At 50.1% G+C, this 129,629-nt stretch overlaps 2 protein-coding genes and 1 long non-coding RNA gene across 4 annotated transcripts; 2 read left to right on the forward strand and 1 right to left on the reverse strand.

Annotated features, from left to right (window-relative positions):
- Positions 1–3,527: 3,527 nt before the first annotated feature.
- IL22RA1 (interleukin 22 receptor subunit alpha 1) lies at positions 3,528–27,575 on the forward strand. Of its 2 annotated transcripts, none has more exons than XM_033227829.1 (7): positions 3,528–3,632; positions 10,881–11,013; positions 12,258–12,436; positions 15,164–15,339; positions 19,183–19,321; positions 23,992–24,113; positions 25,648–27,575. In XM_033227829.1, the coding sequence occupies exons 1-7, from the start codon at positions 3,575–3,577 to the stop codon at positions 26,554–26,556; spliced, it is 1,716 nt and encodes a 571-aa protein (XP_033083720.1). In that variant the 5' UTR covers positions 3,528–3,574; the 3' UTR covers positions 26,557–27,575. The 2 variants fall into 2 exon arrangements, with proteins under 2 accessions (XP_033083720.1, XP_033083721.1); XM_033227830.1 differs by lacking the exon at positions 3,528–3,632 and adding an exon at positions 6,115–6,462.
- Positions 27,576–35,220: 7,645 nt separating this feature from the next.
- MYOM3 (myomesin 3) lies at positions 35,221–95,593 on the forward strand. Its single transcript, XM_033227831.1, has 37 exons — positions 35,221–35,512; positions 38,841–39,019; positions 39,412–39,492; positions 40,255–40,414; positions 41,483–41,640; positions 48,046–48,141; positions 49,850–49,938; positions 52,379–52,423; positions 52,876–53,013; positions 54,688–54,849; positions 55,482–55,623; positions 57,117–57,316; positions 57,983–58,036; positions 58,521–58,648; positions 61,086–61,269; positions 63,573–63,744; positions 67,056–67,177; positions 67,581–67,768; positions 68,616–68,742; positions 69,876–70,054; positions 74,028–74,142; positions 74,841–74,997; positions 76,377–76,486; positions 78,931–78,975; positions 79,684–79,820; positions 82,788–82,932; positions 83,098–83,157; positions 83,841–83,908; positions 84,910–85,020; positions 86,748–86,835; positions 87,378–87,416; positions 87,673–87,781; positions 89,247–89,410; positions 90,042–90,078; positions 90,267–90,289; positions 92,355–92,410; positions 93,996–95,593. Exons 2-37 carry the CDS (start codon positions 38,859–38,861, stop codon positions 94,257–94,259), a joined length of 4,314 nt encoding a protein of 1,437 aa, XP_033083722.1. The 5' UTR covers positions 35,221–35,512; positions 38,841–38,858; the 3' UTR covers positions 94,260–95,593.
- On the reverse strand, positions 83,848–88,633 carry LOC117093122. The gene is made up of 2 exons (XR_004441039.1): positions 86,635–88,633; positions 83,848–85,132 (listed from the first exon to the last, which is right to left on the reverse strand). It is a non-coding gene; the product is annotated as an uncharacterized LOC117093122 (long non-coding RNA).
- Positions 95,594–129,629: the final 34,036 nt, after the last annotated feature.

Genomic DNA, 129,629 nt, shown 5'->3' on the forward strand with positions numbered 1-129,629 from the left:
CCAGGTTGGAGTGCAGTGGTGCAATCTTGGCTCTCTGCAACCTCTGCCTCCTGGTTCAAATGATTCTCCTGCTTCAGCTGCCTGAGTAGCTGGGACTACAGGTGCCTGCCACCATGCCCGGCTAATTTTTGTATTTTTAATACGATGGGTTTTTGCCATGTTGGCCAGACTGGTCTTGAACTCCTGACCTCAGGTGATCCGCCCACCTTGGCCTCCCAAAGTGCTGGGATTATGGGTGTGAGCCACCGCACCCAGCCTCAAACTTCTAAGGGAATGTTATCATTACCCTCATGCCCACCTCCCTCCATCCCCACACCTGCACACCAGCAGTCTAGGTTTTTGCAAAAGTTTTTTTTCTTTTTTTCTTTCTTTTTTTTCTTTCTTTCTTTCTTTTTTTTTTTTTTTTTTTTGGCACAGTCTCCCTCTGTTACCAGGCTGGAGTACAGTGGCATGCAGTCTTGGCTCACTGCAACCTCCGTCTCCTGGCTTCAAGTGATTCTCCTGCCTCGGTCTCCCAAGTAGCTGGGACTACAGGCCTGTGCCACCACGCTCAGCTAATTTTTGCATTATTAGTAGAGACGGGTTTTCACCATGTTGGCCAGGATGGTCTCCATCTCTTGACTTTGTAATCCTCCCACCTCTGCCTCCCAAAGTGCTGGGATTATAGGCATGAGCCACTGTGCCTGGCCTGCAAAGGTTTTTAAGGGACTGAACTGGTCCTTGGGTTCCTCATTTTGTAACAGGGGATGCTTGCTGCATGAGACCTCCTTCTCAGAAACTGTCCAGAGACAGCAACCCAGCAACACTGAGGAGTAGAGACTTACTTCCATTTCTAGATGAGGAAGCTGAGGGCAAGAGGCTGAGGGACCCTCACACAGCAGGGAAGTGGCAGAGCTAGAATTCAGACCGGGTCTATCTACTCAAAGCCCATGTTCCATTCACTTCTATTGGCTCCCATGGGGGCCTATGAAAGTGCTCCCCCATCCTGGCTGGAGATGCATGATATTCTTAATGTTTTTATGAAGAAGCGTGGCCTTGTACATGCCTTATAGGCATGTAATAAGCTTCTGGAACTTCAAACTCCCGAGAGAGCTGAAATTATAAGTAGAGTCAGGAAATTCTACAATGACTTTATGTTTGTGTGAATGACATTAGTCATGAAGGGAATTCTGGAATGTCAGGGGAGGTTTCCAACCCCAAAGTGACATAGAAGCAGAGGCCATGCAAGCTGCAGAGGCCCTTAGGAGCATTCTAGACCAAGCCTCCTTTACAGACAGGGAAACTGAGGCCTCAAGAGGGGACAAGAGCTATTCATAGTCACCTGAAGTCAGGTGCAAGGTTGGAACCAGACCCAGGCTCGGACCTGGGCCATATAGTCGGGGTGTCTGATTGACACAGCCCAAGCCTTGGAGTCAGATGGGCTCTCAGGCTTCATTCCTTGCTCCTGCTCTTCAGGAATGATCAGGAACCCCTCTAGGACCTGCCCCTGCAGAGTCGTCAGCCACGGAGACAGCACTCCACACTCCCTGAAGACTTCCAGGAAACAGCCCACTGCCTTTTGATGTTGTTGCTTCTGGAATTCTTGGGTGTTGAGAGAAGGGACAGGAGCAGGTCACATTCCTGAGTATTTCATTGTAAAATGTGATTTTTCTATAGCTTGGGGATGTTCCCTACAGTCTTAAGGCCCTGGCCAGCTTTCTCCAGCACACTCATTCATTCAGCAAATCTTACAGAGTACCAGCTCTGTGCCAGCTCCTACTAGACACTGAGACACTCAGGAGAGCGAGCTCCAGGCGTTGTCCCTGTAGTCAGTACCACGGGGAATGGGAAAGCACCACGCAATACATGCTAGGAGATGGGAACAGAGAGCTGGTGTTCCCAACCCAACCAAGGGGGCAGCTCACACAGGGAAAGCTTCCTGGTGGAAGTGAGTTGGAGAATAGGTCTGAAGAATGAATTGGAGTGAGACAGGAAAGTGGAGGTGGAAAGGGATTCTTGGAGGCAAGACCGTGCATGGCTGCACTGGAGAAATTTGTCAGACAGAAAACAAATGCTTTTCCTGGAGGTCTGAGAATCAGCAAGGCGAACCTGCTGCTCTGAAGGTCAACGCTGTAAGTCGATGTTGGATACGTGCTCTACATTCAGCCACGTGGAGGGTACAGAGGAATACCAGGGAGCTCTTTGCAATCAAAATGCTTGACAAGCACCGTCCAATTGTAGAGCCCAGAGAACAATGTTATCTGGGGAGCCTTTACCACTGGAGGCAGCTTCGTTGTGAACACCTCCAGCAGCCAAGACCTTTCTACCTCTCAAGGCAGCCACACCATCATAGCGAGAGTGATTTCCTTAAATTGAAAACATGACCTCCCTCATATGTCTCCCCCAACCACCCTAGTTTTCCTTTCAGAGGTAGTTACACAGAAAGGTCTAGAGCCTTCTCCATGCAAGAGCCCCTCATATTTGAAGACGGTGCTCGTATCTTACCTCCATTCCAACCTGAATCTCTCCTGTTCATTCTTCTGTTTGTTTGTTTGTTTGTTTGTTTAAAGGTAGAGTCTTGCTCTGTCACCCAGGCTGGAGTGCAGTGGCTCATTCTCGGCTCAGTGCAACCTCTGCCTCCCAGGTTCAAGCAATTCTCCTGCCTCAGCCTCCCGAGTAACTGAGATTATAGGCACTCGCCACCACACTCAGTTTTTTTTTTTTTTTTGTATTTTTAGTAGAGACAGGGTGTTGTCATCTTGCCCAGGCTGGTCTCCAACTCCTGACCTCAGGCAATACGCCCACCTCTGCCTCCCAAAGTGCTAGGATTACAGGCATGAGCCACTGAGCCCGGCCTGTTTGTTTTTGAGATGGAGCCTCACTCATTCTGTCCCCCAGGCTGGAGTGCAATGGCATGGTCTTGGCTTACTGCAACCTCCTCCTCCTGGGTTCATGCAATTCTCCTGCCTCAGTCTCCCGAGAAGATGGGACTACAGGAGTGCACCATCATGCCTGGCTAATTTTTGTATTTTTAGTAGAGACAAGGTTTCACCATGTTGACCAGGCTGGTCTCGAAGTCTCGAACTCTTGGCCTCAAGTGGTCAGCCCGTCTCAGCTTCCCAAAGTGTTGGAATGACAGGCATGAGCCACGGCGCCTGGTCTCCTTTCCATTCCTGAACATGTAACACAGCTGAAGTATCAGAGTGGAAAATGCCAAAATGCAGGCCAGACCACATGTTCTGGAAGGACTTTGTTTTTTCATCCGTTTGTTTTTTGAGACAAGGTGTCACTCTGTTTGCCCAGGCTGAGTGCTGTGGTGCAGTCATGGCTCACCGCAGCCTTGACCTCCTGGGCTCAAGAAATTCTCCTGCCTCAGGCTCCCAAGTAGCTGGGACTACAGGCATGTGCCACCACACCTGGCTAATTTTTTATTATTTATAGAGACAGTTCAGGCTGCTCCCCATAGCTCACTGTGTTGCCCAGGCTGGCTTTAAACTCCTGGACTCAAGCGATACTCCCTCCTTGGCCTCCCAAAGGGCTGGGATTATAGGCATGAGCCATGGTGTCTGGCCTCTGAAAGGACTTTCAAAGTGAGATGTTATGGGCTGGAGTTATCAAGAAGGACCATATTGCAGAAGAAGAGAACTGTCTTGGTGAGATTCGAGGAAAAGGCAATTGGCTAAGGGGGTGGAAATGGCATTCCAGGAGGAGGGTAGAGCCCAGACAAAGCCTTGTCTTTAATGCCTATTTGTTATGTTTAGTAACCTTGCTTTCCCTTAATATAAATTAGCGTATTTCCTATATCAACTTTAGGCAATGCAGATAAGCGAAGGGAAGAAAAGAAAAATCACCTACAATTCCACTACCACCCAGAGATGACGCCCCTAGTGTTTTCACCTATATCCATGAAGACACGCAGTTTGCTCTGCATGTGCAGGTGTGCGTTTTAGCCAGGGTGGTACTGTATATAGTTTATGTTATGCCTATTTTCACTTGAAAAAATATGATGAATCTTTACCAGGTCAAGAAACATTTTTCTCCAGCATTTGGAAGCTGCATTTGTCTTGCTTGGGGTGGACATACCGTTATTCTTTTAATCAAATTTCTGTTGTCAGACATGAAGGTTGTTTTCATTTTTTTCTCGTTTTTTTTTTTTTTTTGAGATGGAGTCTTGCTCTGTCGCCCAGGCTGGAGTGCAATAGTGCAATCTCGGCTCACTGCAACCTCCGCCTCCTGGGCTCAAGCAATTCTCCTGCCTCAGCCTCCCGAGCAGCTGGGATTACAGGTGCCCACCACCATGCCCGGCTAATTTTTGTATTTTTAGTAGAGACAGGGTTTCGCCATGTTGCCCAGGCTGGTCTCGAACTCCTAATCTCAGGTGATCCACCCACCTTGGGCTCCCAAAGTGCTGGGATTATAGGCGTGAGCCACCACGCCCCACCTATTTTTTCCTTAAACTGTTAGAAATGAAGTCTGGGTGTTCCCACGTTCCTTAGCAATCCAGGTTAATTCCTACGTAATTTCCATTAATTCCTACATAACCGTAGACCCTCGAAACTACAGGATGCCCATTTCCTCCGTTAAGTTCCTTCCTCCAGTGCTTCCGGCCCCAAGGAACACTTTCGTATTTCACAGACCTGTCAGGGCTGCCTCTTGTCCTCCCAGTCAGTCACTGGGTCCAAAGCCTGCTCTTCTCCCTAAGGGTCCCTTGTAACCTGTTTCTCTGGCTGTAGCCTCCCCACACCGCCTTGTCATCAAAGTCATCAAAAACCCTCCATCCATCATGGTTCATTCAGTAGCACAGAAACCTCTCCAGTCTTTCAGACCAAGGGACTTTAAGGTAAAGGAGCTCGTCACCCAGAGGATGGAGGAGCTGGGACACTAATGAGGACAGACAGTTAGTTCAGAGATTTCCCCACAGCAGGAAGTCGTGCCATCCTACCCACTGAAGGGAAAGATGAGGGAAGAAGGTGTTGCCAGAGCCAGGAGCTGGCCTCCAGACAGGAGCAAGAAAGACACAGGGGACTGCCTGGCTGACGCACTGTCCAGAGGTAGCGGGAGCTGCAGAGGAGATACGGCCATTGCTGGAGAAGCCACTCAAAGCAGAAAACAAGGAGGAGAAATGCTCTGATGTCTGCCTCCACAGTCTTCCCCCAGGGGCTAAACTTACCAGAAAGCAGTTGATAAAGGAGTCTGGGAAATGTAGTTTCCTGCAATTTTAGGAAATGACTGGCATGGGCCCTACTTGATTCCTCCAAAGCACAGCTTATATTTGGTTGTTTTGTCAAACAAACTTTAGCCATCGGGGCTGATAACAAACAATTACAATTCAGGAAAGAAAAACTTAAACACGGATCCCGGGGTATCACAGCCTATGGCGTCCAACCCCTTGGCAGGATCCCTGCTAAAATTTCGCTTGCCGTTGTGTGCCTGGGGCCAGGCAAACTTTCCCCAGGGGCAGGACCCTCCAATCGTGTCCACCCTGACCAAAGTCCAGGCCCCAGGGCCCTTCAACCTTCTCCGGGACCCTGCAGGAAGGAGAAAACCATTTCCTAAACACCTGTCCGTTCATTCACACGATGCTCGTGTTCAGATCCTGTCCCACGTGGCAGAATGATGGGAGAGCAGCCTGAATCTTCATTGTTCTGAACCAAAGGCCCATTCATGAAGTTCAGCCCCATCTCTAGCACAGCAGAAAGAATCACTGAAGTTTGAGTTCCATTATTTTTCTAACCCTTTGCAGATCCTAGACCCAAAGGCTCAAGGTAAGAGTGGCTGGGCTTCCTCGCCCCCAGCGGCCTCTCTAGGGCAGAGCTGTTCCCAAGCCCACCACAAGAGTCGGGACCTGCCTTGATATGGAGGATCAAGGAGGAGCATCAGGTGCTCTCCATCTCCTCCTGTCAGAAAAGCAAAGGAGTCACAGGTTTTCCTTTGCTGCCAGAAACATTCTGGGACTTTTTTGTTTTTTTCTTTTTTCCCCTCTCTTGTCCAGTTATTTTCATCAGGGTAAATCCCCTAGGAATAGAATTATTAAAGCAAAAGATAGGCGTGTGGTGTAGGCTTTTGATCCACAGCGCCAAATTGCTTTTTGATAAGGCTGCGTATCGTGGATTATTCTTGCCTTTTCTGCCCCTCAGCTCCTCAATAAACCACTTGGGATGAATCAGCCACCAGACCAGATAAACAAGCCAGCCTGTTACTGTTGCTGTTTTCTGCAAGTCGAAAGGGAACTCCCTTAGATCCCTCCCAGAACCTGGAATTCCAGAGCACACGGGGCCAGGGCACCTTTGTACCCCTGCTCCTCACCGGCTCGGGTCCCACCCACCCCCTTCTCCCCGCCCCATGCCCGGGTGGAGCCAGCTGCCAGGGCGCCAAGACTCCCAGCCCTCCCTCTGTGCACGGCAGAGCAGAGGCCAAGGGAGGGCTCTGTGCCGGCCCCAATGAGGACGCTGCTGACCATCCTGGCTGTGGGATCCCTGGCCGGTGAGTGTCCATCCACCCTGTGGTCAGATCTCCCCCAACCTAGGGGCCAATGATCAGGGTCATCTCCCCAGCACCCTCCCCAGCTCCAGCATAGCCAGTTTCAGTTTCTCCCCTGCTAGGGCTGAGCAGGGTGCCGGGTGTCCATGGAGAAGCAAATGTCCAGCTTAGGTTGCTGGGGGCAGGAGAAGGTGCCTCAGACCCTGGGTTCTTCCAGGGACCCAAAGGACCCTCAGGTCTCAGGGAATATAGCCAGCTGTCTGAACTGGGGGTGCTGGATCGCTGCACCTCAGTGAATGGAGAATTGGCCTGGAGGAGGCAGACATCCTTTGGTCCCTCAAATGGTGCTGGCACAGGTTGTACCATCCCTTCCTCTGCCTCTCACCTGGCAATGGCCTGACAGGGGAGGCGGAGGAAGGATGGGGAAAACGAAGCTTGAGTTCTGCCGTTGCCTCCCTCCATGCCCCTGCAGGGCCTCTTTGGTCCCTTTTGTTATCATAGATCTGAAAGAGCATTTTCTCCTAGAGTGGGCAGGTCCGCTACATTAATAGGTCTTAAGACACAGGACCCACTTGGAAACAGGGCTTAAGGGCATAGTGTTCAAAGCCAATAAAGTCAGGGGGGAGCTCATTATGCAGAACATTACATGAGACCCTAGACTCTGTCTCTGCTCTCCTGATGCATTGCGTGAAATTCAGGGAACTTCCTTAGGAAGTCAAAGCATAGTCCTGATTGAGGATGGTGAGCAGGTGTGTCCTCAGCCAGGCCCTCTTTGCTCAAGTGCAAGATGAGGCCCACGAAGGGGCAGAGCTTCCCACCCCCTCTGCCGCTGTCTCCCCCAGGCTGCCTGTGTCCCCAGGGCTCCCAGCTCTGTGGTGCCGCTCCAGTCTGCTTCCCAGCATCAGGCTGGGCGTTCCAGGAAGATGTGAGCCCCCAAGACACGTTCCTTTAGACCCCCAGCCATACTGGTTGGAAATCCTAGAGGCTCCCAGCCCTTTGAGATGGAGGACCCACAGGAAACAGCCCTTAGGAGACTGTCAAGGGTCAGTTCCCTTGCGCTGCACCCCCCGGGCCCTCACTCCCCCAATCTTAGGCTGACTCCAGAGCATGTGGAATTGTTTCTTGTTTGTGTATTTTTCCTTAGCTTCCCAGCTGGTTGACAGAACATTGTTTTTCCACATGAATGTGAAAAAACAAATTGCCTTTTATAAATCCGCCAGGCTGCCAGGCTCCACATAACACATGTCTCCCCAGATTTCACAATATAGACTTTCACCCGAGAAGTGCAAAGCAACACAGGCTGAGGCATAGATGATGGATTTGAGGAGGAAAAGGAGCAAGGAGGGCGGGAGAAGGAGGGAGATCTTGTTAGTCCCTGACACCCCTAAAAGAGAAGGGTGGGCCGAGATTCACTTATCCCTCTTCAGGAAGCTAACTGCAGTTCCCTCCTGACAAGTGGTGCCAACCTCCATGTAGCCCAGGGTCCTGTGCCTTGGCAACATGCCCCCACCTCAGCCACCAGCCTCCTCGCAACCCAGATGGGCCCTCTATTTCCCACCCAGCACACTGACCTCAAGCAGCAACCATTCCCACTGCAGACTCTACCCCAAGCCCTGATGGAGCCTGGCCTCTCAAATCCCACCCTCACCCTCCTGCCCTGACCCACCACCCGACCAGAAGTCACTGTTCAGGTCTGACCTTGACTGGACTCGTTGCCTCAACTTTAGACTCAGCCCTGAATCCAGGACCCCTCCCTCCAGAACTGACCCCAGTTCTACCCAGCCTCACATCCAAACAAGATGTCAGCTACATCCTGAGGCTCCGTGGCACAGCCGTCAGCTTGGGTAGAGGCAGTAGACCTCCCCGTGCCATCCCTAAGGCCCCATTCTGGGGACTCCAGGAAGCCTGAAGACATTTTGCAGCTGCTGGGCCAGAACCCAGATTCAGAGAGGAGGGCAGCCTTCGAGGTTGTGCAGCGAGGAGGATGTGCAGCGGGGTGGGGCCGTCCTTCCCTGACCCCACCGGTCCTTGCCAAGCCTGAGGACCCCTCTTGTGTGTAGAGTTGGAGTGGGGGCATCAGTAACTGTCTGCTCCCTCACACCTTGGGCCCGCTGGCAGTCATGGTCGTCTCTGTGGAAGGAGAGGCACAAACATATCCAAGACACACACCCAGGCCACAAGGTCTTGACCCAGCTGGGGCTGCCCAACATTTTTCCACCTGTTTATTTCCCACGCCAGCCAGCCAGGGCCTCCGAGCTCGGAGCCAGCTGCCAGCTTGGGCCGCCATTTTCCCACAGGCTCTTGCTGTCAACAGCCCAACCCTGCTGGGCTGAGGGAAGGGTTTTATAAGTTAAGGACTCTTGGTTTACAGTGCAGATTGCTTCAGAGGCTGCAGCCCCTCCCCAGCCCCTTCCTTGAGGCTCAGGCCCTCACTGCCCTTCCCTTACCATAAGCAGAAGTGGGCTGGACAAAGACCTAGCCTGGAAGAGAGGGCTGTGGGCTCTTCAAGGGCCAGCTTCTCTCTTCCTCTCTCCTCTCCTCCTCCCTAAATTCATCCTTTTATCAGGTGCTCAGGTCCCTAAAGCCCCCCACCCTCATATAAACGGGTGAACAAGACAGCCCCCCTCTCTACAGAGCAAATGTCTTCCCTTCCCAGGTCTCCTCCCTTTGGACTCAACACATGTACCTAGGGGCCTATTAGACACTAAAGCCACCCCGCTCTATCTGTCCCACAACCAGTCTGGCACTGGGATGAAAACTGTAGGCTCTTCACATCCTAACTGTGATGCTGGGCAACAGCTCTCTCTGAGCCTCAGTTTTCCTCATTCATCAAATGGGGATAGTGATGGGGGCACATTGTCGTGAGGATTTAATGAAGGAAGGGACTTGCCTGAAAGAGGCCATGCACTTCACAAATGCCAGCGGCTGCTGTTGTCATTGTTGTTTGTCTTTAGGTAAATCAAACTATTTCCATTTTAGAGATGAGGCAATTGAAGTTCTCGTTGCTTAAACAGCTTTCCCAAGGTCACCCTGCCCATGTATGGGCTCAGTCAAGAGTCCTGCCCCCTACAAATTTCGTGCAAGATGTCTTTGCTTTCGAGAAGCCAGCCTGGTGTGAGGGCAGGGATTGGCTCAGCCAGCGGAGAGACTGTAATTCACAAGCGCCTCCTCCACCATTGCTTCGACTCGGGGCAAATTACTCCTTACACATTTTAGTTACATATCTCTAAAATAAGGGTGAGGACACCAACTTCAGGTTGTGTTAAAAAGTAAGTGAGAGACAATACCAAGCATTAATGGGGATATGGAGAAATTGAACCCCTCGAACAATGCTGGTGGGAATGTAAGATGGTGCAGCCGTAACATCCTGGACAATATTTAAGACCCTATCACTACAAAAAAATTTTAAAATGAATTAGCCAGATGTGGTGGTGCACGGCTGTCATCCCAGCTACTCAGGAGGCTGAGGTGTGAGGACTGCTTCAGCCCAGGAAGTCGAGGCTGCAGTGAGCCATGATCGCGCCACTGCACTCCCACCTGGGGGACAGAGCAAGACCCTGTCTCAAAGACAAAAGAAAGATGGTGCAGCCACTTTAGAAAATAGTTTGACAGTTCTTCAAAAGGTTAAAGATAGAGCTACCATATAACCTACCAAATTCCAGTCTTAGATATATATCCAAGACAACTGAAAACATGTGTCCACTTAAAAAAAATGAACACGGTGTTCACAGCAGCATTATTCATGGTAGCCAAAAAGTAGAAACAACCCAAATATCCTGATGTGTGGATAAACAAAATGTGGTATATCACACGATGGAATATTATTCAGCCCTGAAAAGGAAGTACTAATCCATGCTACCATAAGTGTGAAACTTGAAAACATTATGCTAAGTGGAAGAAGCCAGCCAAGGCTCTATTTATATAAAAAGTCTAGAGTAGGCACATTCACAGACACAGGAAGTAGATTCGTGGTTGTCAGGGGTTGGGGAGGAGAAGAATGGGAAGCGACTGCTAATGGGTGGAGTGACTGCTAGTGGGCATGCAGTGTCTTTTTGGGGTGCTGAAAATGTTCTGGAATTAGATAGTAGTGATGATTGCACAACATTGTGAAAATACTAAGAAACCATTGAACTGAACAATATAAGGTGGGGACATTTATGGAATGTGAATCACAGCTCAATGCAAAGTAAAATGGCTGAGAGTGGATGATTGGTTAGAACAGCGTGGGAAGCATCCCCTCTCATTGGCCCATTTGCAGAAGACTGGGGGCTGGGGTCTCCCTGCCCCCCCACCAGGCTGACATCTTGAAAGCGAAGGCACTTTGCATGAAATTTATATGGCACAGGACTCTGACTGAGCCCACACATGGGCAGGGTGACCCTGAGAAAGCCCCTGCTCACCCTCCTCCCTCCCTCCTGCAGCTCACGCCCCTGAGGACCCCTCAGATCTGCTCCAGCATGTGAAATTCCAGTCCAACAACTTTGAAAACATCCTGACGTGGGACAGCGGGCCGGAGGGCACCCCAGACACGGTCTACAGCATCGAGTATAAGACGTAGGCTTCTCTCCTGACTCCCCCTCCTTTGACTGTGCTCTGAGGCCAGCCCCTCTCCAAGGAACTCCCCTCCTCTCCATATGTTCCCATCCCTCCCAGATGAAGCTTTGCTCCTTTATGTTTCTTTTGGGGAGGGAGAATAATATAACGGTAAAAAGTACAGGTGATAGGATCAGGCTGTCTGGACTTAAATGCCAGCTCTTGCGTGTATAACCTTGGGCAGTCAAGTGACCTCGCGAAGCCTCAGTTTCTCCACCCTCAAAGTGAGGACGATGGTAGCACCTTCATCACAGAGTTGTTGGGTGGGTTAAACAAGATAAAGTCATTAGTACTTGTGCATGGAAAATTATAAGCTACCAATAATTGTTTTATTATTATTAGTGAGACCAGGTCAGCTGAAGATGCACCCAGCCCCCCTAGCCCACGCTCCTGTTCCTACTCTTCTGCCTCCCATGCAAGTGAGGAGGGGTGGCCTGGACTCAGGAGTCCTCAAACGTGGCTTCCACTCCTGGTCATGCCACATTGCCCTGTAGCAAGTCACTTCCCCCTCTCTGAGCCTCATTTCTCTCATCTGTAAAATGGGGATAACAGGGCCCACATCAAAGGATTATGATGATGACGAGCTCAGAATGTGGACTCAGACTGGCTGGGTTCAAATCCTGGCTCCCCACATGCACACTTCAAACAGGTGGGCAATTTACTTCTTCGAGCCTCATCCTCTTTATTTGAAAAATAAAGAGAATAGACTGGGCACCGTGGCTCACACTTATAATCTCAGCACTTTGGGAGGCTGAGGCAGGTGGATCACTTGAGGTCAGGAGTTCGAGACCAGCCTGACCAACAGGGTGGCCATACTGTCTCTACTAAAATACAAAAATTAGCCGGGCATGGTGGTGCACTCCTGTAATCCCAGCTACTCGGGAGGCTGAGGCAGGAGAATCACTTGAACCCTGGAGGTAGAAGTTGCAGTGAGCCAAGATTGCACCACTGCACTCCAGCCTGAGTGACAGAGCGAGGCCGTGTCTCAAGAAAAAAAAAAAAAAGAAAGGAAGAAAGAAAGAAAAAGAAGAATGCATATGCCTCAGAGAATCATTGTGAGAACAAAATGAGATCATTCGCATAAAGAGCCTGGGCCACTGAACGTGCTAAGTAAATATTAGATCTCCTTGGCATTATTAATAAGCCACAGGCTTAGTGCTGGCCTTTTCATCACTACTATGACTTGGCCCCTTCCTGGCCCGCAGGTACGGAGAGAGGGACTGGGTGGCAAAGAAGGGCTGTCAGCGGATCCCCCAAAAGTCCTGCAACCTGACGGTGGAGACGGGCAACCTCACGGAGCTCTACTATGCCAGGGTCACCGCTGTCAGCGCCGGAGGCCGGTCAGCCACCAAGATGACTGACAGGTTCAGCTCTCTGCAGCACAGTGAGTTGGAGCCCCTGTGGGTTTCAGGGGAGGGGAGAGGAAAGTGCAGGTGTTTGCGGGATGGGATGGCCTCTTCCCCTCTGGAGTGGGTGGAGGGCCCAGAAGGGGGTCTCTGCAAGGGGAGGGGGGCAGCTGGGGACGTGGCTTTTAGGGAAGGCCCCCGCCCCACCAATTGCAGTGTGTCCCTAGCAGGTTTGTTCATTTTTCTCCACCTCCACCCCAACCTCCCTAGTTCAGACCACACTTATCTTGCCCCTCGACTGAGGTCAAGGCCACCTAACTTGTTTCCCCAACTGCCCTCTTTACCACCTCCTCCAGCCCATTCTCCATAGAGCATCTCCTCAACACATAAATCCCACCTTCTCTTGTCAGCTTAAAACCGTCTGGCAGCTTCTTATGACTCTAAAAATAAGATCCAACTCTTTGCCACGGCCCGCGAGGCCCTGCCTATCCTGGTCCTCATCTTGAGCATGTCTTCCCAATGCATCAAGCAGCCAAGCTTCTGACAGTCCCTGCCTCAGGGTCCTTGCTGCTCCCACTGTCTGGGGGCACTTCTGGGCTCTTCACATGACTGATTCTTTTATAGTCCTCGTGGCTTAGCTTCAACATCACCTCCTAAGTCAGTGTCCCCACCTCCAGCTCTGATGACCTGATTTCAGTAGGCCACCACCTGTGATTCTCTATTGCAATACAGGGTTTATTGTCTTCATCACTCAGATCACACGCTGTAATTACTGTTTGCTCACACATGTTATCATCTGCCTCCCTCTCTAAAATGTGAACTCTAGAACTCCCTGTGTGGGCAGCAGAATCCACTGCATTCCCAGCCCTCAGCATAGTGCCTGGCACACAGAAGATGCTCAATAGCCAGACGCGGTGGCTCCCACTTGTAATCCCAGCACTTTGGGAGGCTGAGGCAAGAGGATCACTTGAGCCTAGGAGTTCAAGACCAGCCTGGGGAACACAGTGAGACCCCATCTCTACAAAAAATTTAAAAATTAGCCAGATGTGGTGGCACACACTTGTAGTCCCAGCTACTCAGGAGGTTGAAGTGGGAGGGTAGCTTGAATGCAGGAGGTCAAGACTGCAGTGAGCTGGGATTGCCCCACTGCACTCCAGCTTAGGTGACACAATGAGATCCTGTCTCAAAAAAAAAAAAAAAAAAAGATATTCAGTAAATGAATGAATGAGTGGATAGCAGTTGCTGATATAGTTTGGCTATGTCCCCACCCAAATCTCATCTTGATTTGTAGTTCTCATGATCCTGTCTTGTGGGAAGGACCCAGTAGGAGGTAACTGAATCATGGGAACAGTTTCCCCCATGCTATTCTCGTAATAGTCAGTAAGTTCTCATGAGATCTGATGGTTTTTATAAGGGGCTTCCCCCTTTGCTCGGTTTTCATTTTCCTTCCTGCCACCGTGTGAGGAAGAACATGTTTGCCTCCCGTTCTGTAAGTTTCCTGATTGTAAGTTTCCTGAGGCCTCCCCAGCCATGTGGAACAGTGAGTCAATTAAACCTCTTTCCTTTATAAATTACCCAGTCTGAGGTGTGTCTTTATTAGTAGTGTGAGAATGGACTAATACAGTTACCAAACTCCCCACACAAGATAATCATGTGATGATGATTTTATAGTCACACATAGCTTTTTAAGAAGATAAAAAAATAAAATTAAGTAAAATATTTTTTTTAACCTGGCTTGTTCAATGAATTCACATTCATTGGAGAAAATTTGTGAAATATAGACATATACAAAGAAAAATAAAAGTCACCCAAAATAATCTTAACATTCTAACATAACTGCAGTTACTAGCAGCTGTATCTACTTTGCAATCTGACATTGCTTTTTTGTCTTAGGTTCTTTTTCCCCATATATTAATATCAGGAACATTTGCCCATATCATTAAACATATTGCACAACATGATATTTCACAGTGCAAAATGATGCATTCTAGGGAGATACTCTAATTTACTTACATATTTCCCTTTTTGAGGACATACAGCTCAGTTTTTCAATTTTATTGGCAGCACTGAAGTAAACATTGTTCTGACTCAGATATTTTCAATCTTGGAGGCCAATGGATCATTGAGGTATTTTTACAAATTAGATTTAGGGTAAGTGAGGTCCGTGAATCCCTGAAGTTGGATGCAAGATTTTTGTATATGTACATTTTGGAGGGGAGAAGACCCACAGCATTCATCACATTCTCAAAGGAGTCTGTAAACCAGCAAAGGTAATTTGGTTAGCTGGAAAATTCCATCTTGAGGGAGACAGAAGTCTTCAGCCTGACCTTTGAGGCTGCATCAATAGTATTAGGCCCCAAACATTTTTTAGGATGTGTAGTTGATGTCATTGACATCCCCCAAACTGTCATACTCAATAGATGAGGGAAGAAGGGTGTTCCAGGCTGACTTAAGGTGGGGATGCAGGGGGCTGGGATGTGTGGGGGCAAGCCAAAGGCATGACCAAGCTACAGGACTGGTGCCCCTCACCCTGGGTTCTTCTCATCCACCTTTGGTCATCCCTTTGCCAGCTTGAAACCCAAACACCAGGGCTTGCAGAAACTTTTCTCTTTTCACTGTTTGTTTAGCCGATGCTTCCAGAAGCATAGATGGCATTGGAGTGGAAGGAGAGAGGGAACAGTCATTTTCCACTGTCCAGGGTAGCCTCAGACACTACCCAACAACTCTGACTTTTTCTTTTCTCTTTTCTCTCTCCCTATCCCCAGCTACCCTCAAGCCACCTGATGTGACCTGTATCCCCAAAGTGAGATCGATTCAGATGATTGTTCATCCTACCCCCACGCCCATCCGTGCAGGGGACGGCCACCGGCTAACCCTGGAAGACATCTTCCATGACCTGTTCTACCACTTAGAGCTCCAGGTCAACCACACCTACCAAATGGTAAGTGTATGTTGCACCCTGGTCTTTCTCTGCCTAGGAAGCCTCTTCCCTCTCAATTAGATCTGAGTTGCTTTAAGAAAAAAAGGGTACACGTTATGTAAATTAGCGTTTCCCAAAACATGTCCCTTGAGAGGCTCCTTGAAGCCTGGAAAACATCACAAATGACAACCTCTCTCATAGAGTCACATACACAATAGCATGCTAAAAACTCTGACAAGTCCTGCAGAACCAATACTCCACTATCAATTTGTTTAATACAACTTCTCCCAAATTTATTTCACCAGAGAAGCTGCTTTTTTTGCATAATATTTACATGATTTTTTGTTTAACACCTTCTCACATCCTGGGGGACAACCTCTATTCATATCTTCAGATGTTCACATTAGAAAATGCTAGAATCAATTTCTACTGCTGCAGTAGTTCTCCACTATTTGCAGGAACTATATACAGGCAATGTGGAAGGATGAGTAATAATAAGAGGTGGAAGGCAAGGGCATAAATTCTCAAATAATATATGAATTGTTTCTTTTCATATTCAGAAAATATTTGGTACCCCCTACCCTCAGCATATGCCACCAAACCACAATTCAGTTAAATGAATATTTATTTCCTACTTTATGGTTTCTGCATGCAAGGAGCTTATAATCTAGGGAGCGAAGAGGGAGTTAAAATAAGAATTCAAATAGCTATAGGTAGAGAAAAATATGAATATTGGGAAGTGGGGTAGGATGTCAGTGCAGCAAGATTTGTAAGGCTTCCAGAAAACTTTTGGGAAGCCAAAAATGACATAATATGCATATATTACCTGGCATGCTGCAGAAACTGGTACTGGCTTCCAGAAAGCCTAATATGTATAATATGCATATTATGTCATTAATATTCATATATTACCTGGCATGCCACAGAAATTGGTATTGGCTTTTTGGAAGTCAGTACGAGCCTGGCCAACATGGTGAAACCCCATCTCTACTAAAAATACAAAAATTAGCTAGGCATGGTGGCAGGTGCCTGTCCCCAGCTACTCAGGAAGCTGAGGCAGGAGAATCATTTCAACCTGGGAGGCAGAGGTTGCAGTGAGCTGAGATTGCACCACTGCACTCCAACCTGGGTGACAGAGTGAGACTCTGTCTCAGATAAAATAAAATAAAATAAAATAAAATAAAATCATTGTCTGCTAATTCAACATTTTTGTCATCAGGGTCAGTCATTGTTGTCTTTTCTCTTGAATATGGGTCACATATTCTTTCTTTGTATGTCTAACAATTTTTAAATGTATCCTGGGCATTATGTTGAAATTACTGTAGATTCTGTTACATTCCTCCAAAGAGTATTGGTTTGGTTTCATCCGGTTTTAGCAGGCAATTAATTTGGCTGAACTCCAAACTCTGAAATTTATTTATTTATTTATTTATTATTTTTTTTTTTTTTTTTGAGACGGAGTCTTGCTCTGTCGCCCGAGCTGGAGTGGAGTGCAGTGGCCGGATCTCAGCTCACTGCAAGCTCCGCCTCCCGGGTTTACGCCATTCTCCTGCCTCAGCCTCCGGAGTAGCTGGGACTACAGGCGCCTGCCACCTCGCCCGGCTAGTTTTTTGTATTTTTAGTAGAGACGGGGTTTCACCGTGTTAGCCAGGATGGTCTCGATCTCCTGACCTCGTGATCCGCCCGTCTCGGCCTCCCAAAGTGCTGGGATTACAGGCTTGAGCCACCGCGCCCGGCCTTATTTATTTTTTTTTTTAACTTTACCTGTACTGCTTGGAGTCTACCCCATTCATGCCTACTTTAAGGGTCAGTCAGGGATTTGGGCAGAGTTTATACACAGAGTTTGGGCCTCATCTACGTTCTCTCCTGTCTGTGGTTTCTCCTCTCATTTTCCAGCTGCTGTGATTATTCCAAGCCCTGCCTTTTGGGTATTCAAGACAGTGAGAATACAGGGTTTCTATCTAGGTTTAACCATCCCACAAAGTGTAGACTGGGGTCTACCTTCAGGCTAAAAGACAGTAAAAATTGGAAATGTACCCATTGCCAGTTATCCTTTCTCCAATATGTGCCCACTTTTATTTTCTTTCTAATGCCTGTAAGTAGTTGTTTTTCATTTTGCTCAGAATTTCTAGTTGTTATTTTGGGGATGTTTGGTCCAATATAAACTATAAATTACGTGGATTAGAATGAAGAAAGATCAAATGTGGAAATGGAAGAGATAACAGGGTGGGAGGTCAGAAGATTATTATAATGGTATAGGTTGGAAATGAGGGCCTGAACCAGGATGGAGATCGTCCAAAACTTGGGGAAGGGGAATCAGGGCCTTTGTGACTCTCCTGGAGTTGTGTCTCATGATATGTAATGTGTCCAGTTTCAACCACATAAGTTCTACAAAACAATAAGTTAAAAAATTTATTTATGTACTTCACTCACTGGCACCATCACCCCCAGAAACATACACAAAAGAAAACAATAATTTACCCTCAACCTTGGCCTCCATGTGCCTGAAAAAGAGAAGGCAGAGCTGAAATACAAAGAGCCAAAGAAGAAAATTCTCAGTTTTTGAACTCCCGAGATCACAGGTTCTGGCCCTTTAAAGGAAGGTGTCTGGATCCTTTAAGGGCAAGTCGATACCCAAGATATGAGAGGGGATTTGTCCAAAATGGCTTCAAGGTTTAGGCCCTGGAGATTAGAAGAAGAGTGATGCTATTACCAAAATTAGAGAATCAAAAACAGATTTGAGTTTGGGGTTTGGGATGGGGCCGGCCCCAGAGAGAGGAGGGCAGCATGTTTGGACGTGTTGACTTAGAGATGCTCACATGGTACATCCAGCAGGGAGCTGGCAGAGCCCATAGAAACACTACAGCTCTTCCTGAGATAAGTTTGGGAGTTATCCACACATCGGTGCTCACAGCAGCCATGGGTTCAGATAAGATCACTAAGTGGCTGGAGAGTACGTGAGAGAGAAGGAAATGGTTGAACAGCAAATCTTGCAGAACAACACTGAGGGGCTAAAACCAGTGAAAGACCAATCAGAAAGGTAGGAGCAGAGCCAGGCAGGATGACATGTGGCAGCCACGGGAGAGGAGTTCAGGGTCAAAAAGGTGAGAGATACACAGAAGAACGAGAATCAAAACACAGGTCCAGCAGAAGGACTGGCAGATGCAAAGAAACAATGGCTTTCCTATGCAAGGTAGGTGTTTACCTGAGTGGCGAGTATCCAGCATTGATGAGCCTGCAGAGCCATGTGGGCTGCAGACACAAATGAGTCTGGACTGGAAGCCAGGGACCAGGACTCTATTCTGTAAATATAGGTGAGGCCATCAAAGGCTTTTGAACAGAAGAGCATTATAATGAGATTATCTTTTAGAAAGATCCCTATAACACCAGGATGAATATGGAAGTGAACAGGGGCAAACCGAGAGATGGATGACCATGAAAAAGGCTACTGTTAGAGTCCAGGCTGAAGGCTTGAGGCCCAATTAAGGCAGAAGCAATGAGGAAAGAAAGGAAGGAGTGGGTGTTCAAAGAGTTTTCAACGTTTAACAAAGAAAAGGTGAAGGACAAGAAGAATTGGAAGAAGGACGGATGGTGGGAGGGTGGGAGCGTGGTGGAGGTCATAATGGTAGCCACTAGTGTGTATAACGACTGCCTATGGGCCAGACACTATTGCAAGTGAAGGACACATGTGCTTGGACACTGATTGGATTTGGGGATAAAGCAGAAGGGAGGGGAATGGAAACAGAGACTGAAGACAGACCCATCAGCACCAAACCAGAATCCAGGAGGAGGAGCGAGTAAGCTTCCTTGGGCTCCATGTGGAGATTGGTGTGTAACACGAATCACATTCTCTGTCCAATTCAGCACCTTGGAGGGAGGCAAAGAGAATATGAGTTCTTCGGACTGACCCCTGACACAGAGTTCCTTGGCACCATCATGATTTGTGTTCCCACCTGGTCCAAGGAGAGTGCCCCCTACATGTGCCGAGTGAGGACACTGCCAGGTGAGTTCAGCTGAAACCAGAGTGGGGTAGGGCTCCTGGATTCAAGTCTTGACTCTCCTCTTTCCTCCCTGTAACCGAGGTGAGACTTGGCAACACTCTAAAAAACCATGGAAGGGTTATCAGTGTGTTATTGAAGTCAATCTTTGTTTATCCATAAAAGAGTTGGCTGATGAGTTATCAAAGCAAATGTTTGATTCTCACCCTCCAGCCTATGTCTGGATTTCCCCTCTGACAGGCCTTGTATGTACCTTGGCAAAGCAAACTCACCTTAATATTAACCCAGGTGAGATATACTGGAGGGAAAATCTGCAGTGGGAGAAGCAGAGAAGATAAAAAGATCTCTCAATATCTCCCACAGTCAAATAACAATAATGGTATCATGATAACTAGTGTTTCTGCAGTGCTAACCAGGGATTAGGCACAACCAAGGGCAAGCCTCATGAACAGTCTATGACATAGGTATTATTTTCATCCTCATTTTCCAGACGAAGAACCTGAGGTTCAGAGTCGTTAAGTCATTTGCCTATGGCCAGGCACCTGTAAACCAAACACTTTGGGAGGCCAAGGCAGGAGGATCACTTGAGCCTAGAAGTCTAAGACCAGCCTGGGCAACATAGCAAAACCCCATCCCCACAAACAACTCGAAAACTTAGCTATGTATGGTGGCAGGCCTCTGTGGTCCCAGCTACACAGGAGTTTGAGGCAGAAGGATCACTTGAACCCAGGAGGTTGAAGCTGCAAAGAGCTATGTTTGCACCACTGCACTCCAGCCTGGATGACAGAGCGAGACCCTGTCTCAAAAAAAATAATAATAATAACTTGCCTAGGGTCACACAGGTGCTGAGGGATGGAATGAGGCCTAATTCTGGAGGCCATGCTCTTACCACAGAGCTACTATAGATACGGTTGCGTTTTTTGTAGTTTATTTTGTGTTTTGTTTTTGAGACAGAGTCTCTCTCTGTCACTCAGGCTGGAGTGTAATAGCACAGTCTCAGCTCACTGCGACCTCTGCTTCCCGATTTCAAGCAATTCTCCCACCTCAACCTCCCAAGTAGCTGGAATTACAGGTGTGTGCCACCACTCCTGGATAATTTTTTTTTTTTTTTTTTTTTTTATTTTTAGTAGAGACAGGGTTTCACCCTGTTGCTCAGGCTGGTCTTGATCTCCTGGCCTCAAGTGATCCACCCACCTTAGCCTCCCAAACCGCTGGGATTACAGGCAGCCGTCATCACGCCTGGCCTAGATACAGTTTTGAATCATCTGCTCAGTGAGATGGTCCCTTCCTCTAGCACATTGAAACTTGATGCTCATCACAAGCATCATGATGTTTTTATTGGTGTTTCTTTTCATAGACAGATGGAAATGTATTGCTCAGAGCTGCAGGTTTAGAGGATGAAGGCGATGGCAGTGGATGAGGTAGATTTGGTAAAACAGTCTCCACTTTATCCTCATGTTCAGATTCATGATGTCAGTAAGTGATTTCAGTTCCAACCATGCCAACAATCAGAGTAGAGTTGAGTTTGCGAGCTGGACATTGCGTGTGGCACAGTGGAAAGAGAAGTGCCGCATGAGGAATGAGAAGGCACAGCATCAGTCAGATGTCAGCCAACCACGTGCCTGGGGGAGTCACTCAGCCTCTGGGAGCCTGATCCCTCATCTGACAAATAAGGATGCTGATGCCTGGGCTGAGGTAATAATCCGAGGCCAGGCAGCTGCCAGAGCTGGGCCCTAGGAAATGAAGCTCTGGTCCTCAGGTTTGTTTGGAAAGTCATCAGTTTTCCAAAGAGCCCACAAGAGACTGATTTCTCCACCCGAATCCCAGTGCACCAATTGGCAGGGGAGCTGTGTCTGATGGAACAGCCAACACTGACCACTTGCATGGGGCATGCCCTTCCTGGGGCAATGGCTGCTAGCGAGCTCAGAATAGAACTTGGTGAGAGGAGGACTAGAAAAGGAAACTCACGTTCTGGGACTAAGCTGGGAGCATTTGTATGATTCATGAACCCCTTCCCCGGACTGTCCTAGACAAATCTCACCTGCTCCTGGCCCACCAGTTTTTTGACAATGTGAAGACCACTCCACCCTTATCCACAACAGCCTTCTGGTGCCTTGCCCTTACATGGTCTTGCCCATAATGGGATACCATTTTTTTTTTTCCTAAGACTGTAGCTACTTTTATATAAATCACACTTCTTGGTGGCTACTTCTTGCTAACATATAGAAGGCACCTTATTCTTAAAAATATATTTAAAACAATTCCTACATTTATTAGATTCTACTATATTGCCAAGCAAATAGTTGTGCCAAATGCTTTACATATATTATTTAATCTTCATTATCACATGTAACATATATTATTTAATCTTTAGAACAATCCTGCAAGTTGGGTAGCATCATCCTCATTTTACAGAGGAGGAACTCTGGCTCAGAGAGGTTAAGCAACTTGCCCATGACCACACAGCTGCTCGGGTAACCTGGTTGATTCATCTGGTTCTGAAGGCTGGGCTCTACCCACCACTTTGCAATTTTGTTTACAGTGAGCCCCCTGTACTGCACACTTCTTCCTCCTACTTCCATTTCAGAGTGATGCATCCTGCCCTTGACCGTGTATCCTGACGTCTGCATTACCCCCAGAATCCCTTTTACCTACCCCTCCGTAGATAAACAGGGAGTGTCACAGAGCACTGTCCCAGCATCTTGATGATGGAAAAGGCTCTAAGGGCCATCTCACCTCATATCCTAATCTTACAGACGAGGAAACTGAGGCTTCATTGCAGAGTGGCAGGGAGGATGAGTTTTAGAGTTACACATGTAACTCCACTGAGTAGCTCTGTGGCCTTGGTCAGGTCACTTAACCTCTCTGGGACTCAGCTTTGTTATCCGTAGGAAGGGAGCATCCTTATCCCTCTGTGTTGTGTTTTGATGATGCAATGAGATAACATAGGTAGAGCACCCAGCTCTACACGATCATATAGATCATGGCCCGTAGTAGGAGTTCAACCACCGCTGGCTACTGTTATTATTAAAGGGTAAACCAGAGAGGGTCGTGCAGCAGGAAGGATGCTCAGCATATCTGTGGCAAAGCCAGGCCTCTAACACTCTGTATTCCTTACTCTCAGGCTGATGGTGTTTTTATTTTTCCATCCAGCCTCCCTATGGGTGAAATGGCAATGTACCAAATACATACAGTGTGAAATGGAAATATGTCAAGCCAGAGACCATTCCATGTCCCTATCCTGTCCTGGAATGTTATAGACATTCGGGTCATGTCTTTTTCCTGGAGTAGAGATAGGGGTAACATGTGACAGGAGACAGGGTCTCATTGAAGTGGGAAGCTGACCCAGAGAGGCCCAAGCTCGTGGGCTAGGGGAGGATCGAGGAGTGGGCTAGAAGTAAAGGCTCCAGCAGTTCCCGGGGTTCACAGTGATCATCGAGATCATTGGAGCTATTGATTAACTCTCCAAGCTGAGGCCTCACAGCGGCCAGGAAGAGAGGAAGGGTGATTAGCAGGCCCCTGGACTGCAGGGGTCTTGACTCTCCGAGTCACCTTCCCTCTGTTGCAAACTGTCAGTTTTACCAAAAACTCCAACAGCCTCTTCCTCCCTAAGTCCTTCACAAGTCCCATGTGGACTGGTGACAGGAAGTGTGTCCTGCCTGGAACCGGCTGCACCCATCCCAAAGATGCTGGAACACAGGGAGAGGCTCGGGTACTAGAGCCCTAGTCATCCCTCTCCCCTCCATTTTAGACAGGACAGTGCCTTCCCGGGCTCCCTTCTTGACCAAGATCTTCCCTGATGTCCAGCCCCTTACCTTGGTAGGGAGGTGGAGAGGACAGGCCTCCCTGTTTTCACTTCTCCCCTCCTTCTGCCTCTACCGTACGAGGGAGGCAGGACTGCCCTTAGACTCAAGCAAGAGGGGCCCTTCCCTGTACCCAGCACTTTAGAAGGCCTTCTTTGGTCCTGCCCTGGCCATTCCCCTCCTTGCAAGATGAAGACTCCATACAACAAAGGGGACAGGTCCATCTGGATCCTGTGACCTCCTTTCTAGATCACATTGTAAGTACCTGGGACCCTGAGACTCTGTACATGTGGCCTGGAGCCTGCGATCTGTCTAGGCAGTCCTCCTTCGGGGGTCCTTCCTCATGAGGGCAGACACTGCTGACGCGTAATGCAGACCCTTGGCCCAAAGGATGACCAACAGGTGGCTCTTTGTGGGGGTCGTGGATGAGCTCGACCATGAGGGCTGGAGCTATACACATGTGCGTGAGGGCCCTGGCAGTGTGGGATGGAGCTGGGCTGGGCTGGGCTGGGCTGGGTGCCTGCAGTGCGCTGCGGGCTTTCCCTGTTCCTCCCCACTGCAGCACAGTACCTAGAGAAGTCCAAGAACTCTGAATTAAAACATGGCATCCCAGGTGGTTGTGAAAAGTCTTTTTGTCAATGTGGAAACATAGAACATTTTATTTAACAGTGTAAAAATATGATTTGTAAATTCTGACTATTTAGATGTACAGTCTATGGACTTCCATTTGTGATCTTGCATTCTGAGGGTAAGAGAGGCTTCGCCAGCCCAGTCAGGGAGGATTTGCAGCATCCACATGTGGGACCACACCCAACCGGGCCCCGGCAGAACCCAGCCTCATGCTTCCTTCTCTGGCCTCTTTGGTTTCCCAGACCGGACGTGGACCTACTCCTTCTCCGGAGCCTTCCTGTTCTCCATGGGCTTCCTCGTCGCAGTGCTCTGCTACCTGAGCTACAGATATGTCACCAAGCCGCCTGCACCTCCCAACTCCCTGGTGAGCCATCCCCCTGGGGCGGAAGGGAGAGGTCCAGGGGAGGGCCTGGGCTCTGGGGTCCCCAGTTCTCCCCAAAATGCAGGGATCCACAGACAAAGTGGGATATGGGCCTGCTCTCTCCCTTCATGGAGCTCACAGTCCCTCCTAAAGTCAACAGATGTGTGGCCCAGCGGGTCTCAGGACGCATCAAAGAGGGGCGGGTGATCAGGAATAGTGGACACGGAATAAAAAACCCACATGGCTTGGAAGTGTCCAGTACCAGGAGGGTAGTGTGGGACCTGAGTGAGCAGCAAGGCAACGAGGGAGGAATGGTGGGTACCAGGAGAGCCGTGGCACTCATGCCCTGTCTAAATGGGCAGCCAGGCACCACCACGTGGGAATGCAGGCCCAGCACTGCCTGATCTTCATGTTTTTCAAGAGAAGCCAGAGTTTCAGATTATGTTGTGAAATCTCCCACTTTTCAAATATTCTGTTTTTTAAACAGATTTTTTTTTTTTCGAGATGGAGTCTCACTCTGTCACCCAGGCTGGAGTGCAGTGGCATGATCTCGTCTCACCACAGCCTCTGCCTCCCGAGTTCAAGTGATTCTCCTGCCTCAGCCCCCCAAGTAGCTGGGATTACAGGCACGCACCACCACACCCGGCTAATTTTTGTATTTTTAGTAGAGACAGGGTTTCACCATGTTGGTCAGGCTGGTCTTGAACTCCTGACTTCAGGTGATCTGCCTGCCTCAGCCTCCCACAGTGCTCGGATTACAGGCGTGAGCCACTGCGCCCGGCCATTTTAAACAGAAAAATTTTAAATGGCAAAACTAATTGTTAAGTGGAAAGCCCTTTGTTGCAGCTCTTTTAGAATTTGTCTAGCAAGTGAAGACCAGAACCCGCCCCCTCCCCTAAAAAATAAAATAAAATGGAAAGCCCTACACCAGTCACACAAATCACATCAGCAGCCCCCACCTGATGCCAGTGCCGCCTCTGCTAGAGCAGCAAGGCCCACTGCAGAAGCCATGAGCTGAGCCACCTGGGGCACCCAGAGCCTGCTCTTGCCCATCAGAGGGACAGAGGAGCTCTGAGGGAGTTTTGCTGCATGTGCAAGTCCAGATGAAGCATTTTCTGTAAAACTCTCCCAGTCTCTTCTGGTTCCTTCCTTTCACACCCTGACCCTGTATTAGGCCCTCAGGGACCCGTGGGCCAAGCAGCAATGTGGGCCAACACCTCCAGAGCATGCCCAAGGCAACCCCAATTCCTGGTCATCTACTCCCTGGATTATCCACCTCCTGGAGGAACCAGAGCCTAGATCTCTCTCCCTGAGATAACCGAGACTTCAGAACCAAAGAGCTGAGAGATCCCGTCCCTTCAGGGAGGTGCTTGCACCTAGAGGAGTCTCTGGGAAGCAGATGGGGATATGGGACAGACGCATCTTGAAAAAGCTCCCAGATGCCTCCCTATGGAGGACCTCACCCACCCACATCACCAGCAGGGAGCTTGGGGCATACCCTAACCACAGGGGGGTGACTGTTGTCGTCCCTGCACAGAACATCCAGCGAGTCCTGACTTTCCAGCCGCTGCGCTTCATCCAGGAGCATGTCCTGATCCCTGTCTTTGACCTCAGCGGCCCCAGCAGTCTGGCCCAGCCTGTCCAGTACTCCCAGATCAGGGTGTCCGGACCCAGGGAGCCCACAGGACCTCCACAGCGGCACAGCCTGTCCGAGATCACCTACTTAGGGCAGCCGGACATCTCCATCCTCCAGCCCGCCAACGTACCACCTACGCAGATCCTCTCCCCACTGTCCTATGCCCCAAATGCTGCCCCTGAGGTCGGGCCCCCATCCTATGCACCTCAGGTGACCCCCGAAGCTCAACTCCCATTCTACACCCCACAGGCCATCTCTAAGGTCCAGCCTCCCTCCTATGCCCCTCAGGCAACTCCAGACAGCTGGCCTCCCTCCTATGGGGTATGCGTGGAAGGTTCTGGCAAAGACTCCCCCACTGTGACACTTTCTAGTCCTAAACACCTTAGGCCTAAAGGTCAGCTTCAGAAAGAGCCACCGGCTGGAAGCTGCATGTCAGGTGGCCTTTCTATGGAGGAATCCCAAGAAGCAAAATCATTGCACCAGCCTCTGGGAGTTTGCACAGACAGAGCATCTGACCTGAATGTGCTAGACAGTGGGGGGGAACGGACACCACAGTACCTAAAGGGCCAGCTCCCCCTCCTCTCCTCAGTCCAGATCGAGGGCCACCCCATGTCCCTGCCTTTGCATCCTCCTTCCCGCCCATGCTCCCCTTCGGACCAGAGTCCAAGTCCCTGGGGCCTGCTGGAGTCTCTTGTGTGTCCCAAGGATGAAGCCAAGAGCCTAGCCCCTGAGACCTCAGACCTGGAGCAGCCCACAGAGCTGGATTCTCTTTTCAGAGGCCTGGCCCTGACCGTACAGTGGGAGTCCTGAGGGGAATGGGAAAGGCTTGGGGCTTCCTCCCTGTCCCTACCCAGTGTCACATCCTTGGCTGTCAATCCCATGCCTGCCCATGCCGCACACGCTGCGGTCCAGCCTCAGACGGGTGCCCTTGAGAGAAGCAGAGGGAGTGGCACGCAGGGCCCCTGCCATGGGTGCGCTCCCCACCCGAGCAAAGCAGCATGATAAGGACCGCTGCAGAGGAGCTCTGGGGAGCAGCCTGTGTAGACAAGCACGTGCTTGCTGAGACCTGCAAGGCAGAAATGACAGTGCAAGGAGGAAATGCAGGGAAACCCCTGAGATCCAGAGCCCCGCCTCCTAACACCCTGGATTCAAAGTGCTCGGGAAATTTGCCTCTCCTTGCCCCATTCCTGGCCAGTTTCACAATCTAGCTCAACAGAGCATGAGGCCCCTGCCTCTTCTGTCATTGCTCAAATTTGAGAAGAGAGCCTGGAAAAGAACATCCTGTGGGAGGCTGGGCAGAACCAGAACAACCTGCACTTCTGCCAAGGCCAGGGTCGGCAGGACGGCCAGACTCTAGGGAGGGGTGTGGCCTGGAGCTCATTCCCAGCCGGGGCAACTGCCTGACGTTGCGCAATTTCAGCTTCATTCCTCTGCTAGAATGAAGTGAAATGCAGGTCCACCAGGGAGGGAGACACGCAAGCCTTTTCTGCAGGCAGGAGTTTCAGACCCTATCCTGAGAATGGGGTTTGAAAGGAAGGTGAGGGCTGTGGCCCCTGGACAGGTACAGTAACACACTGTACTGACGTCACAACTTTGCAAACTCTGCCTTGGGTTCAGCCCATCTGGGCTCAAATTCCAGCCTCACCACTGACAAGCTGTGTGACTTCAAACAAATGAATCAGTGCCCAGAACCTCGGTTTCCTCATCTGTAACATGGGCCTCATAACACCTACCTCATAAGGTTGTGGTGAAGATGAAATTAAGTCATGTCTTTAAAGTGCTTAATAGTGCCTGATACATGGGCAGTGCCCAATAAATGGTAGCTCTTTCCTGTTGTGATTTTTTTTAAAAAAAACTACATCACACAAGGAGTGGCCCCTCCCCCAATTCGGATTGGCTTCAGACACACCTGGCATTTTCTCATGGGCTTAAATGACCTGGATTTCCTCAGGACAGGGTCTGGGGTGGGAAACAGGAGGGACTGCAGGGCCTTCTAGAGACAGAGTTCAGAGACAAATGATGTGAAACCTTCTCCCTGAGATCGTAGGCAGAATCCATTGGGGGTGGCAGGGGTGATCTCAGATGGCCTCTGTCCATCCAGCCTCCCTGACCCCCGACAGAGGCACTGTTGCACAGACTGCTGTCATACCCTCTGTATCACTGCATCTCAGGCGACCCCTACCATGAGGAAGCCAAGGCCCAGAGGGAGAGGGGAACCACCCAAGATCCCACTATTGAGGCTGTGACAGAGTTGGAGCACAAACCGAGGGCTTTTTGTCCTCATCCAGAGAGGAAGCTTTCCACGCCTGTTTGGATTCTTGGAGGATGAGACTAGTGGAGACTAAGGAGAGGAGCCCTCCTAATGGGGTCCCTAGAGACAAGTGCTCCTGGTCACCTTGCTCCCAAGTCTTTTTTTTTTTTTTCCTTTTGGAGAAAGGGTCTCACCCTGTGGCTGGAGTGCAGTGGCATGAACACGATTCACTGCAGCCTTGACCTCCTGGACTCAAGTGATCCTCCTACTTCAGCCTCCCGAGTAGCTGGGATTACAGGTGCATGTCACCATGCCCAGATAATTTTTGGTATTTTTTGTAGAGACATGGTTTCGCCCTGTTGCCCAGGCTGGTCTTGAACTCATGGGCTCAAGTGATCCTCCTGCCTCAGCCTCCTGAGTAGTTGGAATTACAGGTGTGAGCCACCACACCCGGCCTCCAAAGCCTTTTCTGAACATTTCTGAGAAAGAGGATGTAACACCAGTCGCCTCAGAGGGACCCTTCCCAGAGTCGACAGTGTCCTTCTCTTCCCAGCTACATCTCTTCTCTTCCCCACCCCTCCCCTTTCCTGGGACACAGTGACAGGTGGTGGTGTTCTTATCTGATGGTAATTAATGTTTAACCTCTCCTCGGTGTCACTGGTTTAGACCCAACACCTCCGTGCAGAGGGATGGGTCTCCCTGGACAGCATCCCCAGCCCATTCACCCCTTCACAGCAGCCAAGTCAGCCGGATGACGGCTCCCCTCTCCCCACCCACTGCAAACAAGTCTACTTCCTGTTGCTTGGGTCACACTTGGCCAAAGGTTAACTGTCTTCACCTTGTTTATTAGTGAAAAACAACCTAACAGGTGGACTATTCTCACCAAGTCAATGAGACCCGGGAGCTACAGAAGTTTTTTATTAAGACCAGGCGCGGTGGCTCACACCTGTAATCCCAGCACTTTGGGAGGCCGAGGGGGGTGGATCACCTGAGGTCGGGAGTTCCAGACCATTCTGGCCAACATGATGAGATCCCCTCTCTAGTAAAAGTACAAAATTAGCTGGGCATGGTGGCGGGCGCCTGTAATCCCAGCTACTTGGGAGGCGGAGGCAGGAGGATCACTTGAACCTGGGAGGCAGGAGTTGCAGTGAGCCAAAATCCAGCCATTGAACTCCAGCCTGGGAAACAGAGCGAGACTCCGTCTCAAAAAAGAAGTTTTTTATTAAGAGCCATAAATATATCTTCCAACTCACAGGACCACGAAGGTCTCTGCCCTCCTCCGGGTGGCAAGCATTTCAGAAATGATTCTGGGAGGGTGGAGTCTGAGTGTCTGAAGAGAGGAGTGGATGGCTCCGAGTCTGTGACTCACCCCTCCTCAGGTTGGCCCTGTCTCCACTGAGGGGCAGGGACCAGGCTGCATGACCCTTGACGTCCCCTGGCTCCCGGGCAGCCCAGGCCTGCAGATGGAGCTAGAACCAGCCAGAAGTTTCCAGAAGAGCGTCCACATACCCGGTAGCTGGTTGGGGACCTCATCGTTCCTGAGAGTCCTGGGTCCAATTCCATTTCCAGGAATCTCCACAGCCCCACCCTGCCCAGCGAGGGAGGTAATTCTCCAAGTTGTCACTTGCCTATAAAGTATGGCAGAGTCAAGCCCAGGAATAAATGACTAGTAATATAATAGTAGCAGTAGTCAACGGCATAAGAAAGAGAAGAAGTCAACCGTGTTGCTTGGCAGTTTATGTACTTGATCACTCATCCTCCTGGTACCCTTGGCTCCATCATAGGTTGTATTATTGATATTTTGCAAAGGAGGAAAATGTGGCTCAGAGAGATTACTTGCCCCAGTTCATGAAAATACCCTGGGAAGCTTACTAAAAATACAGCTTCCCCAACCCCACCCCAGACCTGCTAAACTCATAGTTTCTAGGAATCTGGTTGTTTGTTTTTGAGGCAGAGCTTCACTTTTTTACCCAGGCTGGATTGCAGTGGCATGATCACAGCTCACTGCAGCGTCCACTTCCCCTGGCTCAGGTGATCCTCCCATCTCAGTCTCCCAAGTAGCTGGGACTACAAACACACACCACCATGCCTGGCTAACTTTTGTATTTTTTGTAGAGACAGGGTTTCACCCTATTGACCAGGCTGGCCTCGAACTCCTAGGCTCAAGTGATCCTCCGCCTTGGACTCCCAAAGTGCCGGGGGGAATCTGTATTTTTCATAAACTTCTTTGGTGATTCCTCTCAAGCATGTTGAGGGACCAGTGCCGTTACACCATCACTTTCTCTCTCCATAGCCTCAAATCAGCTCCCTAGAGGGACCCCCATTACACCCGCTGTTGCAACAGAGTTGAGGGTGAGGGTACTGCATGGCTGTGATGCCTGCAAACCTCTGACCTCCCGAGCTCCCGACTCTAGGAACATACAGGGCTTGCCTGAGTTTCCACCCAGAGAACTGGGCCAGCGGGATTGGAGCTCCTTCAGATTCCCAGACAGCCAGAGCCTCTGTGTCCCTCCCAAGTCTGAGTGTCAACCTGGACAGGGAGGCTATGGCCTGATGTCACCAATGCTTGCCCCCTGTTGCTGTCCCCACCTGCATTCCAGACCATGGGACAGAAACAATAAGCTGAGGCAGGTATAGCCAGAGAAATGGAGGCAGCCCCCACCTCCCCTGCTGGTGCTGACGCTGACGGAACAACTCTGACCCCAGAGCCTGCTGCTCAGTCCCTTTGGCTACTGGAGCCCATTTTCCCTTCCCCCTCTAAGGAGGAAGGGGGCATAGGGAAGATAAGCTTTGGCCAGTCCATATGAGAAGAACAGCAGTTGGAATTAACTGGAATGCAAGAACGACAGAGGGAGCGAAGGGAGACTGAAGCAGGTACAGTGTCAACATAGGCAGGGAGAAAGTCACAGGCTTGGTTGCTGTCAGAGAAACAGCGTGGAGGTTCAGAGCAGTCAGCTTGTTCTTAACGGGCATAAGTCCAGGGAAGGAAATAAAAGAGAAAAGGAGAGGGGGAGAAAGAAGAAAGATGAGTCAGGTACTTCAGTAGGTATTTTACACATTTAACCTCACCTGAGTCTCCCAAGAGTTCTGCAAGATAGGCAGTTGCTATAGTCTGAATGTTGGAGTCTCCCTCAAAATTTGTATGTTGAAACTTCATGTAATAGTAGCTAGAGGTGGGACCTTTGGGAGACCATGAAGACTATGCCCTCAATAATGGGATCAAGAGGCCAGCATGGTGATTCACACCAGTAATCCCAGCACTTTGGGAGGCCAAGGTGGGAGGATCCCTTGAGGCCAGGAGTTTGAGACCAGTCTGGGCAATATAGTGAGACCCTGACTCTACAAAAAATGCAAAAATTAGCCTGACGTGGTGGTGCGTGCCTATAGTCCCAGCACTCAGGAGGCTGAGGTAGGAGGATCACTTAAGCCCAAGAGGTTGAGGCTGCAGTGAGCCATGATCGCACCACTGCACTCCAGCCTGGGCAACAGATCAAGATCCTGTCTTGGAAAAAAACAAAAACAAAAAACAAAGGAATGGGATTAATGCCCTTATAAAAGAGGTTGAGGAGAGTGCCCTAGCCCCTTCCACCACACAAGGACTCCACAAGAGGCGCCATCTATGAGGCAGAGAGCGAGTCCTCACCAGACACTGAATCTGCTAGCACCTTGATCTTGAACTTATTGGTCTCCAGAACTGTAAGAAATAAACTTTTATTATTTATAAATGACCCTGTCTAATGTATTTTGTTGTAGCAGCCCAAACAAACTAAGACAGTAACCATTCACTGATTCATTTTTCTTTTTGTTTTTTTTTTGAGACAGAGTCTTGCTCTGTCGCCCAGGCTGGAGTGCAGTGGCGCGATCTCAGCTCACTGCAAGCTCCGCCTCCCGGGTTCATGCCATTCTCCTGCCTCAGCCTCCTGAGTAGCTGGGACTACAGGCGCCCGCCACCACGCCCGGCTAATTTTTTGTATTTTTAGTAGAGACGGGGTTTCACCGTGTTAGCCAGGATCGTCTCGATTTCCTGACCTCATGATCCGCCTGCCTCAGCCTCCCAAAGTGCTGGGATTACAGGCGTGAGCCACCGCGCCCGGCCCACTGATGCATTTTTAAACATGTGTGAATTGAGGGCCCAGTTGTATGCCAAGCACTGTCCTCGGGAGTAGGGATACGGTCAGGCAGGCAAGTTCCCTGCTGTCTTGGAACGTGTCCTCCACTTACAGAGAAAGAAACTAAGGCCCAGAAAGGAGGCCGAGGTCCCCCTGTTAGTGAGTTAGAGGTACCAGAGGTTGGGATTTAAACCAAGGCTTGTATAACATCCAGTCATCTAATCTCTCTGCTCAGCCGCATGACCTTAGGGTTGACCATGTTTACAGAGGTCCCAGTGATGACTTTAGTGCTTCACCAGGGTAACGTCAACAAAGAGATACATGGAAACCAGTCCCCAGTCATCAAAGGCATAAGAAAGAGAAGAAGTCAACCGTGTTGCTTGGCAGTTTATGGCATCACAGCCATGCTGTGCACCCACCCTCAACTCTGTTACAACAGCGGGTGTAATGGGGGTCCCTCTAGGGAGCTGATTTGAGGCTACGGAGAGACAAGGTGATGGTGTAACGGCACTGGTCCCATTCGTCCCCAGTACTGGAGTTGATTTGAGGCCATGGAGAGACAAAGTGATAGTGTAATGGCACTGGTCCGGTTAGTACCCCACAGAAGCATGGGCTAAGAGAAAGCCATCAGCATTCCTAGAGCTTTCATTTAGCAAACGTCTGTCTGGGGCCAGACACTGGGCTGAAGGTTTCATGGTTCTTGGTTGAACATTTTCTTTTCTTTTTTTTTTTTTTTGAGACAAAGTTTCACTCTTGTCACCCAGGCTGGAGTGCAATGACGCCACCTCAGCTCACTGCAACGTCTGCCTCCTGGGTTCAAGCGATTCTCCTGCCTCAGCCTCCCAAGCAGCTGGGATTACAGGCACCCACCACCACACCTGGCTAATTTTTGTATTTTTAGTGGAGATGGCCAACACCATGTTGGCCAGGCTGGTCACGAACTCCTGACCTCAGGTGATCTGCCTGCCTTGACCTCCCAAAGTGATGGGATTACAGGTGTGAGTCCAGCTAATTTTTTGTATTTTTAGTAGAGACGGGGTTTTACCATGTTAGCCAGGATGGTCTCGATTTCCTGACCTCATGATCCGCCCGCCTCGGCCTCCCAAAGTGCTGGGATTACAGGCATGAGCCACCGCGCCCGGCCCACTGATGCACCATGCCCAGACTAACTGAACATTTTCAATCAGACAGCAAAGTGGAAATGCTTGTCTTCAACTGTACAGATAATCAAACCACACTGGCTGAGTGCTTTCCTCAAGGTCAACCAGCTAGTAAGTGGTGGGACTGAATTGAAAGCCTAAGCCGGTTGGACTCCAGGATACACCCTGCCTCTCCAATGCACCTTCATTCATCTCTCCAGGCCGCCTTGGGAGGATAGGCTAGGGGACCTGTTTAAATGGCTGTCTCCTGCTTAATTGGAAGCTCAAACCCCTCTTTGCTCTTCGTACAGATTCACTCACACTCACCCCTCACAGCAAATGTATGAAGATGAGTCTTGGAAAGCCCTTGTTCAACTGGGTCAATAGAAGATGGGAGAGAAAGGTTCTCCCCCAAAAGATGCTGTAAGAAAGAGCCACAGGAGAGCTTAGAAAGGGGTTTTCAAATAGGGCAGGGGATTCAGATTTTGCCTCAAGAGTTCACTGGTGCTCTCTTTCTCCTTCTCTCCAGTGAGGAGTCCCCGAGGCACTAGCAAGAGTGACAAGTGTAGTGTTGGTGGCCACCTGAGGTCCCGGGAAGGGGTGAGGGAGGGAAGCTGTGCCCTCTGGCTGGGGGCCGGTAGAGCCTTCTGAGACCCGACCCAGGTACATCTTCCTGATCACCTCCTGACATAAGTGCCTGACTTCCCCTGTAGGTTAGGGCCCGGCACAGGGTAGGTGCCAATGAATGCCAGGGGGAAAGAATTGAGATTGAGGGAATGGCAGGGCAGGGCCAACGGTGGGAAGAGGTGTGGTGCCGAACACCTGTTAATCTCAATAGGGAAGGCACCAGGTTTGAGAGGCCAAATAAAGGATCCATAGCCAGCAAACGAAACATGGAGGTTCCAGGAGGCAGAGGTTGCAGTGAGTTGGGATCATGCCACTGCACTCCAGCCTGGACAACAAAATGAGACTCTGACTCGAAAGAAACAAAGAGAGAAAGAGAAAAGGAAGAGAAGAGAAGAGAAAAGAAGGAAAGGAAGGAAGGAAGGGAAGGAAGGAAAGGAAGGAAGGAAAAGAAACGTGGGGGTTTATTAGGGGCTTGCCTACAGGGGAGAGAGTCCAGTGGTGGTGAACTGGACAGGAGAACCACCTTACATACAGAAATGGTCCAGGGGCAGCGGGCTGGACAACATACCAGTGGCAGCCGACTAGGCAGGAAAACCTCAGCCCCTTGCAAACAGCATGCAGTTTATAGAGCATTTTCACTTAACACCCTCCCCTAATGACCTCCACCTGGCAATCTTCATTTAACCCAAAACTCAGGGCCTCAATCCCCTGTATGGCCAGTGTTCCATCAGAAGGGATGGGACAGGGGCTAAGATGTTCATCGTAGATAAGAAGCAGGTTGGCCACTCCCAGATTCCTTGGCTTGGAACGCACATTCAGGTCTTCCACACAGGGTCATTCTTGGGGTGCTCTTCAGTTATCCCTATCAGGTGCGTTTACCCTATAAGAGGGCCCTGCAGTGGCCACTCTGGCAGCCTGAGCAGTTTAGACCGTGAAGCAGTAGGTGGCTCCCCAGCTCCTCCTGCCTGCACCACACCACACACACATGACTGTGGTCAGGGCGGGGGCTGTGCAGTAACTGCTGGAGTGGTGGAGGGACCAGGAGCCACACATTGCTGTTTTAGCCAGTGACAACTTCTGAGCACGCAACATTCACTTTTAGGTCATATTCCTTCCACCATCTTCATGAAGTCCAGGTGCCCCGTGTCACTGTCTCGGTTTTTCAGAAGGCAGTCGGTTCAGGGAAGCTGAGCGCCTTCCCCAGGGCACCCGGTCAGCTGGGGCAGAATTCAGATCAGAACTCCCAACAGCTGGGAACGCCGCACAGGATCTGCCCTCCATAAACGACCAGGCCTGAGCTGTTCCCTCCTTTCCACTTGAACAGGGGCTGGGGTTGGGCAGAGAGGACCCAGCTGAGAGGAGGAGCAATGTGGGGGACGCGGGGGACAGCCCCACCTGTCGCTGCTGCCCAGCAGGCTGGAGACACGGAACGGCCCCTCCCCTTGGCCCCCCGTCCCCCATGCCATAGTTCTCATCCATTGTCATCGTACTGTCTCGGCGCTGCTATATTTAAGACGGTGCAGGCTCCGGGATCGCATTCTTCTCCCGGTGCCCGCTGAGCCGAGGGCAAGAAGAGAACAAGGACCCTCTTGGCCTCTGGAATCTTCTCCCCAGAGACTCCTAAGTGGGCACGCTGCTCTGTGAGTCACCCCCGGAAATCAGGGTTGGGGAGGGATGCCTCCTGAGAGTCAGCCACTGGGGAGTGATTTCTGTGGGTGTGTGTGCGTGTGTGCGCGGTTGTGTGTTGTGAAAGGAGCCTGGGAAACTTGTGCTGAGGCAGCACCCAAGTGAAAATGGGAGGGGATTCCAGAAACCCCTGCCCCATCCCACTGTTCTGTGTGGCCCTGGGTCTTCTGAGAGCTGAGCTCTCTGTGATGTGAAAGTTGAAAAAAAAAAAAAAAAAAAGGGTGGGGGCTGCCCTGGGAACTGGAGTCTTTCCTGCGATGGAGCAGCGATCAGCGGGAGCCAGCTAAGCTGGCAAGTTCCACGAATTCAGAGCGGAGCTGGCTGAGCCCGGCTTGGCCAGCCCCACAGGCAGGGAAAGAGAGCGAGCCCTCAGATCCCAAATCTTAGAGCTGGAAGGGATTTCATCCAGTGCCTGGCAGGAAACCGAGGCCCAGACGGGAAAGGAGTTGCCTCAGCTCATGACTGGCAAGGGCAGGATTCGGCCTCGCGGAAGCTGGTGGAGCCCCTGGCTAAGAACGCGTCCCGGCCTGTGCAGCCCGCCGCCCGCAGGATGTGTCTCTGCTCCCAGCCACCCCACCCCGCCTCCAACCCAGCTCCCCTGCCCGCAGTTCTCGGAGGGGTCTTGGCTCAACTGCTATGCGTTTCTCTTTCCATTCTGAAGAAGGGGAGAGGCCTCCTCCGCAGATGGAGGCTTGGGAGCAAAGCAGAGAGGAATTGGGAAGGCCACGCAGTGGGACCTCTGACCCAGATTTTTGCACCCCAAGAGAGGGAAAAGGGGGCAGTTTCCCCTTCAGGCAGGCACACACAGTGTTCTGGAAAGAGGCACCCTGGTCCTTCGGGAAAGGGCAGGGAGGCCGCAAACTTGTCCCTGCTTAATCCCACGCATCAGTCAGTGCTTTAAAAAGAATTGGTGTCTCATCCGCTAAAGCCAGGGGTCTGGTTGCTGGAAGCCCCGAGGTCAGGGACGAGCGCCAGGCCCCTGCCCGCTGTGCTAATCGGGAACAGAGCATCCAGGGGAAGGGAGCCAGTGGCTGGTGCCAGGGAATGTTAACTCTCAGCCACTGGAGCCAGGGCCATCATGTCCCAGGAAAGCTGGGGCAGAGTCAGGGGTCCTCGCTCCACCTAGGGTGGTACCCAGCAGCTCTCCTCCTGGGCCATGAGGAAGGAAGAGCAGAATGAGCAGAGCTAGTCACTTCTTTGTGTGCAGGGAGAACTTCTTCCATCAGGAGGGGGTGATACGAAGCCAAAGAGGGTGACTGTCCCATTATGTCATTTGAGATGATTAACAGGAGCCCAGGGAGCTTTAGGGGCAGCCCTTGGTCCCAGCTAACGCTGCAGCCATCCATTCTCTTTTCGTGATGCCCACAACTGCAGACACCCAAAAGGAGCAAACTTCTAGGAAGCAGAAGGGTAAAAACCCACTAAGACTGACCCTCCACAGCCTGAGCCCCCATCACCCCCACCACATGCCCCTTCCAGGCCAAGGGCTCTCCAATAAAGCCAGTGGGCTCACCTTCCATGTCATGGACTTAGAGAAATGGTCACCTGGGTGCTGTGTTCACATCCAGGCAGAAGACAGCCTACACATGCACACACACACAACCGCACACACGCACACTCTGCCGCCTCCAGCACGCCCCCCTAGAGAGGCAGGGGCCACACAGAGACAACCCCACAGAAGCTGACAGGAGCGGGCCAAGGCAGGCGGTCGTCCCTCTTGTTTCCATCCCCATGTCTGGGCAGGAACCCTCCCATGCCAGAAGTCTGCAGACCAGGATTCCCACCTGGAGGAGGTGTGAAAGTCATTCCAGGGATTCCAGCTTTAGCATCAGAGGGGCCCTCAGAGACCCCGCAGTGACAGAAGCCTGGATCTGAGAAAGAACTTAGTGCAAAAACTCACAGCCAGCAGGCTCACGGGCCTCCCACACCCCTCACTTGCCTCTCCATATCCATGGATCAGCTTCCTGAGCCTCCCCCGGGTCAGTGTGATCCAGCCCCACTGGGCGCCATCAGGGGCCTAGACCTGAGCCTCGGGAATGCAAAGGGGATGTGTACATTGCAATTCCCTTATGAAGAGAAAGGCCCTGTGGCCCACCGTGTCCCCAGCCTCGGCCATGGCCTGGCCTTGAGTGGACATATGACATGGAGGTCAGAAGGGCTAGGTGTTGGGCTAAGGATTGGCTGCCAGTCATGGCCCCATCACCATGCTGGGTGACCTTGGGCAAGTACTGCCCCTGTTCATCAGTAAAATGGGATAATAATGGTGCTGTCCTCATTTGGGTTATTACAGGGACTGGGGATAATGCATTTGAAAACTAATATGGGCCTGGCACATAATAAGTTCTCACTATTGTTACTTTTAATTCACTTACAATCTTGTTGAACAGTCAAGATGCACAGATACAAAATAATTACATAGAGAAGGCATTGTCTGAATCAATGCTAAATTGTGGAGTGCTAGAAAATAAGTACAAAAGAAATTAGAAGAGGGAAAATTCTAGGTGGCCTGTAGTTTTTCAGAAAGGCTTCTTAGAAAAATAATGCTAATGTCTAACACTTATGTTGTACTTACTAAGCCCCAAGCACTCATCTAACCTTCACAACTACCCTGGGAGGTTGGTAGACCCATTTTACAGATGAGGAAACCAAGTCATGAGTCTTTCCCAAGGTTACACACTTGTAAGCTGGGATGAGGAGCTGGCATCACACCCTGTGGGCTGGATTCAGAGTCTCTGTGCTAACTAGCATGCCCTCAGTTGGGGTTTGAAGCATGACTACAGCTAAGCGGGCCAGGAGGAGGGGAAGGGTGTGCCAGGAGAGGAAACCAGCGCAGGCAAAGGCTCAGAGGTAGGACTGAACGTGGCCAGTGCAGGAAGAATAGGGACACCTGCCCGTCCTGAGTCCAGACAGAGCCGTGGACATCACAGTTTCAATCACTCATTGTCTGGGGAGCTGAGGCCCAGAGAAGGGAAAACCTTGCCCCAGATCATACAGCGAGACAAGGGCTGGGCTGCAGCCGGAAGCAGCTAGAAGCCAGGGCCCTGCTCACTCAGCTGGGGAGCACATGTGGTAGAGGAGAAGCCAGGCTCAGAGCCTAAAGCCTGCCTCTGCCACCTTGGGCAGGTCCCTCTCCCTCTCAGACCTCAGTTTCCCTGTCTGCCCACTACGGAGAGGACACCCCCATGCCCCCATCCCGCCAGCCTCCTGGAGATGTTGGGAAGACTGCATGGGAGGGGACAGGCGGGCACCTGGTGGATTGACCGTGGCCCTTGGCCTTGACAGGTTGTTGCTCTGGTAGCCATGACTCTGCCGCACAGCTTGGGAGGTGCGGGGGACCCCCAGCCCCCTCAGGCCATGGAGGTCCACAGGCTGGAGCACCGGCAGGAGGAGGAGCGGAAGGAGGAGCGGCAGCACAGCCTGCACATGGGCTCCTCCGTGCGGAGGCACACCTTCCGCAGCAGGTGGGAGCCACGGGGTCCCTGCCCAGCCACTGCCCTTCCTCCGGTCTGAGGAGGGAGGCCCAGCCTAGTCCTCTGGAGGCTCCAACCTGATGGGGGGAGGGACATCCCTGCTTTCTGAGCCCCCGATCTGAGGAAGGAGACACAGTTGGCTCTCTGGAGACCCCCATGTGATGGAAGAGGCACAGCCCTGTCCTCTGGAAACCCTGTTTGAGGAGGGAAGCACATTCAGTGTTGGGGGGGATGCAGCCTTGCTTTCTGAGACTGGTATGAGGAGGCAGGCCCAGCCCTGCCTGTTGGTGCCCTGAGGCTGAGGTGGGCAAATGCAGCCCTCATCTCAGGGAGCCCCCAGCCAATCCCTCAGGAGCCGTTCACTCCCCTCCTTCTGGGAGCAGCGAGGAAGAACATGAGTTCAGCGCCGCGGACTACGCCCTGGCAGCAGCCCTGGCTCTGACGGCCTCCTCTGAGCTGTCTTGGTAAGTCAGAGTTGCTCCCCAGGAAGCCCTGGCTGAGGAGGGGCCATCCTGTCCAGTCCCCCCGGCCTCCCTGCTGGCCTTTCACCCTGAGTGTAAAGAACCTGCCCCAAATCCCACATCTAGAATAAGGGTCTAGACAGGATTTTAAGCCCAGTGCTGCCTGCCCACAAAGCCCACACACCACCCTCTGGAAGGGTGCACGTGTCATAGCCGGTGACCATCCCCAAGGGAGAGGGTGGGGGCCCACCTCACCGACTGGCTTCCAGGCTTCACGTGGTTGGGGAGGGAGCTAGGAATAGGACAGAAGGAGCAAGTAAACCAGGCCCCAGTTTCCCACGAGGCCAGAGACTGAGGAAGCCTCTGAGTGTGCCGGCTTAGAGAAGCAGCGTCCGGCTTGGGACAGGCCCCTGGGCTAAGAGGCTTGGGTCGTGGTCCTGGCTGACCTGAAGCAGGTTGCTGAGCCTCAGTCCCTGCCCTATAAAATAGGGACATTAAGGCCTGGCCACTTGGGTATTATGAAAACAAGATGAACAAAGGTTTGCGAAAGAGTCTTGAAAACGATGAAAACAGTCAACTGTTTATTAAGCACCAACTGTAAGCAGGGCCCTTCCAGGCTGTTTTGGAGGCAAGGGAAGATGCAAAGTCATGCATGTCCTCCCAAAGTTTAAAGCATCCTGGCACTGCTGGGCATGGGGAATGGAACTGGCCAAGATGCTCCAGGCGCCCCAGTGGCCTGAGCCCCAGTGGCCTCTGTCACGGCAGGGAAGCCCAGCTGAGACGTCAGACGTCTGCCGTGGAGCTGGAGGAGCGAGGGCAGAAGCGGGTGGGCTTCGGCAATGACTGGGAGAGGACCGAGATCGCCTTCCTGCGGACCCACCGGCTGCTGCGCCAGAGGCGGGACTGGAAGATGCTGAGGCAGCGGGTAAGGGTGTGGGCTGTGGAGCCCCCAGGGCCTGGGACCTGCAACGCACCACTTGCTGCCATCCTCACCCCCTTCCCAAGAGGCAGGACTTCCCAGGCAGAGTCCAGGCTTTGGGTTTGCATCTGATGCCTGTACACTCCAGCGGTGTGAGCCTGGGCAAGTGCAACCCCGTTCCTGAGCCTCAGTGCTCTCATCTGTAAAACAGAGCTGCGTACAATGGCTCATGCCTGTAATCCCAGCACTTTGGAAGGCCAAGGTGGGTGGATCACCTGAGGTCAGAAGTTCGAGACTAGCCTGGCCAACATGGTGAAACCCTGTCTCTACTAAAAATATGAAAATTAGCCGGGCCTGCAATCCCAGTTACTTGGGAGACTGAGGCAGGAGAATCGCTTGAACCCGAGAGGCAGAGGTTGCAGTGAGCCAAGATCATACGGCTGCACTCCAGCTTGGGCTACAGAGTGAGACTCCATCTCAAAATTTAAAAAAAAAAAAAAAAAAAGTAAAATAGACATCATTGTAACAATTATCAGTGCTGAGGTGGGATTTAAATGAGACTGGGTTTGGAAAATGACTTTCCCGCCGCCTAGAACACAGAAGACCCTCAGGAAACGCTAGCCCTGATGAGTATCAGGATTTGAGCTACTCTCCACATCCCTTCCCCAGCTCCCACTTACACAGGCTTTCTCAGTGTCGTGTCTTTCACCCCCACACCCCCACAGTGGGCAGGGGATTTTGCTATCATCCCCATTTTACAGATAAGGACACTGAGGACCTGCTTAAGGTCCCACAGCAGGCAGGGGATTTTGCTATCATCCCCATTTTACAGATAAGGACACTGAGGACCTGCCTATGGTACCACAGCTAGTTAATATCTTGACCCCAGGCCAGCTGGCTCCGAAGTCCATGCCCTGCTCACAGTGCCACCCTGCTCTGCTAGTGGAGGGGACTGGGAACTCCAGCCCATGTGGGTCTAACTACAGAGTCTGGGTGTCAGTGGGGAGGTAATGGTGAAGATGGCAGAGAGGTGGTCCCTGGCTCACAGCGTCATACACCTCCTTCCGCCTCCAGACAGAGGAGAAGGTCCAGGAGGCCAAGGAGCTGAGGGAGCTGTGCTCTGGCCGCGGGCCCTGGTTCTGGATCCCTCTTCGCTCCCACGCTGTCTGGGAGCACACCACGGTCCTGCTGACCTGCACTGTCCAGGCCTCGCCACCACCCCAGGTCACCTGGTAAGCCGCTGGGGCAGGAGGGGGTTCTGGGCCTCTGGGGTCACGAGTGAGTTCCTCACATCCAATACTTCTGCCAGGACTTCTTGTTGCGGACCCGTGAACCCTGAGCTCTGTCCACCCACCAAATAGAGCAGCTGCTGGGGAACCAGACCTGGGTTGTTTTTTAGAGGCGGGGTCTCGCTCAGGCTGGAGTGCAGTGGAGTGATCATAGCTCACTGCAGTGTTGACTCCTGGGCTCAAGGGATCCTCCCACCTCAGCCTCCCAAGTAGCTGGGACCACAGGCACAAGCCACCACGCCCAGCTTAGGCCTGGGTTATTCTTAGCTGCCCCCCAGCCAGCCTGGGGCTGGAAGACTGGGCCCCTGGGGAGCCAGTCCTCATAAAAATATAATTCTGGTCTCATGAGAAGGCAGGTGCTGCAAGCTGGGCATCTCCAGGGTTGAGGATGATGGTGAGAGGCGGGACAGGGGCCAAGGGGCAGGAAGGAGGTGGGCGGGGCAGGGAGAAGATGGGGAGGGCAGGGCCTACCGAGAAGGAGCACAGGCCTCAGGGGCAGGGGGGAGCCTTGTGTTCCCACCCTCGCTTTCTCTCTCCCTACTCAGTGTGAGGTCTCAGCCATGCCTCTTAAACTCCCTGGTCCTGCCTCCATTTCCTATTTTGAAGAATGGATTGAAGACCTCCTGTCCAGCTTGTGTGTGATGAGAATTTAATACAACAACAACATGGAAACCTCAGAACTTGAAAAGGGCTGGGAAACAGGAAATGCCATTCGTGGGAGGGTAGAACCCCAGAGGCTAGGCCTCGCTTGGGGAGGGGCAGAGCAGGGGCAGGGGTCTCCTGCACAGGCACAGATCGGGGTGGGCATGGCCGCGGCCCAGGTCTCAGTCTCACCACAGAAGAAGGCACGCCGTTCACATGGCTTAGCTACTCTTTCCTGAGTGCCCCCTGGATCTGAGGCCCATTGCCCAGTACCCTGGGGGATGAGGAAGTGGTTTCAACAAATATTTACCGAGCGTGTCATCAGTCCCAGGACCTGACTGGGGCACTGGGGCACAGAAATAGCCAAACAAGCCCAGGCCCACTTCCAGCACTTCGGGAAGCCAAGGAGGGAGGCTCACTTGAACCTAGGAGTTTGAGAACATCCTGGGCAGCTGGGAGACACCATCTCTACAAAAAATTTAAAAATTAGCCGGGCATGTGGCCTGCACTTGTAGTCCCAGCTACTTGGGAAGCTGAGGTCGAGGCTGCCGTGTACCGTGATTACACCACTGCACTCCATCCTGGATGACAGAGTAAGATCCTGTCTCACAGAAAAAAAAAAAAAAAAGCGGCCAGGCACGGTGGCTCACACCTGTACTCCCAGCACTTTGGGAGGCCGAGGCAGGTGGATCACCTGAAGTCAGGAATTCGAGACCATCCTTGCCAACATGGTGAAACCCTGTCTCTACTAAAAATACAAAAATTAGCTGAGCGTGGTGGCGGGTGCCTGTAATCCCAACTACTTGGGAGGCTGAGACAGGAGAATCACTTGAACCCGGGAGGCGGAGGATGCAGTGAGCCAAGATTGCACCACTGCACTCCAGCCTAGGTGACAGAACCCGAGACTCTGTCTCAAAAAAGAAAAGAAAGGAAATAACCAGACACAATCTCACCTTCAAGGAACTAACTCTTAGCCCAGAAAAGAAACATCAACACACAAAGAAGTATATTCATGGGTGATATTTGAGATCAAAGAGTCTGGGTGAAAAGGAAGAAGGGGCTACCTCAGCCCATAGAATCCAGGAAGGCTTCTCAGAAGAGGCTGCCTATCAGCCAGATCTTGACAGGGAACAGCCGATGGTCTAGCAGGAGAGAGAATAGAGGCACAAATAATGGAAAACACAAAGGAAAACAGCAGCCTCTTATACTTGAATCCACATTACACTGACCCAGAACTTCACTGTCATTTGAGCATCAGGGCCATTCATGAGATAGGAACTATTACGCCCATTTCACAGGTAAGGATATCAAGGCTCAGAGAGGTAGTGTGACTTACGTAAGGTCACACAGCCAATGTGAGCTAGGATTCAAATTCATGTCTCCTGCCTCTAAGCCCATAACTCTTTCAACTGGCCTAGAGAGTAGGAGAGTGATTATTACTGCTGTGGGATAATTAAGGAATCAGAGAGACCAAGGGGTTGAGGAGGCATTATTTAATTATTTAGTTAATCTGACCCAGTCGGATTAACATCCAAAGGACTGAGCCCTGAACAAAGAGTCTGGTGAACTTTAAAGCATTTTGTGGGTTGGGGGCGGGGCAGATCTGTGCAGGGGGAAGGATATTACAGAAGTGAGAAACAAAGACAGGTATTCAATTAAGACATGCATTACATCATTTCTTACTTTTCAAGGAAAAACATGTTTTACGACTTGAGTTTATCTGTCTAGTGGCCTTGCAGCTGCACAGCTAGAGAAACAGGGTCTTCACAATGCCTGGGAAAGGAGGAGATAAGGCTCACTAGCCACAGAAAAACAGGCAGTTAGTCTTTAAAGGATTCCAGCTCTTTCTCTTCCTCGGGGGGAACTGGATTTTCTTACATACAACTGAGTTTTTGCTTACACATTCTTTAATTTTTCTTTTAATTCCTATTCCATTACAAGTGTTACTTTCCTTCAAGCACATATAATGCTTCAGAAGTCAGAGAAATAGAAATCACTCAGGCCAGGAGCAATCAAGAAAGGCATCTTGAGGGAGCTGGCCTCAGGGCTGGTCATTGCCAGCTGGAATTTATTCCAAAAAGTATGCCAAGTACCCTGCTGGGCTCTGGGATGCTGTGGGGACTGGGCGGTCCCTGCATGCAAGTTGCTGGTTCCACTAGGAGGACTGCTCCCAGCACTGGCCGGGCCAAGTGGAGGTTAGCATCTCAGCTGTCCTGGCCCCGCAGCCAAGCTCTGCTCAGCCCTGGCACTGAGGCCCACATCGAAGGCATTTGGAAACCTCTTGGGAGTTGTTTCTACCCCTGCCAACGAGGTTGCCACAACAGGGAGCTGAGCATTCCTGACAGGTGGCAGAAGCCAAGCCCAGATCCCCCTCCAGCCCAGGCAACTCAGGTGGCCCCTGGTACTCCTGGCTTGATGGATCTGATTTTCCATCATCAGTCACATCAGGCAGGGCCACATGTTGCCCCAGGACTGACCTCCAGAGGTTCTGTCCAGCCCCAGGGCTGGAGGAATATTCCAGCTCACCCGGCATATTAGGCAAGTCTATTCATTCAACGATTATCATTATTATTATTATTTAGAGATAAGGTCTCACTCTGTTGCCAGGCTGGAGTGCAATGGTGCAAGCACTGCTCACTGCAGCCTCAACTTCCTGAGTGCAAGTGATGCTCCCACCCCAGCCTCCCAAGTAGCTGGGACCACAGGCATGAGCCACCACACCTGGCTAACTTTTTAAATTTTTGTAGAGACAGAGTCTCACTATGTTGCCCAGGCTGGTCTCGAACTCCTGGCCTCAAATATTCCTCCCATCTCAGTCTCCCAAAGCTCTGGGAATACAGGCATGAGCCACTAGGCCTGGTCTTTCTTTTTTTAAAGTGTTCTTTTTTTTTTTTTAAGATAGAGTCTCATTCTGTTGCTCAGCCTGGAGTGCAGTGGCACCATCTCGGCTCACTGCAGCCTCCGCCTCCTGGGTTCAAGCGATTCTCCTGTCTCAGCCTCCCAAGTAGCTGGGATGACAGGCACCCGCCGCCATGCCCAGCTAAATTTTTTGTGTGTATTTTTAGTAGAGATGGGGTTTCACCATTTTGGCCAGGCTAGTCTGGAACTCCTGACTTCAAGTAATCCCCCTGCCTCAGACTTCCTAAAGCAGTCTTAAAAAGTAAAACCGAACACCAAAATATGTGAGGCCAAAAAAAAGATTTAGATAAATAACAGAAATCTCACTCCTTTTGAGGTCCTTGCAGAGCCAGACCCTGGGCAGGCCCCTCACTTCCCCTGTCCCAGTCAAGCTTGTTTTGTCACTGGCTGCCACTTCAGGTGGTCCTCTGCTTGTGCCTTCAAGGGCCTGACTGCCCAGGCAGAGACTGAGGCCCAGAGAGAGGGAGGGGTGAGCGTTGAGGTCTCCGGCTGTCTCAGCCATGCCAGAGCTGCAGCAGCTGCTTTTTCCAGGAAAAGAAAAGCTGGCCAGGCTGAGGTGTCTGGAATCTTCCTGACAGGTGTGTGGTAGGGGGCCTAACCCTGGCCCCCAGGCCTGGAGAGCTGGAGAGATTGAGCACCCAGATTAGACATCACCCTCTCTGTGGGAGGTTTAGCTGGGCTCCTTTCAGGACGGGGCCAGACTAGGGGCTGCGTGGTGGGGCATGGGTGTGGCTGTGTTTGGTTGCCCTGGAGACAAACAGGGCATGAATGAGGCCAGGTCCAGGGAAGGAAGTGGACTGAGGCCGGGGTGCCCTCTCTCTGGGAGGCCTCCTCTTCAACCTCAGCCACCCACCCAGGGCAGAGAGAAGAATTCATCCTGTGAGACTCCATTCCATGGCCTCAGGGACACAGAGGCCCAGAGAGGGGTATGGAGTTGCCCAAGGTCACACACCAAGCTGTGTCAAAACCCAGGCCTCCTAAGTGTCACTCACCCTCACTCCTCAGACCCTACTGCTTAGGCCTCCAGGACCCCAGGCCACCCCACTGTCCTGTCCACACAGTGGGGGGAACAAGACCCGAGTTCACAGAAAATGAGGGCAGCATCCAGGGCAGGGTGATCCGCTTTACCACCCTTGGAAATCAGCAGAGGACATTAAGAAAAACAATTTTTTTTTTTTTTGAGACAGGGTCTTGCTCTGTCACCCAGGCTGGAGTACAGTGGCGCAATCATGGTTCACTGCAACCTCTAACTCCTGGCCTCAAGCAGTCCTCCTGCCTCAGCCTCCTAAGTAGCTAGGACAGCAGGCACACCCCACCACAACCAGCTAATTATTTTAAAGAATATTTTGTAAAGATGGGGTCTTGCTATATTGCCCAGGGTGGTCTTGAACTGCTGGCCTCAAGCAATCATCCAGCCTTGGCCTCGCAAAGTGTTGGGATTACAGGCATGAGCTACCACATCCAGCCACACCAGAGGATTTTCAAAATACGATCTGAGGGTCTCACCCCCAAAAATTCTGATTTCATTGATTTGGGATGCAGCCTGCACCTGGAGTTTTGTTTTGTTTTTAATGGCTTACATAAGCGAGAAGCTTGTTTTCTTCCATCCTAATGCCTGGATACAGATTCCCCAGGGACTGAGCTCCAGCTCACTACTGGAGGGTCAACCCTGAGCTTCGGGGTGTGAGACAGCCGCCGGCACCTCCCTGTTCCTGACAAGGACAGAGGGAATGATGACGTGAAAGGGGGCAAAGGGTGTCATCGGGGCAGCCACATGACTCTTGTCCCCGCTTGCTGTTGACAATACTAAGTCATATGACCACACCTAGCAGAAAGAGAGGCAAGGAGATATGTCATATATTGGGTGACCCATGAATAAATTCTATTTCCCCCTGAGAATGGATATTGGACAACAATCAGCAGTTTCCGATGCAAATTCCCACAGCCTTATGTTCAAAAACTGGGCATGGAGATTTTTGAAAGCTCCTCCAGCTATTGTAATGACAGCCAAAAAGAACAGCCATCCTCAGGGGTTGGGAAGAGAGGCGGGGTCTGGGGTTCCTTCCCTGGCAAGCCCCTTCAGAGGGAAGGGAAAAGCTGGGGCCTGGTCCTAGGGTACCCCTGGGGATGGCTGGGTAGGGGGAGAGGCAGCTGTCCCTAATTACAGGCTCCTTCTTCTCTGCCCCCAGAAGGGAAACAAACCCTTAAGGATCTGTGGTATGTGGGCACAGGGGAAAGCCTTTATATGCTCATCCCATTTAATTGTCACAGCAGCCCTGTGAGGCCAGTGCTTTCATACCCCCATTTCACAGGTCAGGACAACTGAGGCTCAGAGTGGCATAAGTGCTGCTCCGATCGCACCAGCAAGTAAGCAACACAAAACTGCAACTGAAGGCCACGCGTGGTGGTTCACGCCTATAATCCCAGCACTTTGGGAGGCCGAGGCGAGTGGATCACCTGAGGTCAGGCGCTCGAGACCAGCCTGGCCAACATGGGGAAACCCGTCTCTACTAAAAATACTAAAATTAACTGGGCGTGGTGGGGGCGCCTGTAATCCCAGCTACTCGGGAGGCTGAGGCAGGGAAAATTGCTTGAATCTGGGAGGCGGAGGTTGCAGTGAGCTAAGATTGCACCACTGCCCTCCAGCCTGGGCGACAGAGCAAGACTCCATCTCAAAAAACAAAACAAAACAAACCAAAAACCTGCAGCTGGAATCCCCGTCTGAGAGACTCCAGACCCCTCCCACTTGGAACACACTGCCTGCCACAGACCACTGTGTCTCCACAGGTACAAAAATGACACAAGGATTGATCCCCGCCTCTTTCCTGCCGGAAAATACCGAATCACCAACAACTATGGGCTGCTGTCCCTGGAGATTAGGAGGTGAGAATGGGGACCTGGAGAGACCCACGACCCCGGGCCCTGCCACCACCGAGGCCAGAGCAGGATCCCAAACCCTTCCTCAGAGCTGCGGCCCAGGTTCACCTTCTTCAGAAGTCTCTGGGGTGCTGGTCAAAATACCGATTCCTGGAACAGGACAGACCCTCCCCTTACCCCCAGAGATTCAGATTAAGCAGGTCCAGAACAGAGCCCAGGAATTGATATTTAACAACACCCACTATGTGATTCCGATGCCTTGAGATACACGGTGAGAAGTTTGGACTCAAGAGGCTGGCCGTGAGGACTGGACGCTGAACTAGGCATGCTGGGAAGGCTCCTTGTGGGGGAAAAAAAATGCCATAATACGCACACATATGCACCTGTGCATGCACATATGCAGCCATGCACATACACAGTGCACACACACGTGCACACATGCATGTACACAGTGCACACACATGTGCTTGTATACACAGACGTACACATGTGAGGGGAAGCAATTACATGGGAGAGAGTTCAGCCTTTCAGGAGATGGTGAGTCCTAAGCATGGTTTTGAGGGAAGAGGCAGGGTGCATGCGGGGAGGCCACATGGGAATATAAGGCGTGGTGGCTCATTAAATGAGATGATATGTGTCACTCGTCATTCATATTAGCTGCCACAATCTGAGTTCCTCCCAGGTGCCAAGCCCTGTGCTAGGTGCTTTTCACATACAATCCATAATCCCTGCCACCATGCTTGAGGGAGCACCCCATGTCACAGGCAACAAAACAGGCCCAGAAAGTTAAGGGTCTTGTACAGCTACTGTGCGGCAGGGCCTGGTGTGAGCCATTTCTCTCTATCTGGATTGTTTCCCAAACACCAAACCCTCCATTTCAACCAACCCAGACCTCAGAGACACAAAGATAAGCAGAGTACTCATCTTACCCTCCAGAAGTGGGGAGACATAAATATCTGACCATATAAGGGAGGCACCCCATGGACTGCAGAGTCGGGGAAGGTGTGCAGGCCCAGGGGACCTCCAGGGGCAGGCAGAAGCCAGAGGGATTCCTGGAAGCAAGAGGGATTCCTGCGCTAAGTGACCGGTGCAGAAAGAGGCATCAAGGGGCCTCTGCTTGCTAATGGGGCCAGAGGTGCCACATCCTACCACCTCCTCTCTGTCACCAGGGTGCCCCTAGGATGGAGCTGGCCCAGGCTTCCACTGGGAACATGATAGGGTTGGCCTGGTTGGTGGTGAGACCCATATCTGAGACTGGGAACACCTGGGTGTCTGGCCCGGTTCTACCCAGATTACAGTCTGACTTGACCAAGTTTGTCTGCTGCTCTCTGAGAAGGAAGGCGCCTCCTGCTCCAGGATTCTTGTTTGGAGCTGAGTTGAATTCCATTTGCTCTGTGACTCTGGGAAAGTCACTTAACCTCTCTGATCCTCCAGAGCCAGCAATAACTGCAATGTGGCATATCATATTTTTAAAGCACTTTCTCCTGAGATGGTTTAGGTGGGGTCATGTCCCCAGTTTTTCAGAGGACACCGAAGCATGGAAAGGTACAGTGGCCAACCTAAAAACACAGCTTTTCAGAGATTGTGACCAAAATCTCTTCCTGGCACCATGAGGCTTTCCTTAGTTCCAGCCTTTCCCACCCACATATGGGGACTTGTGTTTCCCATGGAGCCCAGCAGTCTTGGGAGGAACTTCCCCTTCTCTCCTTTTCAGATGCACCATTGAGGACTCAGCCACTTACACTGTGCGAGTGAACAATGCCTACGGCCAGGCCTCCTCCTTCGCCAAAGTCCTCGTCCGCAGTAAGTCCTGCCATCCCCAACAGGCAGTGTGGGCCACAGCAAACCCAAGCTGAGCAGACAAGGACATGGGTCTGCGTGAGACCTGAGGAAAGGCCATTGGCACAAGGCTGTTCAGCCTGGCACTGGGTGACCAGGGCAGCCCTGGAGACTCCCGCTTCCCTGGAGGCCTTCATAGCAGGTGATAGTCTCCTCCATCAGCCTAGCATGGGCTGATGGTGGAAGGCGAGTAAGGCAGGATCACCTGTCCCTGTCGGTTGGTGTCAAGAGCAACCGGGAGAGGGGAAGGGAACTGACCTCTCCTGAGTCTTCACTGTGTGCCAGACACCCTTGATGGTACCTGATTTCATCCTGAGCCAGATGGTGGCAGGGCTGGGACTTGAACTCAGCTCTCTCTGCAGAGTCATCACTGGCATGGTGGGCACTTTTGTGTGAACTGAGTGGATGAATTAGCGAAAGAGGCCCCTTTTCTGCAGGCAGGTGCAGCTCCCATTCCAGGGCACATGGCTTGGCAAATGGAAAACAGACTGAATGTTAGCCCCCACGTTGCTCTCTCAGGGGATATCTTTGCGCGGAACACAATCTACACAGCTGTTCAAGGCGAACCCACCTGCCCACCATGCCAGAGAGCGTGCTTGGCCCACGGGATTACGCTTAGGTCGGGATTCATCTCAGGGCCTCTGGGAGGGTGGTCTGGCCCTGCCAACCCTACTGAGGGGTCCTCGGGGCAAAGGCCAAATCCCAGCAACTCCCCACCTGACCCTCACTGCCCCATGTGGGTTCTGGTGCACATTTTCCAGTTGGGCTTGGGCCCCTCCTGGAGGTCACCCCCTGGGCATCTGAAATCACAGCATAAAGCAGGGAGACACTCAGGAGTCAGCCAGACCCGAGTTCACATCCTGGCTCTGCCGCCGACTGGCTGTGTAAACCTGGGAAGCCACCTCACTTCTCTGAGCCTCTATTTCCTCATCTGTGAAAGGAAGAATCCTACAATCCTACTACCTCTCTCAGATGCCCGTGTTGATTAAAGGAGGTGATAAGCCTTGGCATGTGGTACCCACTCCCATGACCAGGGCAGGGCACTGCCCAAGGGGGTCACACATGTGGGCCCGGAAGAATGCCGTGCCCTGAGTTCCAGAACCCCCGGGAGAGAGAAGCCCACACATGCACACACATACACACTCACTCACACACACTCACACACATGCACTCATACACACGCACTCATACGCACACTCCTAAGGCAGCTGTCTTGGGCAGTAGACAGGTGGATCCCAGCCCACCCTCCCTGCCTCTCATCAGACCTTGTTAAACTGTCCTGCACAGCCCTCTCCACCCACTGTCCTGTTCCCTAAATAGCTCTTAGGAGGCAGATCCTGCTGCCAGGCCAAGCTCTTGTGCAGAAATTTGAGCTGTCCCCACAGGCCGTGCCCAGAGTCAAGCCCAAGGTCAGGGACTGGGGCTCTGCCTCCCTCTGCCCACCCATCCTTCCCACCACTCCTTCCAGATCCCTGTCCCTCTCTCCATCAAGGCTGGCAGCTCCAGGGTCCACCAGGTTTACTCTTGGCCCCAGACTCCAGCCAATCCCCTGCTCCTCCTGCTCTACTCACCGTCACTACCACCCTCTTCTCTGCTCTCATCTCCATAGCAACTTGGGTGATTTTAGTGATCTGGGGGGCAGGAGCCCTGAGTTCCAATCCTAACTCTTCCACTGACCTGTGTGATCTCGGGCAGCCTCCTGCCCTTCTCTGGACCTTGCCCAGGAAGGGCCTTTCCAGAGACCAGTGTCAGGTCATAGCTTCAGGCTGCTGGGGTGTTGTCTGGACAGCTGTGCCTCAGTTTTCTCATCTGTTTGAGAGGGTAATAATAGTACCAACTGACAGGGCTGTTGTGAAGATTGAATGAGTCAATGTGTTTAATTGGCTCGTTTAATCCTCACAGCATGGCGCAAGCACTGTGTGAGTGAGAGCTGCTGTTACTATTCTCTGGTGGTCTGTGGCAACATTACCTTGGATTTCACCCTTCAGCCTCTGGACTCTCTCAGTGCTGCCCCTCCCCCACCACTCTCCCTGATCCCACCAGAAATGCCCGCGTCTCTGCGTCTCTGACTGGGCTTGACCGCTGTGAAGACAATGCGTGATCCTGGGGGCACGTTTGGGGAGACAGGAAACCAGTATGTATTGAGAACCTGCCATGCATCAGGCTATGGCAGGGGGCTTGGTTCATGTGAACCCGCTCATTCCTTGCCCCAGGTAGGAATTACTGTCCCATTTTACTGCTGAAGAAACTGAGGCACAGAGAGGTGAAAGAACTTTCCCAAAGCCACAAGGGGGAGCCACCAACAGACCAGGACTCGAACTCATATCCAAAGCCTATGTCCCCAAAATAGCATAGGAATGTGGGGTCTGAACCTTCTCCAACTCCATCTGCCTTTGGTTTTCAGCTTACCTGGGGAAGGATGCCGGCTTGGATTCAGAGATCTTCAAAAGTAAGTCAGCTGGGGGAGCATGGGACCTGGGATGCTTTGTTCAGGCTTTGCTCCCCAACCCACTATGGTACCTGTTTAGAATACAGCCATCCCCTGCCCATAAAAGGATGTCCACCGGGGTTTGTCTATGAGCTGGTAACACTTGCACCTGACTTCTAAGGGCTGCAGGGTACCCCAGAGCTGTCCCCAGCTGCTGAACTGTCCTCTGACTAAAACTGGGTTTGAAAGGCAAAGCCAGAAAAACCAGTGGACTTGGCCTTCAGATGGTTGCTCTTTGGCTTCTCTGGCCCCTACCTAGATAAGTCTCTTCCCATCCCACCCCAAGGCCAGGTCCCCTTCTCCCAGTCAAGACCCAGAAGAGAGGGGATGCCCCAGAAAAGTCCCCACTCCTAAGTCCCAGGCCAGGCTGGCTGCCTCAAAAACCTCTGCCCCAAATTTCATTCCCACCCCAGGATCGGTGTTTGGCCCCAGCGTGGAATTCACCTCGGTGCTGAAGCCAGTCTTTGCTCGTGAGAAGGAACCCTTCTCCTTGTCATGCTTGTTTTCAGAAGATGTGTTAGATGCTGAGAGCATCCAGTGGTTCCGAGACGGTGAGGACCCCCAGTCCTGGCCCCCAGCCTCCAGAGCTAGCACCTCCAAAGCTCAACTCAGAGCCAGAGAGGACCCCTAGCGGAGAGACTCTCTCCAACCAGTACCAACTGAGCTGAAGAGGCAGAGGAGAGCAGGAGTACAGCCAGGTGTGGTCAGACCATGCCACCTCACAAATGACCACCAAGCATCTGTGGGGTGCCAGGCCCTGGGCTGGGGCTGGGGCAAAGGGTAGGGGCAGATGTGCATGAGCCCAGGGGGCTGTGTTCACCTGGGAGGAGGGAGGAAGCCATCAGCACAGTTGTAGCCACCAGCACTGACCAGGCACCTGCTCAGCCATTTGCATGCATCGTTACCTCCCTAAGAGTGAGTGAGGGAGGCCAGGCGTGGTGGCTCACACCTGTAATCCTAGTACTCTGGGAGGCTGAGGCGGGTGGATCACCTGAAGTCAAGAGTTCAGGCCTGGCTAACATGGTGAAACTCCGTCTCTACTAAAAATACAAAAAATTAGCCAGGCGCAGTGGTGGGTGCCTGTAATCCTAGCTACTCGGGAGGCTGAGGCAAGAGAATCGCTTGAACCTGGGAGGCAGAGGTTGCAGTGAGCCAAGATGGCATCACTGCACTGCAGCCTGGGGGACAAGAGCAAGACTCTGTCTCAAAAAAAAAAAAAAAAAAAAAAAAGTGAGTAAGGGCACTAAAAGCAATGGGAACAGAGCCCCAAGGTCGGGAGGCAGGAGGGCACCACAAGCACTCGGGGCAGGCTGCGACAGTTGCATCGGGCTTTTCAGAGTCAGGGTTGTGGTGCAGATGAACAGTTGCTGACCTGTGGGCTGGGAAGCCTCTGGGGACGTTTCAGGCAAGGCCTGGAGAAGCCTGGTCAGAGCCAAGGCAGGCCTATAGCCTAAGGACCCAGAGTAAAGTGCTCCTCTGGCACCCCCAGCTCTGAGCCCAGGGAGGCTGTACCTGCTGGGGGAGTAGGGAGTAGGGAAGCCATCAGGATCCCTGACAACTGCAACAACAAGGCTGAGACGTTTTCCCAAACTTATAGATCTTCCAGAATGGAGGTGCTGACCGGAGGGCGGAGCCTTCCCATGGGGTAAAGAGAAGAGCTGGCCCCACAGTGTGGCCTAGGGGCAGGGCCCACCCTGAGCTCCGGACTCCGCTTCTGAGTCCCCATCCACCTCCTAAGCTCCCATCCTGTGAGCCCTCACTCCCCTCTCTGACCCCTAACCCCTCAACAAGTCCTCCACCCGCCTCACCGAGGCCCCAGCTCTCTCAATGAGACCCAGGCCCTTTACTGAGCTCCCACCCCCTGCAAACGGGCCCTCCTTCTTTGAATCCCCTGACCCCATACAGGGACCCATCTCTCTTGCTCCTACTTCCTCAGAGAACCTACAACTCCTCACCTTGTCACTGGCTATGTCCCTAAACCCTCACTCCCTCATTGAGCCCCAGCCCCACACTGGCCCTTCTCTACTCCCCAAGCCCTCCGCAAAGAGTTCTCTGCTACCTTGGCAAAGCCCTGGAGGCCACCAGCTGCACCCAAGGCCTGAGCTGAGCCTCACCAGCCTCTCTGTCTGCCTAGCCAGGGTCTCCAGGCCCCCCGAGTTTCCACGGTTCCCAGGTGAGACCAGGACCCCCCACAAACTCAATGGCCCCCCGCTTCCCCTCCACAGGGAGGCTACTGAGGTCCTTGAGACGTCGGAAGATCCTCTACGCAGACCGCCAGGCGTCCCTGAAGGTGTCCTGCACCTACAAGGAGGATGAGGGGCTCTACACGGTCCAGGTGCCCTCACCCTTCGGACCCCGGGAACAGAGCACCTACGTGCTTGTGAGAGGTGAGGGCATGGGTGTGTGCAAGGTGACAGCAGAAGCCCAGAGACCAGGGCTCTGCCCCTCGTTTGCTGTGGAACCTTAGGCAAGGGCCCTGCTGTCTTGGGGCCTCAATTTCTCTGCCATAAAATCAGGGCTTTGGGTTGGGGTCTCCAAGACTCCACATGACATCCTGTGACTCTCCAAAGGGACGTGGCCTGAGAGTTAGCCCGGCTAGAGCCAAGGAGGCGGGGAGCTGAGTGTGGGGCTGGAGTGATTCTGGCCACTGCTTAGGGCCTGGGTTCACATCCTGGCTTTCACTCACTTCACCAGCTGGGTGACCTTGGGCAGGTCACTCACTCACCTCTGTGACACTCAGTTTCCCCATCCAAAGAGGGGAAGGCTGCTCTGGGGCTGGAATTAATTATTCCACTTGTTCAGGTACTTGGTGTAAAATGGGTCCCCAAGAAGTGGTACTGCCACCCTTCCCTCAGATACTGCTATGGGGGTGGGGGACTCATATTCAGGCCCCAGTCCTCAAGATCAAAACTGAGCCCCTGGAGGATGGATGAGAAGAGGATGCTGGATGGGAGCGGGAAGGGCCTGTCACCAAATGGCCACTGACTAGAAGGGCCTCCCTCTCACCCCCGGGTTTCAGATGCTGAGGCCGAGAATCCCGGGGCCCCAGGCTCCCCGCTGAACGTCCGATGCCTGGATGTGAACAGAGACTGCCTCATCCTGACCTGGGCGCCGCCTAGTGACACCCGGGGCAACGCCATCACTGCCTACTCCATTGAGCGGTGAGTCGGCCTCTTGAGTGGCAGAGGCCCTAGGGCTAGAATTCTGTCTGGTTGTGGGAGCCACAGCAAAGAGGAGGCCCCATGCCTGGCCTCGGAGAAACCCCACACCCCCCGCTCCTCAGAACAGGACAGGAGGCAGGCTGTGCTGTGTCATTTAGGGGCAATGGAGGGGCATCCATGCCTCCAAGTCTCTGTCATGCTGATGCCTGGAATTCTACGCTGGAGTCGACTACTGCCCTGTGGACCCTCTAGAGCTGACCCAGAGGAGCAAAACAGGGAGTGCTTGAACCCTGAGCACAGTGAATTCATGGGCTATTTTCCTTCCTGAATGACAGAGAGAGATGGAATAGCACTGATCCCAAGGGAGGAGGCAAACAGGTAGACAGCCCAGAACCTCCGGCCTCCTTCCTGTGTGGCCGACTCTGAAGGCCCAACTTGAGGAAATAGCTAACGCTGCCACAGACGGGCTCATGACCATGCTAAGGGCATGCCTCATCTCTTTCCATCCTTACAACGACCCCTCTCTAAAGAGGAGGGGACTATCTAATGCCCCCTTCTATGGATAGGGAAACCAAGGTATGTGGGGAGATGACTTTGCTCAAAGACACATTTGTCATTAGTGGTGGAGACAAGACTTGGACCCACATGTTATGACTACCCCAACCAGCTGGTAACAATAAGGGTAACATGCACTGTCACACTGCCTGGGACAATGGTACCAAGAGGGTCCAGAGAGCCCAGGCTTGGAGGGTCAACCTGGAATGCACGCCAACTTAGGGAGGGGACAAGCTCAGGTGAATCCTAACTGTGTGACCTTGGGCAGGTCTTGTCACTCTCTGAGCCACAGACCCTCCATGTGTACAGTGAAGGTGACCACACATGCCCCCAGGACTTCCAGGGAGATGAAACAAGGGCTGGGTGTGGAGGGCACAGCACAGCCGTGGGCTCACGATGATCCCCCATGAAAGGCACCGCTGCTGGTCAGCATCAGGGATGGTGAAAAGGTCTCCCGGGGACCCAAAGTTGGAACCAGCCTCTTCCATTGGAGAGAAGAACTTTAATTGGTAGAGATGAGCTGGGCAGGCTCCCCCAGTTAAAGAAAAGCCTTCAGGCCGGGTGCGGTGGCTCACACCTGTAATCCCAGCACTTTTGGAGGCCTAGGCAGGTGGATCACAAGACGTCAGGAGTTCGAGACCAGTCTGGCCAACATGGTGAATCCCTGTCTCTACAAAAAACACGAAAATTAGCCAGGTGGTAGTGGCCTGCGTCTGTTATCCCAGATACTCTGGAGGCTGAGGCACGAGGATTGCTTGAACCCGGGAGACGGAGGTTGTGGTGAGTGGGGATGGTGCTACTACACTCCAGCCTGGCAACAAAACAAGGCTCCGTCTAAAAAAAAAAAAAGAAAAAGAAAAGAAAAGTCCTCGTAGAGGCTCACATTGGGAAGGTGTGCAGTGTGGGCAGGGGCTGAAAGGTGGGCCTGTCTCCAACAGGTGCCAGGGTGACTCTGGGGAATGGGTCCCCTGCCATGAGGCCCCCGGAGGGACTTGTCGGTGCCCGATCCAAGGCCTCATCGAAGGTCAGAGCTATCGGTTCCGGGTGAGAGCCATCAGCAAGGCGGGCAGCAGCCTCCCCTCCAAGGCCTCAGAGTTGGTTGTCATGGGTGACCGTGATGCAGCCCAGAGGAAGACAGGTGGGTACAGAGGTCCTAAGCGACTTTCTAGAACATCAGTCAGGGAACCCTCAGGACTATCTCACGCAGGAGACAATCCGGCCCTCAGGAACCCCGAGTCTGATGGAGGAAGCACAGCCCAGCCCTCAGTAAACACTAGTCTGACGAAGGAGACAAAGGCCAGCCCTCGAGAACTTCCAGTCTGATGGAGGAGGCACAATCCGGTCCTTAGGAACCCCTAGCCTGAGAAGGAAGATACAGCTAGTCTAATGGGCAAAACCAAACCATCCATGGGAGAGACCAGTCTGAGGGAGAACCCCACCCCAGCACCTGTCAGATGTCCTTCAGCTCGAGTGTGGGGACACGGCCCTCTCAGCCCTCGGGAGCCACGCTGACTTGGGTGTAAACTCCACCACGGCAGGGTGCCCGGCCCCAGGCGCCTCCTTCCTCCTCTCTGTCTCCACTTGTCCCAAGAGAAAGAGCATCTACCAGGGCCTGAGAGCAGCAGGGCTCCACTTGGGACTCCTGAGAAAGCTGAGGTCACAGGGCACCTGTCTGAGGTTGCACAGTGAGGGCTGCCAGGCCAGGACTGGGACAAGGCAGGACGCAGAGCCTGGTGTGGGGTAGGCCCTGGCCTAACTCCTCCCGTCCCACCCCCCACCCTCCCATGCTCCCTTCTCATCCTAGAGATCCCCTTTGGTCTGGGAAACAAGATCACCATCAGCACAGATGATTTTGAAGGTATGCGGGACCCTCCTATGTAGTTCTGGAATCTGTATCGTTCTGGAAACTCTGTATCGTTCTGGAAACTCTGTATCGTTCTGGAAACTCTGTATCGTTCTGGAAACTCTGTATCGTTCTAGAAACTCTGGGAGGTGAGCCGGCAAGAAGGCAGAAACTGTCCGCAGAAACCTGTGCAGGATGTGGGGGATCAGGGCAGGTGGGGCCTAGTCGGAGGCAGCCAGAATGCCGGGGTCACGGTGGCCCATCTGGCTGTGGCCCTCCTGGAGGAGGGAACATGTTGGGAAAAGTCCTGGCCAGGGCAGGGGGAGACATGGGTTCTGGCCCCAGCTCTGCCCAGCATTGCTGGGTGACCTGGAGCCAATTACTACCCCTCTCTTGGGGACGGGTGGAGGTGTATTTCCCTCCTCCATGGGATGAGGCACTGAGATTAGGGCGTCTCTGAAGGCCCACCCATCTCCGTCCTGGGTGACTCTGATTCCAGATACTGTGACCATCCCCTCACCGCCGACCAATGTCCACGCCAGCGAGATCCGAGAGGCCTATGTGGTTCTGGCCTGGGAGGAGCCGAGGCCCCGGGGCAGAGCGCCACTGACATACTCCCTGGAGAAGGTAGGAGACCCCGAGGCCCCAGCCCCAGGCCAGCCTGAGAAACAGCATGCTGTGGGACCCTGGGCAGTGTCCCCTGGGGAGGCCGTCAGAGAATAAAAAAGAAGCCCCTGGCTGGAAGGACCCAGGCATGGCCGCACACAGAGGCATGCGGATGGATTGAATAGCCTTTTGCGGCTACCTCTAGCCCTGGGAGGCCAGTCACTGCTGGTTGTTCCTGAGGCTGTTCATGGAAATACACAAAATACAAGGCACAGACAACAATGACAATATGATCCACCACTTCCTGGGTACCTCCCTGCCCCCAAGTCGGCTGGCATCAGACCACACACTGGGCCAAGCACTTCTTGGTGGGACTATGTTGGGAGGGAAACGAGGCTGGTACCCTCCAGCCAGGGACAGGAACCAGCAGCACTTGCAGAGCCTACGGAGTGATTAGCACTAGGAGGTGGCTCTCACCGGGGATCGAGTGGGGGCAGGGGAGACCCCAGTAAGGATGCAGCAGGTCTTACAGAGTGGACTTCACAGTGAAGGGGAGGCAGGATGGCGGAGTAGAAGACAGCATGGGTGTTAAAATCTGTTCAAATCCTGCCTTCTGCTGTGTGATCCTGAATGAGTGTCCTAACTTCTCTGAGCCTCAGTTTCCTCCAGCATAGAATAGAGAACCTGCCCTGTGAAGATGAAATAAAACACGGCCCGCAGCCAGAGCCTGCAATCCCCGGGATCTGTCAGTGCTTCCCAGGGAGGTGTTCTTGACTATCTCCCTCAAGTCACAGACTAAGTTTATCTTCTCACTACTTTCTGGGCCCAGCACAATGCCTGGCACAAACCAGGTGGACAGAGAAGGTTTAGGGAATAAGTGAATTTAAAATTTCCAGGGAGGAATCTCTGGCTCTGGTTATCCAAACGGGCCACTCTTTTCACACTCATGGGTAATCCTTTTTCTCTGACGTAGGAAAGCTATAGACAATTGAGGACTGGTTTAGTGAGGTGGTAGGGTATCATGGTGGAGATGTGGGCATCAGACTGCTTGGGTTCAAATCCTATCTCTGCTACTTACCAGCTGTGTGACCTTGGGCAAGTTACTTAGCTTCTCTATGCGTCTGTTTCTCCTTCCATAAAATGATAATAATCATACACAGCTTGTAGGGTTAGTGTGAGGATCAAATTAATTAGCGCACATAAAGACTTCGAATAGAGCCTGGCACACAGTAGGAGCTCAGCAGTCTTCATGGTTTCTTACAGTGATTTCTTGTCCTACCTGGTCTAGGCCACTGACAGCCAGATGGGCTTGGGAGGGGGAAGACCACAGAGGATGGAATCAGTGGGTCCTCTGGTGCTTCTAGGTCTTAGCTCTCTTGCCCAGACTCAGCAGAAAGGGTCTCTGGGTGCCTCTCTCATCTGTATCACCCTGGGCTCTTCACCCTCCATCTGCCCAGAGACTCGGAGTTTCTGGCTGCTTTCTGGGTCCCTGACACTGTGGAGAGTAAACAGGTTTGCAGCTACCCACACCTGAGTGAAGTGAAATACCATATCCACCAGTTATTAGATGCAGGACTTTCGGCCAAGTTACCGAAACTCTCTGAACCTGACTTTCCTCATCAGCAGAGAAATTAACACTTTCCTGCAGGGTTATTGTGAGAATTCATTCATTTGTTCATTCGTTTGTCCCAGAAACATAGATGGAGCACCTGCCATGTGCCAGTGCTGTTCTCCATCCTGGGGACACAGCAGTCGGGGGAGGGAGTGCCAATGATAAATGGAGTAAATCAGTAGAATATTAAGTACAGTAGTGAGTGGTAGGTGCTAAGGAGAAAGACGCCAAGCAGGGAGGGGAACTTGAAGTGTGGGGAGAGGAGCTGCTGACATTTTTAGATGGAGTGGCTGGGAGGGCCTCCTCACTCCCCAGGAAGGTGGGTTTTGAACAAGACGGAACTGGGTTATAGGTAGAAACAGAGGGGAGACCAGCCAAGAGGCTATTCAGATCATTCAGGTGCGAGGTACTGACAGCCTGCGTCAAGGTTATGGTGGGGAGCATGAAGGCGATAAAGCATGGCTGGGTTCTGGGTAAATTTTGAAGAGTGAGTCAACTGAGTTTGTTGATGGAGCACATTTAGGGCATGAGACAAAGAGAGGAAGAGCCAAGGGTGGCTCCAGGGGTTTCACCCGGGGGACTGGAAGGATGGGGGCAACCAATGCAATGCAGGTGTGGGAAGCTCTGGAGCGGCGTCGTGGACAGGCTGGACATGAGGTCTCGGTAGGTATCCAGGTGGAGAGGCGAGGAGGCAGATGGGGCAGAGCTCCGTGCTCAGGGTCAGCCTGGGCTGAGTATAAAGGATCATGAAAGCACATGGGCTGGGGACAGAGATCATCGGAGGTGACCAGCAGAGAGTCGGTCTGGGCAACCACTTAGCCAATGTGAGTTCCTCTGTTTCTTCAGTCAGTCATAGGTAGTGGCACCTGGGAGGCCATCAGCACGGAAAGCCCTGTGAAATCTCCGAGATTCGCCGTTCTGGACCTGGAGAAAAAGAAGTCATATGTCTTCAGAGTGCGAGCAATAAACCAGTATGGCCTGAGCGATCCCTCAGAGCCCAGTGAGCCCATCGCCTTGCGGGGCCAACCAGGTACCCTCGTGATGCAGGGGGTCGGGGAGGAGGCAGGCCAGGCCAGGCTCAAGACCTGAAGCTGCAAGGACAAAGCCCTGCCCACTTCCCTGTCCCTGCTCCCTTCTACCCATCATGAAGCTGAAAAGCAATTGACCTCAGGCCTGGCGAGTTTTAAGACAACAGAAATTACATTTCTCTGGGCAGGAGGCTCATGGAGGGAGAGAGCCTTCTGCTGTTTTCCAGATCAGCAATGAATGGGTTACAGAGTGCAGCCGGGTCCCGCACAGCAGCTGTGCAAGCAAGTGGTCCCTCCATTCTACAGGTCTCTGGCCTGCCCCTAGATCCTGCAGCCCACTCCCAAGCAGCCCCCGGCACCCTGCCTGGTGGGAGTTGAGCTGTCCCACCTGAGCCCTGGCTTACCAGGCAGGACACTGTTCATCTGCAGCATAACGGGGGACCTGGGAGAGTCATTTCCAAGCTGCACACCTTGCTGTCCTCAACTGGCAAACTCATTGTTTTTTGTTTTTTGTTTTTTTTTTGAGACGGAATCTCGCTTTGTCACCCAGGCTGGAGTGCAGTGGCGCGATCTCCACTCACTGCAAGCTCCGCCTCCCAGGTTCACACCATTCTCCTGCCTCAGCCTCCCGAGTAGCTGGGACTATGGCACCTGCCACCGCGCCCGGCTAATTTTTGTATTTTTAGTAGAGATGGGGTTTCACCGTGTTAGCCAGGATGGTCTCGATCTCCTGACCTCGTGATCCGCCCATCTCGGCCTCCCAAAGTGCTGGGATTACAGGTATGAGCCACCCGCGCCTGGCCCAAACCCATTGTTTTAAAGGGCCTCGTTACTGCTCCTACCTCTGGCTCCTTCCTGAGTCTCCCAATTGCAACTCCATCCTGACCCCAGCTTCCCAGGGCTCCCACCTCTGAGACCTCTGGATTCTGAGGTTCTTTACCCTTTCATCAGATTAGAAGGTTCCCTGTAGCTGCCATCACAACCAGCCCTTTAAGGAACCTTTCTGCAGTGCCACCTATGCAAGAAAAGCCTGGTTTGCTGAAGGTCCCATTTGGAGAAGATTTCAAAATTCTAGATTTGTTCTGCTTCAACAATTTAGAGGGGAGAAAGTACACACACGCACATGCACACGCACACACACAGCACGTATGAACAAGTTGGTGAGCAAGTGGTGTTTTTCTTTAATTCTGGTGAACATTTGGATTTGATTTGGGGCCTGGCCAGTGAGCAGTTTGTCATCAGATGTGGGCAGTCTCTGGACCATAAACCAGACTTAAATTGTACCAGGCAAGGCTCTGGTATAATTCAGAAAGGAAGGGAGGGCAGGGCTAGAGGTGAAACCTTCAAAGAGGTGAGGGGTGAAGACCTGGGATAGGCAGGACCCTTAGGAATAAGAAGAGAGGAGAAAAAAATGGAGCAGGTCAAGGAACAGAAGCTTGGAGGAGTCCAATGTTTGGGGACCAAAAGAAAACAGAGAACCACCAAAGGATGTGTAAGGAATTTAGAAATAAAAAGAGAACTAGGAAGATCATGCACCTGCCATCCATCAGTCCATCTATCCATCTATTCATCCATCTTTCCATTTATTCATCCATGAATCCACCTGTCCACTCATCCATCCATCCATTCATCCATCCATCTATCCATCCATCCATCAATCTATCCATCCATCCATCATCCATCCATCCATCCATCCATCTATCCATCCATCATCCATCCATCCATCCATCCATCTATCCATCCATCCATCCATCCATCTATTCATCCACTTATCCACCTGTCCATCCATCCATCCATTCGTCCATCCATCCATCCATCCATCCATCCATCCATCCATCCATCCAACCAACCATCTATCCATCCATTCATTCAACCAACCATCCATCTATCCATTAAACAAGTTACAGCAGCCCCTACCTCAAGGAGCTTAGTTTCAGGGAGCCACGAAAATCAGTAGAGAAGTTTCAAGGAAAGAAAACTGAGATTAAAGATAAGGACTGAGGAAAGCTATCAGATTTGGTGACTTTTGAGTGAGAGAGAGTGTGTGTGTAAGGATGAATGAGTGAGTATGCTTTTGTGCTTTAGTGAGGAAGCAGAGATGCTCAGAGGTAAGGGGAGAGAGGACTTTTAGGATACACTTCTGGGCCTATGGAAGAGTTCCCAAAGTCCCCAGCAGGTCAGGAATTCATGGGCCTTGATTGCTGTGGGAGCTCCTTCTGGCCTCTCCCCATGCTCCTCCCCTTCCCCAGCCTGTCAGAGCCACATAGCTCAACCTTCTCATTCAGCCCATGTTTCTATTTTTTAGCTACCCTCCCTCCTCCAGCTCAAGTTCAAGCTTTCCGAGACACGCAGACCTCTGTCTCCCTGACATGGGATCCCGTGAAAGACCCAGAGCTCCTGGGTTATTACATCTACTCCCGGGAGGTGGGGTCATCTGAGTGGCAAACAGTTAACAACAAACCCATCCAAGGCACCAGGTACATCTGCCCACCTGTATCAGTCTGTTCTCACACTGCTATAAAGACATACCTGAGACTGGGTGATTTCTTTTATAGAGAGGTTTAATCAGCTCACAGTTCTGGGAGCTGTACGGGCCTCTGCTTCTGGGGAGGCCTCAGGAAACTTATGATTATGGAGGAAGGCGAGGGGGAAGGAAGCATGTCTTACATGGCGGGAGCAGGAGAGGGAGAAAGAGCAAAGCGGGAAGTGCTACACATTTCCAAACAACCAGATCTCATGAGAACTTGTCCCCTGTCTTGAGAACAGCAAAGGGGAAATCCGCCCCGACAATCCAGTCTCCTCCCTCGAGGTCCCTCCCTCAACACTGGAGATTACAATTCAACATGAGATTTGGGTGGAGGCACAGAGTCAAACCAGATCACCCCCTTCCTGCACCAGGCATCCTTGAAGGGGGGCCATAATAATAATGAAGCCCAGCGTTTCACAGTATCTACCCTGCGTCAGGTACTGTTCTAGCATTTTTCCTATGTGAAGTCATCTAGTTCTACCTGCAAGTCTATACATGTAGGACTATTATTTTTATTATTTTACAGATGAAGAAACTGAGGCTTGGAGAGGTTACATAAGGTTACATAACTTGCCAAAGCCCCTGTAGCTTAGTACGTGGCAGGACTGGGCCTTGAACCCAGATGGTCTTTTTCAACAAACCTCATTGAGAATGTGCTATTTGCAGGACACCATGGATAGAGATGACCATGCCTTGGTCTCATCCCTCCAGGAGCTTACAGCCAGAGAGAGGTGGGGGGGGCGGGGCAGAGCAGTGAAGAGCTTTGGAGCCAGGGAGGCCTGCGTTCAGGCTCCACACCACCCCTCACCCTTTCTGTATTAGTCAGGGTTCTCTAGAGGGACGGACTAACAGGATAGATGTACATATGAAAGGGAGTTTATTAAGGAGTATTGACTCACACAATCACAAGGTCAAGTCCTACAACTGGCTGTCTGCAAGCTGAGGAGCAAGGAAGCGTGTTCGAGTCCTAAAACCTCAAAAGTAGGGAGGCCAACAGTGCAGCCTTCAGTTTGTGGCCAAAGGCCTGAGAACTCCCGGCAAACCACTGGTGTAAGTCCAAGTCCAAAAGCTGAAGAAATTGGAGTCCAATTTTCAAGGGCAGGAAACATCCAACATGGAAGAAAGATGAAGGCCTAAAGATCATCCAGTCTCCTCCTTCCATATTCTTCACTGCTTTATCCTAGTCACACTGGCCTCTGATTAGATGGTACCCACCCAGATTGAGGGTGGGTCTGCCTCTCCCAGTCCACTGACTCAAATGGTAATCTTCTTTGGCAACACCCTCACAGACACACACAGGAACAATACTTTGCATCCTTCAGCCAATCAAGTTGACACTCAACCATCACCCTCCCTGAGCATCCGTTCCTTCCTCTGTAAACCAGGAGGGTGGGACCACATTCCTGGCCTCTTGGCATTCCAACTCACACTCCACTCTGAGGTTCACTCCTCATCCCCTGGCCCTGAAAGACCCTCATCCTAGCAGGCACAGTGAGTATTGGGGCTTCTGGGCTGGTAACTTCTCTTGATATAGGAGCTCTGTCGGGGAGGGGGCTTAGGTGATAATACCTCTCCCTTCCCTTTCCAACATACAACTTGCCAAGCCCTGAGCACACCTGACTGGGCTGCCCACACCCTGGGCCATGAGCCAAGGTCATCTGACTGAGAAAAAGGAACAGCCCCAGTGCCCCATTGGTCTTTGGTGCCTCACAGTTAGCTGTGAGGGGTCCCTCATAATTTGTTACCAGAAACAGATAAAATTCCCAAGTTGGAGAATAATCAGGTTTTTGACAAATTAGCTCAGAGTCAAGCTTATCCCTACAATAACACCTCTCCTCCAACTTGCATTCAGCTGTGCTTCCCTGAAGGGGAGGGCAGGGGTTGGAGGGCTGGCATGAATGGGGTGGCATGACCGAGGGAAGTGGCATACAGAAGTGAAGGTGGCATGCTGCTCTGGCATGTCCAGAGAACTTGTCCCACATGTGCATGTCATCTGTTACCTGTGTCGTGACTGGAAAGAGGCTAAACCTTGCTGCCCAGGAGTTGGAGCCTGGGGCAACAGCAGAAAGGGAGCTAAGTTGGGCTGTGGTGGTCCAGGTCACTGTGGAATCATCAGGCTCCACAGAGCCTGGCTCACAAAAATGTCTGAATGAATGAATGAATGGATGAATGGTGGGTGGGCAGGTGCTACACTGGTGCTCAGGAGACCTGGCTACCATCGGGGCTGAGCCCCTAATTGGCTGTGTACTCTTGGCCATCTCTGCCTCTGTGGTAGTGCTTCCCTACTCGTAACATGAGAAAACTGGATCGTTTCACCCCTAAGGGCCCTTCCAACACCCAAGACTTTGTCCTCATCTCCAGAAGAGGGATAAGTAACAGCATCTTCCTCAGAGGGTGTTGTGAGGAGCACCTGGTGGGTAGACATAAAGTGAGTGCCAGACAAGGGCACGTTGCTATCGGCATTATCGTCATTGTCATCTGTTGTCAACGGGGTCTGGTCTGGGGAGTCATCCCAGCCTCCCCTGTTCAGGTGCTGCCTGACCATCACCCACTTCAGTGCTCCATCTGTCCCACAAAGGCATGTTCCCCCTTTAGAGGCACTTGTCCCCAAGCAGAGAGCTTGCTGCTCTGCTAGCTGTCAACACTTGATGTGACTGAAGTCCTGGGGACTCCTCAGGGACCACTAGCTGAGAGGAGCTCCCTGCAAAACAAGATTTGCTCTAGGAGAATGTTGATAGGTAAAGAGAGAGAGAGGGCCACAATTTGGGTCTTATCAAGAAGGGACAGAATGAAAAGGACATTTTTCTCTAAGCCAGAGCATTCTTGCGTGTCTCTGGATGACAACTCTCTTTGAGGGCTCTGAAAGGACTCTGTGTTTTTGCATCACAGCATTAGTGCAGGCATTAACGGCCACATGTTCTTTTTCAAGGACAGAGCCCAAAGTCTTGAAGATGTAGCATATGGTGCTGGGTCCAGTGTTGGCTGCCTTTGCTTTAAATTAGGACCTTTCCTAGCGTGTTTGCATTTTGAGGGTGGATCTGGAAAAGCAAACATCCTTTAAAACCCTTAGGTCTACCCCCTCCACGGTGTCATCTCGGGCATTGCCATGGGATCAAGGGCAATATTTTTAGGAAGAATTGACCTGGAACTTTCAAATTCTACCACGCTGGTGACCACTTATTCCACAAAGTTGTTCTAGAAAGTTTGGGAATGTCTCCAGGCTGTTTGTACATCCATGAAAGCTGCACATTTCCCTCCCAGGTTTACAGTTCCCGGGCTGAGGACGGGCAAGGAGTACGAGTTTTGTGTCAGGTCAGTCAGCGAGGCTGGGGTAGGCGAGAGCTCAGCCGCCACCGAGCCCATCAGGGTCAAGCAGGCTCTGGGTGAGTCCAAGGGCAGGTCCAGCCTGCAAACCTCCCTGGGCTGGGCGGGGAGCTGGGGCTCATAGACCACATCTTGGAGGGCCCAGTCCTAGTGGCTCGTGGCACATACGACCTCTGAGGGAAACTGGAGCTGGCCGTGGCTGCCCTTTCCTTTGGGAAGGAAGTAACCATGGCTTGAGGTCATGGGATGAGGCCTGAGCAGCTCTAGTGGGTGGGGAAGCCTTCAGGCCCAGAAACCTGAGGCTCCGATGCCCTCCTGAGGCACAGATACTGCTGGCTCAGGGAAAATCCCCTGGAGTAGGGCGGGCACCAACTAGGGGAGGCTCATCGGCTCCCTCAAGCCCCACTGTCCAATCCAGCCACCCTAGGGAGCAGCTGTTCTCACCTCCTTACCTCCCTGTAGCTACCCCGTCTGCCCCATATGGCTTTGCCCTCCTGAACTGCGGGAAGAATGAAATGGTCATTGGGTGGAAACCCCCCAAGCGTCGTGGAGGTGGCAAGATCCTGGGCTACTTCCTGGACCAGCATGACTCAGAAGAGCTGGACTGGCACGCAGTTAATCAGCAGCCCATCCCCACCCGGGTCTGTAAGGTAAGGCTGGAAGGTGGCCCCAGCCTGTGTCATGACTGGTTTAGCAGAGACCGGAGGGCAGTGCTTGAGTCTTGGAGTCTGACAGAATCTGACAGAGGTCTCAAGTTCCCCTGCCTCAACCATCGAGATCATTTTCCAGTGCAGACCCACCTTGAACAGAACTGTTTAGAGCCCTCAAGAATCCCAGCACTTTGGGAGGCTGAGGCGGGTGGATTGCTTGAGCTCAGGAGTTCGAGACCAGTCTACAACATGTTCAAAACCCTGTCTCTACAAAAAATACAAAAATTAGCTGAGTGTGGTGGCACGCACCTGTAGTCCCAGCTACTCGAGAGGCTAACACGGGAGGACTGCATGAGCCCAGAAGGTTGAGGCTGCAGTGAGCCATGTTCATGCCACTGCACTCCAGCCTGGGTGACAAAGTGAGACCATGTCTCAAAAAATAAACACAGGCCGGGCGCGGTGGCTCAAGCCTGTAATCCCAGCACTTTGGGAGGCCGAGACGGGTGGATCACGAGGTCAGGAGATCGAGACCATCCTGGCTAACACGGTGAAACCCCGTCTCTACTAAAAAATACAAAAATCTAGCCGGGCAAAGTGGCGGGCGCCTGTAGTCCCAGCTACTCGGGAGGCTGAGGCAGGAGAATGGCGGGAACCCGGGAGGCGGAGCTTGCAGTGAGCTGAGATCCGGCCACTGCACTCCAGCCCCGGCGACAGAGCGAGACTCCGTCTCAAAGAAATAAATAAATAAATAAACACAAAAGCAAAGCCCCCACAGACCTCCCGCTCTGAGTCGCTCCGCATCCCTCCCCCAGCCTCAGCCTCACAGTTTGCGTTTCTGCTCTTCAAGGTCAGTGACCTTCGTGAAGGCCACTTTTATGAGTTCCGTGCCCGGGCTGCCAACTGGGCAGGTGTTGGCGAGCTGTCGGCACCCAGCAGCCTGTTCGAGTGCAAAGAGTGGACAATGCCCCAGCCAGGTGAGAGGCCTGCAGGCCTGAAGTCCAGTGCCTACCCTTCCCTCCTTCCCCAAACCTACCCAGTGAGATGAAGGCCGCAGCACTCCTCTGTGCATTCAGGCTTGCGCTGTTTGTCCTGCACCCCAGGCCTCTGGCCCTTCCACAAACCCACTCTATAATTCCTGACACAAATGGAGTCCTAAGCCTGTCTTAAAGGACCCCTGATCTGGGCCATCAACTGGCCCAGCACAAACTATTTCCCAACTCGAGACCCTGCCTGCTTCTGGACATAGACCAATATCCAGCCCCAAAGGTGCACTGCTAGAGTGAGCAGCTAGTCCTGGTTTGCCTGAGACTTTCAGTTTACTACTGAAAATCCCATGTCCCAGGAATCCTCTTGGTCTTGGACAAATGGACAGTTGGCCACCCTACCCACTGTTCCCATTAACCCTGTGAGCCTTCTCCCAAATGAGCCCCTCACCTCCCACTGAGGAAGGAGAATCACACTTTTCCATCATTTTGTTCAGCTCAGTTCTGTTTTCTACACAAAACCTCTCCCTGAGTGGCAGATAACTAAAATGTATGATGCTTTTGACAGCAACAACTATAAACAACTAATATTTATTGGATACCTACTAGGTACCAAACACTTTTCATAAATTATCTCACTAATGCTCACAAAAGCACTATATTACAAGAGCTGTTATTATCCCCATTTTACAGATGGGGGGACAGGGACAAAGAGGCTAAGTATCTCGCCCAAAGTCCACGTATCTGGAAGAGGTGGAGTTTTGACATGAACCCCAGAGGTCTGACTCTAGAAGTTACACCCTTGGCCCCCACACTAAACACTGAAGCACTTTAGAAGGATTAATGCTGTCTGGGATGGGGATGGGGAAGGTCAGGGAAGCTACTAGGAGGAGGGGAGGCTGAGCACATTTTGAAAAGTGAACCCTGTTTCAGGCCCAGAGCCAAGCTTTGTCATGATGCCAAGGTTGGCCCGGGCTTGGCGACACCCAGAGCAGGCCCTTCCTGGCTTGACTGTGACTGATGGATTGACAAGCTTGTTGACTGACTGCTGGGCTTGCTGCCCACCTGGCTGGCTGCCTGGCTGCCCAACTCACACATCTCTGCCCATCTCTCATTTGTCACAGGCCCCCCGTACGATGTACGGGTGTCTGAGGTGCGAGCCACATCCCTGATGCTGCAGTGGGAGCCCCCACTGTATACGGGAGCTGGGCCTGTCACAGGCTATCACGTCAGTTTCCAGGAGGAAGGCTCTGAGCAGTGGAAGCCAGTCACCCCGGGCCCCATCTCTGGCACCCACCTGAGGGTAAGTTCTTATGCCTTCGTCTTCTCACTGGCCCTGAGCCTTCCCTGCCACTAGAATGACTAGCGCTGGAATGACCTCCAGACATCATTGCCCTCACTTAATGGCAGCAGAGGACCAGAGAGGAAGAGCGATTTACCTAGGGTCACACAGCAAGTTGGAGGTAGGTCTGGCTGGCTCGTGCCCATGTCCTGCTCCATGCTAGGCAGGCGCCTCCGTAAAGACTCACTTGCTATCAGCCAGGTATATCACCACTTGCACATGCATACGCCTTGACCCCGGAATTCTGCTTCTGGTATTGAATTATAGAAAGGTAATTAGGCAAATGTGCAAAGATCTAAGGATAAGGATGCTTCTTGTAGCCTTGTTTATAATGGCTCAAGCCGGAAACAACTGAAACGTCCATTAGTAGGGGTGTTGCTTAAGTTCATCACAGTGTACCTTAAAAGTAGAATCCTGTGCCAGGCAGTATAAATAAGGCAGTTAAAAGAACAAGACGGTATAAAGAATGGAGATGGGCAGGGCATGGTGGCTCATTTCTTTAATCTCAGCACTCTGAGGAGGCCGAGGTGGGAGGATTGCTGAAGCCCAGGAGTTCGAGACCAGCCTGGGAAACATGGAGAAACTTCATCTCTACACACACAAAAAAATTAGCCAGGTGTGGTGGTACACACCTGTAGTCGCAGCTACTCGGGAGTATCACCTGAAGTGGGAGGATCACCTGAGCCCAGAGAGGTCCAGGCTGCAGGGAGCCGTGATCGTACCACTGCACTCCAGCCTGAGGGATAGAGCAAGACCCTGTCTCAAAAAAAAAAGAATGAGGTGGACCTACATGCATGTATTAACACAAAAAGGTATCCATCCTATGTGGCTAAGAAAAACAAAGCAGAATACAGAGTAGGATATTTATATGTGAATAGCATATAATATATATAACATGTTATATATAACATAGATAAATAAACATGTATGCATGAGTGCAAAGAGTGGACAATGCCCCAGCCAGTTGTCAGCCAGGTAAGACAGTGACAATGCCCCAGTCTCAGTCTTGAGACTGACAGAGGTCTCAAGTTCCCCTGCCTCAGCCATCCAGATCATTTTCCAGTGCAGACCCACCTTGAACAGAACTGTTTAGAGCCCCCAAGAATCCCAGCACTTTGGGAGGCTGAAGCTACATGTTCCTTAATTTAAATGAGAAACAAACTCTAGAGTCTTTGGCTGAATGAGTCTAGCAGAATCACTGGTTTTGTTCTGGAGTTGTGGTTGCTTTAACTTCCACACGTGCGGGAGGTGAGGAAATCACAGAGTGTCTTCTCCTGGCCTAACCAAGACAATTCACAAATACTTAGACATGTCAGGAAACAAAGATGTCACTTGAAACATTATTAGCAGACACAAAAATTACTACCTTAGACGACCAATCAGAGTTAGACTTCCAGGTGACTGAAGGCCACTTTCACAGGCCATCGTGTCTACACCTAGGGCCAGCATGTCTCAGGGCCTTCTTTATTTGAGGAATATTTGTAAGAATGTGATGTGGATTAGGTTCCATTTTCTGCAGCCCTAGGGAAAGGTGAAGTATTTCTCCAGCCCGTTTTCCTGGGTGCTTTTCCCCAGCAGGCAGGAAGATACGCAGTTTTCAAGCCCATTCATCAACATTCCATGAGGGAGCAGCCGGAGGAAAGAAGGCTGGCTCAAGAAGCCCGTCACAATGGGAAAGAATAAGATACTAACAAATAGGATAGGTGCATGTCCTGTTTCTACCTGGATTATGTCCTTGGAAAAGTCTAAAAAGATTTTGCCCAGGCGCGGTGGGGGCTCATGCCTGTAATCCCAGCACTCTAGGAGGCCGAGGCAGGCAGATCTCCTGAGGTCAGGAGTTCGAGACCAGCATGGCCAACATAGTGAAACCTCTTTTCTACAACAAAAATACAAAAATCAGCCACATGTGATGGCGCGTGCCTGTAGTCCCAGCTACGCAGAAGGCTGAGGCAGGAGAATCACTTGAACCTGGGAGGTGGAGGTTGCAGTGAGCCGAGATCGCACCACTGCACTCCAGCCTGGGCCACAGAGTGAGATTCCATCTCAAAAAAAAAAAAAATCTCTAAAAAGATTTTTACCTTGGCCGGGCATAGTGGCTCACACCTGTAATCCCAGCACTTTGGGAGGCTGAGACGGGCGGATCATGAGGTCAGGAGATTGAGACCATCCAGGGTAACACGGTGAAACCCCGTCTGTACTAAAAACACAAAAAATTAGCCGGGCGCGGTGGCGGGCGCCTGTAGTCCCAGCTACTTCGGAGGCGGAAGCAAGAGAATGGCGTGAACCCAGGAGGCGGAGCTTGCAGTGAGCTGAGATTGCGCCACTGCACTCCCGCCTGGGCAACAGGGCGAGACTCCATCTTAAAAAAAAAAAAAAAAAAAGATTTTTACCAAATGGTTCATTCTGATCATGTCTGGGGGAGGGCCTGCCAGGGGTGCTTTAGTCCTTCATGGCATGTTGTGCTGTGTCACTGAAAATGTTTCTCAACAAGTGTGTATTTCTTTTATAATCGGAAAAAATTAAAATACCTTCATTTTACAAAAAATGAAATTAAAGCCACCTCAGACAGAATCAGGGAAGACGAGCCTCAGCCCGGGGACTCTGCTGAGACCTTGAGGTCTCCTGACCTCATATAGGTGAGGTCTTCACCTATATGAGTGGCTCACCCCCTCCGCATGTACGTTGGCCCAGGCCAGGGCAGGACAGCCTTGGTGACCTGGCACTGGCTTCTGCATGTGGACTGTTGGCCACCATTCGGTCAGTTAGCCCCTGGCTAAACATTCCTTCACACCTGCTTTAATGCCAGGCCTGGACCAATTCCTAGGCATGAGAAACTAAATAAGTCACAGTTGTTGGCTAGCAGGCAATAATAATACTGTGTGATAAATGTTGCAATTGAGGGGGTCTCAGGAATTCTGGACCCTCAAAAGAGAAGGTGAGAGGTGTTTCCTGGAATCCTTGCATCTGCCGAAACTGAGTGATGAAGCACAGGCTACAGTGGAGTGAGCTAGGAGGGAGGCAGGACGGCATTCCGGGCAGTGCACTCAGCAAGGGCAAAGGCAGGAGGTGTGAAATGGTGTGATGGGTGTAGGGATGCTGAGAGAGCTGTGGCGTGAAGGGGACAGATGGAGGGACAAGAGGACAACAGGCTAAGGCCAGGTTAGGAAGACTCTAGGTACTCAACCTCGAAATTTGAACTTGACCCTGAAGGCCACTAAAAGATGTACACACCATGAGATCGGCAGAGATAGACTTGGAGAGAAGGGTCCCAGGGCAGAAACACCCTTTAGGAAACTGCTGGACTACCCCAGGTGAGGAGAAACAAAGCCTCAGTCATGGCTGTGGATGGGACCTGGAGGAAAGTGGCCACATTTAAGAAACATTAGGGAGGTCGGGCGTGGTGGCTCACACCTGTAATCACAGCACTTTCGGCGGCTGAGGCGGGTGGATCACCTGAGGTCAGGAGTTCGAGACTAGCCTGGCCAACATGGTGAAACCCCGTCTCTACTAAAAATACAAAAATCTGCCCGGCATGGTGGCGAGTGCCTGTAATCCTAGCTACTCGGGAGGCTGAGGCGGGACAATTGCTTGAACCAGATAAGCAGAGGTTGCAGTGGGCAGAGATTGTGCCACTGCACTCCAGCCTGGGTGACAAGAGTGAAACTTTGTCTCAAAAAAAAAAAAAAAAGAAAGAAAGAAACATTAGGGAAATAAAACAGATGGAACCTGGTGATTGGTGGAGAGAGCCCAAGAAAAGGATGGCAAAGACAATCGCCAGGTGTTGAACGGCCGTCTTTGTCACATGGAAAGATGAGGGACACAAGAAGGGAGAGAGTTTTCTTGTTGAGAGTGGCTCCCCGAGTGGTTTCCTGCACCCTGGGGCCTGGAAAACTCACTGCTGTCCTCAGTGCTGGTTCTTGCCCTCTGCCCTCAGGTTTCTGACTTGCAGCTAGGAAAGAGTTACGTGTTCCAGGTACAGGCCATGAATTCGGCTGGTCTGGGGCAACCGTCCATGCCCACCGATCCTGTGCTCCTGGAGGACAAGCCAGGTAGGAGTGGCCGGAGAGGCCAGAGCTCTGCCGCTGGGCTACACTGTTGGGGACGGGTGGAGTTCAAGGGAAGCTGGGAGAAGCCTGATGCTGTGCTAGGCCCTCACATTTCTCTGGCCCTCCAGCAAGCCCCTGAGGGAGGGGTCATCATCCCACATTGAGACTGATTTTATTATAGCTCAGAGAAGATCAACCAGGTCACATGCTGGTATATGACAGAATCACTCACCTCTCCCAACTAACTATAAAGCACATTCTCTTTCCATTCTTTTAATTATTCATTCATTTAATAAATATTTGGTGATGCCCACGTTGCACTGTGAATACAGGAGTGAACGAGAGAGTAAGATCCCTGCTCTAATGTAGGAATGGGGGGAGCAGAGGGCAGTAAACAAGTAAACTATTGCATGAGGAAAGCGATCTAAGATAGAGATAAGTGCTTTATTATAAAAGAAAGAATACAGGATGATAGGATGGGGCAAGGTTGCTTAGCTAGGGCAGTCAAGGAGGGCCTCTCTGAAGAGGAGACATTTGAGGTGAGAAGGAGCCAGATCATGCAATGCCTTGGCAGCCACAGCAAGGAGTCAAATTTATTATTAAGAGCAACGGGCAGGCCCTGGAGGTTTAAGCAGTGGAGGGGTGTGACCTGGTTTATTATGCATAAACATCCGCTGCCCTCTGTTGGATCTCGCCTTCAGGTGCCCATGAGATCGAGGTTGGTGTGGATGAAGAGGGCTTTATCTATTTGGCTTTCGAAGCCCCTGAAGCCCCCGACTCCTCAGAGTTTCAGTGGTCCAAAGACTACAAGGGCCCACTGGACCCCCAGAGGGTCAAGATCGAGGATACAGTTAACAAGTAAGTGAGGCAAGGCCGGGCGCGGTGGATCAAGCCTGTAATCCCAGCACTTTGGGAGGCCAAGATGGGCGGATCACGAGGTCAGGAGATCAAGACCATCCTGGCTAACACGGTGAAACCCCGTCTCTACTAAAAATAATACAAAAAACTAGCCAGGCGAGGTGGCGGGCGCCTGTAGTCCCAGCTACTTGGGAGGCTGAGGCAGGAGAATGGCATGAACCTGGGAGGCGGAGCTTGCAGTGAGCTGAGATCCGGCCACTGCAGCCCAGCCTGGGCGACAGAGCAAGACTTCGTCTCAAAAAAAACAAAAAACAAAAAACAAAAAAAAAACAAGTAAGTGAGGCGAGAGGAGAAACAACTGCTCAACGAGACCCAAATACTGTCAGAGGAGCTGGCAGACACTCCCGGCTGAGACCACGGGGCAGGACTCATCGATGATGGCTGAAAGGTGCTGCTCGGTCTTTCTCTGAGGACGCTGACTGCAACCTTAGTGAGAAGAGTAGAGAGTGCACTTATGGGACTGCAATGGGGCCATTTTTTCTTTTCTTTTCTTTCTTTTTTTTGAGACAGGGTCTTGCTCTGTTGCCCAGGCTGTGCAATGGCATGATCTCAGCTCACTGCAGCCTTGACGTCCCAAGCTCAAGCAACCCTCCCGCCTCAGTCTCCTGAGTAGCTTGACTACAGGCACACGTCACCATGCCCAGCTAATTTTTGTATTTTTTGTAGAGATGGGGTCTCACTTGTTGTCTAGGCTTATCTCTAACTCCTGAGCTCAACCAATCCTCCCCATTCAGCCTCCCAAAGTGCTGGGATTATAGGCGTGAGCCACTGCACTCAGCCAATGGCACTGTTCTTTTGGAGATTCCTTTTCCGTAGGGAATTATATGTGCCCCTAACTCAGTACCTTCGAGGAGACCTTCAAAGAGGACTTGGTTTCTAGCCTGGGTGCCAGGGACTTGCTCTTACAAGTTCTCTGTACTTAGGTTCCTCATCTATAGCATGTAGAGTTGGACCAGATGACCACAAGGACCCCTGTCAAATGCCCCCATGTCTCACTCCTCCCCCAGCGGCTCATGGCCTCAGCTCTGTCCAGCAAGGCATAAAGCCTATGCCTCAAGCCCTGGAGGAGGTCAGGGTGGTGTGACCAGTGCAGACCCAGTGCCAGAGAGCCCAGATAATGGCACCATTGAAGGTGGGACCCTGAGGGGACCCTGAGGAGGTAGGTTAGAAGGAGGCAGCTGCCTGTGCTTCCTGACTTGGCCAGGGTCTGTTTGTGGTACAGGCTCACCAGAGGCAACCTGGACTCCCTGGCTCCCAGGCCTCTAGTGCACAAGACTAAGGAGCTCCTCCCAGAGCCTCTGCTCTCCTCTCTCTGCCAGGTCCAAGGTCATCCTGAAAGAACCTGGCCTCGAGGATTTGGGCACCTACTCAGTCATAGTCACTGATGCCGATGAAGACATCTCCGCAAGCCACACGCTGACCGAGGAAGGTAATGCTCCTGTCCCCCTCCCTGCCACCTCCCCAGAGAGAGAGTCCCAAACACAAATGCCCACAGAGGTCAGCAAGAAGCAACCAAAATAAGTAAAGTGGCCATTTCCACAGAGAAGTAGGCCCTCACCCACCCATTCTTTCCATCAATAGATACCTATTGAGTACCTGCCACAGGCCAGGTAGGCCCTGTATATTACATCAGTGTACTCGACAGACAAAAATCCCTGCCCAGTGAAATGTACATTTTTCTGGTCTCTCTTTTGTTGTCCCACTTCTTTATTTTTAAATTATTATTATTATTTCTTGAGACGGAGTCTCACTTGTCGCCCAGGCTGGAATGCAGTGGCATGATCTCGGCTCACTGCAACCTCTGTCTCCTGGGTTCAAGCAATTTTCCTGACTGAGCTCCCTGAGTAGCTGGGACTACAGGCGCCTGCCACCACGCCGGGCTAATTTTTTGTGTTTTTAGTAGAGACGGGGTTTCACCATATTAGCCAGGATGGTCTCAATCTCCTGACCTTGTGATCTGCCCACCTCAGCCTCCCAAAGTGTTGGGATTACAGGCGTGAGCCACTGTGCCCAGCCTGTTTTCCCACTTTTGGTAAAAGCAAAGGTACTAGAATTATTTTTGTTTCTTTCTGTGGCCCCCAAAAACAACAGTGCAAGTGTGATGATAAATTGCAAACAGCAGTTGGTCTGAGAAATGGGGTAACAATAGGGAGTGTTGAGGACTGTGGGTAACCAGAGAGTGAATACCACGTCTAAAGGACCATCCCTATTTAATAAATTAAACTGAACCAGCCGGGCGCGGTGGCTCAAGCCTGTAATCCCAGCACTTTGGGAGGCCGAGATGGGCGGATCACGAGGTCAGGAGATCGAGACCATCCTGGCTAACACGGTGAAACCCCGTCTCTACTAAAAATACAAAAACGAGCCGGGCGAGGTGGCGGGCGCCTGTAGTCCCAGCTACTCGGAGGCTGAGGCAGGAGAATGGCGTAAACCCGGGAGGCGGAGCTTGCAGTGAGCTGAGATCTGGCCACTGCATTCCAGCCTGGGCGACAGAGCGAGACTCTGCCTCAAAAAAAAAAAAAAAAACTGAACCAAAGCCTGTGCTCACAGCCAATGAGATGCTCTCCTCCCTCTGTAGCAACCAGGACAGCCTTTGCCTATTGTCTGTCCTGCTCGTGGCACATGAGGCCTTTTGATTTTGTTAAGAAGCAGAAGCCAGAGAGACCCGGGTTCCAATTCCGGTTTCATAATTTGCTGGCTGATTTTGGACAAGTCATGCCACCTCCCTGGGCCTCAGTTTCTCGCCCATAAAGAGGGATTATAATCCCTGGCTGCCCCCACCTGAAACAATATTGTTATGCAGATACAATCAGATGATTCTATGCAAACTAAAGCCATCCATGAAAATGATGGTGTTTTTTGGTTTTGTTTGCCGTGTGCTTGCCATGAATCTAGACTCGTTGTGTTAAGGATTCTGGGGCTTACTAGAGAAAATGAGGTGTGGGCTCTGCCCCGCCAGTTCATCCACACAGTCCGTATTGACTGAGCACCTACTGTGTACAAGACATTCACGTAGATTCAGAGCTCGCTTTAGCAGAAGAGGCAACACAAAGAAGCAGTCAGCAGGGGGGGCGCAGTGGCTCACGCCTATAATCCCAGCACTTTGGGAGGCTGAGGCGGGCGGATCCCCTGAAGTCAGGAGTTCAAGACCAGCCTGGCCAACATGGTGAAACCCTGTCTCTGCTAAAAATACAAAAATTAGCTGGGCATGGTGGCACACTCCTGTAATCCCAGCTACTTGGGAGGCTGAGGCAGGAGAATCGCTTAAACCCTGGAGGCAGAGGTTGCAGTTAACCAAGATCGTACCATTGTGCTTCAGCCTGGGCAACAAGAGCAAAACTCTGTCTCAAAAAAAAGAAAAGACGAAGAAGAAAAAACAGCAAATAAGACAGCATTCTAGAACAATCTGAGACTTCTGGGCTGTAGTGCTCGGTGTGGTCCGGACCCAGGGACACTAAGATAGCATATGACAGGGGTGAGCAATGAGGCCCTGGCACCAGTGGTCCCAGAGTGACCAGAGGCAGACAGTAATACTCAGCCCACAGCACTGCAGAGGACTAATGAAGCATGCAGAACCAGGCACATGGTAGGTGCTCCTCTAGGGAAGTAAGACTTGATCTAGGCCTTGAAGGACAGGGAGAAGATGCAACTTCAGGGTGGTCAGCAGCAGCCTTGGCATCACCCTCAGTGCCCCAGGGCAAAGGCCCACAGTATTCATCATGGCCCCTATGGAGCCAAGGGACCCCACCTTGGGGGGAGGTGTCTCTTGGAACTTTGACCCAGCACAGGATCATTGGATGGCTCCTGTGGGCCTCCCACCCGTGGCCAGGATATTTCATTCTCTGGTTTCTTCCTTACTCCCTCCTATCCCAGAACTGGAGAAGCTGAAGAAGCTGAGTCATGAAATCAGAAACCCAGGTAAGCAAGCAGTCCAAGCTGCAGCCTTGTGCAGCCCCCACTGGGCCCACTGGCATGTTCTGAGCAGAGCAGAGTCAGGCCAAGGACCAGGAAACAACCCCCGGCGGGTGGGGGAACCACAGAGCTAGAAGGTCAGAGACCACTCAGGAAGCTCACAGACGGAAAAGAGCAGCAGGAAAGGGGATGCGAGGAAGGGAAATGTGGGTGTTGTCCTCTTTTATAATTACTATTATTGGCTCTTTAGTCATTAGATTTGGGATCTTCTAAACCTCTGCTTCCCTCCGTTGGCTAGGGACAGTGTGTGCAGCCCCTAGAGCAGGGGAGGTCACACACTTGGCTACACAAAAGAACCATGATGGCACCTTTCCTAATCCCAATACCTAGGCCATGCCCCAGACAAATCAGAATCTCTGAGGATGGAGCCCAGATGCTAGGGTTTTTGAAAGTCCTCGGGGATCCAGTGCCCGGCCAGGTCGAGAACCGCAGCCCCAGAGCTCTTAGAAGAGGAAATGCTTCGCTGAGATTAAATAAATCCAGAGTGGGCATTCGGAAAACCCTCCTCTGAGCCCCACCCAGCAGAGTGTCCTTCAGGTTCTCTAAGCGTTTTGCAATGTCAGATGCCAAAGGTGTGCTCCAGGTGGGGCTGGAAGGGAGCGGGAAAGGGAGAAGGGGTCCAACTCACCCCCTTTCCCATCCTGCGCCTCCCAGTGATCAAACTGATCTCCGGCTGGAACGTTGACATCCTGGAACGAGGAGAGGTGCGGCTTTGGCTGGAAGTAGAAAAGTTATCTCCAGCCGCTGAGCTGCATCTAATCTTCAACAACAAGGAGATCTTCAGCTCTCCGGTAATTGGGTGCTCACAATCCCTGAAGTGAGGCTCCCCTGCCGGGGAGGTGGCCTCACGGGGTCATGATTCTGCATGGGCTGGTACTTCCCCCTAGTGGCCATTTCAGAAATGACGGTGTGCTTTTGCTGTTCAGTGGTGGCGACGGGATGAGGACCTTTGGCTTTTAGTACCAGTGCTGGTGTTGGGGGTGGGGGTTGGCAGGGACACTACATGCTGGCCAATGCAAGGGACATTCCCACAAACAAAGAATTTCCATCCCCCCCACAACTTTTGATTACCCCACCAGACATTCTTAAGATGAAAAACCTGCATTCATGCCTATAATTATCCAAGGCTAGACCCTAACTCTATTTTAGATATAAACACAAAGTATTTCTGTACATTTTTTTCTTTTTTTTAATCTTTTTAGTTAGAGATGGGGGCTCACTGTGTTGACCAAGTTGGTCTTGAACACCTGGCCTCAAGTACTCCTTCCGCCTCCGTCTCCCAAACAATTTTATTTTTTGTTTTCTGTTTTTATTTGTTTGTTTTTGAGACAGAACCTCACTTTGTCACCATGGCTAAAGTGCAGTGGCATGAGCTCAGCTCACTGCAGCCTCAACCTCCCAGACTCAAGCAATCCTCCCACCTCAGCCTCCTGAGTAGTTGAGACCACAGTCACACACCACCATGCCCAGCTAATTTTAATTTTTTTTGTAGAGACAGGGTTTTGCCTTGTTGCCTGGGCTGCAAACTCCTGAACTCAGGTGATCCTCCTACCCAATCTCCCAAAGTGTGCAATTTTACTATACACTGAATGGAGAATTTTTATTCTGCTGGCTACTTTACCTATGCTCATTCATTTTCCTGCTTTTGTACAGAATAGCTTCTGATTTTTTGGTTTTTCTTCTTTTAAAGTCAAACCAATTCATTATAAATCAGTGCGGCATAATTGAGGTTATATCCAAGCACGTCTATATTGAAATATTTTTATTTTAAATGACTTATTTCTTCTTTATATTAAGGTTAGAGTATGATATTATTTTGTAAATCATATCTGTAGACAGGTTGTATTAGATCGAACCACATGATTTGTCGATATTCAACTGTTTACCTGCTGACATGGCAATTTCAACCTCATGAGACACTCAAATTCATGACTCAATCTCATATTATTTGTGAATTTCATCTCCAGATGGCAAAGCAGCCATTAGAAAATACATGTTGTGGCTGGGCGGGGTGGCCCACGCCTGTAATCCCAGCACATTGGGAGACCGAGGCAGGTGGATCACCTGAGGTCAGGAGTTTGAGACCAGCCTGGCCAACATGGTGGAACCCTGTCTCTACTAAAAATACAAAAAATTAGCCAGGCATGGTGGTGCACACCTGTAATCCCAGCTACCGAGGAGACTGAGGCATGAGAATCGCTTGAATCCAGGAGGCAGAGGTTGCAGTGAGCCAAGATCGCACCACTGCACTCCAGCCTGGGCAATAAAGTGAGACTCTATCTCAAAAAAAAAAAAAGAAAAGAAAGAATATATGTGTTATATATATCAAAGGTCCAACGACAAAAAAAAAGAAAGAAAGAAAATATGTATTATATAAAGAAGGCACTAGTTCTGACAGGAGTCTCATGTCCACCCCCTGTGGGTTATATGACCTTGGCAGGTCTCTTCACCTGTCTTGCCTGTTTCTGCATCTGTGCAATGGGGCTGGTTGTCCCAGCATCAAAAGGTGCAAATCAGAAAACTGACTTGAAAGTTCTGCATAAAAATTGTGCAATGACCTTACCACATGGTATAGGAAGTGTTACAAAGTCTGGACTCATTAGTATTCAACTATATTTCTATAGTTGTCCCTATAGAAAAATGAAACAAAATTAGATCACTCCTCCAAATCATACATAAAAATAAAGCCAGAGGGAGAAAGAACCTAGATGAGGAAAATGAAATTTTAAAAACTGTTAAAGAATATGGTAAAATGTAAATGAGTGTTAATACTGGGTAGCAAGTACATGAGTACTTTTTTTTTCCAATATCCTTTACATATGCCGATGGGGTTTTTCCTATTTTAAAAGAAGTAGAAAATAAGTGGTCGGGCACAGTGGCTCACGCCTGTAATCCCAGTACTTTGGGAGGCCGAGACGGGCAGATTACTTGAGGCCAGGAGTTCGAGACCAGCCTGGCCAACATGGTGAAACCTCGTCTCTACTAAAAATACAAAAATTAGCTGGGTGTGGTGGCGCATGATTGTAATCCCAGCTACTTAGGAGACTGAGGCAGGAGAATCGCTTGAACCCGGGAGGCAGAAGCTGCAGTGAGCTGAGACTGTGCCACTGCACTCCAGACTGGGCAATGGAGACTCTGTCTCAAAAAAAAAAGAGCCTGTAATCCCAGCACTTTGGGAGGCTGAGACGGGAGGATCACGAGGTCAGGAGATCGAGACGATCCTGGCTAACACGGTGAAACCCTGACTCTACTAAAAAATACAAAAAACTAGCCGGGCAAGGTGGCAGGCGCCTGTAGTCCCAGCTACTCCGGAGGCTGAGGCAGGAGAATGGCATAAACCCGGGAGGTGGAGTTTGCAGTGAGCTGTGATCTGGCCACTGCACTCCAGCCTAGGCGACAGAGCGGGACTCCGTCTCAAAAAAAAAAAAAAAGAAAAGAAAACAGGCAAAATCATGGCACAGCGGGAGTTGGGGGCTTGTTATTAAATTGTAACTGATCACGCCACTGCACCCCAGCCTGGGCAACAGAGTGAGACTGTCTCAAGAAAAACAAAACAACAACAAAAAAATTGTAACGTATTCAAGTATCCAGGGGACTGGGTGTGGGGGGAGCCGCAGAGGGTTACCCAACACCTGGCCCAAGTCTCTGAAGGCTGACAGCTCTGCACTTACCACCCCCAAGCCCACTACACCCTGATGTGTTCCCCTCAACAAAGTTCTCAGAACAGGGAAAAGGACTCTGGAGTTTGTCCTTTTCAGAATCGCAAAATCAATTTTGACCGAGAGAAGGGCCTGGTGGAAGTGATCATCCAGAACTTGTCTGAGGAGGACAAAGGGTCGTACACCGCTCAACTCCAAGACGGAAAAGCCAAAAACCAGATTACCTTGACACTGGTGGATGACGGTCAGCCCCGCCCTGCCCTGCCCTGCACACCCGGCCTGCCCCGCAGTCCTGAGTCCTCGGCTCTGCAGTCCGCTGAGCACACCCCTCGCCTTCTGCTGCCCCATGTCCCCTCTCCAGACCCACACTCTTCTCGGCTCATGCTGGTTCCTCCCTCTGTGTTCACAGATTTTGACAAACTTCTGAGGCAGGCAGATGCTAAGAGAAGAGACTGGAAGAGAAAACAGGGTAAGAGCTGCTGGAGTGAAGTTCAAAATCCCTGGCCACTGGTTCGTGCTAGAGATGCTGGACTGGGGGTTAATGGGCCCCCCAGCCCTGCTGGGCCCCCGAGGGATGTTCACTGCCGTCCAGTTCTGTCCCAATGCCAGATCAAAATAGCTCTTGCCTGACCTGAGGGTGAGAGCTGAGCCCTCTTAAATTTTGCACCCTGAAACCAGGCACACTGTCTCATGCCTGTAATCCCAGCACTTTGGGAGGCCAAGGTGGGCAGAGCACTTGAGGTCAGGAGTTCAAGACCAGGCTGGCCAACATGGTGAAACCCTATCTCTACAAAAAATACAAAAATTAGCCGGGCATGGTGGCACATGCCTGTTATTCCAGCTACTCAGGAGTCTGAGCCACGAGAATCCTTGAACCCAGGAGGTGGAGGTTGCAATGAGCTGAGATTGCGCCACTGCACTCCGACCTGCGCGACAGTCTCAAAAAAAAAGAAAGAAAGAAAAGAAAAGAAAGAAAGAAACTTGCACCCTGAGCACCACCCTTGCCTCATCCCAGGCCCAGCCCTGGCAGGGACAGCATTTGAGAAGCCCATAGCCATTAACTGCCCCTCCCCCCATCACTGCCTGGACACAGGTGGCACGCTGGCTGAGCCTGGTTCTCTGACGGTGGGCATATTTGTTTTGCACACACAGGTCCCTATTTTGAGCAGCCGTTGCAGTGGAAGGTCACAGAGGACTGCCAAGTGCAGCTGACGTGCAAGGCAAGTCCTGCCCTGCCCCCAGGCCCAGCGCGGGGGGACCTGTGGCTTATCCCCAAGCGCAGTTGTTGTCCTTGCCCACCTGGCCCCCTAAATTCCACACTCTGTACTTGGCTGATCGCACACACAGAAAGTACCCCCGAGGAGACTGCATGTAACCCAAAAAGCAAACCCACCTTCCCAGCCCCCATGGGGTGGGATTAGTGTGAGGTGGACCAACCTTGAACGAGATTCTAGTGGCTCCAGAAGGGGTTCCGAGGGGTCAGGGGGTCTAGGAGCCTGCGAGCATTTGTATTTTGAGGGCTCTCCCTGTGTTTATGATTATCCTGTGCTCAGAGACTCACAGTATTATTTCATCCACCTCACGATCATCTGTGACATAGGCATTGCTATCCCCACTTTATAGATGAGAAAACAAATGGGGAAATAGCTCAAGGCCACACAGTAAGAGGGAGAGCCCAGTCTATCTGACTCCAAAGCCGAAGGTCCTTCTTAGCACCCTTCGGCCTGTTGAGATAACTGGGGAAGGGGAGGGTGTGTGCTCTCCCAGAAGCATATCCATTCAGTAAACTCAGAGCATCTCTTATGTGCCACTCTGCAAGGTCCTGAACATACAAAGATGATGAAGTGGTCTCTGTGGGCCTTGGGAGTCCATGGTCAAGGCAGGACCACTGGAAAACAGCATCACTCATGCTTGACCCGAATGGGGCAGGAAATGGATGAATTGTCATGAGAGGTGACTATGGGGTGCTTCAGAAAAAAGGCTTCCTGGAGGAGATGACATTTAACTGAAGCATATGAACATTTACAAGGAAAACAGAGTAGGGCAGGGATCAAGAGGCAGAGAGAAAACCATTAGCAAGAATTCAGAGTCCGGAAGCCAGCAGAGGCGTCATATGGTATGTGAAAGGACTCGGCTGAGATGCCTGAAGGTGTGCACAGGTGTGTTTTTACTCAAAAAGAAACAAGCCTGACAGAGTCTCCTCATTCCCCACCTTCCCCAGGTGACAAACACCAAGAAGGAGACTCGCTTTCAGTGGTTCTTCCAGAGGGCAGAGATGCCAGATGGTCAGTATGACCCAGAGACGGGAACGGGACTTCTCTGCATCGAAGAGGCAAGTGTGGCTCCAGCTTCAGGGCTCACTTTCTCCTTTGGCTGCAAGCCAGGGAGGGCTCTGGGCTGGGAGTCAGAGGCAGGGCCGAAGCTAGGTTGACGCAAGTGAAGCCCTGAGCACAAAATTTAAGGGGCACCAAAAAAACTCAGTAATCAAGATAAATAATATTGTATGCAATATTCTAAAAATGCAAAATTAATGCACACAAAAACGATTAAAACCCCCAAACTTTCAATAGAGACAGAATCAGTATTACTGATTTTCTTCTTTAGCTCCAGTACTGGCCCTGCCAATGACTGTGTAGGCTTGGGCTAGCCCCTGTCCCTCTCTAACCTCAGCTTTCATCTGCAACCTGAGCGAGTTGGAAGGGATGCTCTCTCAACACCTCCTTCCTGCCCCAGCAGTCTAGGATTCAGGACAGGAAGGATGTCTCCAGGGGAGGTAGATCTGGGCTGAATAAAGCAGGCCTGGAGCTCAGTTCTCCCTCCAAGTCCTCCCCTATGGCCTTTGGCGGACCGTGGCCTGGTTAAGAGAGAAATACAAGGCTTGCTCTTAAACGTCAACCTTTTTCTGCCCTGCTGCTGATGTCTGTGGCCTCATTGGGTGCCCAGGAGGACTGGAGCAAACAGAGGTTTGCTGACTAGGAAGAAAACAATGATTTCAAGGTCTTCTCCCAAATCCTGACCAGGCTGATGCCAAGTCAGCCTTTGCCACCACTGTGCAAGCAACTCAGACAGGCTGTGGCACCAAGTAGGTGCTTCGTAGTTACGGAGTTTTAGTATAATCATCAGTCCCATTGGTGCAAAGTTTCTGGCCTCCTAAGAGTTACCTCCCTTGATCCCCACAGCAGCTGTAGCACACAGGCAGGGCAAGGATGATACCGTGATTTTACTGATGAGTAAACTGAGGCTCAGAGAGTTTCAGTGTAAAGACATAAGGCTAGAGCGTGGGGTCAGAAGCCACTCCAGCCACCCACTCTGGGTTTGGCTGAGACCTTGGAGCCTTCCTGGGATGGTGAGAACATAAGAGAGGATTTTTGGGGCTCAGCACCTCAATCCTCAGGTTAAGAGCTGTCTCTGTCTTGGATCCTGCCCCAAACCCACTGTGTGGAGATGGTCCTGCTGGGAAGTATTGAGAGATGAGGGGCTGAAGGAAGGTGCTGTGTAATGAGAGGTCACTTCTGATCTCTGGACCTTGCCTTGAAAGCACAACTCAGGTTCTTGCTTTGCTGAGTGTTTGTTCAGACTTAATTTGGGGCTGAAAAACATGGGCCAAGAGAACCCCCTTGTCCTGGGCAGGAGAAAACGTGCTTCCTCTTGGGGAACTGCAGGTGGTGGGGGTCCCTCCATCCAGGAGCCCCCAGGGAGTGAAAGGTGGGCCAGGCCCAGACAAGCTCTGCAAAGTGAGGCTCACTGTGTTGTGCTCAGATCAGCCGCCTGTGAATGCAAATAAAGGTGTCTGGTTCTGCCCTCAACTCCCCCTACTCCACCCCTTCCCCAGGCCCAGACAATCCCCGAGCTAGGAATCCAAGGGCTCTGGAGCTGAAAGGAGCCTTAGAGCTCACCCAGTCCAAATAAGTAAACGGAGGCCCAGGGAGGAGAAGGGTCTTCTTACCTGAGGTCACACAGAGAGTGAGGGGCAGGCCTGAAGCCCAGGCCTCCTGATTGGTAACCATCTCTCCTTCTGAAGCCCATGCTGACACCACCATCGCTCATCCTTCTTTCCAGTTGTCCAAAAAGGACAAGGGAATTTACAGAGCAATGGTTTCTGACGATCGAGGGGAGGACGACACCATATTGGACCTCACGGGTGACGGTAGGAGCTGGCGATGGGTCAGGGACTGTGGAGGGAGCACAGTGGAGCAGACTGTGATGTGATCTGTGCAGTAAGATTTATGGGATCCCCATGTCACTTGGAGAAATTGAGGCACAAAGAGATTAAGTGACTAGCCCAGGATTCCACAGCTAGTCAGTGGCAGAAGCCAGGTCAGTGTGACTCTGATGCCTGTGTTCACCACAGTATACCACAGTGAGTCCAGGCTTGGAGACCCAAAGCCTGAGTTCACTCCTCCGTCCCACAGTGGGCCCAGGCTCCTTATCAGGCTGATTGGCTCAACCTGCAAAAAACTGTCAGGTTTGCATGTTTGTCCTCCATCCATAGTGCCCTCCTCCCCACCCCACTGCCGAGTGCCCTGAACCCCCTCCTATCCCCAAACTATGAGAGTCATCCTACAGAGCTGCCTGTCCCCCCGAGAGCAGCTCATGGGCTCCACCAGCCTTTTTCAAGGATGTCCCCACTCCTAGCACATCCCTAGGGAAGCCCTATGCTAGCAAACCCTTCTCTCTGTCTCCTTCCAGCCCTGGATGCCATCTTCACCGAGCTGGGCAGGATTGGTGGTAAGCAGCTTGCCTCTTTGCCCGGCCCTGCCCTGATGCCCAACAGCCTCCAAGCAGCCTAACACTGGCCTTGGCTATTGGGGGTGGGTTTAGTTTCCAACCTCAAACACTGAAGAGAAAACCCTGCCTCTTCACAGCACTGCATTGCCCCTACAGCACCTACCCGCCCCCCAGGGCAGAGTCAGACAAGCTGGCCCCCAAATCTCATGCCTAAATGGCCTCAGGGAAGACTCATCCTTCTCTTCTGTCTCCCTAGCCCTCTCTGCAACTCCCCTGAAAATCCAGGGTACCGAGGAAGGGATCCGGATCTTCAGCAAGGTCAAGTACTACAACGTGGAGTACATGAAAACCACCTGGTTCCACAAGTAGGTCTGCCTTGCCCCAGAGCCCCAGCCAGGCTGGAAAGGATTCAGCACCAGACCCACGGGGGCCTCCCTCCCTTCTCCCTGCCCGGTCCTCCAAGCAGAGCCCGGTCCCAGTGGTTGGCAGAGACAGGGTCTCTTCCTGGTCTTGCTGTCCACAGGAGTTGAGGATAGAGATTAGCAGTGGGAGGAGTAGAAAGGCTTTGCCAAGATCCCCCAGCGAAGGTGGGAACCTTGGTGGGACAACATTTTTCTGGAAACTCTGGCCACAGCAGGATCAGTCTCTGAGAAGCAGCTGGGAACTGGGGGAGAAAGGGATGCAGGGATGAGTAAGAGCCAAGTGGTCAGGTGGGTCAGGGCATCCTTGTGGGCCTCTGCAGCCTTAGCAAACTTGGCCAGCCAGGCTTAGGAGAAACATGCAGGAAAAGGGTCTGCAGGGCTGGCCACTAACTGAGAGCCAGGGCTTGAAGGCAGGATAGATGAGGTACCCACAGAGACTTAGCCACTCTCTGAGTGACCCCAGATAATCCAACAGCAAAGTTTTCCCAGTGCTTTGTATCAGATGCATGCCTCAGCCTTGTGGAGCAGACATGACTGCACCCATTCTGTGGAGAAGGCTTGACTGATTTGGTCAAGGTTGTCAAATGAGTGAGAGCCGAGGCCAGATGGAATTTCAGGACTATAGGTTCCTCCCCTACCCAGGGTTGCTCAGCCCTGTGACTAAGCACAGAGGTGTCACCTCTGCAACACAACACTGGGAACAGAGGACAGTGTCTCTAGGAATGAAATTTAAGCAAAGAAGGGGAAAAGTTTCACCTTATGTGGTTTCTTTTTTTTTTTTTTTTGAGACGGAGTCTCACTCTGTCGCCCAGGCTGGAGTGCAGTGGCCAGATCTCAGCTCACTACAAGCTCCGCCTCCCGGGTTTATGCCATTCTCCTGCCTCAGGCTCCCAAGTAGCTGGGACTACAGGCGCCCGCCACCTCGCCTTGCTAGTGTTTTTTGTATTTTTTAGTAGAGACGAGGTTTCACCGTGTTAGCCAGGATCTTATGTGGTTTCAAAAGGTTAGAGTGCTTGTGGGAAGAAGGCCTGGGAGAGTTTAAAAGGAGAATAAAGAGGTAAGGAAGTTGGCTCCTGAGGGTGAGGGAAGTGGCAGTCACGGACCCTGGAGCACCATTTCCTTAGGGTCCCTGCCTGTGGCATGCATCACAAATGCGGACTCAGCACCAACACATAGTTGTCATGCCACAAGAACTGGTGAATGAATGAATGAATGAATGCAGTATTGAATGATGAATGAAGGGTTGACTAATGAATAAGTGAATGGATATTTATCTGGTGCCTCATGAATGGTCACCACCCATAGCCCACGGATCTTGAAACAAAACCACAGGAGAGGATTTCGGGGCAGGGGTATCTGTTGACCTGCAGACAGGCAGCCGTAACCATTTCTCCACCCTCACATTCAGAGACAAACGTCTGGAGAGTGGTGATCGGATAAGGACGGGCACCACCCTGGATGAGATCTGGCTTCACATCCTGGACCCCAAAGACTCAGACAAGGGCAAATACACTCTGGAAATAGCTGCAGGGAAGGAAGTCCGGCAGCTCTCAACAGATCTCTCAGGGCAAGGTGAGCCATCCACCTGTGTCTGCAGAGAAACCTGCTTAGAAAATCCCATGAACAGGCTGGGCACACTGGGTCAGTCCTGTAATCCCAGCACTTCGGGAGGCTAAAGTGGGAGGATTGCTTGAGCTCTGGAGTTTGAGGCCAGTTTGGGCAACATAGTGAGATAAGCCTGGGCAACATCTCTACAAAAAATAAAAATAATTTAACTGGGCATGGTGACACGTGCCTATATTCCCAGCTACCTGGGAGGCTGAAGCGGGAGGATTGCTTGAGCCCAGGAGATAGAGGCTGCAATGAGCTCTGATCACACCACTGTACTCCAGCCTGGGCAACAGAGTGAGATCTTGTCTCAAAAAATAAAAGAATAATAATAAAGATTACTCTGGGATAGGCGTTAAGGAAAGAAAGATTTTTAAAAATTTTTAACAAAATAAAAAGAAAAAAGAAAATCCCATGGTCTTTTTGGGGGACGCCTACCCTCCCACCCAGTCCTGCCACTGCCCCAAAGGAACATCGGCATGGGGAGGAGAGTGGAGGACAGTCAGGGATAAGCTCTGCTCCCAGGGTCACCCTGTCCCCACTGTTGGACAGCAGAGGCCCTGATGGCCCTCTTTCTCCTCTGTCCTTCTTACAGCTTTTGAGGATGCCATGGCTGAACACCAGAAACTGAAGTAAGTTTCCTCTACATTTCTCAGTGTGAATTGTAGGCCCCTTCAGGGTGTGGCATGAACTAGGCTCACGACTCCTTCCTGGGAGCCCCCGCCAGCTCCACATTTCCCTCATCACCCCTCACCTCCACCTGGGCTGGACTGTCCTTTACCAAGTGGAAGGTCACACCTTGTTCCCATTTGTTTTTCAGAGCCTTGGCCATCATCGAGAAGAGTAAGTCTGCCGATATTTCTGTCGTTTTTGTTTCTGAATTTGGGGCAAAGTTCCTGGAAGCTCAAGCCTCTTGGTGGGCTGCTGAAGGCCTCATTCCACAGGGGGTCTGCGGGGCTCTAGGGTCTTACAGAGCTGCAGGGAAGACCTGGGCAGGACAGAGACAGAATCCAAGGACACCTGGGATTGTGTTGTGGAAGCGCCCAGCGCGAGCCTGGTTCTCACAGGCACATGGACTACGTTGGTGGGACCAAAAAGGAGGGGACAGACAGGGATGAGGCTGGGCAGGCCTTCCTGAGTGATCTGTGGGGACAGGGCGACTTTAAAGCTGAAGATATGGCTCTCGAGGCGTTAGAGCCTTATTGAATCCAGGATGAAGCCCCAAACCCAGAGGCACATGGCACAGCCTCTGGGCCACTGGGGGAGCCACTACCAAGTCCATGAGCTCAAGCTTGTCCCATTCATCAGCCCTCCAACCCAAGTCAATTCTAAGCAGCCTGGTGGTGGGAGTCTGGCTGTCTGCTCTCACTGGCCCAGCAGATGAGGAGTAAGGATTTCAGGGAGGGAGAGATCTGGGCAGGCAGCAGAGCACAGGTGTGGTCATAGGAGACAGCACAGCTCTAAGAACAGACAGGAAAACTCACACCGCCAGCTTGAGGCCATGTGTGGGAGGGGATAATTCGCTCTGCATGGCATCACTGTCCCCAGGTGTCCCCACTTGACAGGAAGTGCAGGCCTCAGGCTCATAGCTGTTATCAGGAAGGGGCAATTGAGGGGTGTAAGTGGCCATGCAGTGAGAAGCTCCTGCAGGGGGCTGAGGGGCACCTCGGTGGAGGGAGCACAGCCCAAGACCAGCCTCAGGACAGGAGGAAGCTCTTGTACCACGAATCTAATCATTCACCCAGTAAGAATGCCCCTGCCCATTGTGGAATGCCACATCCTGAACAGAAGCCCCGTCCAGGACCCTAATAGAGGAAAGCTGAATTCACCAATACTGGATCGCTGGGGTGTGTGGAATCAGAGCTGAAGGAAACGATCATTTCATCCAGCTGTGAAGGGCTGGTGACACTTTCTGCCCACAACTGCATCCATCTGTGGGGCCTTCCCCTCCCCATCCAGGGTCCTGCTCCCTTTTCACCCACTGGACAGACGCCATCCGCATCGGGCTCTTTGCACATTCCTGATCTCTGGTCTAGGCCGTGCTGACCACCCGTCCTGTTCCCACAGCTTCCCCTGCACCATGAGGAGTAGACCAGGTTTCTGCTTAGTGGTTGACGACCACATTCTTCCTGGTCACCCACAATGGCCACCAGGTCCTTTGCTTGATCAGGTTCAAAGTGTCCCAAAAGCTTCTGTCCCGCTTTCTCTGATCTTGTTGGTCACACCCATTGTGTGGATTTTGCCAGCTGAAGTCTCAGAGTAGTCCCACTTACCTTCTTCCTGGTTCTTGAGGGCAAGAGCATCTCATGGTCACCTCCAGGTACCACCAATCATAGCAAATGACCTGAGATCAGTGGCAGAAACACACTATGTCCCATATATTCTACTTATGAATACAAGGAAGCATGTAATACAGTTCTAGAGATTTCCATCCAAGGTCAGGTGTGACAGCTCATGCCTATAATCCCAGCACTTTGGGAGGCCAAGGCAGGAGGATTGCTTGAGCCTAGGAGTTCAAGACCAGCCTGGGCAACATGGCGAAACCCCGTTTCTACAAAAATATAAAAATACAAAAAATATAAAAATTAGGCAGGCATGCTGGTGCATGCCTGTAGTCGCAGCTGCTCAGGAGGCTGAGCAGGAAGGATTGCTTGAGCCTGGAAAGCAGAAGTTGCAGTGAGCTGAGATCGTGCTGCTGCGCTCCACCCTGGGCACAGAGCAAGACCCTATCTCAAAAAATTAACTTTGAAAAAAAATTTTAAAAGATTTCCATCCAAAATAATGAAAATAGAAAAAGAAAAAGAAAAACAAAGAAGCCTTGCTTAAAAATAAACCTCAACTCTATGAACTTCTGGGAAGCGGCTGGCAGAAAAAGATTCATCACCAGGGTCTCTTCTTTCTCTTCCAGATCGTGCCAAAGTGGTGAGGGGTCTGCCGGATGTGGCCACGATCATGGAGGATAAGGTACTGACCCTTCCCGGCCCACAGCCAGCAGTCCCACTCTGTGTTCCTTCGTGCATCCACCACAGATCACGAAACAATGCAGCGCCGTGGATTCAAAGCCAAAGAGTGGCCAAGTGACCACACGTCACTGATGACATGTGGTACAAAGGAAAGGCACTGGGCCTGGTGTCAGCCCACAGTGGGTGCTTGACCTAGTTCTAACTCCATCTGTCTAGACAGCCCTGGGCATCCTAGACTTCTGCCTGTGGACTTCAGTGTCCACAAGAAATGTCTACTGGGAGATCCCTAAAAGCCCGTCTAGGATTGAACTTACTTATGCACATCTAGCGTTCCTGAAAACAATTGCTGACTTTTTGATGGTGCTTACTTTGTGCCAGGCACGATTCCATGTATGTTATCTTTTTTAGCTTATTTAACCATCAAGGCAAGCACATGAAATAGGATTTTATTTATTAGTAATCATACTTGATAGCTGAGGAAACCCAGAGTCCCTTAACCCAGGTTAAGAGACCTAAGGTCACACAGCTTGAAGGGGCAGAGGTGAGATTCACACCCAGGAAACCCAACTCCAGAGCCTGTGTGTTTAATAATGACATTATAGTGTTCTGCATTAGAGCTTGTTCAGAATTTTCTATTTTAATTCATAAATCTATGCACTCAAGCAATATAATCTTGCTTGCATGATAAAATCATAGTGACATATATATTACAAAAAGCAATAAAACAAACCAAAGGCCATTCTGGGGCCGATGTAATTATGGTCTGAGATTCTAATGAGTAAGTATTCCTAAAGAAAGGTTGAGAATGGCCAGGCACAGGTGGCTCACGCCTGTAATCCTAACACTTTGGGAGGCTGAGGCAGGCAGATCACCTGAGGTCAGGAGTTTGAGACCAGCCTGGCCAACATGGCGAAACACTGTCTCTACTAAAAATACAAAAATAGCTGGGCACGGTGGCTCGTGCCGGTAATCCCAGCACTTTGGGAGGCCAAGGTGGGTGGATCACCTGAGGTCGGGAGTTTGAGACCAGCCTGACCAACATGGAGAAACCCCGTCTCTACTAAAAATACAAAATTAGCCGGGTTTGGTGGTGGGTGCCTGTAATCCTAGCTACTAGGGAGGCTGAGGCAGGAGAATCGCTTGAACCCAGAGGCAGAGGTTGCAGTGAGCCGAGATCGCACCATTGCATTCCAGCCTGGGCAGCAAGAGTGAAACTCTGTCTCAAAAAAAAAAAAAAAAAAAAAATTTAGCCGGGCTTGGTGGTGGGCGTCTGTAATCCCAGCTACTCAGGAGGCTAAGGCACGAGAATCGCTTGATCCTGGGAGGCAGAGGTTGCGGTGAGCCGAGATCATGCCACTGCACTCCAGCCTGGGTGACGGAACGAGACTCCATCTCAAAATATAAGGTTGAGGATGAAGGATGTAGGGTGAAAATAAAATCTCTCCCCTTTATAAATTACAATAAAACACATGCAGTAAATTATCACAGGGAGCAACCTGGGCTAGGAGCTCTCTGGGGCATGAAAGTGAATGCTAAGTTCAAGTTACAAGCAGGTGAGACTGTTCCCTTCCTGTCTTTTCAAACAGACCCTGTGCTTGACTTGCGTCATCTCAGGAGACCCCACCCCTGAAATCTCTTGGCTGAAGAATGACCAGCCTGTCACCTTCCTTGACCGATACCGCATGGAAGTGAGGGGGACAGAGGTCACCATCACCATTGAGAAGGTCAACAGTGATGACAGCGGCCGCTACGGCGTCTTCGTCAAGAACAAGTATGGCTCCGAGACAGGCCAGGTCACCATCAGTGTGTTCAAGCACGGGGACGAGCCCAAGGAGCTGAAGAGCATGTGACAGCATGTGTCCGGGCACAGTCTGAGTCTAGTCTGCATGGACCAGTAGGGACAACCAGTGGGTTACAGCCTGGCACAGGCTACAAGGGTGGGGCAGAAGGAAAGGGGACAAGATAGAACCCAGGATGTGAGGGTGGGGGTGGAGCGGATGCACCTAAGTGGAGAAGCAAAGACCTTTCTGGGGTCCTGAGTGGCCTCCAGGAGAGCGGGATGAACCCTGGACCTGGAGTAGGAGACCCAGATGCACTGGGGCTATCTAACAGTACTAGCATCTGATAGGTAGAGGTCAGGTACGCTGCTAAACACTGCAGCTCCCACCACGTAGAATTATCCGACCCCAGATGTCAAAAATGCCAAGAGTCATGAGCCCTGCCATAAACTGATACATCACACCCCTCTTTTAGGATCCCATAGTTTCAATTCACATAAGTTCAACAGACATTCATGTAAAGTCTAGCATGTGGGAGGCTATGGATGGAGCTGGAAATACAAAGGCAACTGATAAGCAGGCTCCACTTGCAAAGAGGCCTCAGTCCAGTGGGAGAAACAGACCTGGGTGCAAGCAACTCCAGGACAAGGCAGGACATGATAAAGATTATAAAGCAGGTCCAAGGAAAGTGCTGCCAGTGGTCCAAGGAGGGAGACCAGAGGGTCGTCCCAATACGGGGAGGTAGGGCTTTTAAAACACCTTCATCCAGGCTGGGCGAGATGGCTCACACCTGTAATTGCAGCACTTTGGGAGGTCAAGGTAGGCGGATCACCTGAGGTCAGGAGTTTGAGACCAGCCTAGCCAACACGGCGAAACCTCGTCTCTACTAAAATTACAAAAATTAGCTGGGCATGGTGGCAGGCGCCTGTAATCCCTGCTATTCAGAAGGCCGAGGCAGGAGAATCCCTTGAACCTGGGAGGCAGAGGTTGTGATAAGCCAAGATTGAGCCCCCCCCCCACAAAAAATTAGCAGAATTGGTGTTGGGCCCCGAAAAATTAGTCCGGTTTTGTGGTGGTAATGGGAGAAGGACATCTCAGGAGCAGGGTCTGGTGGAAGGAAAGGGAAGGAGGAGGCCGAGGCTGCCCAGGTGGCCTTGGATACCAGGCTTGGAGCTGGTAACGTCCAGGGCTTCCGGCACGGGGCCTCTGCCTTGTGTGACAGATACCGACTGGCCTCACTTGATGGATCTCAGTACTGAGCTGGGCATTTCTCTGCCCCCCAACTTCTTTCTTTTTAAAAATAAGATGGGGAGAGTTCATAAAATTATAGATGTTTGTTGTAAAATTTTTGAAAACTCTGGAAATTATAGAGGAGAAAATAAACATAATCTATACTTCCAACACCACGAAGTAACACCTGCCTCTGATTTCTGAAATGACTTCTGAACTGAAGGATAAAGTGAGTCACCCCTACATCCCCCACCTCTGCACGTATCAAGGCGTGGTGGGTAATGTATTTCCCCAGCGGCTCACCTACCAGGCTGTATGGTGCAGGTAGGCCAGGCGTTTGATGAGACCTCTGCAGGGAGCAGTGGGGACCAGGGAGACCTGACCGGAGTTTGGGGAATCACGCAGATCTTGGAGGCAAACACCACTGGTTTGAAGCATCCCTCTACCACCCACTCGCTGTGTGATCCTGCACAACACTTTTCCTTTTCTGCGCCTCAGTTTCCCATCTGTATAACCAGAAGACTGGAAGATCATTTCGAGGTTCCTTCCAATAGACACTAAGTTTTTGTTTTATTTTGTTTTGTTTTTGAGACAAGGCCTGGCTCAATTGCCCAGGCTAGAGTGCAGTACCACCATCTCTGCTCACTGCAGAGTGATCCTCCCGCCTCAACCTCCTGAGTATCAGAGACTACACACCACCACGCCTGGCTAATTTTTGTATTTTTTGTAGATATGGTGTTTTACCATGTTACTTGAATTCGTGAGCTCAAGCGATCCACCTGCCTTGGCCTCCCAAAGTGTTGTGATGACAGGCATGAGCCACCCTGCCCAGCCAGATTATTTTATTATTTCCCAGAACTCCATCCTCTTTTGCTTTTCTCTTCCTATGAATATGTAGCAAACAAAAAGACACCATCCTAGCCCATCTTCCCACTCTTAACACTTCCAACATCAGAGGAAAGTCTTGGCTTCTTTGGTGTGTCAATGAAAATATGTCACACATTTCAATGAAATAGGAAATCCTGTTGGCCTTGGTGGAACATGACGTGAGCATCCCTGTTGGTGCAAATTGCAGTTGCACTATAAGAAGCTACAAGCAGGCCGGGCGCAGTGACTCATGCCTGTAATCCCAGCACTTTGGGAAGCCGAGGCGGGCAGATCACGAGGTCAAGAGATTGAGACCATCCTGACTAACACAGTGAAACCCCGTCTCTACTAAAAAATACAAAAAAATTAGCTGGGCGTGGTGGTGGGCGCCTGTAGTCCCAGCTACTCGGGAGGCTGAGGCAGGAGAACGGTGTGAACCCGGCAGGCGGAGGTTGCAGTGAGCCGAGATTGTACCACCGCACTCCAGCCTGGGCAACAGAGCGAGACTCCGTCTCAAAAAAAAAAAAGTTACGGCCGGGCGCGGTGGCTCAAGCCTGTAATCCCAGCACTTTGGGAGGCCGAGACGGACGGATCACGAGGTCAGGAGATCGAGACCATCCTGGCTAACACGGTGAAACCCCGTCTCTACTAAAAATACAAAAACTAGCCGGGCGAGGTGGCAGGCGCCTGTAGTCCCAGCTACTAGGGAGGCTGAGGCAGGAGAATGGCGTAAAAAACCCAGGAGGCGGAGCTTGCAGTGAGCTGAGATCCGGCCACTGCACTCCAGTCCGGGCGACAGAGCGAGACTCCTCCTCAAAAAAAAAAAAAAAAAAAAAAAAAAAAAAAAAGTTACAATCTGCGCTTCATGGGGCTGGAGATGTTGTAGGCTTTGTGATTGCTGACAAGCCAGTTTGGGGGCAGAAACCAGTTCCTAGTCTGGTGCATTGGAGTCCTTAACATACGAATCATAGTTTTTTAAAATTCCTGGTCTGTGTGGGTGTGGTGGCTCATGCCTATAATCCCAGTGCTTTGGAAGGCCGAGGCAGGAGGATCACTTTAGCCTAGGAGTTTGAGACCAGCCTAGGCAGCATGGCGAGACCCTGTTTTGACAAATAATAAAGAAAAACTAGCCAGGCATGGTGGCATGTGCCTGTGGTCTCAGATACTTGGGAGGCTGAGGTGGGAGAATTGCCTGGGCCCAGGAAGTTGAGGCTGCAGTGAGTCGTGATGGCACCCCTGAACTTCCAGCCTGGGCAACAGAGTGAAACCCCATCTCAAAAATTAAAAAAAAAAAAAATTGGCTGGGTGCGGTGGCTAAAGCCTGTAATCCCAGCACTTTGGGAGGCCGAGACGGGCGGATCATGAGGTCAGGAGATCGAGACCATCCTGGCTAACACGGTGAAACTCGTCTCTACTAAAAAATACAAAAAAACTAGCCGGGCGAGGTGGCGGGTGCCTACAGTCCCAGCTACTCGGGAGGCTGAGGCAGGAGAATGGCGTGAACCTGGGAGGTGGAGCTTGCAGTGAGCTGAGATCTGGTCACTGCACTCCAGCCTGGGAGACAGAGCAAGACTCCCTCTCAAAAAAAAAAAAAAAAAAAAAATTCCTGGCCTAATAATTCCAATATGCTTGGCATATCCCAGTCTGGTTTTAATGTTTGCTCTGTCTCGTCTGTGTGTTTTACCTTTTAGTATGCCTTGTAATTCATTGGTAAAAGGCAGGCATGGCATAAAAAGGAACTGCTGTAAATGGGCCTTTGGTGATGTGACAGCGAGGTGAGGGAGGAGCAGCATTCTAGAGTCTATGATCAGGTCTTGGCAAACACTCTATGTGAATGTGTCCCCCAAAGTTCATGTGTTAGAACTTAATTCCCAGTGCAACAGTGTTGATTCTTATAAGACATGATGAAGTAATGAGGGCTCTGCCTTCAGGACTGAATTTTTCCTTTTTTTTTTGGAGGCAAGGTGTCTCACTCTGTCACCCAAGCTGGAGTGCAGTGGCACGATCTCGGCTCACTGCAACCTCCACCTTCTGGATTCAAGCAATCTCCTGCCTCAGCCTTCCAAGTAGCTGGGATTACAGGCATCTGCCACCACACCCAGATAGTATTTGTATTTTTAGTAGAGATAGGATTTCCCCATGTTGGCCAGGCTGGTCTTGAACTCCTGACCTCAAGTGATCCACCTGCCTTGGCCTCCCAAAGTGCTGGAATTACAGGCATGAGCCACTGTGCCTGGCCATGAATGAATTACTGATCCATGATGGATCATTATCATGCGAGTGGGTTAGTGCTCTTGTGAATGGGTAAGTTATCACGGTTTCCTGATAAAAGGATGAGTTTTCCTCCTGCCCCCATGCTCTCTCACCATGTGATGCCCTTTGCCACAGGATGATGCAGCACAAGGACCCTTGCCAGATATGTTCCCTTAACCTTGGACTTCCCAGCCTCCAGAACTGTAAGAATTAAATTTCTTGTTTTTTGTTTTTTGTTTTTTTTGAGACGGAGTCTTGCTCTGTCGCCCAGGCTGGAGTGCAGTGGTGCAATCTCGGCTCACTGCAAGCTCCGCCTCCCAAGTTCATGCCATTCTCCTGCCTCAGCCTCCTGAGTAGCTGGGACCACAGGCGCCCACCACCACACCCAGCTAATTTTTTGTATTTTTAGTAGAGACAGGGTTTCACCATGTTAGCCAGGATGGTCTCCATATCCTGACCTTGTGATCCACGCACCTTGGCCTCCCAAAGTGCTGGGATTACAGGCGTGAGCCAACATGCCTGGCCTTAAATTTATTTATAAAGCACCCAGTCTGGGCCAGGTGCGGTGGTTCACACCTGTAATCCCAGCACTTTGGGAGGCCAAGGCAAGCGGATCACTTGAGGTCAGGAGTTCAAGACCAGCTTGGCCAACGTGGTGAAACCCCTTCTCCACTAAAGATACAAAAATTAGCTGGGCATGTTGGCACACACCTGTAATGCCAGCTACTCGGGAGCCTGACACAGGAGAATTGCTTGAGCCTGGGAGGCAGAGGTTGTAGTGAGCCAAGAGTGTACCATTGCACTCTGCACTCCAGCCTGGGCAACAGAGTGAGTCTCTGTCTCAAAGTAAATAAATAAATAAATAAATAAATAACCAACCCAGTCTGTGGTATTCTGTTATAGCAACACAACATGGACTAAGAGACACAGACAATCCCAGTGTTCTCAGAAACTCTCCATGCACCTCCCAACATTCTGGACTCTTCCAGAGAGCCTAGGCAGGGCACACAGCTGGAAGGAATGCTGGCCAGCCAGGCAGATTCCCCTCTACTGGCCACCAGCCACTCCTCCTCCATACCTGTTGGGTCACCTTTCACATCCCAACCAGGATGCAGTGCTTGTCCTAATGCATTTTTTTTTTTTTTTTTTTGAGATGGAGTTTTACTCTTGTTGCGCAGGCTAGAATGCAATGACATGATCTTGGCTCACCACAACGTCTGCCTCCCAAGTTCAAGAGATTCTCCTGCCTCACCCTCCTGAGTAGCTGGGATTACAGACATGCGCCACCACCCCCGGCTAATTTTGTATTTTTAGTAGAGACAGGGTTTCTCCACGTTGATCAGGCTTGTCTCAAATACCGACCTCAGGTGATCCGCTTGCCTCAGCCTCCCAAAGTGCTGGGATTATAGGCTTGAGCCACCATGCCCGGTCATCCTGAAGCGTTAGAACCATTACACAGACGGGCACAGAAAGCAAGAAGCTGGCTGGGCAATGATAGCCTGTGTAATAAGTAACTCTACCCACTCAGCCTCAACCATGGCTCCAGTGAGATGCTTTCCATACTTTAAAAATTCCAAATAACTTCAAGCAACCTGAGTGATATTTTCATGCCATATATAGTCTCAAAAGAAGCACTCCCCAGAAATCTAGCTAAGAGAGGCCAGATCTTTGATTTTCAGCATTTGAGGAAAGTATTACTGCTGGAGCCAGAGGAGTTAAGGGCAAAACAAATTGCATAGCCTGTGAGGAATATGCCTCTTTTCACCTGGGCCTCCAGAAAGCCACATGCCCTAGGATGATTTTTACATCATTACTTCCTGTACTAGCAGATCTAAAGAAAGAAAAACACGCGGCCACACAAAATCCCTTTTATTCCAATTATAAATATGTTCATGGTGAAATGAGTCTTTGGGTTTGCTTTAAAGTACTTTAGTCTAGGCCGGGCGCGGTGGCTCAAGCCTGTAATCCCAGCACTTTGGGAGGCCAAGACGGGCGGATCACAAGGTCAGGAGATCGAGACCATCCTGGCTAACACGGTGAAACCCCGTCTCTACCAAAAAATACAAAAAATTAGCCAGGCGAGGTGGCGGGCGCCTGTAGTCCCAGCTACCCGGGAGGCTGAGGCAGGAGAATGGCGTGAACCCGGGAGACGGAGCTTGCAGTGAGCCAGGATCCGGCCACTGCACTCCAGCCCGGGCGACAGAGCGAGACTCCGTCTCAAAATAAATAAATAAATAATAAATAAATAAATAAATAACCAACCCAGTCTGTGGTATTCTGTTATAGCAACACAACATGGACTAAGAGACACAGACAATCCCAGTGTTCTCAGAAACTCTCCATGCACCTCCCAACATTCTGGACTCTTCCAGAGAGCCTAGGCAGGGCACACAGCTGGAAGGAATGCTGGCCAGCCAGGCAGATTCCCCTCTACTGGCCACCAGCCACTCCTCCTCCATACCTGTTGGGTCACCTTTCACATCCCAACCAGGATGCAGTGCTTGTCCTAATGCATTTTTTTTTTTTTTTTTTTTGAGATGGAGTTTTACTCTTGTTGCGCAGGCTAGAATGCAATGACATGATCTTGGCTCACCACAACGTCTGCCTCCCAAGTTCAAGAGATTCTCCTGCCTCACCCTCCTGAGTAGCTGGGATTACAGACATGCGCCACCACCCCCGGCTAATTTTGTATTTTTAGTAGAGACAGGGTTTCTCCACGTTGATCAGGCTTGTCTCAAATACCGACCTCAGGTGATCCGCTTGCCTCAGCCTCCCAAAGTGCTGGGATTATAGGCTTGAGCCACCATGCCCGGTCATCCTGAAGCGTTAGAACCATTACACAGACGGGCACAGAAAGCAAGAAGCTGGCTGGGCAATGATAGCCTGTGTAATAAGTAACTCTACCCACTCAGCCTCAACCATGGCTCCAGTGAGATGCTTTCCATACTTTAAAAATTCCAAATAACTTCAAGCAACCTGAGTGATATTTTCATGCCATATATAGTCTCAAAAGAAGCACTCCCCAGAAATCTAGCTAAGAGAGGCCAGATCTTTGATTTTCAGCATTTGAGGAAAGTATTACTGCTGGAGCCAGAGGAGTTAAGGGCAAAACAAATTGCATAGCCTGTGAGGAATATGCCTCTTTTCACCTGGGCCTCCAGAAAGCCACATGCCCTAGGATGATTTTTACATCATTACTTCCTGTACTAGCAGATCTAAAGAAAGAAAAACACGCGGCCACACAAAATCCCTTTTATTCCAATTATAAATATGTTCATGGTGAAATGAGTCTTTGGGTTTGCTTTAAAGTACTTTAGTCTAGGCCGGGCGCGGTGGCTCAAGCCTGTAATCCCAGCACTTTGGGAGGCCAAGACGGGCGGATCACAAGGTCAGGAGATCGAGACCATCCTGGCTAACACGGTGAAACCCCGTCTCTACCAAAAAATACAAAAAATTAGCCAGGCGAGGTGGCGGGCGCCTGTAGTCCCAGCTACCCGGGAGGCTGAGGCAGGAGAATGGCGTGAACCCGGGAGACGGAGCTTGCAGTGAGCCAGGATCCGGCCACTGCACTCCAGCCCGGGCGACAGAGCGAGACTCCGTCTCAAAATAAATAAATAAATAAATAAATAAATAAATAAAGTACTTTAGTCTAATAAAAAAGTGGGAGGAGGGAAGATAAATGGAAAAGTTAGTAAAATAGTGATGCTTCTTGAAGCTGGGTGATGGGTACCTTGGAGTTCATACTACCATTCTCTCTATGTTTGAATATGTTTGGAATTTTTTCATAATAAAAAATTTCAGAGACCTCATGAGAAATAAATCTTCGGCTGTCTTTTCATACAGGAGTCATATTCGTTATTTATATCCGGCAATTAGTCAAGGATATTAGATACAGGAGAGTATGCGCAGAGTTCCTCTCCTGCAGGCAATTTATACAGCCTGTTATTTTTCAGTTGCGCAAGTTAAAATGAATGGGTGCTCTACAAGAAATAATTATCAAGTAACCGCTGCAGTTTTCTTTTAAAAACTTACACATCCAAGGGATTCATTGACTCCATATTCATTCAGCACACACTTTATTGAGATTACTATGTCTCAGGAACCTACAAAATTAAAGCCTGGTGCTGAGATCCAGCTTCCTTTTACCCAATGTATGACCTGATTACGTTATTTAGCCTGTCTGCCTCTCATCTGTAAAACGAAGGCTGCTATGAGAATTAGATGAGAAGAGGCCGGGCGCGGTGGTTCAAGCCTGTAATCCCAGCACTTTGGGAGGCCGAGACAGGCGGATCATGAGGTCAGGAGATCGAGACCATCCTGGTGAACACGGTGAAACCCCATCTCTACTAAAAAAAATACAAAAAACTAGCCGGGCGAGGTGGCGGGCGCCTGTAGTCCCAGCTACTCGGGAGGCTGAGGCAGGAGAATGGCGTAAACCCGGGAGGCGGAGCTTGCGGTGAGCTGAGATCCGGCCACTGCACTCCAGCCCGGGCGACAGAGCGAGACTCCGTCTCAAAAAAAAAAGAAAGAGAATTAGATGAGACGATACTTGCTTGCCAAGTAACTAGCACAGTACCTGACAGGAGCTAAACAAATGACAGATTTCTCCACCTACCCATTCCCTGGGGATGTCATAGTCTACTGGGAAAGAGAGAGGTGTCAATCCAACCCCCCACAGAATTCAACAGTTCCTTCCTTCTGCACAATTTTGACTGATGATAGTACGAACGCTTCCAGAAATGAAAGCCCACAACCTCACAAGGGATTTTTAAAGCAGTATCTGTCATATTTTTTCAACAACAGAAATTAGAAATGCTTGTTGTAGAAAAATTAGATGAGACAGAAAAGAATAAAGAAGAAAAGTAAAAACACCCATCAACCCACCAACCTGAAAGAAGTACAATGGAAATGAAATGTTAGTTTATCAACTAACCTAATAGATATTCCCACCGATTCCCCATTGCTGTCTCCACTCTAGAAACTGGGCCGTTAAATACTCACTTTCCCAGGTTCTCCTGTAGCTGGCGGTAGCCACGGGACACAATTCTGGTCAAAGAGAAATAAGTCAACATCTGCTGGGGCACCCTGGTAGGCTCTTGGTATTCCTAATCAAAGGGACAGACACTGCAGGCACCATACAACTCCCCTTCCTCCTTCCTGATTCAAGTGCAGTCATCCTGGAGCTGAGGCAGGCCTCGATTTTCTTTATGGCAGCCCAACCATTAAGAAAAGAGAATCGCAGGCTGGGCGTGGTGGCTCATGCCTGTAATCCCAGCACTTTGGGAGGCCTAGGCGGGCAGATTACTGGAGGTCAGGAGTTGGAGACCAGCCTAGCCAACATGATGAAACCCCGTCTCTACTAAAAATACAAAAATTAGCCAGGCGTAGTGGCACACACCTGTAATCCTAGGCTACTCAGGAGGCTGAGGCAGGAGAATTGCTCGAACCCGGGAGGCGGAGGTGGCAGTGAGCTGAGATCGCGCCACTGCACTCCAGCCTGGATGACACAGTGAGAACCCATCTCAGAAAAAAAAGGAAAGAAAAGAGAATCGCAGAGATTCAGCCCTGACATCTCCATGCTGCTGCCATCAGACCCTCAACCACCACTTCCAGGCTACAGGCTATATATGAGAGAAAACTTTTTTTTTTTTTTTGAGATAGAGTTTCGCTCTTGTCACCCAGACTAGAGTGCAATGGCGTGATCTCAGTTCACTGCAACCTCTGCCTTCTGGGTTCAAGGATTCTTCTGCCTCAGCCTCCCAAGTAGCTGGAATTACAAGCATCTGCCACCACGCCCAACTAATTTTTTGCATTTTTAGTAGAGACAGGATTTCACCATGTGAGCCAGGCTGGTCTTGAATTCCTGACCGCAAGTGATCTGCCCGCCTCAGCCTACCAAAGTGTTGGGATTACAGGCATGAGCCACCGTGCCTGGCCAATGAGGGAAAACTTAACCCCTCTATGTTTAAGCCACCGTGAGTTAGGTTTTCTGTTCCTTGATGCTGAAATCATTCCCAACTCACACACCACATGTTAGCATGTTAGGTATATTTCCTGCTAAGTTTAACAGAGTTGAGAAATCCTACGAACAATTTTACATCCTGGTTTTGCATATGCCATGACATCATAAGAACTTCCTCACATCATCAAAACATTCAAAAACCCCATATTAGTGTTTATGTTGTAATTACATATTATTTTCATATTGCTGGAAATTATTTCAAATTTTTCACTCTTAAAACTGGAATGATCATCCTTATACATAAATCTTTGCCTGCATTTCTGAAAAATTCTTTAGGATAGACTCTAGAAGGGGAATTACTAGGTCTAAGGGGATGAATTACTAAGTTAAAAGCTATTCAACAGACTAACAGAGGCTCGCAACCAGTGATGGTACCCTGAGCCTTCCCCTTAAACACAGGTCACAAGTTAGTCAATCAAACATGATCAGCTTGTATTAATCAACACAAATTTTATTTATTTTATATATTGAGACAGAGTTTTGCTCTTGTTGCCCAGGTTGGAGTGCAATGGAGAGGTATCTCGGCTCACTACAACCTCCACCTCCCCGGTTCAAGCGATTCTCCCGCCTCAGCCTCTTGATTAGCTGGGATTACAGGTGCCCGCCACCATGCCCGGCTAATTTTTGTACTTTTTTTAGTAGAGACGGGTTTTCACCATGTTGGCCAGGCTGGTCTCAAACTCCAATACAAAATTAGCTGGGCGTGGTGGCACATGCCTATAATCCCAGCTACTAGGGAGGCTGAGGCAGGAGAATTGCTTGAACCTGGGAGGCGGAGGTTGCGGTGAGCCGAGATCGTGCCATTGCACTCCAGCCTGGGCAACAAGAGTGAAACTCTGCCTCAGAAAAAAAAAAAAAAGAACTAAAAATAGAATCACTGAAGCTACTTGAGAGGCTGAGGGAGGATTGCTTGAGCTCGGCGGGTAGAGGCTGCAGTGGGCCATGATTGCACCACTGCACTCCAGCCTGGGCGACAGAGCAAAATCCTGTCTCGAAAAAAAAGAGAGAGGGAGAGACATTCAATGGTGCTTTTCATCTGCAAAATAGAGTGATATAGATTAATTAATTAAGTGGTTGAGTCCAGGTTGCTTTCTGAGGGTGGGAAGGCAATTAACTGCACTTAGTTTATTTAATATTTGCCTAATAACATAATCTCTGGTCCCTAAAGCAGTCTCAGGGCTAACAGCACCAAGCCCAGGGTCAGGCTACATGGGTTCCAACCTCTGCTGGCTTATCCGGGTCTAATCAACCTCTGCAAAACAATACTTTCATCTGCCAAGTGGTGATAACAAATGGGCCTCCCAATTAGTTGATTTGTAGAGGAGCCCATTGCTCTCATTACTATTCAAAGGATTGGGTGGAGCTGGGCTTTGAGGCAATTAAGCTTCCAGCAGCGCCTTTCCCTGTTCATGCTGAGTCAGAAATGGAAGCGAAGACAGTCACATAGAAGATTACAAAAGCATGCCGCTGGCCAAAATCTCAAGTCTCCTAAGCAGCAGTAACTTCTGCACTGGTTGTCAGCTGGGGTCGAGCCACGTGGGCAAACGGGCTGGCGGCTCAGAGGGATTTGCTCCTCCTGACTTTGACCAGGTGAGGCGGCTTTCCCAGCTCTAACATCTTTAGTTGCTTCCCGCTTGCTTTTGTTACTGACCGCACAGTTTAAGACATGTAATAAACTTGTCTCATTATCCATCTAGTGCTCACCACACGGTATTTTTTTCAAATCATTTATTTCTAGAAAAATAAAAATAACACTTTGACTATCAGATGTTGCACTACCAAAGCATTTTTATGTATATCTTTTCTATATGCTACTTCATCTGATCTTTACAATTGCCCTTTGGTAGATATTTTACCCAAGAGGAAGCAGAAGATCTAGAAGGTTAAGTAACTTGCCAGTGATTTGCCGGGCCTCTTTTTATTGTTTTAATACGGCTACTAGAAAATTCAGCTGGGCACAGTGGCTCACGCCTGTAATCCCAGTACTTTGGAAGGCCAAGGAGGAAGAATTACTTAAGCCCAGGAGTTTGACATCAGCCCTGGCAACACAGCGAGATCCCTGTCTCTACAAAAATAAAAATAACTGGGCACAGTGGCATGTGCCTGTAGTTCTAGCAATCTGGAGGGTAAGGCAGGAGGATCACTTGAGCCCAGGAGTTCGAGGCTGCAGTGAGCTGTGATCATGTCACTGCACCCCAGGCTGAGTGACAGAAGGAGACCCTGTCTCCAAAAAAACAACAGTAACAACAACAACAACAAAAAATTTTAATTCTGTATATGGCTCTTGTTATATTTCTGTGGGACAGAATCAAGTTAAACTGTTCAATTAACAGAGATATCTGCTGGGCGCAGTGGTTCACGCCTGTAATCCCAGCACTTTGGGAGGCTGAGGCGGGTGGATCACCTGAGGTCAGGAGTTCGGGACCAGCCTGACCAACATGGTGAAACCCTGTCTCTACTAAAAATACAAAAAATTAAGGCCAGGTGCAGTGGCTCACGCCTGTTATCTCAGCCCTTTGGGAAGCTGAGGCGGGCAGATCACCTAAGGTTGGGAGTTTGAGACCAGCCTGACCAACATGGACAAACCCCATCTCTACTAAAAAGACCAAAAAAAAAAAAAAAATTAGCCAGTCATGATGGCAATTACAGGCATGGAGAAACCCCTTCTCTACTAAAAATGCAAAATTAGCTAGGCGTGGTGGCCCATGCCTATAATCCCAGCTACTCGGGAGGCTGAGGCAGGAGAATCACTTGAACCTGGGAGACGAAGGTTGCGGTGAGCTGAGATAGCGTCATTGCACTCCCGCCTGGGCAATGAGAGGCAAACTCCATCTCAAAAAAAAAAAAAATAATTAGCCAGGCGTGGTGGCGGATGCCTGTAATCCCAGTTAATCAGGAGGCTGAGGTAGGAGAATCGCTTGAACCCTGGAGGCTGAGGTTGCAGTGAGCCAAGATCACGCCACTGCACTCCAGCCTGGGCAACAAGAGCAAAACTTCATCAAAAAAAAAAAAAGAGGAATATTAATCAGCCTTTAAAAGGGATGCGATTCGGACACATGCTACAACATGGATGAATCTTGAAAACCTTTAAGGCCGGGCGCGGTGGCTCAAGCCTGTAATCCCAGCACTTTGGGAGGCCGAGACGGGCAGATCACGAGGTCAGGAGATCGAGACCATCCTGGCTAAGACGGTGAAACCTCGTCTCTACTAAAAATACAAAAAAACTAGCCGGGTGAGGTGGCGGGCGCCTGTAGTCCCAGCTACTCGGGAGGCTGAGGCAGGAGAATGGCGTAAACCCGGGAGGCGGAGCTTGCAGTGAGCTGAGATCCGGCCACTGCACTCCAGTCCGGGCGACAAAGCGAGACTCCGCCTCAAAAAAAAAAAAAAAAAAAAGAAAACCTTTAAAGGGAATGAAATGTTGACACATCCTCCAACATGGGTGAACCGTGAAAGCCAGACACAAAAGGGCAAAGATTGTATTATTGCAGCTGTATGAGGTACCTAGAACAGGAAAATTCATTGACAAAAAGTAGAATAGAGGTTACCAGAGGCTGGGGGGAGGAAGGAATGGGGAATTACTGTCTAACGGGCATAGAGTTTCTGTTTGGGATGATAAAAAAGTTCTGAAAATAGTCATGATGATGACACAACATCATGAATGTACATAATGCCACTGAATTGTACACTTAAAGATAGTTAAAATGGGCCAGGCGCAGTGGCTCACGCCTGTAATCCCAGCACTTTGGGAGGCCGAGGTGGGCAGATCACCTGAGGTCAGGAGTTCGAGACCAACCTGGCCAACATGGAGAAACCCCATCTCTACGAAAAATACAAAATTAGCCAGGCACAGTGGCGCATGCCTGTAATCCCAGCAACTCGGGAAGCTGAGGCAGGAGAATCACTTGAACCTGGGAGGCGGAGGTTGCAGTGAGCCGAGATGGTGCCATTGCGCTCTAGCCTGGCAACAAGGGCAAAATTCCGCCTCAAAAAAAAAAAATTTGTTAAAATGGCAAATTTTATGTTGTGTATATTTTACCACTATTAAAAAATCAGGCTGGGCACCGTGGCTTACACCTGTAATCTCAACTCTTTGGGAGGCCAAGGTGGGCTGATCGCTTGAGCCCAGGAGTTCAAGACCAGCCTAAGCAACATGGCAAGATTTTGTCTCTACAAAAAATTAAAAATGAGCCGGGCGCGATGGCACATACCTGTAGTCCCAGCTACTCGGGAGGCTGAGCTGGGAGGATCACTTGAACTCTGGAAGTCGAGGCTTCCCTTCTTGACCTCTCCATAACCCTATCTCCACACAGCATGACATCACTGTTTGGAACTTTCCAGTGGCTTGCCATCACATTTAGAATAAAATACGAAGTGCTTCTCATGGCCCACAAGGCCCTACACAAATGGGCTCCTGGGGCCTCTTAAGCTCAACCTCTACTACTCTCTTCCTTGCTGGCTGTGAGCCATGATTGTGCCACTGCACTGTAGCCTCAATGACAGAGCAAGACCCTGTCTCAAAAAAAATCAACAAGAAAACACAATAGGCCGGGCGCAGTGGCTCAAGCCTGTAATCCCAGCACTTTGGGAGGCCGAGACGGGTGGATCACAAGGTCAGGAGATCGAGACCATCCTGGCTAACATGGTGAAACCCCGTCTCTACTAAAAAATACAAAAAACTAGCCGGGCGAGGTGGCGGGCACCTGTAGTCCCAGCTACCCAGGAGGCTGAGGCAGGAGAATGGCGTGAACCCGGGAGGCGGAGCTTGCAGTGAGCTGAGATCTGGCCATTGCACTCCAGCCTGGGCGACAGAGTGAGACTCTGTCTCAAAAAAAAAAAAACAAAAAAAAAAAAACAATAATTTCAGATAGTGCTGTAAAGCAAATAAAACGACGGGGATGAGGTAAGGCAATAGAGACTGAGGGTAGAGCTGCTTTAGATTGCATTACCAAGGCAAATCCCTCGAGAAGGTGACACTGGAACTGAGACTTGAAACCTGAGAGAGGGCCAGACATGCAGAGAATGTCCCAAAGGAAAGATACCACAGGCAGAGAAAACAGCCAGAAAGCGGCCCTCAGGCAGCTGAAGGAGCCCAGCATAGCATGAACATTGGTTAACAAGGAAGAGAGTACTAGGAGTTGAGCTTAAGAGGTCGCAGGAGCCCATTTGTGTAGGGCCTTGTGGGCCATGAGAAGCACTTTGTATTTTATTCTAAATGTGATGGCAAGCCACTGGAAAGTTCCAAACAGTGATGTCATGCTGTGTGGAGATTGGGTTATGGAGAGGTCAAGAAGGGAAGCCAGGAGACCAGTTAGGAAGCTACTACAATAGTCCAAGCACTTCTGTTTTCTTTAAATTTGTTTGTTTGTTTGTTTTTGAGATGGAGTCTCGCTCTATCACCCAGGCTGGAGTGCAATGGCATGACCACAGCTCACTGTAACCTCTACCTCTTGGGTTCAAGCAATTCTCCCTGCCTCAGCCTCCTGTGTAGCTGGGATTATAGGCACCCACCACCACGCCCGGCTAATTTTTGTATTTTTACTAGAGAAGGGGTTTCGCCATGTTGGCCAGGCTGGTCTCGAACTCCTGACCTCAGGTGATCCACCCACCTCAGTCTCCCAAAGTGCTGGGATTACAGGTGTGAGCCACCGTGCCCAGCCTGCTCTTCTGTTTTCTATCTATGCCCGCTCTCAACCTCTCTCTGACTATATCTCTCAAATTCCACAGCTGTAAGATGCCATCTATGTGCTGATTTTACCCAGTCTATGTCTCCCAATTTGTCAAATCAAGTCACATCAATCATAGATCTCTCCCAGTACCAAATTCTACTAATTCAAAGGATACAGACGATCCCAAGGCACAGGCAAAACATCCCTCCCTTGAAGTCCAACGCCATCAACCCCTCCCCCAAGAGAGCATTCCTCTACTGCATAGAATATGTTTGCACTTGTATTTAACGTGTGAGTCTAAGCAATTGTACATGCCACCACTTACACGAGGGAGCCATATTGATTATGGAGGATCTTCATTTTACACCCCATTAATTACACAGCTTATGTGACATTTTCCAGCATGCTATGCCCCATAAATCCACAAATCCAAGTTTACTTCTGGTAAATGCTCTAGGCAGACAACGTATATATTGCTAAATGCATTACACAGATATTACCTTTCTGCTACTAAATACCATTAGTTTGCTTACCAGGAGCTCTGGTTACTGGAGCGTTTACAAGGGGATGTGAGTGGGGATCCCCTTCTTCCAAGGATCCTTGATAAAGAGAAGGAATAGGTTTCAGGCCTGTTGCTCAACCTTTCCTTCCCAGTCACTATGTTCTTGCTGTAAAAAATCAAACAGTACAGAAATATCTTAAAAAACAAAAGGTGGAGCTGGGTGCAGTGGCTCACACCTGTAATCCCAGCATTTTGGGGAAGCTGAGGCAGGCAGATCATGAAGTCAGGAGTTCAAGCCCAGCCTGACCACCATGGTGAAACCCTGTCTCTACTAAAAATACAAAAAAATTAACCAGGCATGGTGGCACACGCCTGTAATCCCAGCTACTCAGGAGGCTGAGGTAGGAGAATCGCTTGAACCCAGGAGGCAGAGGTTGCAGTGAGCCAAGATTATGCCACTGTACTCCAGCCTGGGTGACAGAGCGAGACTCTGTCACTGAAAAAAAAAAAAAAAAAAGCAAAAGGTGGGCCAGGTATGATGGTTCATGCCTGTAATCTCAGCACTTTGGGAGGCCAAGGCAGGAGGATCACTCAAGGCCAGGAGTTCAAGACCAGCTTGGTCAGCAAGGTGAGACCTTGTCTCCACAAAAAAAATTTTAAAATTAGCCAGGTAGGGTGGCATACACCTGTAGTCCCAGCTACTCAAGAGGCTGAGGTGGGAGGACTGCTTTAGCCCAGAAATTTGAGACTCCAGTGAGCTAGGATTGCACCACTATACTCCAGCCTGGGTGACAAAGAACCTGTCTCAAAAAGAAAAAAAAAAAAGTGCAAAAGATCTTCCTTCCCTCATCCCCCAGTGTGTTCCAGACACTCACTAACCCCCTCCCAGAGGTAACCACTGTTAATGGTTTAGCATGTATCCTTCTAGTCCTTTTTTTATACATTTATATACATGTATATGTATACGTAAAAATTAACCCATGTGACTGGGTGCTGTGGCTCACACCTATAATCCTAGCATTTTGGGAGGCCGAGGCGGGGGAATCACTTAAGGCCAGGAGTTCGAGACCAGCCTGGCCAACATTAAAAAATTAGCTAGGCATGGTGGCGGATGCCTGTAATCCCAGCTATTCAGAAGGCTGAGGCAAGAGAATCACTTGAACCGAGGAGGCAGAGGTTGCAGTGAGCCGAGATGGTGCCATTGCACTCCAGCCTGGGTAACCGGAGCAAAACTCTTTCTCAAAATAAATAAATAAACAAACCCCTGTGTACATTTTTTATATTTTCCATTTTTTATTGTGGTGAAATACACATAACACAAAATTTACCATCCTAACCATTTTCAGTGTACACTTCAGTATTATTAAATGTATTCAGGCCTGGTACGGTAAGTCACACCTTTAATCCCAATGCTTTGGGAGGTTGAAGCAAGGGGATCACTTGAGGCCAGGAGTTCAAGTCCAGCCTGGGCAACATACCAAGACCCTATCTCTACAAACAAGCAAAAAAAAGAAAGAAAGAAAATAAAATTACTGAGCATGGTGGCATATTCCTATGGTTCTAGCCGAGGTGGGAGGATTGCTGGAGCCCAGGAGTTGAAAGTTACAGACACTGCACTCCAGCCTGGGCAACAGTGTGAGACTCTGTCTCTAAAATAAATGAATACATCCATGCAGTGCAGCCATCACCACCATCCATCTCCGTAGCCCTTTTCGTCTTGCGAAACTGAAACTCCATACCCATTAAACAGTAACTCTGCACCCATTAAATAGTAACAATCACAATAAACATTTTTCCCTTCCTCCAGCCCCTGGTAACCACCACTATATGAATTTGATACCCCTACATACCTCATATAAGTAGAATCATACAGTATTTGTCTTTTTGTGACTGGCTTATTTCACTTGGCATAAGGTCCTCAAGGTTCATCTATATCATAGCATGTGTCAGAATTTCCCTTTTTTAAGCCTAAATAATATTCCATTGTATGGATATACCATATTTTGCTTATCCAGTCATTCACTGATGGACCCTTGGCTGGCTTTCACCATTTGACTGTTGTAAATAATGCTGCTATGAACATGGCTATATCCTGCTTTCAATTCTATTGAGTATATATCCAAAAGTGGAATTGCTGGATCACATGGTAATTCTACTTTTCATTTTTTGAGGAACTGCCACATTGTTTTCCATAACAGCTTTATCAATTTATATTCCCACCAACAGTGTACAAGACTGACAATTTCTTCACACTCTAGCCGTTACTTATTTTCTGGTTTTTTTCTTTTCTTTTTTGTTGTTGTTGTTGTTATTGTTTTGCTTTGTTTTGACAGCAGCATCCTAATAGGTTTACGGTGTTATCCCATTGTGGTTTTGATTTACATTTCCTTAATAATTCTTGATGTTGAGCATCTTTTCGTGTGCTTATTTGCCATTTGCATATCTTCTTTGGCGAAATGTCTATTGAAGTTCCTTGTCCATTTTTGAATTGGATTGATTTTGTTGTTGTTGTTAGAAGGTTTTTCGTTTGTTTTTTGAGATGGAGTCTCGCTGTGTCACCCAGGTCAGGCTGGAGTGCAGTGGTGCGATCTCAGCTCACTGGAGCCTCCCCTTCCCAGGTTCAAGTGATTTTCCCGCCTCAGTCACTCAAGTAGCTGAGATTACAGGCGCCTGCCACCACACCTGGATAATTTTTGTATTTTCGGTAGAGACGAGGTTTCACCATGTTGACCAGGCTGGTCTCAAACTCCTAGCCTAAAGTGATCTGCCCACCTGGGCCTCCCAAAGTGCTGGGATTACAGGAGTGACCCACCGTGCCCAGAGAAGTTTTAGGAGCTCTTTACCTATTCTCAATGACAATGCCTTATCAGATATATGATTTGCAAATATTTTCTGCCATTCTTTGGGTTGCCTTTTTACATTGTTGATAGTGTCTTTTGATGCACAAGAACTTTTAAATTTCCATGCAGTCCAATTTGTCTATTTTTTTCATCTGTTGCTTGTACCTCTGGTGTCACACATACCCAAGAATTCATTGTCAAATCCGGGCCGGCCACGGTGGCTCACGCCTGTAATCCCAGCATTTTGGGAGGCCGAGGCAGGCGGATCACGAGGTCAGGACATTGAGACCATCCTAGCCAATTCGGTGAAATCCTGTCTCTACTGCAAATACAAAAGAAAAAAAAAGAAAAAAAGAAAAAAAAAAGAATTCCTTGTCAAATCCAATGTCATGAAGTGCTTACCACATGTTTGCTTCCGAGAGTGGTGGTGTTGTTAGGTCTTATATTTAGGTATTTGATCCACTTTGAGTTATTTTTTGTATATAGTGTTAGGTAAGGGTCCAACTTCATTCTTTTGCAGTGTGCATTATTTTTATATAAATGAACTCATGTTATGCCTATTATTCTTCTACTTGCATTTTGAACTTAGTAAGTATTGAAGATTTTTTTTTTTTTTTTTTTTTTTTTAAGACGGAGTCTTGCTCTGTCGCCCAGGCTGGAGTGCAGTGGCCAGATCTCAGCTCACTGCAAGCTCCGCCTCCCGGGTTTATGACATTCTCCTGCCTCAGCCTCCCAAGTAGCTGAGACTACAGGCACCCGCCACCTCGCCTGGCTAGTTTTTTGTATTTTTTAGTATTAGTAGAGACGGGGTTTCACCATGTTAGCCAGGATGGTCTCGATCTCCTGACCTCGTGATCCGCCCGTCTCGGCCTCCCAAAGTGCTGGAATTCCGCACCCGGCAGTATTGAAGATTTTTAATGACCATTTGTCATCCTTGTTGACTGATGTATAGTATTTAATACCATGTGCTGCCAGGTGCATTGCCTCACACTTGTAATCCCAGCTACTTGGGAGACTGAGGTGGGAGGATCGCTTGAGCCCAGGAGTGTGAGGCTGCAGTGATCACACTACTGCACTCCAACGTGGGCAATAGAGCAAGACCTGTCTCTAAAGATAATAACATAATACCACATGCCAAATCGTGTTTACCACGCCTCTATTGGTGGACATATGGGGCCATATCATATTTTTCTTTCTTTGCTTTTTTTTTTTTTTTGAGACTGAGTCTCTCTCTCTGTCACCCAGGCTGCAGTGCAGTGGTGCGTTCTCAGCTCACTGCAACCTCCGCCTCCCTGGTTCAAGCAATTCTCCAACCTCAGCCTCCCAAGTAGCTGGGATTACAGGCGCCCACCACCACGCCTGGCTAATTTTTGTATTTTTTTTTTTTTTTTTTTTGAGACGGAGTCTTGCTCTGTCGCCCGGGCTGGAGTGCAGTGGCCAGATCTCAGCTCACTGCAAGCTCCGCCTCCTGGATTTACGCCATTCTCCTGCCTCAGCCTCCCAAGTAGCTGGGACTATAGGCGCCCGCCACCTCGCCCGGCTAGTTTTTGTATTTTTAGTAGAGACGAGGTTTCACCGTGTTAGCCAGGATGGTCTCGATCTCCTGACCTCGTGATCCACCCGTCTCGGCCTCCCAAAGTGCTGGGATTACAGGCTTGAGCCACCGTGCCCGGCCCTAATTTTTGTATTTTTAGTAGAGATGTGGTTTCGCCATGTTGGCCAGGCTGGTCTTGAACTCCTGACCTCAGGTGATCTGCCTGCCTGGGCCTCCCAGAGTGCTGGGATTACAAGTATGAGCCACTGTGCCTGGCCTCTATTTTTCTTCATTACAAACAATGATGGACATTGTATATGAACTTTACTCAAATACCTTTGGGCTCACATGGAATATTTTCAAGGAAGAGAATATATCCATAGGATAAAGTATTTCTGTGGAATAAATAACTAGAAGTGGATGGCTGTATTGAACAATAGGCACTTTAAAAAAATTTTTTTTTGAGACAGAGTCTCATTCTATCACCCAGGCTAGAGTACAGTGGTGCAATCTCGGGTTACTGCAACCTCCGCCTCCCGGGTTCAAGCAATTCTCCTACCTCAGCCCTTCAAAGTAGCTGAGATTACAGGTACGTGCCACCACACCTGGCTAATTTTTGTATTTTTTTAGTAGAGACAGGGTTTCACTACGTTGGCCAGGCTGGTCTCAAACTCCTGGCCTTAAGTAATCTGCCTACCTCAGCCCTCCAAAGTAGTGGGATTACAGGCATGAACCACTGCGCCCAGCCCACTTTAAAATTTTTGAAAGAGAGAGTCCCAGAGGTCCAGACTTCAGTGAGCCATGATTGCACCACTACACTCCAGCCCGAATGACAGAGGGAGACCTTGTCTCAAAAAAAAAAAAAAAAAAAAATCAGAATTGTGGTTACCTCCAACAGGAGAATAGTATAGATGGGAAAGGGGCACATGGAGGCTCAGTGGCTTCCTGTAGATGTTCCCTTTCTTTATTTGGAAGGTGGTCACATGGATGTTTACATCTGTAAAAATCCATCAAGTACTCAGGATTAATATAGTCTATGAAATCGGTAATGTGTATACTATCCCTTGATAGGAAAAAGAAGGAAGGAAGTGGGGAAGGGATCCTTTCTTAGGAAGCATCCTAAAAATCAAATAGTCTGGCTGGATGTGGTGGCTCCTGCCTGTAATCCCAGCACTTTGGGAGGCCAAGGCAGGAGGATTGCCTGAGCCCAGGAGTTTGAGACCAGCGAGGGAAAAGTAGGGAGAACCCCCCTCTCTACAAAATAAAAAAGAAATCAAATAGTCTATAATTATCTGCTGACTACTCAAAAAGAAGTATATGTTTAAATCTGTCAAACATGATGTATCTTTATAAATCAAGATAAACACATAAGAACCAATTGTAAACAAAATTCAAGTTTCTGTAAAATCTCTAAAGTTAATACAATTCAGCTCCATAGACTGGACAACTCTTTCTGGTCATAAGCCCTTGACAGACACTAAGAAGGAAAATCCTTAAAGTAAAAAAGTTTGTCCTGTCGGTTTCTTTTTTTTTTTTTTTTTTGAGACGGAGTCTCGCTCTGTCGCCCAGGCTGGAGTGCTGTGGCCGGATCTCAGCTCACTGCAAGCTCCGCCTCCCGGGTTCACGCCATTCTCCTGCCTCAGCCTCCCAGGTAGCTGGGACTACAGGCGCCGCCACGTCGTCCGGCTAGTTTTTTGTAGTTTTTAGTAGAGACGGGGTTTCACTGTGTTAGCCAGGGTGGTCTCGATCTCCTGACCTCGTGATCCACCCGTCTCGGCCTCCCAAAGTGCTGGGATTACAGGCTTGAGCCACCGCGCCCGGCCTTGTCCTGTCGGTTTCATGCCTGTATTTCCTCTTCCTGACAAATAGTGATGCTCTAGATCTTCCTAGGGACAAATCAAACAGGCCCTGACCAAAAAGACCCTTATCCAATATATTCATAAATCAAAAAAAGAAACAAAATAGTATTCTGATATAATGCTTATTCAACTTTTTTTTTTTTTTTTTTTTTTTTTGAGACAGAGTCTCGCTCTGTTGCCAGGCTGGAGTGCAGTGGTGCGATCTCGGCTCACTGCAACCTCCACCTCCCGAGTTCAAGCGATTCTCCTGCCTCGGCCTCCCAAGTAGCTGGGACTACAGGTGCACGCCACCATGCCCAGCTAATTTTTGTATTTTTAGTAGAGATGGGGTTTCACCATGTTGGCCAGGATGGTCTCGATCTCTTGACCTCATGATCCACCTGACTGGGCCTCCCAAAGTGCTGAGATTACAGGCATGAGCCACCGCATCCAGCCCAACTATAATTTGATAATTACAGTGGCCCTCCCCTTGGGAAATACATTCCAAGACCCCCAGTGGATGCCTGAAACCACGAATAGTACCAAACCCTATATATACTGTTTTTTCCTATACATACAAACCTACAATAAAAATTAATTTGCCAGGTGTGGTGGCTCATGGCTGTAATCCCAACACTTTAGGAGGCTGAGGCGGGAAGATCGCTTGAGTCCAGAAGTTCAAGACCAGTCTGGGCAACATAATGAAACCCCATCTCTACAAAAAATGAACAAAATTAGGCAAGTGTGGTGGCATGTGCCTGCAGTCCCAGCTATTTGGGAGGCTGAGGTGAGGTATTACTCGAGCCCAGAAGGTCGAGGCTGCAATGAGCCAAGATTGTGCCACTGCAGCCAGCCTGGGCAACAGAGTGAGGCCCTATCTCAAAGAAAAAAAAAAAAGTTTAATTAACCTTAAGTTAATCTGGCTAAATATATTGCCATAGATTGGAACATGCTTCTGTTCATGTCTTCCTTCCACCTGCAAATTTAATGCCTTTTCCATCTTCACCAAGCACTTATCACACACTGTGGCTACAACTTTTACACTCTGAGGTGCGACAGCAAAACTAGTATGAGTTTCTTTTTCCTTCTTCACAATGTCACCAATAGAGGATTCATTCTTATTGTAGATCTTAGCAACTTCAGCATATGATTTTTTTCTCAAGTCAAGAACTTTCGCCTTTACACTTAAAGGAAGTACTTTACAGCTTCTCTTTAGCATATCCTAATTGCCAGCATCACTACTGTTTCATTTTGGGGCCATTGTTAAGTAAAATAAGGGTGACTTGAGCACAAGCACTGAAATACTCAGACAGTTGATCTGATCACCTAGATAGCTAGGAAGTGACTAATGGTGGTGGTGGGGGGAGGGCGTGGATACACTGGACAAAGTGGGGATTCATGTCCTGAGCTGGATAGAGCAGGATGACACAAGATTTCGTTAAGCTACTCAGGATGGCATGCAATTTAAGACTTATGGGCTGGGCTCAGTGGCTCACACCTGTAATCCCAGCACTTTGGGAGGCTGAGGTGGGTGGATCACCTGAGGTCAGGAGTTCGAGACCAGCCTGGCCAACATGATGAAACCCCATCTCGACTAAAATCATATAACATTAGCTGGGCATAGTGGCAGTTGCCTGTAATCCCAGCTACTCGGGAGGCTGAGGCAGGAGAATCACTTGAACCCGGGAGCCGCAGGTTGCAGTGAGCCAAGATTGTGCTGGAACAGAAATTAAAAGAAATTTTAAAATGTGTAAGCAGAAACTCAGTTGTATGTAAGAAAACTCAATTCCCCGCGAAAAAGAGAAAGAGCTGGAGTCCTTTAAAAATTAACTGCCTGTTTTTCTGTGGCTAGTGAGCCTTATCTCCTCCTTTCCCAGGCATTGTGAAGATCCTGTTTCTCTAACTGTGCAGCTGTAAAGTCACTAGACAGATAAACTCAAGTTGTAAAACATGTTTGTCCTTGAAAAGTAAGAAATGATGTAATGCATGTCTCAATTAATTGAATAACTGTCTGTGTTTCTCACTTCTGTAATATGCCTCCCCCTGCACAGATCTCCCCTGCCCCATGAAATGCTTAAAAGGTAACTTAACTCTTTGTTCAGGGCTCAGTCCTTTGGATGTTAATCCAACTAGGCCAGTGCACCTAAACAATACATATCCTCCTGAACCCCATCAGTCTCTCTAATTCCTTATCAATCCCACAACAGCGCCACTGCACTCCAGCCTGGGCAATGAGAGCAAAACTCCATCTCAAAGACTTCTGAATGGTTTTTATTTCTGATATTATCCATTTTTTATCTTCAGACCACGGTTGACCATAGGTGACTGAAACCAAAGGAAGTGAAACCACAGATAATGGAGAACTACTGTATTCTTTTTTTTTTTTTTTAAGACAGAGTCTCGCTCTGTCGCCCAGGCTGGAGTGCAGTGGCCGGATCTCAGCTCACTGCAAGCTCTGCCTCCCGGGTTTACGCCATTCTCCTGCCTCAGCCTCCCAAGTAGCTGGGACTACAGGCGCCCGCCACCTCGCCCGGCTAGTTTTTTGTATTTTTTAGTAGAGACGGGGTTTCACCGTATTAGCCAGGATGGTCTCGATCTCCTGACCTCGTGATCCGCCCGTCTCCGCCTCCCAAAGTGCTGGGATTACAGGCTTGAGCCACCGCGCCCAGCTACTGTATTCTTTAGAGTAGTATTCCCTAGAATAATAGACAGGAGTGTGAAAGTTTGGCTGGCACTCAGAATTTGGACAAACATTTCAAAAAATATGCTTCTCTGTCTCTACAACAAAATATCAATATCTGAAACCACCTAACTGAATTAATGACAAAAGCCAGCTCATGAGTTGTAAGATATTTTTCAAACAGCTGGTCAGCTAAAGAAGTTTCCCCACCTTAATTTAACCAGAGAAAAATGCCTTATGTCGCAAATCTTGAAGCCACCGTGACCAGTGATGTTATAAAACTAGAAGTGGCTGATGATTATAGAAAACTGTCGGCCAGGCACAGTGGCTCATGCCTGTAATCCTAGCACTTTGGGAGGCAGAGGTGGGCGGATCACTTGAGGTCAGGAGTTCAAGACCAGCCGGGCCAATATGATGAAACCCCATCTCTACTAAAAAGATTTTGAAAAATTAGCTGGGCATGGTGGTGGGTGCCTGTAATGCCAGCTGCTTGGGAGGCCGAGACAGGAGAGTCACTTGAACATGGGAGACAGAAGTTGCAGTGAGCTGAGATCGTGCCATTGCACTCCAGCCTGAATGAAAAGAGTGAAACTACATCTAAAAAAAAAAAAAAAGAAAGAAAGAAAACTGTCCACTGTAGAAAACTGTCCACTGTCTGAAGACACAGGTTTATTCAGGAAATCTCTGGTTTATTTTGATTATTGCTTCACTCCTGCAACCTTGCTGCAATAAAGCCCACATGTATAGCCAGTGAAAGAGATATAAAGAACATCTGAGTTTGCCACTACAGAAACAACACAAATATCCAACAGTAGAGGTTATCCGGGTAAACTGTTATACCACTACATCTTGTAATATTATGTAAGCACTAAAAAATCATGAAGCGAGGCCGGTCACTGTGGCTCACGTCTATAATCCCAGCACTTTGGGAGGGCAAGGCAGGTGGGTCACTTGAGGTCAGTAGTTCAACACCAGCCTAGCCAAAATGGTGAAATCTCATCTCTACTAAAAATACAAAAATTAGCTGCACTTGGTGGTGTGCACCTGTAATCCCAGCTACTCAGGAGGTTGAGGCAGGAGAATCATTTAAACCCAGGAGATGGAGGTTGCAGTGAGCTGAGATTGTGCCATTGCACTCCAGCCTAGGTGACAGAGCAAGACTCTGTCTCAAAAAAAAAAAAATTATTAAGTGGAAATCTATTTATTGACATGATGAATAATTATATCCTTATTAAAAATCAAAGAAATGTATGTTTAAACCTAAAGATATGTAATTTCTGAGATTATCTGTAGTAAAAAAAAATTTAAGCCAGGCACAGTGGCTCATGCCCATAATCCCAACATTTTGGGAGGCTGAGATGGGAGGATCACTTGAGCCCGGGAATTTGAAATCAGCCTGGGCAACATACTACATCACTACAAAAAAAAAAATTAACTAGGGATGGTGGTGCATACCTGTAGTCTAGCTACTTTGGAGGCTGAGGTGGGAGGATCATAGAGCCCAGAGGTCAAGGCTGAAGTGGGCTATGGTCACGCCACTGCACTCCAGCCTGAGCAATAGAGCAAGATCCTGACTCAAAAAAAAATTAAATTAAATTTTAAAAATAAGCCAGGTGTGGTGGCACGTGCCCGTAGTCCCAGCTACTCGAGAAGCTGAGGCAGGAGAATCACTTGAACCTGGGAGGCAGAGGTTGCAGTGAGCTGAGATTGTGCCACTGCATTCCAACCTGGGTCTCAAAGTGAGACTCTGTCTCAAAAAACAAACAAACAAACAAAAAGCTTTCTTTAGGCCTGGGTGCCGTGGCTCATGCCTGCCCCCTATCACTTTGGGAGGCTGAAGTGGGCAAATTACCTGAGGTCAGGCATTTGAGACCAGCCGGGCGGATCACGAGGTCAGGAGTTTGAGATCAGCCTGGCCAACATGGGGAAATTCCGTCTCTACTAAAAATACAAAAATTAGCTAAGTGTGGTGGCGGGCACATAATCCCAACTACTTGGGAGGCTGAGGCAGGAGAACTGCCAGAAGGCAGAGGTTGCAGTGAGCCGAGATCGTGCCTCTGCACTCCAGCCTGGGCAACAAGAGTGAAACTCTGTCTCAAAATAAATAAATAAAAAATAAGCCCAAGCGTGGTGGCTCACACCTGTAATCCCAGCACTTTGGGAGGCCGAGGCAGGTGGATCACCTAAAGTCAGGAGTTTGAGACCAGCCTGGCCCACATGGTGAAACCCTGTCTCTACTAACAGTACGAAAATTAGCCGACTGTGGTGGCGCATGCCTGTAATTGCAGCTACTCTGGAGGCTGAGGCAGGAGAATCGCTTGAACTCAGGAGGCAGAGACTGCAGCGAGCCAAGATCGAGCCATTGCACTCTAGCCCGGGCGACAGAGCGAGACTCCATCTCGAAAAATAAATAAATTAATTAATTAAATAGATATATTTATGTATTTACAAGGAAAAGTATCTACTATATACAATGAATTATTTTTAAAGCCTCTGAATAATACGTATAGACAAGCTTCTCCCCTTACATTTCAATGTCTACAGTCACAGAAAAAAAGAATGTCAACTCTTCCCTCCACCAACAGATGGCATTAGCTGTAATGAATGGTCATTATGAACTACATACAATTCAACAATGTTGCTGTTCTTGTATCCAAGTAATGTTTCACGTATTATCAACCCCATAGTAGCCAAGAAGAATAAAGCCAGGGAGAATTCTGAACATGCTAATAAGAGGCAAACAATTATATAAGAAACAAACATAGAAATAATATTTACTTTGAAAGTGGGGAGAAAACAAGAAATGTAATATTGCATGTGCCTGTGAAGGAGACTGCCACAGTGGGAACAGACTTTGTTTTAGAGATGGGGATCTCACTCTGTTACCCAGCCTGAGGTGCAGTGGCACAATCATGGCTCACTGCACCTTTGAACTCCTAGGCTCAAGCAATCCTCCTACCTCAGCCTCCTGAAGAAGCTAGGAGTATAAATGGTACCATCACACCTGGTTAATTTTATTATTATTATTAATTTTGTAGAGACAGAGTCTCACTGTGTTGCCCAAGCTGGTCTTGAACTCCTGGCCTCAAGTGATCCTCTGGCTTCACCTTCCCAGCGCACTGGGATTACAGGCATGAGCTACTACGCCCAGCCAGGAACAGTTATAAAGGACACAAAAGGCCGGGTGTGGTGGCTCACACCTGTAATCTCAACACTTTGGGAGACTGAGGCTGGGGTACTGTCTGAGGTCAGGAGTTTGAATCCAGTCTGGCCACTATGGTGAAATCCCATCTCCACTAAAAATGCAAAAAAAATTAGCCGGACATGGTGGCATGCGCCTGTAATCCCAGCTACTCGGGAGGCTGAGGCAGGGGAATTGCTTGAACCAGGGAGGCAGAGGTTGCAGTGAACTGAGATAGCGCCACTGCACTCCAGCCTGGGCAACAGAGCAAGACTCCGTAATAGATAAATAAATAAATAAATAAATAAACAAATAAATAAATGATGGGCAAAAAAATAAAGCATGTAGTACAGGAAAAGAAGAAGGAAAAGTGAGAATGATAAAATGGAAAAAATTTCAGTTTATGGCTAAATAATCAGAATCAAATCAGATCTCTATCAGCTAATTTGTCTGGAAATAAGTAGTGAGGAAGAGTCAAAGTTTAGGCCTGAATTTAGATCAGCCCTCACGAATTCAAGGAGACAGAGGGAGATGAGCACCAGGACCAAAAGCCCCCCCTCACCCCAGATCACCCCAGGAACTGTGGCTGCTTCCCTTTGCCTGCCACTCCTCCGAGCACCTCCACTGCCTAAGGTTCCACCTCAACCCCTTAGAAAGAACAGACCCTGATATCAGGTAGTCTTGCTACGTTGATCCCACAGCCTAGGGGTTGGAGAAGAAGGAAGAGTGACAGATGTTCCTGCTTGCTTCACCCTTGCAGAGCTTTTGCATTGCCAGTGTCACCCCACAAATACTTAACCCTGAGGAAAGTGAAGGTTTGTCCTAAAAGGACTCCAGCAAAAGGCAAGGCAGAACCGAACCAAACCAAACAGGTCCTGGTCAAACAGGCAGTTATCCAAATACATCCCAAAAATCTAAATGTATCAATACATTTAAAAAAACAAAAACACTTTCTTCCAGACTGTTCACCATTCCCACCACAGCCCTCTACCCCAGCCACAACTACCTACCTCCTAGACACGGGTTTAAGACAGCCTCAATCTGGCTGAGTGAATTGACTCACATCTATAGTCCCAGCTCTTTGGGAGGTCAAGGCAGGAGGATCACTTGAGCCCAAGAGTTCGAGACTAGCCTGGGCAACATAGGGAGACCTTGTCTTTACAAATAAAAAAAAAAAAAAAAAGTTTTTTTTTAATAGCCAGGTGACTGGGCGTGGTGGCTCACGCCTGTAATCCTAGCACTTTGGGAGGCTGAGGTGGGCGGATTGCCAGAGCTCAGGAGTTCCAGACTAGCCTGAACAACATGGTGAAACTCGGTCTCTACTAAAAATGCAAAAATGTAGCCAGGCATGGTGGTGCAAGCCTATAGTGCCAGCTACTCAGGAGGCTGAGGCGTGAGAATTGCTTGAAACCAGGAGATGGAAGTGAGCCTAGATCATGCCACTTCACTCCAGCCTGGGTGACAGCAAGACTCTGTCTCCAAAAAAAAAAAAAGCCAGGCATGGTGGTGCACACCTGTAATCCCAGCTACTCAGGAGGTTTAGGCAAGAAGGATTGCTTAAGCCCAAGAGGTTGAGGCTGCAGTGAACCATGTCTGTGCAGCTGCACTGTAGCCTGGGCAAAGAGTAAGCCTCTGTCTCTAAAAAGAAAAAGAAAGAAAAGACAACTTCAATCAGGGAGGAAGTAGAGGCAAAGAGAAGAAGGATGGCCTCATTTTTATTTTCTGTTGGTTCTGCAATCTGTTTCCCCCTAGCTTCCACAGTTTCTCCCCAGTTGACTTTAAGGAAAGGAGGTAGCAATCCAAACCAGTTCATCATCTAAAATTTGGGGGCTCACTGCTTCTTTTAAAATTAAGGTTGAAGTATAATTTACATACAGAAAAATGCACAGGTCTTGAGTGTACAGTTCGATGAGTTTTGGCAAACATGTACAACAGTGAAACCAATATCCCCAACAAGATTTTGGCCATTTTAATCCACCCAAACATTTCCTCCATGCCACACACCAGTCATTCCCCTTCAGAGGCAACCGTTGTTCTAATTTTTACAACCACAAATTAGTTTCTACCTGTCCTCGCACTTCATATGAAGGGAATCACTCAGTATTGCTCTCTTGTATCTTTTGCCTCTTTCACTCAATTTTTTTTTTTTTTTGAGACGGAGTCTCGCTCTGTCCCCCAAGCTGGAGTGCAGTGGCCGGATCTCAGCTCACTGCAATCTCCGCCTCCTGGGTTCACGCCATTCTCCTCCCTCAGCCTCCCGAGTAGCTGGGACTACAGGCGCCCGCCACCTCGCCCGGCTAGTTTTTTGTACTTTTTAGTAGAGACGGAGTTTCACCGTGTTAGCCAGGATGGTCTCGATCTCCTGACCTTGTGATCCGCCCGCCTCGGCCTCCCAAAGTGCTGGGATTACAAGCTTGAGCCACCGCGCGCGGCCTTTTTTTTTTTTTTTTTTTTTTAAACACAGGGTCTCACTCCAATGCCCAGGCTGGAGTATAGTGGCACAATCTCGGCTCACTGCAACCTCCGCCTCCTGGGTTCAAGCAATTCTCCTGCCTCAGCCTCCCGAGTAGCTGGGATTACAGGCATGCGCCACCACGCCCAGGTAATTTTTATATTTTTAGTAGAGGCGGGGTTTCACTATGTTGGCCAGACGGGTCTCAAACTCTGGACCTCACGTGATCTGCCCTCCTCAGCCTCCCAAAGTGCTGGGATTATAGGTGTGAACCGATGCTCATGGCCTAAATCCTAAAAGTATTTTAAAATCTAAAAATATGGGAGGCCGAGGCAGGTGGATTGCTTGAGCCCATGAATTCAAGACTAGCCCGGGCAATGTAGTAAGACCTCGTCTGTGCTAAAATAAAATTTTTTTTGATTTTTCAAAAAATGGCAAGTAACACTGGTATCTACAAAAAGAAGAAATCTAAAAATAAAAAAGTTTACTTTTGAAGAAAGGTTGGAAGTGGCTAAACAGATCTAGCTAAAGCCCTTGTGTCAGGTAAGTATCATTTCTTCTGGGGAAGCCCACTTTTTTTTTTTTTTTGAGACGGAGTCTGGCTCTGTCGCCCAAGCTGGAGTGCAGTGGCCGGATCTCAGCTCACTGCAAGCTCCGCCTCCCGGATTTACACCATTCTCCTGCCTCAGCCTCCGGAGTAGCTGGGACTACAGGTGCCCGCCACCTCGCCCGGCTAGTTTTTTTTTTTTTTTTTTTTTGTATTTTTAGTAGAGACGGGGTTTCACCGTGTTAGCCAGAATGGTCTCGATCTCCTGACCTCGTGATCCGCCCGCCTCGGCCTCCCCAAGTGCTGGGATTACAGGCTTGAGCCACCGCACCCGGCGGAAGCCTACTTCTTATAGCATGTACCCCACTCCAGTTATCTGGAAAAAAATCTGGAGCAACAATGTTTGACCTCAATCCAAAGTTATAGAAGGAAACATTGACTTCAGTTGACTATATTAATTGACTTCAAATAATATAGCAAACCTTAAGTACACACGTAAAAATTGACAGTTGTCCAGACACAGTGGCTCACACCTGTAATCTCAGCATTTTAGGAGGCCGAGGTAGGAGGATCACTTGAGTCTAGAAGTTTGAGACCAGCCTGGGCAACACAGCAAGACCCCCTCTCAAAAAAAATATTTAAAAATTAAGTGAATATGGTGACAGGAGCCTGCGGTCCCAGCTACTTGGGAGGCTGAAGTAGGAGGATCGCATGAGCCCAGGAGGTCAAGGCTGCAGTGAGTCGTGATCATGCCACTGCACTTCAGCCTAGGTAACAAAGCAAAGACCCTGTTTCAAAATATTTATATAAATTTACTGTCACTCAAAATCTAGGTTTGAAATTCACTCTTGGTCACTAAAGGGGCAGGTGCAGAGTTTTTCTGTCCTGGGTCCTCAGCCTCGTGCCCCATTTCCAGCTCTCTTCCCTGCCCCCCTGCCACCCCACTCCTACCCCCGGATGGGACTGCTGCTGTGGAGTATGCTTCCTCAATTTCCCAAAAGTCTGAGGTCATCCAGAGAGTCCCCTTACTTACTTAGCAAGTACAGGAGGAGACTTGCAAATCATTTTTTATTTGCTAGAATTTTCTTTTCACCATTTTTTTCTCCTCTCAAAAGGAAACTTTTCATCTTGCAGGAAGAAGACAAAATAATTATTTCATTCAAGAGGTCAATGATAATGACTGTGATAAATGGTCCCAATAAAGAGATTCTTGGGTGAACAGGGATCTCCAAGCATTGCCACAATAGTACACTGGGAGTTGTATCTGTGGTTTATGTACACAAATAAGTTCTGATTGACAGAAAGACTGTGGACTCAACAGCTGACATGTAAAAGGACAGGATGAGGCCAGGCGCAGTGGCTCACACCTGTAATCCCAGCACTTTAGGAGGCCGAGGCGGGCAGATCACCTGAGATCAGGAATTCAAGAGTAGCCTGACCAACATGGTGAAACGCCATCTCTACTAAAAATACACAATTAGCCAGGTGTGGTGGCACATGTCTATAATCCCAGCTACTTGGGAGGCTGAGGCAGGAGGATCAATTGAACCCAGGAGGCTGAGGTTGCAGTGAGCTGAGATCACACCATTGCACTCCAGCCTGGGCTACAAGGTGAAACTCTATCTCAAAAAAAAAAAAAAAAAAAAAGAGCAGGATGCCTCCTTTCTGGTCTCCTGCCCCTTGTATGTCTGCAGGGACTGCTGGGGGAGGTGACTCCCATGCTCTCTGCCCATATCAATTTGCTTCAGGCTGTACAGTTGGCTGTCTCTTGGACCACCATGTGCCCCAGTTGTGGTCCCTAATATATCCTCAATGCTGGCCAGACCACTCCTGCCCATAGGTCACTGCTCCGCCCTGTCACCATCACCTGATTGGATACCAGTTCTCCTCTGATTCACCCCTCATGCAGGCTACAACTTTGAGTTGTCCAGGAGGGCCATTGCTAACCCCTGAGCAACTGTCAAAGAAAAACAAGCCAGATACTGGTTAAAACAGTGAAAACAGATTATACGCAGTAATGAGGGGCAGTAGGGAAAAGAGCTGAGCTCTCTTCTGGTTTACCCCGAGGTAACAGCATTTTAAAGGGAGAATGGGAGTGGGAGTGGGTAGAGGCAAGCAGGGACTAAAGGGAAAAGTAATCAAGTGAAAATGTAGTTGCCCAGCTGTGCCTGCTAGCTGGCGATCAGCAAGGCTGGGATTCTGTCCTCCCATAGAGACTGGGAGACAGAGGCCTTCCTGATAATCACATTTCAAAGGAATGGCTTTCAGGTCTTTTGAGAAAGGTAAGTTGTAGGAGATACACACACATCTCAAAGGGCAGAGGAAGGAGTCTCAATAGGAGGCCCTTTTCATGAATGCTTTGTGAAAGGGGGGTCAGGGGTCTATGTTAGGTACTGGCTGCAACAAACAGTTCATTCTTTTGACAGCCCGGAGATTTTACAGACAGGAACTTAAAAGGCGGCTGGATGGTCCCAGAGATGCCACCTTAGGCTGCTAGAAGCCATGCTAGGGCTGGTCAAATCTCTTAGCACAGGAGTTTGCAGTCATTAGGTGAAAAGAGTTCTTGCAGTTCTCACTACCTTCACATCAGACCCCAATCAGCGGCACTGACCTTGCCCTTGCTACTTGCCTGCCGACAACCTCTATTCTTGCCCATGAGCTGCCAACAGCCTCACCAATAATTGCTACATACATATTTGACTGTTCAGCTCACGGTCTGCTGCTGGTGGAGGAAGGATTCAACCTCCTTCACAGCTTGGACTCCTGGTGCTACAGCTTCATCAGCATTTATACCCAGATTAGTTTCCTTCCCCACTGCAACCATGAGCCACCACCCGGAGGTCCCAGTTATAGCCACACCCTGTGCAAAGAGCCACTGCCAACATCCCACCCAAGGCCCCATGTCTGAGTCTAGCATGGTGTATTCTTTCTTCTCCAATGTCGCCTCTCTCTCTGGAACACAATTGCACCTACGGTGTGCTCCATCCCCGACCAAACATGCCCAGGTAAATTTGAGGCCCAAATGAGGGCAAAGCTCACATTTTTCACCTGGTGCTCCTAGACCTGTGTAAACAAACAATTCTAACCCTGCAGCCCGATGCTATTTTATACTGTTATCTAATGTGGGTTTTGTTCCTGAATCTTTCCGCCCATTTGGAAAGCAGGTAGGATATTTGAAGCTCATTCCCTCAGGAAGTGATGGGGGATACAGCAGAACAAAGAGTCCATTCTTAGCTTTTGAGTTTCAAATAGACCTTTGAAATTTATGCCAGAGAGCATATTTGTGGGGCGAAGTAGGGGCAGGAGTTGAATTTTTAAATCTAAAGCCTGGCCGGGCGCGGTGGCTCAAGCCTGTAATCCCAGCACTTTGGGAGGCCGAGACGGGCGGATCACGAGGTCAGGAGATCGAGACCATCCTGGCTAACACGGTGAAACCCCGTCTCTACTAAAATATACAAAAAATTAGCCGGGCGAGATGGCGGGCGCCTGTAGTCCCAGCTACTCGGGAGGCTGAGGCGAGAGAATGGCGTAAACCCGGGAGGCGGAGCTTGCAGTGAGCTGAGATCCGGCCACGGCACTCCAGCCTGGGCGACAGAGCGAGACTCCGTCTCAAAAAAAATAAATAAATAAATAAAATAAATAAAATAAAATAAAAAAAAAAAAAAAAATAAAAAAAATCTAAAGCCTGGGCGGGGCGCAGTGGCTCACATCTGTAATCCCAGAGCTTTGGGAAGCCAAGGAGAGCATCACTTAAATCCAGGAGTTTGAGACCAGCCCAGGCAATATAGCGAGACTCTGTTTCTACAAAAAATAAACAAAAAGTCACTAGG

Source organism: Trachypithecus francoisi, unplaced genomic scaffold (genome assembly GCF_009764315.1).
Source record: "Trachypithecus francoisi isolate TF-2019V2 unplaced genomic scaffold, Tfra_2.0 Lachesis_group12, whole genome shotgun sequence".
Lineage (NCBI taxonomy): Eukaryota > Metazoa > Chordata > Mammalia > Primates > Cercopithecidae > Trachypithecus > Trachypithecus francoisi.

Excerpts from the sequence above, each read along its gene's own strand:
- IL22RA1 (XM_033227829.1), top strand. The coding sequence starts at position 3,575 with ATGTTATGGGCTGGAGTTATCAAGAAGGACCATATTGCAGAAGAAGAG. Across the intron at positions 11,014-12,257 it reads TACAGCATCGAGTATAAGAC|GTACGGAGAGAGGGACTGGG; the intron begins GTAGGCTTCTCT and ends CCTGGCCCGCAG. Across the intron at positions 12,437-15,163 it reads GTTCAGCTCTCTGCAGCACA|CTACCCTCAAGCCACCTGAT; the intron begins GTGAGTTGGAGC and ends CCCTATCCCCAG.
- MYOM3 (XM_033227831.1), top strand. The coding sequence starts at position 38,859 with ATGACTCTGCCGCACAGCTTGGGAGGTGCGGGGGACCCCCAGCCCCCT. Across the intron at positions 39,493-40,254 it reads GCCTCCTCTGAGCTGTCTTG|GGAAGCCCAGCTGAGACGTC; the intron begins GTAAGTCAGAGT and ends CTGTCACGGCAG. Across the intron at positions 83,909-84,909 it reads AAGTGCAGCTGACGTGCAAG|GTGACAAACACCAAGAAGGA; the intron begins GCAAGTCCTGCC and ends CACCTTCCCCAG.